We start from the raw sequence: 123297 nt of genomic DNA on the forward strand, positions 1-123297 counted from the left end.
GTGGGCCACGGGTGGTGGGGTGACCCGGTGGAAAGTGAAGGCATATGCAGGGGCTCCGGGCTTTCTCTGCACACCCTAGCAGCGGTAATCCCGGCCTGCTGAGCTTACACTGGGTAGGGGGCACCGCGGGGCTCAGATCAATGCTCCTGCACTTGCTGTCCTGGGCTGGGGGGGGGTGGGGGGGGGTACCCCGGGGGAGCCCCAGCGGCAGAGGCATCGCCAGCCTGTCACCCTGAGTAGATATGAGTGTCCCCTTCTCCAGCCAGCCTCGGCAGCCAAGGATAATCTGGGGGCTAATACACCTGCCCCAGGGGCCAGAAGACCCGACCTCAGAGGCGACCCCTGGCCAACGAACCCCGGGAACGGTCCTTAGGCCCCGCCGTCCGCACCTTGGTCTCCCTCTGCCCGGCCCCGTTCAGAGAGAGGTTTGAGAAACCTAATTTAGGGAGGGGGCTGAGCAGCGAGGTGAAGCGTGCAGCCCACCCCAGCACTCCGCCCGCAGCGAGGCGCGGCTCTCGGAGGGCCCGGCCCCCACTCCGCGGCCCCGCGCAAGGGTCCGAACGTGGGCACGAGGGCCGGGGCTGCGGCGGCGGCACAAAGGCCTCATTCACGCACGCGGCGGCGGGCGGCGGCTCCGGGGGCCCCCGCGGCAGGGCCTGAGCGCGTGCGCCGGAGGCAGAGCTGCGCCGGGGCCGGTGAGTGCGCGGGGGGGAGGGGAGGGGGGGCGCGGGGGGGGGGCACGAGCGCGTGAGCGCGGGGCCGCGGCCGCGCGTGCTCGGCGGCGGGGGCGCGCGCTCCCGGCGCACACGGACAGGAGGGGAGGGGAGCGGAGCGCACGGCCGGCCCGGGCGGCTCGGAGGGGGAGATGCAGCGCAGATCCCCCGGCGCACCTGCAGCCTCGGTCCGGGGACGGGGGTAGGGGGGTGTCAGGCTCCAGGCCAGCGCGGCAGAGGCCGCTCACTCTCCACCTTGCCACCTAGAACCTCGGGGCTCGCGGTAGGCGTGTCTTTAGGGAGAAGCTCTCGCGTCCGGTCTCCAGGGCCCCGGAGGTGGTCGGCCCCGCCTCTTCGCACTTAGGGTCAGGATGCAATGTTTCCTTTCCAAAGGAGTGTGTTTGATCTCTTGAAACGGTGATTTGCGGGCAAATATTAAGGGAACAACCATGTGGCACAGAGCTGGGCAGCGGTCCCCCGAGGGAGGTTCCTGCCGATCTGTACTAGACCCCACGGCGCCCGTCCCAGTGAGGTCTGCAGCTCCCTCCCGGCGCCCACCTTAGCGCCAGTGTGGGCGTCAGCAGCCCCTCTGGCAGGCAGGGGCCCAGAACCACAGGTCCCTCTGTGCCCCACCAGACCCCAGGTGAAGGTCGCCGGCCTCAATGCACAAAGAAACAGGCAGAGGGACGCGGTGGGGGCAGGGTTGGGGGTGGTGTCCTGAAATTCTCTCAAAGGTCACATGTGACCTCACTGTTATCTCCTCGCCTGATTTAGGCAGGCAGCCTGGGCAGGGGCTGCAGGGTTATGAGGTCCGATCCCTGCCACCAAGGCCAGCCCAAGGCCAGCCTCCATGCTGCATCTGACTGGACAGGGGCTCTGATGGGCCAAAAGAGCCCCTCCCTGAAATATCTCCACCTGCCACGAATCTCACCCCAGAACCTCCAGAGACCCCTGCCCCCCCTTCCTAAGACAGAGGAACGGCTCCTCCCTACATTAGGTCCCCACCCCAGGTACCCCCTTTCTTACACCAGCACCCAGGCCCCATCCCCCACCCCAGCATGCACACACGCGTATCTGCCCTGGCCTCCGCTGCTCTGTGCCCGAGTCCTCTGTGTCACACAGCCTGTGCTCTGTACCCCATCTAGGGAGACCCCCAAGGGCGATGAGGCTCCCGCCTGGCAGGCCACCCAAGGAATTCTCTCTCTGCCCCCTTGCCAGTAGCTGGGACAGGAGATAAAGTTTATATGACCCCCTCAATAGCTACCCTCCTCTCTGCACCCTGAGGTGAACGTCATCTGCCCCAGGGAGGGGTCCGAAGCCCGGAACTGCTCTAGCTTGTCCCCCCAGCCCAAAACACGGTTTCTGGTCTGGGCAAACAGCTCCCCACCAGGGGCCAAGCGGGTCCTGGGCTGGACTCTGGGGGGGTAGGTGGAGGGAAGACCCTCAGCTCTGTCCCGGGTAGACGGGAAAGCCCCCTGGGATGGGCTCTTCCCACGTAGCCCTTCAACATGGCGGGAGGGGGCTCCCCTTCACTGGGTGTAAAGGTGGGGGACCTGAGACTCAGAATCGTGTTAAAAACAGCCGTCCACCCTTCGTGGGGCATGAGAGTAATCATTTAAAGGGATCGCCTTCACTCCAGCTCTCCCAGGCAGACCCCACCTGCCTCAGAGAGACCGGAGCCGCGGCAAGGCCGGGCACTTGCCAGTCACCGGGGGTTGGACCCGCACCCCACGGCAAGAAGGGCAAACCTGGCTGGCAGTGTGTCCCGATGCCTGGCGGCCCCCCCGCCCCGCCCACAGCAGTCCACGTGCATGTGCACACACATGCTCAGCAACGGCCCCGCGCCTGCTTTCCACAAGAGGCCACAGAACAGAGGCTGGGACACGGCTGCCCGGTGCCCGGCTGGCTCAGGTACACTTGGCCCGTGCTCCAGAGCAGACCAGAACCGTCTCATGGCAGAAGAGGGAGGATGTCATGGGATGAGGCGACCAGCCCCGACCCGGGTACCCCTCTCATCCTTGCCCACCCTTGGTCAGTCGTGCGACCACGGCAACGGGCCCCAGAGCTGCAGGCTCACATCCCAGGGCTGGCTGGGCTCGCGCGCCTCCCGCCCCCCAGAGGACCCCAGGACCCACGCGCCCTGCGCCAGCTCTTTGCTGCCCTCACCCACGCTGTCCCGCACCTGGAGCCCCATGGGGGGATGGGAGCTTACCAGAGGTGCACACACTCGCACTTACTTGTGAGCTGGGATTACAGCACAACTCCCTGGGTTAGCCACTCAGGTAACGCTCATCTGGGGGAAACCCATGACTCAGCAATCTTTGGGGTAAATAATTGAACCGCAAACCCAGTTTGGCTAAGCAGTCACATGGTAACCACAGAGCGCTGCCCGCGGCGGGCGCCAGACCTGCCGCGGCCCGGCTCCTGGCTCCGGCTCTGCCTCAGAACCCGCCGTCCACACGTCCCCACCGGCTAACAAGCCAGAGAGCTCTGGACGTGCAGGCGGCCGGCAGAGTCGGGCCTTGGAGCGCTGACAAGCCAGGGGCCTCGCTACCCTCCCGCCCACCCGGCCTGTGAGGGGCTCCCCAGGTAAGAATCATCCCGGGGCCCCGCCGCAGGGCCGTGGGGCCCTCAAAGCCACAGCAGAGGCCGGCTCCCTGGGTGAAGGGGAGGGGCAGGACGATTCTCGGGTTTTCTCTCCGGCCCCTCAGGCACCAGGCAGATGCCATTTCGACAGTCCTCATGCCACACACCCAGACCCTGGGGGGCTTGGGGGGACCCTTGCGTGGTGAGGTCTCCACAGGAAGGAAACACAACTCATGATGTCCCCCTAGTGCTCACGGGGGGCTGTGCCTGCCAGGCCGTCCTCCACACCCCAGCGAAACCGCAGGCCGCGTGTCCTGGGCCAGCGAGTGAGAAGTCAAGGACGGGGCCGGGCCCCAGCAGGTGAGATGCCCTTGGGACACAAGGGATAGTCCCAGACTTGCGCTCCATGGTGCACCCGTGTGGTCTGAGACCCAACCCAGGAGTGTGTCCCGCGGTCCCAGGTGACGGGGCAGGTGACAGACACCAGCCACCCCCACTTCCCTCCCGGCTGGCCTCGTCTAAGATCAGCCTCCCAAAGCGCGTCCCGGGAATTCTGCCCCGAGGACCGGGGGGTATAGCGAGTGCTGCTGTGTGAGCAGCCCCTCCGCGAGCAAAGATCTGGGGTCTCCCTATCTTCAAGGTTCAACAGGGGGCACCAGGAGGCGCTCTTCCTCTAAGCCCCAGGGCCCATGGTGCAGCGGTGATGGGAGGGCCGCCGGAGGGACCCCGCCGGCTTGGGTGATGGCGAGGGGGGGCCTCTGGCGTGGACGTGGGCACGGGGAGGTGGGCCGGGAGCAGCGGAGCTGGGTCTGGCCGCATGCGAGTCTGGGTCTCTGTGCCGCCCGCTGACCCCAGCAGGGATGCCCACCTCTGTTTCAGGTCTTCCCAGGATGGACGTGTCCCCCGACTGCACGCAGCAGGGCGGGGGGCTGGTGCTGGTCCGCCGGCGGCCCCCAGGGCCCCCAGGCCTGCGCGAGATGCTTAAAGCCAGGCTGTGGCGGGGCTGCGCCTGCAGCACGCGCGGGGCCTGGGCGCTGGCGCAGGACCTGCTCCCCGCCACACGCTGGCTGCGCCACTACCGCCCGCGGGAGGCCCTGGCGGGCGACGTCATGTCCGGGCTGGTCATCGGCATCATCCTGGTGCCGCAGGCCATCGCCTACTCGCTCCTGGCAGGGCTGCAGCCCATCTACAGTCTGTACACGTCCTTCTTCGCGAACCTCATCTACTTTCTCATGGGCACCTCGCGCCACGTGTCCATGGGCATCTTCAGCCTGCTCTGCCTCATGGTGGGCCAGGTGGTGGAACGCGAGCTCCTGCTGGCTGGCTTTGACCCTGCCCGGGACGGCCCGGGGTCCGGGGACAACGGCACCACCCTCAACGCCTCGGCCACGCTGGTGCTCAGGCCACGGGACTGCGGGCAGGACTGCTACGCCATCCAGGTCGCCACCGCCCTCACGCTGGTGGCTGGGATTTACCAGGTGAGGGGCTGACCGCACTGGGCTTCTGCAGAGCCCGGGCGCAGGTCCGGACCGCCCGCTCAGCCACTCAGAGCAGGCCCCTCACTCGCTCGCCACCCCCAGAAGGGCCAAGGCCAGGGCGGTGCGGGGTCAAGGCCTCAGAGGGCAGCGGGTTTAGCCAGCAAGGGCGGGGCAGGCATAGGCGCAGGAGGGCACGGGGTGGCGGCCCGGACGGGGCACCCGAGGGTCTGAGGGTGCCCAGGAACAGGGACCCTGTCCAGGGACGGCTGGCCGGGTACGGCCTGGCCCGTCCGCCCTGATTTCACACCCTCCCAAGGGCCGCAGGTCTCTGGGGAGAGGGGACAGTGCCACCCGCAGGACAGGAGAAGGGAGCGGCTTTCCAGCGCCTGGAGCCCGCACGTGTGAGAGAAGCAGAAGCGAGCGTGTAAGGGCACACGTGCACCTCCGTGTCTGCCGTGCCTGTGTGTGCACGCGCGGGGGCAAGGGACTCCAGACAGAGTCCGTCCGGGAAAGCAGCAGCGGCGGCGGCAGCGGCGGCAGCCGCGAGGAGGGGTGTGGGGCTCTGGGCCGCGGCCGCCCCGTCGGCGGCACCGCTGCCCTGACCGCGCTCTGTCCGCAGGTCCTCATGGGGGTCCTCCGGCTGGGCTTCGTGTCCACCTACCTCTCACAGCCCCTGCTCGACGGCTTTGCCATGGGGGCCTCGGTGACCATCCTGACCTCCCAGCTGAAGCACCTGCTGGGCGTGAGGGTCCCACGGCACCAAGGGCCGGGCATGGTGGTCAGCACGTGGCTGAGCCTCCTGCGCGGCGCCGGCCAGGCCAACCTGTGCGACGTGCTCACCAGCGCCACGTGCCTGGCCGTGCTGCTGGCCGCTAAGGAGCTGTCGGACCGCTGCCGCCACCGCCTGAAGGTGCCGCTGCCCACGGAGCTGCTGGTCATCGTGGCGGCCACGCTGGCGTCCCACTTCGGGCGGCTCCACGAGCGCTTTGGCTCCAGCGTGGCCGGCGACATCCCCACCGGGTTCGTGGCCCCCCGGCTGCCCGACCCTGGGCTGATGCGGCGCGTGGTGCTGGACGCCGTGCCCCTGGCGCTGGTGAGCTCCGCCTTCTCCGTGTCCCTGGCGGAGATGTTCGCCCGGAGCCACGGCTACTCCGTGCGAGCCAACCAGGAGCTGCTGGCCGTGGGCTGCTGTAACGTGCTGCCTGCCTTCTTCCACTGCTTCGCCACCAGCGCCGCCCTGTCCAAGAGCCTGGTGAAGACGGCCACCGGCTGCCGCACGCAGCTGTCCAGCGTGGTCAGCGCCGCCGTGGTGCTGCTGGTGCTGCTGGTGCTGGCGCCGCTGTTCCGGGACCTGCAGCGGAGCGTGCTGGCCTGCGTCATCATCGTCAGCCTGCGCGGGGCCCTGCGCAAAGCGAGGGACGTCCCGCAGCTGTGGCGGCTCAGCCCGGCCGACGCGCTGGTCTGGGTGGCCACCGCGGCCACCTGCGTGCTGGTCAGCGTCGAGGCGGGGCTGCTGGCGGGCGTCCTCCTGTCCCTGCTCAGCCTGGCTGGCCGCACGCAACGCCCACGGGCCACCCTGCTCGCTCAGATTGGGGACTCGGGCTTCTACGAGGACGCCGCGGAGTTTGAGGGCCTGGTCCCTGAGCCGGGCGTGCACGTGTTCCGCTTCGCGGGGCCGCTCTACTACGCCAACAAGGACTTCTTCCTGCGGTCACTCTACAGACTCACGGGGCTGGATGCGGGGACAGCGGCCACCGCGAGGAAGGAGCGGGGCCCGGAGGCCAGGGTCGGCGAGGGAGACCCCGTCGAGGGCACGGACCCGGGCCCAGCCAGCAGCACGGCCGCACGGCTGGTGCCCCCGGCGGCCGGCTTCCACGCGGTGGTCATCGACTGCGCTCCGCTGCTGTTCCTGGACGCGGCCGGCGTGGCCGCGCTGCAGGACCTGCGCCGAGATTACAGGGCCCTGGGCATCGCGCTGCTCCTGGCCTGCTGCAGTCCCCCGGTGAGGGACACCCTGAGGAGAGGCGGGTTCCTCGGGGACGACACGGGGGACGCGGCCGAGGAGGGGCAGTTGTTCCACAGCGTGCACAGCGCCGTGCAGGTGGCCCGAGCCCGCCACGGGGAGCAGACGGCCACCGACTCCACCCTCTAGCGCGGCCGGTGCCCGACGCCAGCCTGACCGCCCTTCCGGGAGCCCTGGGCAGACAGCCTCACGCCGTCGGTCTCTGACATCAATGAGCACAGTCGCCACTGCCCCCCCCCCCCGCCCCCGCCCCCGCCCCGAGACCGACGCTGTGCCCTGGAAGAACCAGGGAACACACAAAGGACTCGGACACTTGAACATCCAGGAACTACGCCTTTGAAACAAGCCACCACAGCCACCCCGGGCCCTGGTGCCGTGTGTACTCGTGCCGCAGGGTCAGTCCGACGCTGACTGTCACCGTCTCGTTTGAACAAGGGCCCGAGGCAATCGCGAGGCCTCCCTTGGCCCGCCCGGCCCCAGTCCCACTGGCCACAGCCGGGAGGGTCTGTGTCTCTGGGAGCCCTTCAAACACACACCCAAGTGCTCCTTACATCTCACGCCTCGGCCAGGCTGAGCTTTGCAAGGCCAAAGGTGGGCGTGATCGACCCAAGTCCCGCTCAGCCCTTGGGCGGCGCTCCTGCAAAGCCTGACCCGAGGACACGGGGCACCAGGTGCGTGGGCGCACGCTCTCCGGGGCTGGCTCCAGCCACAAAGCTGGCGCAGTGGGACACCCACCTGACCCCGAGCCTCCAAGTCCTGTCCGGTGGGAAGCCAGCTGTGCCCAAACTCGGGGCTGCCCCGGGAGCCCCCACGGCCCCGCGCGGCCTCCTCCACCGAGGACGTTTTGCCAGGAGGCGTCAGGGCAACAGGACACCCCCTCCGCTCTGCCCCCATCACAGCCCACACGGCGCCACACTGTCCTCCCGGACGCTGCCTCCTCTCGGCCTTGGTCTTCGTCTCCAGTAAGGGGGCTCTGCCCAGCTGCCCCCATCACTCACCTGGCTGTGATGAGCTCCAGCAGCCAGTGGGTCCGGACCTGCTCGATGCCGCCGTGGGGGACAGCGCCCACGTAGGCCATGTTGAGCTGCTGGTCCCAGCTGAGGTCATACTGGTCAGCCCGGCTGTGAGGCAGCGGGGGACTGGGGACAGAACAAGGGGGAATGGGCCATCAGTCCCCAGGGGCGGGGCGCCAGAACAGCCCCTGCAGCTACAGATCCAGGGCCCCAGATTGCCCCGGGACAGCAGTCCCCAGCAGCTGGACCCTGGAGTGCCCGCCGATGAATTTTACTGTCCCTGATGTAATAAAATGGCCCCTAACGCCAGGAATGCCACGGAGGCTCATGTTTATGGAAATGGGGGGCTCCCTGAGGAGAGAGGACCACATCCCAATACCCTGTTCCTTGTCCCACCAGCCAGGTGATCTTGGTTGTAAGAATGACAGGGAGCGCGTGGGAGACACTGCGGGGAGAGGGAAGATAGGCAGACACGGAGAGGGGGATGGGGGTTGATAGGCCCCCTACAGGCGTGTCCGACTCCACTGGGGCTGCCCCCTTGGGAGGGGCCTGCGCCGCAGCCCCGCCTGCAGCCTGGCCTGCCCCCCAGCGGCCGCCGGGCAAAATCAGCGAGCGTCCGCAGGCCTCCACCACACGGGGTACCCGCTCCGAAAAGCCCGGGGCGCACGCAAACACCGCGTGGCTCAGGCCGACAGAGGAAACCCCAGTCTGACTGCAGGACGGCTCCACGAGGAAGGAGGAGCCGGCCGTGGGCGCGGGAGCCCGAGTCCCTCCGATGCAACAAGGGGTCCAGGGAGATCGCGGGCGGGGAGCGCGTCCCGGGCCTGGGAGAGGCGCGCGGCGGGATGCAGGCGACAGCGGCCTCTCGGGCCTCAGTTTCCCGGCGCGGAGCGCTCACCAAAAGCCGGTGCTCCTCCAGAAGGGCCGCAGGGGCCGCAGCGCTCGGGCCGCGTCCACGAGCACCAGGTGCGGGGCCTCGGCCAGGGCCGGGGGCGCGGCCAGCAGCGCGACCAGGAGCGCGAGCGGCGCGGCGCGGGAGCGCGGGGGCCGCATGGCCGAGCGCGGCGGGGCCGGGGGGGGGGGGGGAGAGGCGCGCACGGTCCCTTAGGCCCGGCAGGTCCCCCGCGCTCTGGGAGCCGAGGTCGGCGCAGCGCAGGCCGGTTCCGCCTCCGGGTCGCACGCCACGTGACCGCCACCTTGGGGGCGGGGGCCGGGGCGCCGGGCCGGGTCCGGGTGGGTCCTCGGAATCTGGGCGCCGGTGGGGGGGGGGGGGGGGGGAGGCGGGGCCGACGAGCGGGCGGGAATTAGGGGGCCGGGCCGCCGCGGTGGGGGTCCCCGCCCGGCTCCAGCCCCGGGCATCCCCGCACGCCGCCCCTTCCGGGCTGGGTCCGTCCCTGGTGCCGGTGCGGGTTCCCGCTCGTCGGCTGTGCGCGGGCGCCTCCTGCAAACGCGCCCCGCCGTCCGGGGGCTCCGGTGTAAGCCGTTGTCTTGGTCGTGCTTCGGGGGATCGCCCCGGAGGCCGGGAAGTAGCCTAATGCGCGGGTCAGGCGGCCGCTTGACGGCTCAGACTTACGATGGCCGGACAGTGGGCACGGGTGGTCAGACGTGGGGCACATTTGGAAGGTGAGCGCTAGGACCTCCGATGGATTGGATGCAGGGGCGGGAGGAAGGAGCAGAGTGGATGGTGACTCCCTGGGGCTTCGGCTTGGCACAGCGGGGCGCCCGGGTGGCTCAGGTCATGATCTCACAGCCGGGAGCCCGGAGCCTGCTTCGGATTCTGTGTCTCCCTCTCTCCCTGCCCCTCCCCCACTCTCTCTGGTTTTCTCTCTCTCAAAAATAAATAGACATGAAAAGAATTAAAAAAAAAAAAAGAAAAGAAAGAGGAGCAGGTGTGGTCAGGGGATAGGCTGCCTGCGAGGAGCCAAGTGAACATTTCGAACAGACAGCTGGGTGATCGGGCCTGGGTGTGGGGCAGGTGGCCTTGAGGCGTTCATGTTTACGCGTTAAGCTGTACACGTGCCCTGGGCAAGTCGGACAGCACTGCGTCTCCAAACACCAGAAGTCTCACCACACGGTGAAGACCCCTGTGCTGACACCACCCTCCCTCCATCCACAGAGCCCAAGGTACCAGTCCCTTCGGTTGGTGGCACAAAGTACATCTGAAGAGGAAAGAGCTGGCGATCTTTTTTTTTTTTTTTTAATATTTATTCATTTTTGAGAGGCAGAGAGAGAGAGCATGTGCGCAGGTGGGGGGCAGGCAGAGAGAGACGGGGGACAGAGGATCCGAAGGGAGGTCCGCGCTGTCAGCACAGAGCCCGACGCGGGGCTCGAACCCATGAACTATGAGATCATGACCTGAGCGGAAGTCGGACGCTCAACCGACTGAGCCACCCAGGCGCCCCAAGAGCTGGTGATCTTCTAAAAGCGAGGGAGGATAGCCAGCTAACAAATCTAGAGGTGCCGCGAAGCCCGAGAGGAAAGGCACGAAGGAAGCAGAACCCGAACACGTGGTGACGGAGTGCTGAAGCCAGGGACGGACGACGTGCCCTCAGAGCACACGGACTTTTCAACAGGAGCCACCGAAGCCAGCGGACGAGGAGTCCTGGAAAGAAACAACTGGCAAGCTGGAGTCTGGATCCGGCAAGAAGTGCACTTCGAAAGAGGTCAAATAAAGACGTTTTGGAGAAACGAGCTCCGCGGACGCTGGCCGCCACTGGCCCTCACTTAAGGAAACAGTACCTGGCGTCCGTCCTTCAAGCGGGAGAACGACCCAGCCCGGCCCAGAGGCAGAGGACGGGTGTGCGGGATACAGATCTCACGGGGAGCGGTTTGCAAAACGGTAACGTGACATCTGGGGCCTCGACACGGCAGAGAATCGAAGTGCCCGACGATAGCGCGGAAGTCGTGAGCGGAACAGACGCACTGTGAGGGCTGGCCCGCCGCGGTGTCCACGGGCCTAACCCCCAGGACCTCTGAGGGCGACCTTACGCGGTGAAGGCACTCGCAGGTGTGATTAAGCTAAGGCTCTTGAGGTGGGGAGATGACCCGGGATGATCCGAACGGGCCCTGCACGTCACCACGGCGTCCTCGCGAGGGGGGCCGAGGGGGATCTGACAGGGAGGAGGCCGCGCAAAGACCTCAGGAGAGAGAGGCGGTCAGATTGTTCTCAAGCGTGTGCTCGGGTGTGTTGTCGCTGCTGTGCTAAGACGGGGAAATGACGGCCGTGACGGAAGAAGTTCACACTCCCATCCCGAGAAGCAGGAGGCCAGACGCGTGGTTCGGCGCCACACAGAGAGCCACACAGAGACACGAGGGTGGGGAGAGACCCGTGAGGGGCCTCACGTGATGCGTCTCCATTGCACAGAAGCTGGACGCTTCCCTCGGGTGCAGGGAAGGGCGGCGGGGAAGCTTTGAAAGTCGGTGTGCGTTGGGCAAAGGGCCCTTAACGAAGGGAGCTTAAGGCCTGGGGCGAGACAGTGACTGACTGGGGTCCATCTATCGGACTGGGATACGAAAGAGCGAGGAGCCCACTACGTGTGTCGGTGAAAGCGGCTCTGTGGAAGGTCTCAGGGATGTGACAAGTGACCTGTGTCGCTGTTACCGTGTTAGTGACGCCTGTAACTCCAAAGGGAATGAGTATGTCTTGGCAGGACTCGTATCGTGGCCTCAGCATACCTGGAGACGTGTGGGATTTTTGGTTGTGTTTTCGGCATCTGTGAGGCGCGAGACGCCGGCCTTCTTCACTCCGAAGGTGACGGTTCTCAGGCAGTGGCCTGACGGTGCGGAGTCAGTGTGGACACGGGCCGTTGTTGGCCAGAGCGTCCGCTGCTGAGACAACCGCGTGGAGTCTGGCCAAAGGACCGGCCCTTGGGTCCTGTCCCTGCTCAGGGACGCCCTGGCAGCTGCGCTCCACCGGGCGCCACGGCACACGGTGGCCCGTGGCCCGCCGGCTCCCGGGGGGCTCCCGGGCCGCCGGGGGTCTGGGGAGGAACGTGTTGCCGGCGAACCATGAACAGGACCGAGAGCTGCTGGCCCCTGCGTCCTAGGGACTCTGTCCCAGGAGTCCCCCCGGAGGTGAGCGCAGGCTGGGTCAGGGCCTGCGGGCCCCGGGCAGCCTGGAGGGGGCACGGGGTCCTTCCGGGTGTGGAAGCGGCTGCGGCCGATGGGCCGCTGAGACAGGCACAGATCCGACGTCTCGGGAAACAGCACGGCGTTGACCCTGACGGTCGGGCTGCGGCACCGGCTTGTGCAAATCTACTGTCAGCCGCCCTCAGGTTTTCCAGGTGAAACAACAGGCAAATTTGGGCCTGTATTTTCTCCCCTTATGTGGTTTTTTTCTTTCTTTTCTCCCCCCCCCCCCCCCCCCCCCCCCCCCCCCCCCCCCCCCCCCCCCCCCCGGTTTTAGGCTTTTCATTCCTGCCTCAGGGGGAAGCGGCGGAAGGGCCTGTGGGGGCCTCCCCTGGGCGGGCCTCAACTGCAGCGGCTCCCCTCCCCCCTGCTTCTCCTCTTCAGAACCTTATTTTTCCTCTTTTTTACAAATATTTCTTATTCAAAACATGCTTTTTTATTTTCTTTTTTTTAAATTTTTTTTAACGTTTATTTATTTTTGAGACCGAGAGAGACAGAGCATGAACGGGGGAGGGGCAGAGAGAGAGGGAGACACAGAATCTGAAGCGGGCTCCAGGCTCGGAGCCATCAGCCCAGAGCCCGACGCGGGGCTCGAACTCACGGACCATGAGATCGTGACCCGAGCTGAAGTCGGACGCTTAACCGACTGAGCCACCCAGGCGCCCCGATTCAAAACATGTTTTTAACATTTATTTATCCTTGAGAAAGAGACAGAGACAGAGGGCAAGCAGGGGAGGGGACAGGGACAGAGAGAGAAGGAGACACAGAATCCGAAGCAGGCCCCGGGCTCCGAGCCGTCAGCACAGAGCCCGACGCGGGGCTCGAACCCACAAACCGTGAGATCGTGACCTGAGGCGAAGTCGGACGCTTAACCGACGGAGCCCCCCAGGTGCCCCTTTTCTCTTAAACAAAATCTGGCTTGTATCTCTGGGCAGGTAAAAACTTTTTGCCCCTGACTGTTTTTGCTTACTTTCTCCATTCTCGATGCTCTGGCATTTGGGCCTTGGGCCTGGAGAGGGTGCCCCTCCTGGGGCTAGTCAGTTCCTGGAGAGGGCCTTTGCTGCAGACGGACCAAGCCAAGCCCGCACCCCCACACAGCCTTCATCTCTCTCACGCGCCAGACCAACAACCCCTCCCCCAAAGTCACCCCATGGCCAGATACCGGACACCCAGGGACCACCGCTGTAGCCTAGGCCCGACGAAATGATTCAAACTACCCAATCCTAAACTTACTCCCTGAGCCTGCTGCCCACCCGTCTCTTCCCGCAAGAACCCCAGTGAAGGGCAGTTGTTTCCATTTCCGTCCCCTTATCATATCTGATTAAAACGAATCCTAGGAACAAATTTCAGAGCAAAGATGCCATACTTTGATGATGGAGGAAGGGGTCATGAGCACAGGAACGCAAGGAACGCAGCTCTAGAAGGTGGCGAAGGCCGGCCGTCGTCCTCTGTGGGGGGCATGGTCCCGCCCACCCCTTGAGCACACGCAGCGGGCTTCTGCTATCAGATCCGGACTGTGGAGCCGCCATGGGAGGCAGCGTGGCACGGGCCAAAGACGGACAGGCACCACAGGGGCACAGCAGGTCCACACAACGGCATGGATTCACACAGGGCCTTGGTCATATGGTCGTATGATTTTGTAAAGCTTGCTAAAGGGAGATACTATGAGCACAGCAGTTCCCACACTGCCTCAAGCTCCCCGGTCACTTCCCCTGTCACCGGGGTGGTTCGGGGTGGGGGGGTGGGAGGGGGGCCTTTCCAGGATCCGGTCAAGGGGAAGCTGAGCTGTGAAAACATGAGTCGGGGTTTAGCGGAGTATATATATGTCCTTCCTAGTCACTTCCTTGCACAGCAAAGTGAACGCCAGATACCCTGGCACAGAAAACACTTCCAGGAACACCCTGGCAATTAACCAAAAGGAGTGAATCACACGGGCTTTTGGAGCGGGATTACACGTTCTGCTGATTTAACAGGAAATGCTGACATCAAGATAACGTAGAACCCTAACAGCCAGTGGGACGAGGACATGATGTAAGGTGGTTCATCAGATCCGTAAGGGCTTTTGAGATTAGTCACGACACAAGAAAGTGCACTATCCCGAGACTTTCCGGCTTGTAAATGAAACTTGTCAAAGTTCTCTCCAAATTTGACTGTGGTCGTAACAATGGATATGAGCTGCGAGTAATGAGTTGTCAAGTGAGGACTTTTGTAAAATAGAAGTCACCATTTTGTTTTCAATCTGCTGCGTTGGAGACACTAAGTTCTCCTTCTCTTTTGTCCTTGGAAAGTAATATCTCAAAATCGTTATGAGACCATAGAAGCACCTGGGGGGCTCCGTCAGTCGAGCATCTGACTTCGGCTCAGGTCACGATCCCACAGTTGTGAGTTCGAGCCTCTCATCAGGCTTACCGCTGTCAGTACGGAGCCCGCTTCAGATCCTCTGCCCGACCCCTCTGCCCCTCCCCTGCTCGTGCTCTCTCTCTCAGAAATAAAAAATAAACATTAAAAAAAGGAAGAGACAATAAAAAATGTAGATGATAAATGTATCATAGTGGAGTGGCATGCAGTTATGAATAAAAATTGTATTTTCTGGATTTGGGGATGTTTGTGCTATTGTCAATTTGTTAAAAGAGTATTATTTTTTCTCTCATTCTGAATAAATACGTATCTACTTGTATCATAATTTGCATTCTTTCCTAAAGGGAGAGGCTGTCCCAGACCCGGACAGGCTCAGCACCATGCTCCCCAGGGGGCGGTCAGGGGACCCTGCCTCGCCCACACTGCCTGGGCAGGGGCTGGCCTGCCGCCTTGGGAGAGGCAAACGCTTTCAGAGCCAGGAGCAACTCCGTGGCCTGAGGGCAGGCGGGTGCTTGAACAGAACACAAAGGCCCTCACCAGAAAGAAAAGGCTCGTCAGTGGGACGAGGCGAAAACTTAAGAAGGCCTACTCACCCATAGCCACCAGTGAAGGAGTGACAAGCCCATCCTGGCGTGGGGGAGGCGGAGCTGGCGCAGTCAAGCTTCGATGTTCGCGGATGCTCTAGTCATGATTCACCTGCCCGCGGACGCTCATTGGTGACCCCACGACTAACCCTGCCGGCGCTTTCCCGGTCATCCGGGGACCGCCCACAGCAGCGAGGAATCAGTGTCGGGACAGGCACGTCCGGCCGGAGGCGGCAGGAGGCCACGCCCCGTCTCCTCGCTTGGGCTCACGCTGTAAACACGGGTCCTTTTTGCTGTCCGTCTAGCGCGACGTCTCCCGCAGTTTTGTGCTTTTTGTTGGTGACTCCACGGCTTGACACGCCCCCCCCCCTCTCACGGCCGAGCAGTGTCATTCCCATGGGCGTGTGTACCCGTGGCACTCAAACACGTGGATCCGAGCTCCTGCAGGGATTTCACACAAGAGCCGAGGTCTGGCACCAGTGCGCAAGCCCGTTAGCAGCAGAGACAAGGCACCGTGACAGCTGCAGTAGGACAGCCGTTTCTGTGCGAGTGTGCACCAGCAACAAGGAGGCCCACGAGCGGACCTCAAAATAAAACACGTATAGAAGGCAGTCACCAAATAACGTGCAGCTGGCCCATTTCTGTGCCTAGTTTGACAGGGTTCCTGTAACAGCCCCACAAGCTGGGTGGCTTCAACAACAGACGGTTGTTCTCCAGGGAGAGAATTCGTGTGTCAAAACTCTAACCCCCATGGGTTGGTATTTGGAGGCGGGGCCTCTGAGGGTGAATCATGTGGGATGGGGTTAAGTGCCCTTATAGACACCGTGCAGCGTGCTTGCACTCTCTCTCCTGCCACGTAGGGAGTCACAGTGGGAAGGCCACAGTCTGCATGTCAGGAAGAGAGCCTTCACCAGGACCTGACCGTGCGGCCCCCGGTCTTGGACCTCCAGCCTCCAGGACCGTGAAAAGTCAAGTGTGCTGTTGGAGCCCCCGAGCCCGGGGGTTGTGCTACGGCGCCTGAGCCAACCAAGCCAGCAGCGGGGGAAGGGGAGAGAGACAGCCTGTGGACCCGAAGCTATCCCCAGGAGCATGGATGTGGAGAGGGCCGCCCAGATCCTCGAGGGGCACCCTGTTCCAGGAAGAGACTGTTTCAGCGTCAGCCAGAAGCTGGCGACTATTTTGCAAGGTGTTCCAAGAGGTCGGGGGCAAGGTTGGTGGAAGCGTGTGTTTGCCACGTTCACAGACACGCTGTGTCAGAGAGCACAGTTGTGGCTCTGCAGACACGGACACACGCGATTTCCTTTGTCACGGTGTTGCCCCCGCCCTCCACTTTATCACCAACGGAAAGAGATATATCCTTCAGTCCTGTTTCCTGAGAAGTCAGCGGTAGTCTGGATCCCGTGGAGCGGTCTTCCATAGAAATCTCCGCCTTCTCACAGGCACGTGGGTCATAGTCCCCTCGGGGCCAAGAGGCAGGTCGGTTCTGGGGCCTGGCTCTCTGGCCTGGCCCTCACCTATGACCTGCCACCTGGCTGAGGGCCGGTTTGGGGAGCTGGGTGGGCTGAAGCCAGAACGGGGGGGTCGAGGAGACCAGGAGAGGACCAGGGCCTGTGAGCCCTTTGTTTCCTCTGCTTGGGCGCCTTCCTGCCGCCCCAGGCCTGCCCCTCCCGGGCACTCAGTCCCGGCTCCCTCCGACCACTTGGCACCAAACACAAACTGGCATTTCCAGGCTATTTTTCAGTTTGTTGTCGGTGCCCCCCAGAACTCAGCTCCAGGAGGGCAGACATGCCAGCCCAGTGCTTGGGATGTGCAGCGGGTGCTCTGTGAAGTTTCTGGACAAATGAAGCCCCCTCCTGGGATTGAGGGCCGGCATCCTCTGCCTTCTCAGGACCCCGACTCTGGCACTGCCCTCCCTCTCCCTCTGCTGTCTGCACCTGGACCCCCTCAGCCAACCAGGGCAGTGGAACCCTCTCTGTCCCTCCCTCCACAAGCCCTGCACACATCCAGCCGTTTCCCTCGTAGTATTTGTGGTCACTACGCCCTCTCCTGGGACATTATTCTCCCCGGCTGTGTCCCCCACCCTGTTTTTCTGCTCCTCTGGGACCCTGGGGCTCTACTCTTCCCTACACCCCTGGCCAGTCCCTCCCTGCAGCTCATTCTTACCCTGCCCGGGTGGGTGCCTGGCTGGAGAACCGCCCAGGAAGGCACGGTGCGGACCAGGTGGGCCCCCCAAGAAGCCCCTTGGCCCACAGCTGCCAGCTTGGCCGTGGGCATTGCAGTCTGCGGTCAGGCCCACAGAAGAAGGACCCCGGAGTGCTGGCAGGAAATGGGGCCAGGGCGACCTTCATGGACACGTCGCCTACACGTCCCCAGCGCCACCTGGACAAAACAAAGCTGTGTGTGCTGGGGTCGCCCCTTCGTAGCCAGCCTTCCGGGCAGGGCTGGCGGGTGGAACTCATTCCTTTCCCTGGGAGTGTGGTACCGGCGGGTCTTTCCTACCAGGAAGGAGTCCAGGAGGCCTCTGAGCCGTCACGAAAGCCCCCCCCCCCCCACGGGAGCAAGAGGCCAGGGCCCAGAGGGAGGGATGCTGGGCCCTCAGGCTTCCCACTGGGGAGCTGATGGGAGGGGGCGCCATCTGCGAACAGGCAGGGCAGCAACGTCAGCGTGGGGAGGGGGTCATGCAGGCAGTGGCTATTGCTGGCCCGGACCCTCATGAGGTCCCCATCTGAGCTGAGGGCAGGGGCCGGGGCCTGTGGGTACTCCGGGTGAGGAAGGGCCCACGCGTGCGAAGACACAGCAAACGGGGTCGTCCACGCACAGCTGGCGGAGACACCCAGGGGAGGAAGGCCTTGGTTCCCAACCCCACCCTCGGGCCCCTGAGCAGTGCCGCGCGCTCGCCCCGCCGCCCCGGGCAACTGCGAACCACTGGCGGGATCCGGGTGTCGCGTGGGAGGTGTCCGCCTGCGCAGGCGCGGGTCCGAGCGCCGCAGGTGCAAAAGCCTCGCGTCGGCGTCGTGGGGAGGCTGCGTGCGTGGAACCCGGTCCCGTCTCGGGCGCAGGCCGGAGCCCAGCCCCAGCCCCTTGCCCTCCGGGCCTCCCCACGCGGTCCCCGCTCCACCCGGGCTCGGACCCTGCCCCGGAGGCCGTCCAGCTCCCCTCTCCCGTCCCCGCCCCACCCGGCCCCGCGGGCCCCACCTCCCGGCTCCGCCTCTCCAAGCCCCGCCCCAGCAGGCCCACCGCCCCACCCAGCCCCAGCCCCGGTCCCCGCCCCCGCCGACTTGGCCCCGCCTCCCGGGCTCGCGCCTGCGCGGTGGCTGCGGGCGCAGTCGGAAGACCGGCTCGGACGGCGAGGTCGGCGGGGAGGTGGCGGCCCCTCTCGCCCGCAGCTCGGACCCGGCTCTCGCCCGCCGCCGGGGGTCGGGCCGCCCTGGGCAAGGATGGCGGCGGCGGCCGAGCCCCGGGCTCGCGCCTGGCTCGGCGGCAGCTCGCCGCGCCCGGGCAGCCCGTCCTCCAGCCCGGAGCTAGGCGGCAGAGGCCGCGCGCGGCCGGGGCCGGGACCCGGGTCGGGGTCGGGCCCGGAGCGGGCGGGCGCCAGGCCCCCAGGCCCCGCCGCGACTGGCCACAGCTTCCGGAAGGTGACGCTAACCAAGCCCACCTTCTGCCACCTCTGCTCCGACTTCATCTGGGGGTTGGCCGGCTTCCTGTGCGACGGTGAGCGCCCGCGACCCCATCACAGACCCCGGTCCCCCCCCCCCCCCCCGCTCCCCCACCTCCGGGCCCAGAATGGGCTCCTCACCTCTGACCTGTGTATTCCCAGCGATAGCCTTTTCTGGACAGAGCCGCCTACCCTACGGGGCAGGATCGTGCTGGCCCCAGAACCTCTCCATGGAGGTGATAAGGACTGGCAGTTCCAGGGGCTCGGGAGTGTCAGGTGGTCGCGGCCCCTTCCCCAGGGCTGTGGGTCTCAGGAAAATTGTGCTCCCTGGGCTTCCTCACTTGGGTTGGGATTCAATGGGAGAAGAGCACTGTGGGCTACGTGGGGCAGGTGCAGTGACTGGGGGATGAGGCCAGTTCACCCCGAGCAGGTGGGGCTGCTCTGGGCTCCTCACTGCCATCAGCTGGGGCAGCAGGGGCAGCAGTGTGGACGGGCAGGGCTGATCTGGGCCACTGGCTCCCGTGCCTCAGTGCTGGGCCTTTCTTGCCCTGCATACACACTGCTGCCCACAGGGGCCAAGTGCAGCATGCCCCAACAGGACTCCCACCTAGCTGCCAAGCTGGCTGGCTGGGCGAGGAGGCCCTCCCTCCTCTGACTCTCGGGCAGCAAGGGTGCACGCTTCCAGGGTCTGTTCCCTTGGGTCCTGCTCCCCGCAGCAGGGCAGGTGGGCGGGCCCTGAGGACCACAGCTGCCCAGGGGTGTGGAGAGTGGCAGGTGGAGAGCCTTTGCTCCGCTCAGGAAGACAGGCTTCTGGGGCTTCTGGCTCTGGGGACAGGGGGACCACTTAAGGTTTACAGAGAAGGCTCGACCAGGTGGAGGCGGCTGGGCCTTCTGCCAAAGAAAATGGCATGTTTGTCCTGATCCCCCAGTGCTGCACCAGGTGGCCTGGCCAGCTGGCATGGGGGGAGTCACCGCTGGTTTCTCTCATATCAGAGACATTTAGCGCCCTACCTTCTCCCACGCCAGAGACTCGCTGAGGTGGGAGACCTGCATGTGCAGCTGAGTCAGCTCCAGGTCTGAGGCTAGACCCAGGGTCCCCCTCATGGCTGTGGCCTCTCATAAGTGGGGCCCTGGGAACAAGGGGTGAAGCAGCTCGGGGAAGGAAGCGGGGCTTGGGGACGATGTGAAGCCTTCACTGGGCAGCCGCGTGGACGTTCTCCCCGCCTCTGTGGAGAACGGGCTGGTAATTTGGGTAAGCAGAGGGACCAGATGAGGGTGTGGGAGGAAGAGCCTCCTCCCCTGCCAGGGAGCACCCAGGATGTGGGATGTGGGGTGATCAGGTGCTATCTCTGCCGGCCAGAGGAGGGGGCTGGGTGCCACTTGCCCAGCCCAGGACAGAGCTGGTCTGCGCGCCCCGGAGGGGAAGCCAGCTGGAGTGCTCACCCCGCCTCTGCCTCCCCACTCCTCTCTGACCCCAGCCTGCTGTGGCTTTTCTGAAGCCAGGACTGAGGGCTGCCCTTGCTGGCCCGTGGGGGGCCTTGTCTGCGTCCTTCTGGGGATTGGGGGGGACGGGTTGTCTCATGGCCCCTGTGGTCACACTTTTCACTAAAGGTGGTGTTGGGGAGTCCCTCTGCCACCTGCTCACTTCCCAGCCCCCAACAACCTTGTCCATCCTGTCCTAGCCCAGGGGGCCCAGCCCCGCCCCACCCCCTCACCGCTGCATGCGTGCCAGAGGCCCCTTTCTCTTGCACTGCCCCCTCACCCTGTCCATCTCCGGGCCTTAGTCTGGCTGGGCTCTCTGGGCCTCCTGTCTCAGTGGCCTCCGCGGCCTCCCCAGGATGGGTGGCCCTCGGGGGCACAGCACAGGTCTGAGCACTCACTGCCTTTGGAGCCTCTGGGCAGGGGCAAGGGCAGCTGTGGCTCGGCAGGTCGCCCGCCTGCCTCGGGCTCCTGGCCCGTCACAGGGCTAGCTCTGGTCTCAGCAGACACATGACGGGTGGGAGGGGGAGTTAGGGATATTTAGAGTTGGGGGTGGGGGAAGGATGTCCTTGGTGAAGCTGGTCTGGGGGGATGTGCAGAGACGCCCGCTCGCCTGCCTGCCCCTCAGGACCCACACATTGGAAGGAGAGCTGGCCTGGTGCAAGGGGCAGGGGCCACTCTCAGGATTCTAAGACACGCCATCATCCCGGCTCTGGGCTCTCTGGGGATGAGAGATGGGGTGGGGCAGAGGGTCAGGGTGTCCATGGCGCTTCTGGGGGTGAGGCTGTTGTCATGCCCCCGAGACAGTGGAGATGGTGGGACCTGCTTGCGCCATCGTTCAGGGCTGGGCTAGAGCTGGGGCGTGGGCTGCGGTGACAGCCCGTACCGACCCCCCTTCGGCTCCGGCAGAGTGGGCCCGTTGCGGTCAGTGCACTGCCCTGGCCCTCGGTGGTTCTGCTTGCCAAGGCCTCCCTTTTGCATGCCAGGCCCTGGGGTCTCTCGATTCCCGGTGGGTCGGGGGCCGACTCACGCAGCTCTCATCCCACAGTCTGCAACTTTATGTCCCACGAGAAGTGCCTGAAGCATGTGAAGACGCCCTGTTCGAGCGTGGCGCCCAGCCTGGTCCGAGTGCGTACGAGTGTGGGCTAGCAGACTTGCGGGGAGCGGGGGTGGAGGCCTGGGGAGGCCGCGGGTGGCGGGTCCTGGGCCGGGAAGCAGTCTGGCTGGTTGGATGGGGTGGGACTGTTCCTTTGCGCTGGTTTGGGCCCCGAGGATGCTGACCGCATCCCTGTTGCGAGTCCCTCCCGGGGCACCGGCCGGGCCTCGCTTCCCGCCGGCTGTGACCCTCCGCCCTGCCCCCCACCTGAGGTCCCTGGCACCCGGCCCTGCTCCTCCTGCCTGTTGGTGGGCCTCTGTCCGCATGCACTTCATCCCAGTTGCCCCAAATATGTCATGGGGGCGGGGGAACAGGCCTGGAGGAAGCAGCCAGGGCCCAGGCTTCCTGCGCGGTACAGCTGAATCAGGCCTGGGCCGGACCAGCAGGGCTGCTCTCTGCAGACGGGGCTGCCTGACCTCGGGGCTGCTGGGAGCAGCCCACGCTTGGTCCTGCAAGGACCATGGGGGGAGCGGAGAGGTGGGCATGCTGGGCAATTCCAACAGGACCCCTGGGGGGCACCGAGGGGCTGGGGCGGATCTGGGGGGACTGCAGGGGTCAGGCAGGTGGTGTGGGTGGCCATGGGGGCTCTCTGGGACGCAGAGGTCTAGGCCTGGGGGCCTGGATTGGAGGTGAGGGTGCTGGCGGGCAGGCCCCAGGCTGAGGTGGAGCTCTGCTCCCCCTAGGTCCCTGTGGCCCACTGCTTCGGCCTGCGGGGCCTCTACAAGCGCAAGTTCTGCGCCGTGTGCCGTAAGGGCCTGGAGGCACCCGCCCTCCGCTGCGAAGGTACGGCGGAGCCTGCCTGGCTGCCCTCTGGTCTGAGCCCGTCACCAGGCTCCTGGTCTCCCCTGGGCCAGGTGGCTGGTGGAGGTGGTGGGCAGGAGGTGGGGCGGGGTCCTGGGCACTGATGGCGCTGGGGGGGAGGGGGCGGTGTTCGTGGATTCTAGAGCTGCCTGCACAGGAAGGCAGGTGCAGGGGGCCAGGCAGGGACATATGAGGAGACGCTGGTTCCAGCCGTCGGTGCGGGGGGCGGGGCGGGTACGGCCCCCGCCCAGCACATGAGGAAGCTTAAAGGAAGTGGATCCAGAGCATGTGGTCTGGATCCAGCCTTGTCAGAGATGCCCGCCAGAAGGGGGCAGGGCCCGTTGGGGAGCGGCGAGAGGCCCTTACCCCTGCCCACCCCCCAGTGTGTGAGCTGCACGTTCACCCCGACTGTGTGCCCTTCGCCTGCAGCGACTGCCGCCAGTGCCACCGGGACGGGCACCGGGACCACGTGAGTGTGCAGGGCCGGATCTCCCGAACCTGGGGGCAGGCGAGGGGCGCGAGCTGGGGGCCGGCCGAGCCACTGACGGTCCCCTCCGCAGGACACGCACCACCACCACTGGCGGGAGGGGAACCTGCCGTCGGGTGCGCGCTGCGAGGTGTGCAGGAAGACGTGCGGCTCCTCCGACGTGCTGGCGGGCGTGCGCTGCGAGTGGTGCGGTGTGCAGGTGGGGTGCGGCGGGGGTCCCGAGGGGTGCGGTGGGCGGGGCCTGCGGGGCCGGGGGCCGGGGGATGTGGGGGTGTCTCCTTTCCATCCTCGGCCGTCTGCCTCGCACTCGGTTGGGGCGGGGGGACCCGTCTGGTCCGAGGGTGGCGCTGCCCGCCCGAGTGTCCAGCGCGGCCCCCGCAGAATGGCTGAGGGCCGTCCGCGCCCCGCCCCCCAGGCCCACTCCGTCTGCTCCACCGCGCTCGCCCCCGAGTGCACGTTTGGGCGCTTGCACACCCTGGTGCTGCCCCCCGCGTGCGTGCGCCTGCTGTCCCGCAACTTCAGTAAGATGCACTGCTTCCGCATCTCTGAGAGCCCGGCCCCCGAGCCGGGTGAGGGGGACGATGGCGCGGACGGAAGCTCCCCCGCCAGCCTGGGCCGAGAGGTGCTGCCACCGGAGTCCAGTAAGTACCTCTTAGCTGCTGCCTGCCCCCCCGCCCCCCCCCCCCCCCCCTCATGCCATCACCTGTCCTGTGCCCAGCCCCGTCCTGCCCCATTGCCATCCCGTCCTGCACTCCGGGGACTCATAAGCACTTCTCTCTGGCGCAGGCAAGCAGACCCTGAAGGTCTTTGATGGGAACGATGCCCTGCAGCGAAACCACTTTCGAGTAATCACTGTCCCCCGCCTGGCCAGGAGCGAGGAGGTGCTGGTAAGAGCCCCCCCCCCCCCCCCCCCCCCAGCGGCCGCAGCAGGGCCCCTTCCCGGGAGTGCTTCAGGGCACACACCATGGCCCTGGCTCGTGTCCACATCTGGCCCCCCCCCACCCCGCAGGAGGCAGCGCTGCGGGCTTACTACGTCACCGAGGACCCTCGGGACTTTGAGCTGCAGGCGCTCCCCCAGCCTGTGCACGCCGCTGACACCGGGGCGCGGGAAGACCCTGGAGCGGTGGGGTTGCAGAGGAAGAGGGCGGCCGGGGCCCGGGGGCCCGAGAGGCCGTGCCCGAGGCCTGCATCATCCGTGCTCTGCCCCGCACCCAGGAGGTCCTGAAGATCTACCCTGCCTGGCTCAAGTGAGACCCAGGCCCGAGGCCCAGGGTCCGCCAGCGGGAGCTGGGAGGGGTGGGGGCCGTGGGACCCAGGCTCCTGAGCTTGTTCCCCGCAGGGTGGGTGTGGCCTACGTGTCCATCCGCGTGACCGCACAGAGCACCGCCCGGACTGTGGTGCTGGAGGTCCTTCCGCTGCTCGGGCGCCAGGTGCGTGCGCGCCGGTGCTCCCGGCCAGCCTGCCGGGCCGGCTGCCCCGTGTGAGTGTCCTGGGGGAATGGGCGGTCCAGGCCTGAGGCCCCCAAACTCTGCCCCCCCCCCTCCCCCCAACAGGCCGAGGGTCCTGAGAGCTTTCAGCTGGTGGAGGTGCTCATGGGTAGCAGGCAAGGTGAGTGAGCGGCCTGCCGTCGCTGTCTCCACCGACCGGCCGCTCGGGCTCCCCGAGGCCTGTTCGCAGAGGTGGGCCTGGTGCCTGGTGCTCACAGGCCCCGCCTCTCACCCTTGCAGTCCAGCGGACGGTGCTGGCGGATGAAGAGCCCCTGCTCCACCGGCTTCGTGACATCCGGCAGGTCATTGGGGGTGAATGCTGGTCCCCAAGGAGCTGCCAGGCTTTGGCGGTGGCCTCTACCTCATAGTGAGGGTCTGCCCCCAGGACACCATGTCCCTCCTGGCTGGCAGTGCCACCCCCCTGGGCCTGGTGGGTCTGTCCGCATCCTAATGTCACCTGTTCTGGAAGGTGGGGCTTAGAGCCACAGACCCTGCCCCCTTCCCCCCCCCCCCCCCCCCCGGAGTTGAGTGGCTTGTCCCAAGGGAGGAAGCCTGTGTGTTCTTCCTTTCCTTTTCTGTTTATCCTGCGGGATCTTTTCAAGGGCCCCTTTCCCGGATGAGGGGGGTGGAGGGGCTGGGTGCTGGTGCTGTCCTCTTGTGCTCCGGCTCAGCGTCCCGCCCCCTTCCTGCAGACGTCCCTACGGCAGATGAACCAGATGCGGTTCTACGTGGCTGAGAGCAGAGCTGTGGCCCCGCACGTCTGCCTGTTTGTTGGTGGCCTGCCTCCTGGCCTGTCTGCCCAGGAGTATGGCAGCCTACTGGACGAGGCTGTAGCCACCAAAGGTGTGACTGCCCGGCCTGACCTGGGGCTACTGGTTGCTGGCAACCAGGGGTTCAGAGAGCAGGCCGTGGGGGCTGCTATGCCCCCCCCCCCCCCCGCCACTTGCTGTCTGAGCGTTCGCAGAGCTGATTCCCATTCTGTGGGCCTCGGGTCTCACCTCGAGGGCCCAGACTGCTTACCTCTGCCAAGGGGTTTCTGAGACTCCTGAGCTCCAGCCTCTGCCTTTTCTGCCCTTGGCTCTGACTGGGGGAGGGACTCACTGGGAACCTGCCTGCAAGCGAAGTGGCAGCAGCATTGGCCTGAGGGGCAGGGTGGGACTGCCTGGGGTGGCCGTGCTGAGGTGGCAGTGCCCGGGGGGGGGGGGGGGGGGGGCGGCAGATGCTCCCCGGAGGGGGGGCCGGATGCACCCCGGGGGGCAGGGCGCTCCCCTGATGACAGCCTGTCTTTGCAGCTGGACTGGTGTCTGTGAGCCACGTCTACTCCTCCCAAGGTGAGCCGCCTCCGTGAGCCGTGGCCAGACTTGGCCAAAGGTCATTCCCTAGAGTTAGATGGAAAGGCCTGTCCTCGTTTTTGTGTTTCACTTTGTTTAGAACCTGACCTTTTTCTTGGGGAACCATGGGCAAGGGAAACGTGTTTTTTTTTTTTTTTTTTCTCTGCCTCAGGGCTGTAACACTTTAGCTAAAACGTGACTGAGGTGCAGTGGACGTATTCTCCAAAACCTGTTCTGCCCTTCGGTTTGCACCTTCTTTTATGGAAACTTCAAATCTACCCAAAAGTGGGAGGAATCATTACCACGAGCCCCATGTCCCTTCTGTGTGTCCTCAGTAGTATCATTGTTCTCCATTCTTGCGGGTGCCCCCCCCCCCCCCGCCCCAAACCACAGGTCTCAGCAAGCTCAGTGGGCCAGGAATCAGAGTGTCCCCAGCCACTCCATCCCACCTCCTGGTGGCCTTACCTGCACCCACCTACTCCGTCCTGTCTCTGAGCCTCGTCGTCTTTAAGGGCTCCACAGAAAGGTGGTCCTGGTCACGTGGATGCCATCAGATGGCACAGCCAGGGTCCCTTCCGGCTGTGGGATAAGGTGAGGCTCTGGCCTGAGCTTACAGTGCACCTGCTACAGGTGCAGTGGTGCTGGACGTGACCTGCTTTGCAGAGGCGGAGCGACTGTACATGTTGGTCAGGGACACGGCTGTGCATGGCCGGCCGCTCACTGCCCTGGTGCTTCCAGATGTGTTGGTGAGTGGGTGCTCTGGGGGGACACCTGGGGAGGCGTGGCTCCCACCACCGGTTTGTCCATCGTGCAGGGTGGTGGCCAAAGTCACACCAAGGGAGGAGCCTGAGGTCCAAGGGTGAGAGGCCTGCGTGAGGACCACAGGACGCAGCACCTGCCCCGTGGCGGCTGCCTCCCAAAGGCTGTGTGTGTGCAGACACCCTGCCAGGCCCTTGCCTTCTGTGGGGTCACTGGGCCCTGGCCCCATACCCCCAGCTTGGGAGGCCCGGGGACCCCTGCCATCACCCTGGGCCACCTCCGGCCAGTGGGTGGGGCTCCCTGACTTTGGAGGCTGTGTCCAGAAGAGCGAGCTAGGGGTGAGTGCAGGGCCGGGGTGGGCATCACGCAGGGCAGGGCAGGGTGAGGGGCCGGAGCCCCAGGTCCCGCCCTACGCTCTGTGCCTTTGCAATACCCTCTGGTCCACAGCCCTGCTGGTCCCCAGGATCCCACCAGAGGTTTGTGGCTGCTCTGTCCCTGAGCCCTAACTCCTGACCCCTGACCCGGTGAAGCAGAATTAGGGCAGAGTGACTTCAGTGTCTGTGACCGGGTGGGTGACTGGTCCTGGCTGCCCTCTCCTACCCTGAGCTGGGTCGGGACCCGGTGCTGTCCCACTGTCCTGACGAGGGTGCAGCGTGTGCAGGTCAGGGTCTCTGACAGCTGTCAGCCAGGCGGGAAGTGCCGACACACCTTCTGTCTCCCGGCAGCTGCCTGCTTTGGGGTGAGCGGGTGAGGGGTGACCGAGCAGCTCTGCCCTGTGGGTCACTCCAAGTGTGTCCTGGCCTTCAGCCATGGCCAATCCTGTGCCTGTTACCCAGGACCTCCCACGGTGGGGACCCCAGACCCACTGCAGGGACCCCAGTGCCCTCACCATCCTCGCCACTGTCGGGACCCTAGCCCTTCATCCTCCCCGTCGTGGGGACCCTAGCCCCCCATATTCCCCATTGTGGGGGCCTCAGCCCCCCTATCCTCCCCATCACGGGGACCTCAGCTCCCCACCACTGTCTCCGGACACTGTATTTTGAGGGTGGTGTGTTGGGAGGCGGACTCCCCACACTGGGAGGCACGGGGCCACTCTGTGAACCCGGCTGCTGTTCTTGGCTGCCGTGTGGGTCGGTGGGGGCCCTGGGAGCCGCATTCCTCCTGGGGTGTGCGCCTCATGGCTCCAGGAGGGGCAGATAGAGTCCCACGTGGGGGTCCAGCCTGGGCTTCTGGGCTACGTGGATCAGGCAGCGGGCGTGGTCTGGGGACAAGTGTCACGGTTGGTGTGGCACCGCCTTTGTGCTCAGAGCTGCAGGCTGGCGGGCCTCATCTCTGTTCTGCTGGCCAGCGACCATGGGTGCCTCTGCCGCACGGGGTGCCCTGAGCAGTCAGCGGCAAGGTGGGAGTGGCCGTGTGGCCCCCTGGACCCCTGTGCGCCTTCCTTGGGAGGGGGCTGGCCCCAGATTGGAGGACTGTCACTGCCCGGACGGTGCCATGGGGGCCACCAGGCACTGCCTTCGTGGGGTGGCCTTGGGAACCTGCCCTAACCCAGCGCCCCATCTGTCAGCACACGAACCTGCCCCCAGACTGCTGCCCCCTCCTCGTGTTTGTGAACCCCAAGAGTGGAGGCCTCAAGGGCCGCGACCTGCTCTGCAGTTTCCGGAAGCTGCTGAACCCTCACCAGGTCTTTGAGCTGACCAATGGGGGGCCTCTTCCTGGGTGAGTCTAGTGGTCCCCCGCTGCGCTGCTCAGTCTGGCAAGCTCCGGGAGGGGTGCCTGCACACACCCGTTGAGAGGCCAAAGGGAACAGGTTGGGGTTCCGTGTCAGAACCCTCAAGGCCATCGTGTGTGGGGGATGAACTGCAGCCCCCTTCTGCCCCAGGGTCACCACTTCCTGCTCCCACCAGCTGTGCACCTGCGTAGGAACGGCTGCAAGAGCACTTCTTGTTTCCCTGTTGCCAGGTTCCACGTGTTCTCCCAGGTGCCCTGCTTCCGGGTGCTGGTATGCGGTGGGGATGGCACTGTGGGTTGGGTGCTCGCTGCCCTGGAGGAGACGCGGCGCCACCTGGCCTGCCCAGAGCCTTCTGTGGCCATCCTGCCGCTGGGCACAGGTGGGCTCAGCCAGCACATCCCATGCTTCGGTCAAGGCCCGGGGGTGGTGGTGGGTAGGTGGGTGTGGAGAGTCAGTCTTCTCTTGCCTGTGTCCCAGGGAATGACCTTGGCCGGGTCCTCCGCTGGGGAGCGGGCTACAGTGGGGAGGACCCGTTCTCCGTGTTGGTGTCGGTGGACGAAGCTGACGCCGTGCTTATGGACCGCTGGACCATCCTGCTGGATGCTCAGGAGGCTGGAGGTGCAGAGGACAGCACGGCAGATGTGGAGCCTCCCAAGGTATCCGTGCGCTCTGGTGAGAGTGTGGCATCCGCCGGGCCCCCTGCAGGCTGGGGGGTTCACGCCCGTCCCTGCCACCACCTGGGGTAGGTGCGAGTGCCATCCCGGTTACCGGGAAAGCTGAGGCCCTGTCAGAGCGGTGACTTGTTGGGGACATCCCAGGCCAGCCGTGATCCTCGTGGGCACCACGTGCCACGCCTACCTCCCCCTAGGTGCTGGTGGTCACCGGGCAGGGCAGTCACTGGACAGAGGCAGCCCTAGCAACAGGGACAGAGTTGGGTTGGAGACGAGGAGGCTGGACCCAGCTGGGGGAAGGTGGAGAGCAGCCAGTGGGGGCTGACCAGGGCCACGCGAGACCGTCTTGTCCCCAGATTGTGCAGATGAGTAACTACTGCGGCATTGGCATCGACGCAGAGCTAAGCCTGGACTTCCACCACGCGCGGGAGGAGGAGCCTGGCAAGTTCACCAGCAGGTGCTGGAGGGGCCAGGAGGGGGGCTGGGACTGCTCTGGGCCGCCCCCCCCCCCCCCCGGCGACGGCACCCTTCCTGGGGTTGGCCGGCGGGAACTGGCGGGTAGGGGCCGGAACCTGGGGGCCGTTTTGGGCAGGGCGAGGGCGCGGCCTTGACAGGGGCGCACCCCTGCAGGCTCCACAACAAGGGCGTGTACGTGCGGGTCGGGCTGCAGAAGATCAGCCACTCACGCGGCTTGCACCGGGAGATTCGGCTCCAGGTGGAGCAGCGGGAGGTGGAACTGCCCAGCATCGAGGGTCTCATCTTCATCAACATCCCCAGGTGCCAGTGGCTGGGGCTCTGGCCGCAGGTGGGGCTCCAGGCCCTCGTGCGGCCTCGCCCCTCTTACCCGTGCGCCCTTCCCTCGGTGCAGCTGGGGCTCGGGGGCCGATCTGTGGGGCTCGGAGAGCGACTCGAGGTTCGAGAAGCCGCGCATGGATGACGGGCTGCTGGAGGTGGTGGGGGTGACGGGCGTCATGCACATGGTGAGTGCGGGCAGGCCGGGTGGGCCCCGGTGTGGCCCCTCGGGCCGCTGAGCCCAGCCGGCCCTCTACGCTCCCAGGGCCAGGTCCAGGGCGGGCTGCGCTCGGGCATCCGCATCGCCCAGGGCTCCTACTTCCGCGTGACTCTCCTGAAGGCCACGCCCGTGCAGGTAGACGGCGAGCCCTGGATCCAGGCTCCCGGGCACATGATCATCTCAGCTGCGGGGCCGAAGGTAGGGACCGGGGTGGGCCGGGCGGGGCCTGAGCAGGCGGGGCGGCGGGTGTGGTGCTGGAAGGCCGTGGCCAGCCGAGTGCCCGCTGCGGCGGCCAGTTGTCCCGGAACGCCACACCGGGAGGCCTGCACGCTGAGGCCCCCTGGGCTCAACAGACCGAAGCTGCCGGGAAGCGGGCCGAGATAGCGCCTGCAGGATCACCCAGCCCTTTGTCCTGACTGGTCCCGGGACAGGTCCACATGCTCAGGAAGACCAAGCAGAAACCCAGGAAGACTGGGACCCCCAAGGATGCCCGAGCAGATGGGGTGCCTGTCCCCGAAGGGGACCCCAAGTAGCAGAGAGCCCTGGAACGGTCTGTGTATCCAGCAGCAGCAGCAGCAGCCGCCAGCCAGCCAGCCACGGATGGACTTGCCCATAGCTCTGACCGTGGGGTGTCTCCCCCTCATCCCTGTGACTCGTGGAAGCTGCTGGGTGGGTGGCAGGTGTTTCCTCCCCTGGCCTCTGGTCCAGTGACAGGGCGGGTGTGGGGCTTTGGCTGGCCAACGCTCTCGCCTCTTGGGGTCCAGGCCACCATCACCATCCTGGGCAGCACAGGCACTTCTCCCTCTGCATTCACTGCCGCCCCCCCGCCCCGAGCCTGTTGAGGTGGGCAGCACTGAATCTCAAGCCATCTCCCTGGATGCTCCTATAGGACAGCCAGCTCTGTGGGCCCTGGGTGCACCTGGTACAGACCTGGGACGCCCTGGCCATTGAGGGCTGGGCAGGGGCACCTGCTAGGTCTTGGGGAAGGTGCCTTGTCTCCTGGCCCCATCACTGTATGACTGCTTGGGCTGCACCTCCGGAGAGGGCCCTGAGACCAGATGGGCTTGGCCAACAGCCTGAAGATGGTGTGGTGCCCAGGAAGCAGCAGAGCAGGGGAGCTGGCCCCTCACAGGGGTGGGGCAGAACGTGCCTGCAAGGGACCGGAAACACACCCAGGCAGGCCGGGGCCGGGAGACCCAGAGGAAGTTTACAAAGCATGAAGAGGGAAGAGCCAGCTTTAATCACCTGTTTGTCAACAATCAGTCCCAGTACCTGTTCAGCTGACTGGGCTCGTGGGTCCCCTTGCTGCTGCTCGTGGCGGCAGAGACGTGGCAGGAGGGGCGTGGGGCAGGCCTGCCGGGCAGACCACTGCGGCGTTCTTCCACCAAGCAGAGTTCAGACGGCCCGTGGAGTCCAGCCTCTGGCCCCAGGAGGAGTGTCTCCTGAGTCCTCCGGGAAGGCCCATGAACCCCCTGTCCCTCTTGTCCTGGCTCGGCCCTGCCAGCCACGTCCCCCAAGCTTCTGCCAAAACTGCACAAATGCACTGTAGTGGCCGTTTGTAGCAGAACATTCGTGTCATGTGCCTCTAGCACACAGCCGTGTGTTGTGTCCCTGTTGGTGTAATTATTTTGCTTTGCGGGCCTTGGTGTTGGTTTTGGTCTGTGGCTGTATGTGGTGGTCAGGGTGAGTCTGTCCTTCTGTATTTAAGTGCGTCTGTGTGCCCAAATGGGGCAGTGTGGGCCTGGCACCAAGGGCCTGTGTGTACCTGTCACTACCTGAATGTAATCATAATTTATACCCAGGATAAATACAGTCTGGGCGTTGCCGACCTGCTCCTGTGTTCTCTGTGCCTAGTGACCAGGGTGGGTTGCCCAGCAGCTGCCAGGGAGCTCTGCCTGCAGGAGGGTGGCCAAGGTGGGGACCCACGCCCCCTCCAGGGCTGAGGCTGTGGTCCCCCAGCTGCCCCTGGAGCCACCCGACTACCAGCGTCCGTGTGGGTCGGCTCGACGGAGAACGCGGGCCTAGGACCGAAATGGGCACAGGCGCGCACAATACAGAGCGAACTTGCTGCCAGACTCTGCAAAGTGGAAAACCTCCCGAGGGCGCCAGAAGAGAACAATGAAAATAAAGCCCCAGTGGGCCGGATGCAGGCTGGGGCAGGGAGGACGTGGAACTTACTAGGGAGACGGGAGGAGCGGGGACCGCACGTCGTCCTGGCCCCCTGGTGCCGGCAGGGGGAGGCCCCGCAGGGCCCGCAGCAGGGCCAGGGCCAGGCGCACGAGGAGACGCAGCAGCAGGAAGCCGAAAGGCACGGCGATCTGTGTGAGGTGGAAGATGGCTGTGCTGAACCTGCTGAGGAAGCAGGTGGAGGCGAAGGCCAGCAGGCTGGCACAGGGGTACAGCGCGAGCTTGGCGAACATGAACGCGTGCTCCCGGCCCCCGAACCGTGCCGAGGGCTGCAGCGTCTCCTCCTCGTGCAGCAAGGCCGTGGTCCAGATGGCAAACTGGAAGATGCTGGCGAAGAAGATGATGGCGCAGCTGACGCGCACGCTCTCGAGCTCGTCGTGGGGCTGCTGGGCGAAGGCCGAGGTCTGCTGGTAGGCCAGCGGGAGGCCGCCCACAAAGGCCAGCGACAGCGTGTTGAGCAGCCCCATGGACTGCGTGGCTTTGCGGATGTGCAGGAAGAGCGAGTGGTGGGCGAACCAGAGCAGGCCCACCGTGGCGAAGGAGCCAAAATACGCCAGGAAATGTGGCCCGTACACGCTCAGTGCCGCCACCAGGCTGCCGTGGAACTTCTCCTTCACGTCCTTGGAGTCCGGGATGTTGTCCTCGCTGAGGATGGTCAACACACAGCATTTATAACAGCCTCGACGCAGGGCGTCAGGTCCGGGCTACAGCCCCCACCCCATCCCGAGCCCCGTCGGGCGGGCTATACCTAGCTCCCAGGCACACTTGAATTTCACATAAAGGGCACAGACAGCTTTTGTTGTATCCTACATGCACACTTAGTATACTAAGCAATTACACGTTCATCTGAAGTTCAAATTTAACTCCAGCCTGCACTTTGCTGACAGCCCCGGGTTGGTGAGCAGCCCTGGTCCCAAGCCTACAGCCCCCCTGGCCTCCACAGGTGGGTGCTCGTGAGGTCTGTCCATTCTCCTGTGGCTGTCCAATCAACTCGGGCAGCAGTCCCGCAGATCTGAGGGGGGGGGCAGTTAGCCTCTATGGTTCTCAGATCTGGGCTGCACTTTATTGTAAGGAATAACTGCAAGGCATCTCTCAGGATTCTCCCTTCCACGGATGTCCCCAGTTGCACAGCCCAGAGAACCTGCCGCCCTCACAGTGGGAAGCTACAAGTGTGTTTGGGGGTTTGGAGGGAGCTGCAAGGATCTGCAGGTAGGGGCAAGAGACAGAGCCAGGGGTACTGCCCCAGGTCCTTGGGACGGTGGCTTTGAGTGGAGGAAGGAACACAGCCCCCTGGGCCCCCAGCCTCAGCTGGCCCGTGCCGCCACTCAGCAAGGGAACTGGGGCTAGCATGGCCCTGGCCACAGGGCAGGAGCAAAGCCACATCATTCTGGAACCTGAGGTCTAGGCCTCGGAGATTGATTACCAGTGAACACTTGCTCCCAATTTCTAAAAAATTCACAAGTTACAGTAGGAGAAAGCTGTCAAGAGAGGATGAGGAAAGTGAAGAGTTTACCAGATACAAAATGTAAAATCACAGTGTTGTAACACGTCCAACAAAAGAAGGATGTATTGAAATAAGGCCAAAGAAACAAAAGGGTCTAAAAAAGAATGAAAAATTTCCGGGGGCGGGGGGGGGGGGAGCAGACAAAACACAAAAATGCAGGAACAAAAATTCGAACTTTGACAGAATGAAGAGGCAGATCAGGTGGAGCACAGTGAAGGGAAAAATGAGAACAGAGGGTGCGGGAGGAGCAGCCCCGGGGGTGGGGACAAGGGACAGGGGTGGGGGGAGGACTGGCATGGGGGATGGGGGATGGCAGGGGAAGGGGCGGTTGGCCTGGGGGTGAAGCCTAAAGGGGGAGGAGAGAATGGAGGTGGGGGAAGCCCGCCTGCCCCCAATCTGCCCAGCTTGGGGAAGGGAGAAGTGACCCTGCGTGTGGCCCTGGTGCCCCCTGCCTCCACCTGTGCTCTCCCATGGAGACCCTGAATTCTGGAGGGGGCTCCGGCCAGGGTAGGACTCGTTCCACAGGGAGGGTGGCAGCGGGAGGCCGCAGCACCCGCCTGCGTAGGGCTGGATGAAGAGAGACCCTCTAGACAGGCATGCCACGGACCCCTTCCTCAGGCCTGGGTCCTTACCAGATGTCCAGGATGAGGAGTGTGGCCACGATGGCATAGACCCCGTCGCTGAAGGCCTCCACCCGCTCCTTGCTGAGAGGCTCGTGCAGGTCAAATGTGAAGAACTCCACACTGTGAGCTGGGGGCTCTTGGGGGCCTGTGGATGTGCCAGGAGGGAGGAGCTGGCCAGGGGAGGGGACTCTGCAGGGACGCCTGGCCGTCACGGGCGCCTGGGCCCTTCCCACGCTCCACAGGCCTTGGGGAGCAGTGCCGAGGCCCCACACACCAGCCTGCCCGCACACCTACCCACAAGCCTGCCCTTGCACCAGCTGCAGGCCTTGCTGACGTAGGGGAGGAAGATGACCGTCGCCATCAGCAGGTACGACTGTATGAGACACAGACATGTCAGGAGGTGACGCTGCACCAGAAATCCCACCCAGGAGCCACCCGCTCCAAAGGGATGGCAGCACCCGCAACCTAAGAAACAGGTGAATTATACCTCATCAGGCTGAAAGCCGTGCGTGCATCCAAGAGCACTTCTCACACAACGGGAGAGCACACGGCAGCCCGCGTGGCAGAGGAGGACCTGGCGCCCAGCGCAGGTGGAAACTCCCCACCTCCACGGCACAGAGACGAGCACCCAAGGAAAAGGGCTGGAGCAGACATTTCTCCAAAGAAGACGCCGTGGCCGACCCATGAACGGAAAGGTGCTCGGCGTCACCGGGCCTCAGGGAAAGGCAGAGCGGAACCAGGAGACCCCACGCCACACCCCGGGGGAAGACGGCCCTCAGAAAAGCGGGTCCACGGGCCTTGGCGAGGGTGTGGGGAAACTGGGAGCCCGCGCTCTGTCGGTGGGACGTAAACTGGTGCCGCCGCTTCAAAAACAATGTGGCGGGTCCCCCAAAAATCAAACAGGGAGCCCCTGTGATCCGGTAAGCCCACGCCCGCCTCTCCCTGCGACCCAGTAAGCCCACGCCCGCCTCCCCCTGCCATCCAGCAAGCCCATGTCTGGCCCGGGTGTGAGCCCAGAAGAACTGAGAGCAGGGTCTCCAAGAGGTGCGTGCACCCCACGTTCACACTAGCACTGTTCACATCAGCTAAGACGAGCAAGAACCCGGAGTCCGTCGACAGATGCGCGGGTGAGAAAACGTGGTCCACCCGACGAGAGGAAGTCCTGACACTTGGGGCGACGTGAACCAACCTTGAAAACGTTATGTTGAACGAAAGAAGCCAGACATAAAAGCCTCGTGTTTTATGATTCCATTTACATGAATTACCCAGCACAGGCAGATCCATAGAGAGAGACGGAAAGTCGACTGGTGGCTTCCAAGCAGCAGGGGGGGGGGGGGGGGGGGGGGGTGTGAGAGAACATTCCAGAAGGAGGTGGAGGTGGCGGCTGCACGCGATGTGCACTCCATCATTGCCGCTGGATGGTGTTTAAAGGACACAGTGGCGTGGGCTTCACTGCACACACACCCAGTAATTTGAACAAGAAAGGCTGTAGGGCCACGCGGCGTGTTCCGGGCTCTGGCAGCACGAGCCCTCAAGGCTGGGGCAGACTGGCAGGTCCCACGAGGGCTCTGCTCACCCTGCGGCTGTGGTACCCACACAGCCGACACCCCCGCAGTGAGGCGCCTCCTCCTGCCACCGCTGCCCCATTCCAGGCCTGCGCTCAAGGGGGGGCTCCCACCCCTTCTGTCCTGCAAGCCAAGTACTTCAGGGTCACCTGACGTGGGGAGTACAATCAGGGAGACAGTGGCACACTGCAGACAGATGACGAAGGCCAGCATCACAGATCTGTTTATAGCCCCGACCACATCGCTCAGCAGACACACTGAGGGACGGGCCTCCCCGGTGTGAAGCAGGTGGGAGGAGGCCGATCGGTGGGCAGGCCCTGCAGGATCGGCGGGAGGGAGCCACAGGGGAGGGGGAATCCCAATCTGGGCGGGGAGGGGACAGAGAAATGACACAAGTGGCTTCTACTAGATGCTGGCATGAGAGGCCCAATGCAGAGGCCCCAGAACGTCACCGCTGCAGGAAGGTAGCCACACCGGGATGGCCCGGGCCAGGGTGGTCAGAAGGGCTGGATCTAGAAGGTGAACCCAGCACAGCATCTGGCTGAGGGAGGGGGTGGCAAGGATGTCTAGGAGGATGGAGACCACGGGCTTCCTGGGGGGCAGGAAGCTTGCATGTGTTGTGTCACAGGTGGTGGTGGGCAATGGGGCTCCAGGTGAGGAGGTGAGAGGGCAAAGGATCAGAGCCACACGGCAGGGGGAGAGGGAAGAAGGCGACAAGAGGAAGGCTGATGGGCAGGTGGGTGGGGCGGACTGACAGCAGACTGTTCCGTCACAGAGCGCCACGGCCTGAGCCTACCCTCGGAGGCCACTGGACCCGCTGGTCACTTGGGCCCCCCCAGCCCTCCATTTCCTGTTTGGTGGCTGAGGTGCCCCTCCCCCACTGTCATCATGGCATCAGGGCAAGGTCACTGTCTAGGCTCCTCATGGACCCAACGGACACTGCCCACTCAGCCCAGGCTCCTGGTCCAGGCCCTGGCAGTGGGCATGGCCTGCCCTGGTCCTCAGCTCTGCTCGTCCCGACTGCCCATACCACACCCCAGCTGTCCCTCCACGCTCCATGCAACGACCTCCACCATCCTCAGCCCCTGACTTTGTCCAACCAACACCCGCTGTCGGCCACCATGAATGCGCAGCCGGGAGAGGCTGCCCCCCAGGATGTGTACGCGGCCTCGGGCCAGCTGCCCCTTACTCCTGTCCAGTGCGTCCCCCTTGCTGGCCCTGCCCTGCCCACCAGGAGCCACCCCACTGCAGGCCACAGCCAAGAACGCCCTGCCTGACTCCACGCACCCCTCCCACCAGCACCCCCTTCAATTTAAACACGCTCAAGACTAAAGAGACCAAGCAGAAGCCTGAGGCCTGCCCTCACCCCCCACACCTGCCTGCCTGCTTGCACACTGGCGTACCCCTCCCCCACCCTGCCTGCCTGGACCTGACCTCAGGGCGCCTGGGACGCTTAGCCCCCAGCCCCCAGCACGCAGACAATGCTCTGCAGTGGCCCTTGCCCGCCTATTTGTTTCAAACTTGGAATTCTCTTGAAATGTGCACTAGACATCTAGAACATCAACCATTTCTTCATATTTACGACGCTCTGGTTCTGAAACCTCGCCGTTCTTCACGAGCGCTCGGGTAAAGGCGGGAACCGTGCACAAGCTTCCACCATCAACTCTGAAACAGCTGCTTGTCAGTATTTCCCTCAATTTCTGGAAGACGAAGCATTGCTAGAACAATATTCCTATTAAGTTGGCTGATGGCTACGGGCATCGGGGGCTCAGCTGGTTGAGTGGTCGACTCTTGACCTTGCAGTTCGTGGGACGGAGCCCGCGTTGGGCTCTGCACTGACAGCACGGAGCCTGCTTGGGACTCTCTCTCTCTCAAAATAAACATTAAAGAAAAAATTAGCCGAGGGGCACCTGGGTGGCTCAGTCGGTTGAGCATCTGACTTCTGCTCAGGTCATGATCTCACGATGCGTGGGTTTGAGCCCCACGTCGGGCTCTGTGCTGACAGCTCAACGCCTGGAGCCTGCTTCGGATTCTGTGTCTCCCTCTCTCTGGCCCTCCCCTGCTCACACTCCGTCTCTCTCTCTCAAAATAAATAAACATTAAAAAAAATTAGCTGGGGCACCTGGGTGGCTCAGTCGGTTAGGCATCCGGCTCCGGCTCAGGTCATGATCTCACGGTCCATGAGTTCAAGCCCCGCGTCGGGCTCTGTGCTGACAGCTCAGAGCCTGGAGCCTGTTTCAGATTCTGTGTCTCCCTCTCTCTCTGCCCCTCCCCTGTTCATGCTCTGTCTCTCTCTGTCTCAAAAATAAATAAACGTTAAAAAAAAAAATTAAAAAAAAAAAATTAGCTGACAGGTAAAAGGCACTCGCCAACCTTGATTTCTGTGACTTGGCCGAGACAGCTCCAAGTTCTCGCATCCCCTGAAGTGCAGGGTGCGGAGTGGAGAGCACCGAAGACTGAACCAGAGATGTCCGTGTGAAGCATCCTGACCTCTGACCATACCTGGGTTTTCCTGAGACTCGGTAGCCAGTCCCCACCTGGGACCCTGGCTCTCCTCAGCCGGGCTGCACAATGGGGCTCCTTCTGCCAACAGCTTTGCTTCTGTTTTTTTTCCACTTTTCAGTTTCCTTTAGTTCAGGAATTTTCTTTCTTTGCTTTTTCTTTGGGTGGCTCATACCCTCCACGCATGTCTTTAGGACAGGCACAGCTCTGTCCACTCTCCCACGTGCTCACTCGAGTTCATCAATGTTTTTCCTAAGGTGCTTCTTGCCTGCTGTCATGGCAACACTGCTAGGAAACACCCCCCGCCCCCCCCCCCCCCCCCCGCCCCGGCCGGGGCAGTGTTGGCTGCCCTGGCAGCTTTGTGCAGACTCTGTACTCACCAAGAGAACGAGCACAGCCCAGACTCCGGGCACCTGTGTCTCTCTCCTCTGGTCTTAAAGCTCCGCCCACTTGGGGAAAACGTGGGTGAGGCATGGCCCACCAGCTGCCCCCATCTGACCAGGCCTGGCTCTGACTGTGGTGCGCGTTCACCTGCAGAGCAAGTCCCCGCAGCAGGGGGGAGCGGGGGGAGGGCCCTTCCCTCCAGCTACGTTCCCTGACACCCTGGGCACCAGGCCACGTGCTGCCCGGTGCCCCTGGAGACTTTTGCACAGCTCTGTACCCCTCCCCGGTGGTGCCTCCCCCGCCCCACCCTCTTGTGGCCATCTGCTCAGTGAGATGTCACCCCTGCCCACCCCCCTGCTTCCCCCACTCACCAAGGGGTAGAAAAACAGGGAGAAGCCAGCAGCAGCGAAGCACAAGGCCGGGCCCCTGAGGACGATGCCCAGGATGTGCTGCCGATACAGGGTCCTGTGGGTGGAGCTCTCTATCTGGGGGTTCAGGAGGTGGGGGAAGTGGAACGCGTACACCACGATCAGCGCCTGTGGGAGCGGCAGGATGCAGGGCCCGGGCAGAGGCTTCTGGCCAGTAACCCCTCCCACCCGTGGACATGAACAGGTGCCTCAGGGGTGGGGACCCCAGAGAAGAAGGTTCGGCTGGGAGGCTCCCCACGGGGTGTCCTGGAGGGTGGGGAGAGGGGACAGGAGCCTTTGCTCTGCTCCTGGGGCCGTGTGTGGGGGGTCTCCGGGACCCTGCCCCACCAGATGAGTGCCTCAGGACACTGGGCGGCCCCCTGCCTCTCTCCCTCCGTGTCGCTACGGGAGTCCGGGCTCGAAAAGCCTCTGGATCCGTCCTGCTGCAGCCTGCGGCTGGGGGCCTCTGGCAGCCGCTCTGCACGGCTCTCACTGCGGCCGACACGCCACATCCTACACGTGTGCACAGTGTGTGCTCCAGGAAAACAAGTGTATGGGGAGGGGGAGGCGGGCTGGGGTGTCCTACCTGCACGGCCCCGATGGCGATCACACACATACAGAACAAGAAGATGCCCAGAGGCACCTCCGGGAAGGTCACCATTAAGGAAAACTGCAGCCAAAGAGACAACACAAGACCAGGCTGTGCAGGGCCCTGCTGTGCCTGAGGCGCGCCGTGCACTCAGTGACAGAGCGGTCCGGGGTGGTAGCAGACCCGGAGCAACCCACAGAGTGCTTTGAGCCTTTAAAGCTGCAACGTTCTCACTTTCACGAAGGATGCTCTGACGCACGGCCCTGCATGCCCAGACCACTGTTCCGTCAGGACTGACAGGGAGTGCGGGCAGGCGCGAACAGGGGGAGGCCAGGCTGTGGAAGAGCCCCTGGGGGAGGCGATGTGGGGGCCGCAAGTTGGGGAGGAACCCGGGACGGCAGGAGGCGGTGAGGTGGGGGCCGTGCAGGGGCCGGGGGCAGGGGTGTGGAAGCGATGCCGCTCGCCGGACCCTCAGTGGCCAAGCTGGTGTCTCTGCCATCGTAGTCCCTGCTGGGGGCCCCTGGAAGCCTCTCCCCCTTCAAACGGCCTGGAGACCCCAGGTGTGTCCCGCCCCTAGAGCAGACCCGACTGCCACTGGCTCCCCTGGAACTTTCTGTCCTCTTTGCAACTCTGTGGTTGGGCCTCGGGCCACCCGGCTGGTCTGAGAGTTTCTGAGGAGGGAGCATCCCGGGTCGAGTCCCCTCGCCCAGGGGAGGGCAGGCTGGACCCAGGGGGAACTGCAGGGTACTTACAGTGAAAGGGAGGAAAGTGATGGTCATCATGCAGGCCTAGGAAGGAGGAGGAAGGAGAGAGCTGAGGGTTAAGGAGGGAAGGCAGGCAGGCCACCCCAGGTGTCCTGCAGGCCCTGCTGCCCAGGGGGGCCTCTGGCAGTGCCGCCGCCCCAGAGGCAGATCGCTGTACGACTCCTAGACCCCAAGGAAGCTCAGCTCATGCCGTCACGGTGGAACAAAGAAGGGAGGGGGCCCATGTGTCGGCAGTGCCCGTGGGAGGATGTGTGAGGAGTCCAGGAGTGGGGGGCGGGGGGTGCCCAGGCTCTCAACACCAGAGGCTCTAGAGGCTGAGCGCTTGCTTCCCTTCTCCGGGGAACACAGGATTACAAACATAATCGTTTCTCAAGAAATGAAAACGACTCACCAGGTTGAGCAAGGCAAGTGTGTCGTCTATCTTCCCAACAACCTGGAACAATCTAAACAACGTAAGGAAAACAGAAAGACATGCCATCAATCAGGTGGCTCTAATAGCATCACACGTTCCAGCATTTGAGGATTAGAAATATCATTAAAAAGGTCATTTTTAATCGAATTTAAGATACTACCCAGCGTACAAAGTTTGGAAGAGACTGAAAATACAAAGAAGAAAACCCAAGTTCCCTAGAAATCACACTGTTTGCATTTCCACGAACTCTTCTGAGTCGACGCGCGTGGCTTCAGAGCTGGGATCACTGTGTAGAAACCAACGAGGCACGTGGTGGCTCTGGGGACAGTGTCTTCAGAGCCTGTGGAGCAGAGGACGCACCCCCCCCCAGGAGGTGTCCCAAGTGCTCTGGGGTGTCCCTTGGCTGCCTGGGAGACTGGAAACCGGCAGGGGAGTCCTTCTTCTGGTCTTGTGCCCAAAGGCCACTTTTAAAAAAGGAAATCCTTCCAAGGATGTTATACACTTAACCTACTGAAACAGCCTAATTAACAGACAGATGGTTCTTATTTCAAGGCAGGAAATCATGAGCAGAAAACTAAACACAGAGAACGTGAGCAGAGCTCACCAAGGGTCAATGCAGGAGCTAGAAACAAAAATCTTTTTCCCTGCTCTCCTTGCCCTCCATGGAGTCCCCCTCCGAGGGGTCAGAGGACAAGGCCTTCTCCTGGGCAGGGCTCAGTGGGCCTCATTCCCCCCACCTGGGAGATCTGCATCTGGCCAGGGCTGGCTCTGGGGTCCCGCACTCCCCTACAGTCAGAGAAAGGGGTCATATCCCCCATGGACAGCAGCCCCACCGGCAACCCACTGAGCCTGGGGCAGATGGGCCCAGCCACCAGGGTCCTAGGTCGATCTGTGCCCACTCTGGGAACTCTGGCAGCAGGATGTGGCCTTTGACGAGCCAGTGCACAAACAAGGTGCTGTGTGGCCCTGTCTGTGCCGCTGGAGTGACAGGGAGCTCAGCCACATCAGCCACAAGCAGGACCAGGCAGAGAGTGGCCGTGGCCCCCCTCTTCACTCTGCGTGGACAGGGGAGCCCCTAAGCCTTTACAAAGGGCCAACCATCCCTACCAGAAACAGTCATTTTGCTAAAAGCAGGTGTGTAACGTGACATTAAAAAAAATGTTTTTTAAACGTTTATTTATTTTGAGAGAGCATGAGCAGGGGAAGGGCAGACAGAGAGGGAGAGGCACAGAGAATCCCAAGCAGACTCTGTGCTGTCAGCGTGAGCGTGACTCAGGGCTCAAACTCACGAACCGTGAGATCGTGACCTGAGCTGAAATCAAGAGCCGGACGCTCAACCGACTGAGCCGTCCAGGCGCCCCTAAAATGTCAGACGTTTTTACTGCCAGCGCCAGTGTGTGGACAGCTCCCAGGTCTCCCTGTGTACCCACCGTCCCCCAAGCAGGGGCATTTCCTCAGCAAGGGCTCGCACCATACCCCAACCCTCTCCCCGGGAGCCAGCCTGCCTGCCTGGGTTGGGGGTCAGGGGTCCCCTGCAGCTTGGGGCCCTGTTCCTGTCAGACCCTCAGGAACCTTCTCCTTCTTAAGAGAAAGCTCTGGCTTGGGAGCGTGCACCCTGTAGCCTCTTCCTCCTTGCCGGAGCCCCAGGACCGGGCAGAGGGACCTGAGCACAGTGCTGCGGCGTTGCAGGGGTGCACGGGGCAGTCAGCTTGCAGTCCTTTCCCTGCCCGGTCCTGTGTGCGTGCCCACGCAAGTGTGTTATCCTGTGTCATCATCCCAGGCCCTGTTGTCACGTGGAGAGGAGGGTGCAGAGGCCTGCAGCCAGAATCTGGGGTGAAGTGGGGCCTGCTGACCCAGGAAATGAGGGAGGGGCCACCAGACACCCTGAGAACGGGTGTCTTATCGGTGCCCTGAGCACACGCCTGCTGCCATGCTGACCCCGGACAGGTTGGGGCCTGCACCCTCTGGGCACACGCACTGAGTGAGCCACAGACATGTGGACCTCAGCCCAGAAAAAGCCCCCAGCCTGACTCTGTACCTTGTATGTGCTGCCCAGGCCACAGTCACAATGAGAAACGTCATCAGGTAGACAGCAATCCTGGTTGCTAGAAGTCTCTGTATACTTTTGTCAAACTGGAGGAACAGAAAAGCATCACCATCAGAGACCACTTCAGTCCATGGTACCCAGCGGCCCCGTCCAAGGTGCCGAGTCCCCAGGGCCTCTGAAGGGTCTGGTGGTTCCCACCTCCCCTTCTGGTTCAGCCTCTACCCCAGCCCACCCCGAGGCTCCTCTTCTGGGTAGCCTCCCCGCCTCCCCGCTGCACAGCACCAATGCCCCGTGTCCCGTCGTGCGTATCGGGGGATGCCCTGCATCCCACTGTGCGTATCTGGGGACCTGGTGTGGAGCTCCCGACGCGCCAGCTCTTGGGGCAGAGAGTCTTTGCCGGGCATTCCCGGGCCAGCACAGGGCGCCAAGCGCACTGCAGGTAACCGATTCTGAAACAGCTGTGAAGCCTGGTGAGGTCGCGGTGCGCCTCGCCCTGGTCAGAGGGACTCGCAGGTGCAGTGGGGAAACAGAACCGGGCTCAACACAAAGCTGGGACCCTTGGAATCGCAAGATGGGATGTGATGCTTTGTCAGCAAAAGCTCAAAGTGGAAAACTGACCGTGTTACCACTTTCGCTGGTTTTCTACTTGCATCAGGGGGTCTCACCCAGGCCCCCACTATCTCACCGAGGACTCACAGCTTTTGACTTGCCGGGTTTCCCGCCCTTGACTAGTGTTTCCCTCCACACGGGGAGGAGCGCCTGCTGGCTGACACCTCCTTACGGCCCTGGGCTCCCAGAAGGAGTCCCCGGACCACCGCACCACCTTCTGGCTCGGTTCGTGCACACGGAGACCTCACAACAAGGTGCCGCTCTCCAAGAAGACGGGCCCAGTGCAGACAACTGGGGACAGTTTGTCCAGACACCTCCCCGTGTCACCTCCCGGCATCTCCTGCTCGCACAGCCATACCCCTCGTGACAGTGGCAGCACTGAGGTCTCCGACCCGGCACGAGTGTCCTCCACAGGGGTTCTGGAGCTGGTGCCGTCAGGCGGGTGCCCCGGCCCTCCCTCCCCCCAGCTGTTGGCTGGGTGCTGGCTGCTGGTTCCAGGCTAGACCCGCATTCCCATTTCCTTCTCCTCAAGACCCTACCAGGGGTGCCGTTGCCTTCCCACACATGACGCGGCTCTTTTGACTCCCAACAGCACCCCGGCTAAGCGGGCCAGCCCCGGAGCCCAGCGCCCTGCTGTGCTGCGGGGCCTGACAGACCCGGCACCTCACATCCTCCGTCCCCTGAGACTGAACAACACCCCCGTCAACTGAGGGGCTGAGCGAGGCACACTGGCGCACGCACGATGCCCAGGGACTTTCAGGCATCTTCCCAAATCTGAGGGAATACGCCACCACCTAACTTACAGGACAGAGATGTTCCAAGTTGGCTATAAAGGGGAAACTGCTTCAGAGAACCTGTTTCCCACTTACTTCATGAGAAAAACCCCGTGTCCCTGTGCTTCAGGGAGGCCCGGCTGGGAGCATCTCCCCTTGCCTCCTGAACGTGTAGGAGGGATGCTCTGGGGGTGACAGGGTACAGGTCTCCATGCCAACCAGAAGCTTGTTGGGCTGCCGGACCTTCCGTCCTCGGCCGACCCCCAAGCTCACTTCAAGGGCACTGCCTCTGTCTGCAGGCCAAGGTTGGGGCCGACCAGGGCTGCTGAGGGAAGAAGACCTGGTCCCACCCCTCCCAGCCAGGCACATGTTGGGTGGAGCCTAGAAGCGGGCTCGTGGACCGAGTCTTCTGTAAGCTCACCCTCGATGCCTCAGAGCACCGTTCCCAAGTACCTGTTCTGGGGAGATCTCCGTGTGGGTCACAGGCAGGATCTACGAGAGCAAACACACAAAAAGAGCCATGGGACGTTGCTTGGGCTGTGCAGAGACCACCCCTCGAATGACGTGGTGTCGGGGACTCGGGCCAGTGCTGGACTGCTTCCCCCACCCGTCCAGCTGCCCAAATGGCCGACGGACCCCAGGACACTGCCGAGACAGGGCAGGGTCTATGCTGGGCTGAGCTCTACCAGAAGGCTGTCTGGAGAGGGTGTGGCCAGGGGCCCTGAAGGGAGAGGCGGCTTGGGGGGGGAGAGGGGGCGCGGCACACGGACCATCACAGTGGCGATGATGGACAGGAGCGCATCACTGAAGCTGAGCATGCGTTGTGAGTGCTGGATCCCGTCGGCGGTGTCCTCGCCCCCTGTGCCTGTGGGGTAGTCTCCCTGCGTGCGGCGGGCCGGCTCTGGGGTCTGCGGCCCGGACATGGTGGGGCCTGGGAAGAAGCACAGCTCTGAGCAGGCCAGAGTGCTCCTGGGGGGCCTACCCCTGCCAGCTTCAGTGGTGGCAGACACAGGGCGGACCCGTGGCCGGAAGGACCCACCCTGAGGGGCAGGAAGGGTCCCTGCCACGCTGTCCTCTCCCAGGAACCCCGGTATTTCCAGCTGGCAGGAAGAGCACCTCCTCACTGCTGAGCACTGTCATCTGGGAGCCATGCTCTGTGCCTGTCCCCCCCGCCCCCCGGAAGTGGGAGAAACGAGAAGGCACACACACATGATGGGTGTTCCATCCGCTGTGTCACCGCCTGAAACCCCTGACCCCAACACCAGACACTGTGCCGTTAGACACTTTCGTCCTAAACATGGGGTGTCCTCCCATCTAAGTACCAACCAGACCCAACCCTGCTTAGCTTCTGAGACCAGGCGAGACTGGGTACGTTCGGGGTGGTATAGCCGTAGGCCAAACGCAGGATGTTCTATGGGACCAAGTCCCTGAGGCTTGCACTGAGACAAAGTGCCAGCCCTCACCATGACAAGACAGAACAAAAACACACCCCACCCCCAGAACCAGATAAAGAAGGCTCACTGGCAATTTCTGGGCAGGAGAAACAAAGTGTGAATAAACAGAAAGGATATTCAGCTTCATTATCAACAGGGGAAAGGCAAGTGAGAACAATGAGGTACCACTAAGGTCCGCAGAAGTCCACCAAGAGTGGCGAGGCGATGGGGACACAGGCTTGGGCAGGGGTGGAGACCACACCGTGACATGTACACCCACAAGGTGGCAGCTCCATTTCTAGGTGTAGCCTCTAGGAAACGGATGCACACGAGTGTGCCGATGTGTAGTTTATTTTACGTGTCACCCAGCCTATTATTGAACGCTAAATGAATTGTTAAAAAGTGCTACGAACTGAACGTTTGTGTCCCCCAAACCCCTATTTGGAAGCCCTACCCACCCCATGGGGTGGCGCCAGCAGGGGGACCTTTGGGGGGGATGAGGTTAGATGAGGTCATGAGGATGGGGCCCCGAGATGGCACGGGTGTCCTCACAGATGTGGGGGAGAGGGGACAGGTGTCTCTGTCTTCTGTGAGGACACAGCGAGAAGGCGGCCGTCTGCAGGCAGCCACCTTGACCTCAGACTTCCAGCCTCCAGAACCGTGAGAACGAAACGTCCGTCGTGTAAGGCCCCAGCCCGTGGGCTTTTGTGAGGGTGGCCCGAGTGACCGACACAGGAAGTGAAGCGAAACAAAGCTACGTGTATAAAACTCAGAAACACGATGTTGAGAGGAATAAATGATGCCGCAAGAAGATACACATGCTATTATACCACTTATGTAAACGTTTAAAACACACTGACCATCTGCTCCCCTTGTGATCACACACTCGCACAGTAAGATGATGAAAACATACGCAATAACAGCACTCACCAGCTCAGGACAGCCCTGTGATCACCTGGGCAGGGATGGGGGGGTGGGTTTGCGGGGGCTGGGCTGGGAACGGGGCTGCAGCCGCATCAAGAAGGCATCTGTTACTTTACTCTCTGCTTACAGCTTAGACACAGTAGAGGGCACCCCTTCCGGGGTGCAGTTCTACCAACCGTTGACAACTGTACACAGGTGTGTAACCAGGACCTCAATCACAAAGCAGCTCTGTCCCCAAGCAGGCCCTCTGCGGTCCAGCCTTCCTTTCCTCCACCCCAAACCCGGGCCACCACTGTGCTTCCTGCTACCGTCAGCAGTAGTGACCCAGCAATGGGACAATAATCTGCCCTTTCCAGACTGTCCCATAAACAGACTCACAATCCACGGAATCTTGGGAGTCTGGCTTCTTTCACTTAGCATGATGCACTTGGGATTCACCCGTTTTGGGGGAGCACTGACATTTTTTTTATTGCCGTGTAGTTAATGCTACTGTATGGATAGACCCCTCTGTTCATCCAATCACTAGCTAGAAACGTGGGTTATTTCCAGTTTGGGGTGGCTATGAATAAAGGCACTGTAAATATTTGCACAGAGCCATTTGCGAAACATGTTTTTATTTCTCTTGAGTAAGCACCTCAGAATGGGTCTGCTGGGTAAACCGAGAGGCTGTACCGTTTGCACCCCCTACTGGCAGCACATGAAACTGCAACTTGTCCTCATTCTCCCCAGCGCTTAGTTTGGTAGTTTTTATTTCATTATTTTTTTAACTTTTTTTTTTTTTTTTTTTTTTTTTTAAAGAGAGAGAAAGAGAGAGCCAGCACACGCGAGCATGGGGGAGAGAGGCAGAGGAGACAAAATCCCAAGCAGGCTACACTCAGCACAGAGCCTGACACAGCTCGATCCCACGACCCTGGGATCATGACCTGAGCCGAAATCAAGAGTTGGACACTCAACCAAGCCACCCAAGCACCCCTAGTTTGGCAGGATTAAAAAAAAATTAAACTCTTGAGTGGCTCAGTTGGTTGGGCGTCCGACTTCGGCCTAGGTCATGATCTTGTCATTCCCGAGCTCCAGCCCCGTGTCGGGCTCTATGCCTGGAGACTGCTTTGGATTCTGTGTTTCCCTTTCCCTCTCTCTACCCCTCCCCCACTCACGTGTGCGCTCCCACGCTCTCTCTCCAAAATAAACATTATAATTTTTAAAAAAATTAACCTTTTATTTTAGTTGTACTAAAAATGTGTATTATACCTTGTGTGGCATTTTCCTACTAATTGGGCATTTTCATGTGCCTTTTATCCGTGTATATTTTGTAGCAAAGTGTCTGTTAGAATCTTTTGTTCATATTTGGGGGAAGTTATTTGTGTTAGTATTGAGTTTTGAGAGTTCTTTATACATTCTGGTTAAAAGTTCTTTGTTAGATATGTAATTTGCAAATATTTGTTCATGGCCTGTGGCTTGTCTTCCATTCCCTTACCAATTTTTAAAACAGAAGTTTTATATTTTGATAAAGTCCAATTCATCAATTGTTCTTTCATGGATCATTCTTTTGATGTCATATCTAACAATGCTTTGCTTAACTCAAGATGACAAAGATTTCCTTATTTCTTCTAGAAGTTTTAGTGTTTTAGGTTTTAATTTCAGTGTACGATAGATTTGGGGTTAATATTTTTCAAGTTTATTTATATATTTTGAGACAGAGAGAAAGCACGAGTGGGGCAGGGGCAGAGAGAGAGAGGGAGGGAGAAGATCCCAAGCAGACCTTGAACTCACAAACCATGAGATCATGACCTGGGCCGAAGTCAGATGCTTAACCGACTGAGCCCCCCAGGAGCCCCCCAGCTTCATATTAAATCTTGAAATCTGGTAGAGTGAGTCTTCCAGCTTCGGTCTTCTTTTTCAAAATTGTTCTGATATTTTAGTTCTCTTTCGTTCACATGCTTCTGCTCACTGGGCCCCTTTTCACGGTTCCTCCAGGCAAAAAGATGGCAGTTTCTCTGAGTGTTTGCTGTCCATGCAGCAGCAGCAGCAACTCTCACAGCACAGCCCAACAGCGGGTGGCTGGCCTAGGGCCAAAGCCATGGGGAAAAGAGACTGAAAAGTAGAAAACTCACACTTGTGTGGCTCACTGCGCCGAGTTTCAACTACCCTCACCAATCTATCTGCACTCCATAGTTTTTCTTTTAGCATTTTGTCCAGGTTTTTACCTGTAATCAGCAGGAGAGAAAGCCTGTAGGTGGCTTATTCTGTCATGGCCAGCACTGAACTCTTAACACCTTACTTTTCAAAAGGGAGGGGGAAGAAAGAGGAGAGGGCAGAGGAAGGGGGGTTGGCAAGGAGAAAAAAAATCTGTGCTGAAAAAATAAGAGAAAAAGTAACATGTGTTTCTTTAGACACTAATTTTGGGAAACATGTCCATTACATTGTTTTTTAGATATTTTTGTATGTTTAAATTTTTAGATATTTTTGTATGTTTAAATTTTCATAAATTTTGTATGTTTAAATTTAAAAAAAAATAGTTTTTTAAAAACCAGTAAATATTGAATATAGACACAAAAATTCTCAACAAAATGTGAACAAATGGAATCCAGCAATGTATTAAAAGGATTATATACCATGACCAAGTGGGATTTATTCCAAGAATGCAAGGTTGGTTTAAAATATAAAATTAATGACTGTAATATACCACATCAAAGGAACCAAAGACAAAAACTACACAATCATCTCAATAGATGCAGAAAAAGCATTTGACAAAATCCAACACCTCTTCATGATAAAAACATTCAACAAATTAGGAACGGAAGTAAACTCTGTCAACCTAATAGATGGCATCTCCAGAAAACCCGCAGTTAACGTCACACTCAACAGCGGAAGACTGACCACGGCCTGCCCGCAATCAGGGATGAGACAACATGGTTCAACAGAAGGCTGCCAAGGTTTTAGCCATTTCTTAGGCAAGAAAATAAAATAGAAGGCATATACACTGGGAAGGAAGAAGCAAAACTATCTCTATTTGCAGAGGGTATGATTTTGCACAAAGAAAATCCTAAGGAATCCTTATAAGAAAACTATTAGATCAAATAAATGGGTTCAGCAAGGTTACGGCAAACAATATACAAATACCAACTGCATTTCTACACACTAGAAATGTATACAACCAGTCTGAGAATAAACTTAAGAAAACAATTACATTTATAATAGCATCAAAAATAGTAAAGAAATGAACAAAGGAAGCACAGAATATTGTTGAAAGAGATTAAAGAAAACTTAAATAAATAGAAATATATCCTCTGTTCATGGACTGGAAGACTTAATATTGTTAAGATGGCAATACTTCCCAAATTGATGTACAGATTAATTGCAGTCCCTATCAAAATTCCAACTACCTTCTACACGGAATTGACAAGCTGACCTTAAAATTCACATGGAAATTTGAGGAACCTTTGGCTATTTATGGAATAGCCAAAACAAGAAGAATAAAGTTGGAGGGCTCCCATTCTCAATTTCAAAACTTAGTACAAAGCGCTGGTAATCAACACGGGGCAGAACCGGCATAGAACACAGATTAATGGGCAGAGCTGAGAGTTCAGAAATAAACCACTCCATTTATGGTCAACTGGTGTTTGATAAGGCTGTCAAGACCACTCAATGGGGAAAGAACAATCTTTTCAACAAACGGTGCTGGGATAACTGGATATCCACATGTGAAAGAATGAATTTGGATCCTACCTCATACCACACACACAAATTAATTAAAAATGAATCAAAGACCTTAATATAAGAGCTAAACCCAGAGAGAAAATCTTCATGGCCTTGCACTTGGCAAAGGACTCTTAAATATGATACCAAAAGTACAAACAACAAGAAAAATAGAAATTGGAGTTCATCAAAATTTTTACTTTTCTGCCTCAAAGGACACTATTAAGAAATCGAAAAGACGAGTGGTGCCTGGGTGGCTCAGTCGGTTAAGCGTCCAACTTCCGCTCACGTTGGGCTCCCCCAAAACAGGTGAATCCCAAGTGCATCATGCTAAGTGAAAGAAGCCAGACTCCCAAGATTCTGTGGATTGTGAACCCAACGTGAGGCTTGAACTCATGATCCTGAGATCAACTGACTGAGCCACCCAGGCGCCCCCATGAATTTTTTTTTAAGACAGAAAAGACTAAAGAATTTTAAAATCCTATGGGAATAGGAGGAGAAGCTGAAATTTCATGTCATAGGAGGTAACTGAAGGCTTACAGCCCTGTAGGGCATTATGCACTGTGCTAAGCACTGCAGGCAGAGATAAAAAGGACAATCAGCCAACAGTGCAGGAGACGAGCACATTAGGGTGCCATGGGAGCATGGAGTCTGGGAAAGCTCGCAGAATGGGACATGCTAGAGCTGAGTCTGCAAATATTGATGACAAATGACAACAATGAGAGTAAGTGACATTTATCAATTACTATGTGCCAAGACTTGTCCCACGTACTTTGTATGTAGAAGCTTTTAATCCTCAAACAATGCTGTAAGAATTATTGAAAGACAAAAAGGAACTGGGGACAGCTTGGTGTGCAGCCAAGTGCAGAGTTTGGTAAGGCTGGAGCACCAAACTCAAACTAGGAGAAGCACCTGAAGTACGTTAGGACTAAATCCCAGACTCGTGTGTGCCTGTTCAGGAGTGCAGAAATTACCGTGAAGATTATGCACAGATTATGTGCTTTCTTTATATGTCTGCTGTATATGTACGTTCTGGGTATATCCACACGTGTGCACGCACGTATGTAAGATGTAGGTAAAGTTCATGCATTCCGGATATAAGTCCATTCCGTGATTTGTAAATACTTTCTCCGTTCTGGGTGGTCTTTTCATTCTCATGACACTATCCACACATATGTGTATTTATATACGTTTACATATATGTATTAAATTTATAGGTTACTTAAAAACATATTTAAGTACACTCCGCATGCAATGTGGGGCTTGAACTCACGACCCTAAGATCAAGAGTCACAGGCTCCACAGACTGAGCCAGCTGGGTGCTCCTCATGGGCTGTGTTTTTGAGTAGTTTTAGATTTGTAGAGAAGTTGAGCGGAGAGTAGAGTTCCCACGTATGCCCTCGTCACCCTCCCTCCAGTTTCCCGTTATCAGCATCTCCCAGTCGCGCGGTGCAGCTGGTGCAGCTGATGAGCCAATACTGACACCCCATCAGCCTAAGTGCCTCCCTCACAACGGGGCTCACTTCGTGTCGCAGCTCTACGGGTTTTGACCACACGGGACTTGTATCCACCATTATAGCACCATTCAGAAGCTTCACTGCCCTGGAAATCCTGTCCTGCCCTAGTCATCCCTCCCTGCCCCAGAAGCCCCTGGCAACCACTCATCTTTTTTGTCCCCATAGTTTTCCCTTTTCCAGAGTGTCCTGTAGTTGGAACCATACACTGTGGAGCCTTCTCAGTCTGACTGCGTTCACCTACTTAAGAATGTCTTCAACAATATATTTTGAACTTCTCAATTTTGATGAAGTCCAGGTTAACTGTTTCTTTTGACTGTGCTTTAGTATCGTATAAAAATTCTCATACATCTTTTTAGAAATTTTATGGTTTCAGGTTTTACATTTAGATTTATGACGCTTTGAGTTAATTTTTTGCATAATGCAAGATAATGGATTAACAATTTTTAACATACAATATCCAATTTTTTCAGCATCATTTTTTGAAAAGACTCCCTTTCCTTCAATTACTTTTATTCCTTTATCAAAAATCAATTGACCTTGGGGCACCTGGGGGGCTTTGTCAGTTGAGCATCCAACTTGATATTGGCTCAGGTTGTCATCTCGTAGTCATGAGATCGAGCCCCGGGTGGAGCCCTGCGTGGAGCAGGAAGCCTGCTTGAGATTTGCTCTCTGCCCCTCTCCCTTCAAAATAAATAAACATCTTAAAAAATCAATCGACCTTATATACACTTGTGGGCCAATTTCTGATTATTCTGTTGCATTGACCTACTTACGTATCTTAACACCACACTACTTTGATTACTGTGGCTTTATAAAAAGTATTGAAGTTAGGCAATGAAAGTCACATGATTTGAGGGGCGCTTGGGTGGCTCAGTCGGTTAAAGCATCTGACTCCGGCTCAGGTCATGATCTCGTGGTTCATGGGTTCAAGCCCCGCATCGGGCTCTGTGCTGCCAGCTGAGAGCCTGGAACCTGCTTCGGATTCTGTGTCTCCCTCTCTCTCTCTGCCCCTCCCCTGCTCATGCTCTGTCTGTCTCTGTCTCTCAAAAATAAAAACATTAAAAAAAAAGTCACAAGATTTGAACAAAGGTTCAAACTTGACTATTCTCCCTCCTCTGCAGTTCCAAATGAATTTTAGAAGCAGTGTGCCAATCTTTTCAAGAAGTCTGATGGGATTCCGACAGGAATTACACTGAATCTATAATCAATCTGAGAAGAATCAGTCTGAACAATACTGAATCTCCCAGTTTATGAATATGGTATACTCTCTCCATTTATTAAGGTCTTTAATTTCTCAGTCAAGTTTTTTAGTTTTCAATGCACAAGTCTTATGTATCTTTTTTCAGATTTATCCCAAGTATTTAATACATTTTCTAAAGTTTAATATACTTTTAATATTATTTACTTAAGTAATCTCTATACCCAAAATTGGGCTCAAACCCATGACCCTGAGATGAAGAGTCGCACTCTCTTCTGACTGAACCAGCCAGGAACCCCAGCGTTTAATATTTTTTGATGCTGTTGTAAATGGCATTTCCCCCTAACTCCAACTTCCCATATTTGTTGCCAGTTATCTAGAAATAACGTGACTTATCTTTTGCATATTAATCTTGCACCCTGCAACCTTGCTAAACTCACTAGTTCTAGTAGCTTTCTGTAGATCCCACCCTCCTGAGGGTGACATTGCCCCTCAAGGAACATTTGGCAATGTCTGGAAGCATCTCTGGTTGTGACAAGTGACGTGTATTAATGGTATCTAGGGGATAGAGATAGGGTGCTGCTAAATGTCCAACAATGCACTAGACAATGGCACATCTTCACCCCAACAAGGAATCATCTGTCAATAGTACCAAGGTTGGCAAGTGAATGTGAATGATCGTGTCATCTTCCTAAATAAACTTACTCATTATTTTCAGTCTGGAAGCTTTTTCTTGCTCCAATACGCTGGCTAGAATATCTAGCACGATATGGAACAGAAGCGGTGAGACCTGACAACTTTGGCTTGTTAGGGTCCAGTCTTCCATCATTCTATACACCAGCTGTAGGTTTTTCATAACTGCTTTTATTATGTTGAGGACGTTTCATTTCATTCCTAGTATGCTAGCAGGTTTTTTTTTTTTTTAAACCGAAATGGATGTTGGGTTTTATCATGTCTTTTTCTGTGTCTATTAAGATGATCCATGTAGTCTTTTTAACTGTTAATAGTGTAAATTATATTGATCAATCTCCAAATGCTAAGCTAACTTCGCATTCCTGGGAAAAACCTCACTGAGTCACGATGCAATATTCTTTTCATAGTGTTGGGATTCAACTTGCTAAAAAATGTTTTATTAAGTTTGAGGAAGAACACCTGCTCAAGAGAGTATACACACAAGCAGGGAAGGGCAGAAAGGGAGAGAGAGAATCCCAAGCAGGTTCCACTCTGTCAGCTCAGGGTCCAATGTGGGGCTCAGTCTCACAAATGGTGAGATCATGACCCAGTGCTACAAAGTGTTTTAAGGGGCACCTGGGTGGCTCAGTCAGTTAAGCGTCTGACTCTTGGTTTTGGCTCGGGTCATGTTTGTGAGTTTGAGCCCCGCATCGGCGTCCGCACTGACAGTGCAGAGCCCGCTTGGGATTCCCTCTCCCTCTTTCTGTTACTCCCCGAAGCAGGGGCTCGAAGTCATAAACCGTGAGATCATGACCTGAGCTGAAGTCAGATGCTTAAGCAACTGAGCCACCCAGGAGCTCAGCCACCCAGGAGCTCCTCTGTCGTCGTTTCTCTTATTCATGTTATTAATCATTTGTCTGTTCTTTTTCTGGTTCCATATGACCAGGGATTTCTCTATTGTGTTGATCTTCTCAAATAATCAGCTTTTGCTTTCAGTGATTTTCTCTGTTTTTGTTTTCTATTTCATTGGTTTCCACTCTGACATTTATTATTTCCCTTTTAGTACTTGCTTTGGATTTCATTTGCTTATTATTCCTGTTTTTTAAGATGAATGCTGAAATTATTGGTTTGAGACCTATCTTCTAGTCGCGTCTTGGCCACATTCCACAAATTTTAAAATGCTGCACGTTTATTTTCATTCACTTCAAAATTCTAATTTTCCTTCTGATTTCTCCTTTGACCCATGGGTAATTTAGAAATGAGTTATTAGCTTCTAAATATTCAGGTTTTCCAGATATCTATTACTGATGTCTAAATTTCATTGTGGTCATAGAGCATAATTTTTTTTTTTAAGTATTTTGGAGGAGAGTACAAGTGGGGGGCAGGGACAGAGGATCTGAAGTGGGCTCTGAGCTGACAGGCTGACAGCAGCGAGCCCGATGTGAGGCTTGAACTCACAAACTGTGAGATCATGACCTGAGCTGAAGTCAGATGCTCAACCGACTGAGCCACCCAGGTGCCCCAGAACATACTTGTTTTGTAGCCCAGAATATTATCCATTTTGGTAAATGTTCTTCACATATACACTTGAAAATGTATATTTTGCTGGTATCGTGTAAAGTGTTCTACAAATGTCCATTAGGTCAAGTTGGCTGATGGGATCATTCAACTATACCCTTGGTGATTTTCTGGTACTTGTTCTATCATTTATTAAGATAGGGGTATTGAAATCGCCAGCTACAATCTACAACTTAATTTACAGCTGGGTTTTGTTAAAAAAAAAAAAAACAACCTGGTTTTGCTTCATGTATTTTAAAGTTTTATTATTAGATGCAAAACTGTTTAGGGTTATTATGTCTTTTTGACGAATGTACCATTTCATCATTATGACACGATCCTCTTTTTTTAGAGTTTTTTTTCTTAATATTTAGTTAGTCTGGGACAGCGCAAGCAGGGAAGGGGCAGAGAGAGGGGGACAGAGGATCCGGAGCGGGCTCTGTGCTGCCAAGCTGACAGCAGCGAGCTTGAGGAGGGGCCCGAACTCACAAACCGTGAGATCATGACCTGAGCTGAAGTCGGATGCTCAACCGAGTGAGCCACCCAGGAGCCCCAAAAGAGTTCTTTTTTTAATGTTTATTTTTGAGAGACAGAGAGTGAGTGGGGGAGGGGGCCGAGAGAGAGGGAGACACAGAATCGGAAGCAGGCTCCAGGCTCTGAGCTGTCAGCACAGAGCCCGACGCGGGACTCAAACCCACAAACCGTAAGACCCTGACCTGAGCCAAAGTCGGACGCTCAACTGACTGAGACACCCAGGAGCCCCATGAAATGATCCTCTTGATTTCGGACAGTATTCTTTGTTGTGAAATCTACAGAGAAATGGGCTTGCAGATGAAGACATAAATTCAGTTTTAGACACGGGTATGAGGGGACATGTGGAGCGACAGGTGCCTAAGAGCCCAGGAGGGAAGCGTGGCGCGGAGACAGGTTAACAGTGTTGTTACCCCAGTGCCTGTGCAGTGTCAGTGTATCGAGGTGCTCCGCAAGAATTCCCGAAATAAGCAGTCTGAGCAAACGGTGGTCTCCAGGGCAATTCCATCATCTAGAAATCTCCACCTGATCCTAGGTCACGTGAGGATCAACTCATGGCCTCCAAATTCAAAGGAACCCTCGAACTCTCAGCTTTCCAGTGACTTGTGTCCTAGGGTTACCCCAGCAGCTCTGTTGGATCTTTTCCACGCTGCTCAAACCTCGGCTCTCTCACCTCCCTTCTCCTTTTCCGTAGGCGTTTAGTCTTCCTTGTTCAGTGAGAACAGAAGCCATCAGAGAATCCCTTCACTTGCGACAAACACGTAGCGTTTATCACCTACGCCGTCACCTGTGTCCACGATGCAAAGTGTCTTCTTACGGCCCTACGTTCTGGACGTCCTTCCCCTCCTACCTTCTGGAGGGCTTTCTTCATTATTCCCCTTCCTCTGTACCAGCAAACTTCCTCCGCTGGCTCCCTCCCGCCAGCTTCCAGCAGCTCGAGGGGCTCCCATCTGAAGGCCCCCCACCCCCACTTCTGGAGTCGCCTCCACTCTCCACCCCTCTTCACCCCTCTCGTTTCTTTTTTCCTGCACCTGTCGTGACCTGCAGCTTCCACCCCAACAGTCCACCGAAGCCATTCCTGACACCGTCACCAAGGTCACCTCATCGTTGCCAAACCCGGAGGAAATCTTGTGTTTTTCGATTGGACTTTTAAATGGCTTTTTGCCCCTGGAGACGTCTTTCCGTGACTCCCATGACACAACGCTCCTGCCTGCGGTTTTCTCCCCGCGTCCCTGGCGGCTCCTTGCCCACAGGCTGCTCTGTGCTCTGAATGTTCTAACACCTTCCTGCCCGCCTACGGCTCTGCTCCCTTCGGCTCTTAAGACCGCCAACTGCCAGCGACGAGCCGAGGACGTCCCAGCACCCGTCCCTAGCGAGGCTGCTTTCCTGAGCCCGACCCTCGCGATCCGCCACCAGACAAACGTCCTGAGTGGAAAAGCCATGACGTGGGCGGAATCCTAGCAGCAACACCCCTCAGCCTTGGCCAAGTAACGATACCGTCGGGCATGTTTCCCGTGCCCAGAAACAGGCCGCAGGGCGGGGAGTGACCATGTGGTGCCTTCTTGTCTGAGGTCCCGCAGGAGCGTTAAAACAAGCCACCACAGGGGCGCCCGGGTGGCTCAGCCGGTTAAGCGGCCGACTCGGGCTCAGGTCGTGATCTCACAGTTCGTGAGTTCGAGCCCCGCGTCGGGCTCTGTGCTGACAGCTCGGAGCCCGGAGCCTGCTTCACATTCTGTGTGTGTCTCTCTCTCTACCCCTTCCCTGCTCAGTCTCTGTCTCAAAAATCAGCAAACATTAAAAAAAATAAATAAATAAAAAATAAGCCACTACATACAGGCCGGCACGGTGTGAACTAAGCCCCTGAGCCCCGTTCGTCGGGAAACACAATTTTAGTAACTTGAAATCGCAGAGAACTGAGACGCGGATTCCAGGCCGACGATGAACACAGCGGGGGCTGCAACCTTCAACGCCTCCACGAACCAGCCAGGTGACACAAAGAGCCAAGCGGGCCAGGCAAAGCTGGTGTCTTACCTCAGGGGGCAGCTCTGGGTGAGTGGTGACACTCGGGGTCTGGGTCCAAGGCTGCCACATCGGATTTTCCTACAGACGCTGGCAAACTGTTGCGTGCGTGCGTGTGTGTGTTTAACTTAAGTTTTTCAGTCTTCTGGTAGCAACCACCTCGTTCTTTTAAAAAAAGACACTTACTGTGGACTCCCCGCCACGGCAAGCCGGGAGCGTGCCCGGGGCTCGCCATCGTACTCACGACACGCCGCGGGAGATTTCCACCTCCAAGAGGCAGAACTGAACGTTGCTCGAGCGTTCCCCGACACCCGCCCGCGGCCCGCAAGCCCCTCGCACGCGCCGCGCACCCCCGCGGGACTGCCCACCCAGGGGGCGGCCGCGCTCACTCAAGCCAGAGCGCCCTGCGAAGCAGCCCCCGCAGAAACGACCGCGGGGGAGTGGGGAACCGTCAGGGCCCGGGCCCGCAGCCGGACTACCTGCGCTCGGTCGCCGCGGCCACTGTCACGCGCGTCCGCGCTCCGGTCGGCGAGGCGCCCGAGCCGGACGGTCGCAGGCTGCTCACGAGACCCGCGGCGCCGCGCAGGCGCGCTCTGCCACCAGCGCTCCGCGCGCGCGCCGACGCCCGGCGCGGCGGAAGTGAGGCGCTGGCGTCTTTCCGGGCCGCGACGCGCCCCCCGCGGGCCTACGTCACGGCGTCGGGGCGGAAGATGGTGCGGTTCGGGGCCGGCGGTTGCTGAGCGGACCCGGACGCAGCTGCACCCCGAGCTCCCCGCTCCGGCGCCCGCCGCGGGGCCGTAGCCATGTCGCTGCTGCAGTCTGCGCTGGACTTCCTGGCGGGCCCGGGCTCTCTGGGCGGTGCTGCCGGCCGCGACCAGACCGACTTCGTGGGGCAGACGGTGGAGCTGGGCGAACTGCGGCTGCGGGTGCGGCGGGTCCTGGCCGAGGGTGAGGCCCGGGCCGGGGGGCGCGGGGCCCGGCGCCGGGGGGGGGGGGGGTCCAGCGTGGGGGCGGACGGGCGCGGGGCCGGCCCGGAGGGGGCGGGGTCAGGCTGAGTCCGGTGCGGGTCGGCCTGGCGCGGCGGGGGATGGGGGGAGGATCGCCGCGGGGGGGAGAGGGTGAGGCCGACCCGGAGCGACTGCCGAAGGTGAGTGAGGCCGGGCGTAGGGCCGGGCACTTCCTTGCGGGAGGCGTGGCAGTCAGAGCAGGTGTGGGGCTGGCCTGCGGCCGGAGTTAAGGCCGTGGCAGCGGGGAGGGGGTGGTGAGCAGGTGAGGGGCCACAGTGGAGGCAGAAGGAAGGGAACCTACACGAGTCATGGCCCTTCCCTTCACATCTTGGGCCATTGGGCGGGGGGCGGTGGAACAGCACTGGATCTCCGGACGTCGGGCCAGCTCCCCTCGATTCTCAGGGTCCTGGGCGTGGGTGCTCGTGCAGCTTGGTGAGGATGGCTGCAGTCCTGACCTCCTTGGATGTTGGCGTAGACGGTGCTGTGACTGTCTGTGACAGCCTAGCTCCCTCCTCTTGCCACCTGAGCTTCACTTTGCCCTGATCTCTGTTTGTGAGTCCGTGTAAACTAGGGCATGCCAGCAGTTGTGAGCTGTATGGAACCTTGCAGGCTGGACTCGTCAGGCACGGAGAGATTTCCGGGCCATTCTTTAGTCATCTTTGTTTCTGCCTGCTGTTTCCAGCTTCCTGATGTCCTTTCTCTTCCTCACACAGAGACTATTGCCAACGTCGATGTGATCCCATTCTCTCTTCTGGATTTTCCTTACATTTTGTCGGGGGCGCCCACAGGGGTATGTCACATTTTGCTAGCTGGGATGCTTAATGGCTAAACACAGTTGTCTTTGGGGCTGGTACGGAAACAGAACGGCATTTCCCTGAATTAACATGGGGCGAGGGAGTGGTACAGGGCGAGAGAGCCGACCTGTCCGGTAGCTCTCCGGACCTCAAGTTCAGCTTGTCACGTGGCCACCCCTACTTCCGTTTATGCTCAGTTTGAGGTAGGAAACCACACCAGCTGACCGTTCACCTTATTCCTAAAGGCCTGAGGGGATGTTCTGGCTGCAGCATCAGCACACGCTGCTTTTCCACGTGGGTAAAAAAAGCAACAGATTTTGGGTGTGATTTGGTAAAAAAAAAAAAAAAGCAAACAAAAAAAACAGCAACCCAAGGTCTTCAGAGGTGAGGCCAGAACCTCTATTAACATTCTGAAGGGTGGTATCTGTTAGAATGAGAGTTCCCTCACATCAATTCATTTATTCTGAAAATACCAGACAATTGTCTTGTTTTTTAAGAAATCCATAGTGGACAGTAGGTGGTTTTTGCTTCCTGGAATTAGACACACCCTCTGATGACAGGACCGCACAGCCCTGGGGGATTGTTGGGACAGGACAGGCAGTGGTGAGGGGTCCAGAGGGCCAAACTGAGGTGAGAGGGGAGAGAATGTGCCCCGGGGTGGGGGTGAGGTTGGGGGAGGGGTAATCAGAGCCGGGAGGTGGGTCTTGTGGAGCAGGAAGCTGTCACCATTTAAGTTGTTTAACACCAGGACACAGAATAAGGAAATGGGACCAGCCTATGTGGTTGTGCAAAAGAACGCACTCCCTTTGCTATCTAGACAAGTCGGAAGATAAACATAACCAGTACAATTATGAGCTGTAGATTTCCTCTTTATACATTTAACAGCTGGCGTGTAGCCTTTAAAGTTGTGAAGCCTCTTTCGGAACTGAAATGTTGAGAAACTCGTGTCAAGTCTTTCATGTAAAACATCAGCCTTGGAACACGGGAATTCTTGCTGTCCTGTGTAAACGTGGGGAGTTCCAAACTCAGTCCCTTGGGTACAGATGTTGACAACTTCAGACTTATTTAGGGTTCAGAAGATAATAGACATCCTGTATATCCTGTATATTTCTACAGGAGTTGGGAATGTATTTAATAATAATCAAATCAGATGTTTGTACTTAGATAAGTATCCTCACTGTGGGTGATTAAGTCTTTAAATAGCCCTATATCAGTTCGTGTCAGGTGTTGCCCCAGGTGAATTTACGGTACACCACGTTTTGCTGTCAATGGTTTAGGAAGAAAGCATTGTTTTTTGCATCTGTAATATGAAATGGCTTGTGGACAGAACTTGGAGCCAGATAGCCTCCTAACCTTTCAAAAGTTGGTTTTAAGTTTTCATTTAAAAAAACAACAAAACAAGTTAGTGGGAATAACACCCACGTCAGAGATGCTGAGTCCAGCCAGATTCTAGAATACAATCCTTATGTTCTCCTGTTTTGGATTTTGCACATTCTTGCTTCCTGCGGTTAGAAGAGGTAACGGGGCACCTGGGTGTCTCAGTTGGTTGAGCGTCCAACTCTTGATTTTGAGTCTAGGGGCCATGGGATCAAGCCCTGTGTTGGGCTCTGTGCTGAGCCAGGAGCCTGCTTGAGATTGTCTCCCTCCCCTCTCCCCCTCCCCCTTCTCTCCCTCCCTCCCTCCCTCTCCCCCTCCTCCCTCCCTCCCTCCCTCCCTCCCTCCCTCTCTCCCTCCCTGCCTCTCTCTCCCCCTCCCTCTCTCCCCTCCCTGCCTCTCTCTCCCCCTCCCTCTCTCCCCTCTGCCCCCCTCTTCCCCCCTCTTCCCCCTCTCTCCCGCCCTCTGTCTCCCTCTCTCTCCCCTGCTCACGTACCCTCTTTTTGCTTTCTGTCTTTCTGTCTCTAAAAATAAAAATTAAAAATTGAATTTAAAAAAGAGAGGTGACAGAAGTGATGGCTACAGCCAAGACAAGGGTTTTGTCATGCAAGGTGAGTCCACCTCTCCCGTGACTGCTTCACTCTGGCTGCACTGCTAGTGAGGTACACGAGGTGGTGTGTGGGCTTCTCTTCTGAAGATGAAACCAGGCCACAGAGCCGCCCCGCCATTTATGCGTAACTAGTCACGTGTGTTTGGTTGGATGTTACGTGAATTTCAGTCAGCATCTGTTTGCTGGAACGCCGTGTGTCACGCGTGGTATCAGTGGTCTTTGATAAACCTAGCGTGGGTCCCTTGTGTTCTCTGGGGTCGGTGCTGGCTTGAGAAGCCGTGAGGGCACAGTGCACGCTCACCGTGGGCCCTCCACTCCTCTGCCTCCTTGTCTGCAGCCGGTGTGGGGACCGGCAGGGCACAGGGACGGTCATGGGGCTGTGCGACAGGACTCTTGCTTGGGGGTGTCGGGAACCACTGAGGTTGGCGTGACGGAGGGAGAGGAGCGCTTGTTGGGTCAGGACACGCTCTACAGGCGTCCACGGCAGAAGACGTTTCCCTCGATCTTAAAAGACGATCAGTGGTCACAGCACGTTCATTTATCGCTCGTCGCTCTTTTCACATAGGAAGCGTGCCTGGTCCCCGAGCCCTGCGGCTTGGTGGCCTTCTTCTAGGTCATCTTCTCCATCGCCCACCACGGCTACTCTCACCCGGGGAGGGGTGCTGAGTGGCCCTCTCTCCAGACACCTGAGAGCACAGAGGGGCCAGGTCTTTGCCGTGAGAGCTTGGGCACTGATGCTAGTATTCAGGGTGGTGTCGTCCGATTTTGTGTCTGATCAGTCACCCTCTCCCAGCTCCCCTTACCGCACCCTCTTCACCTGCGACTTGGCGACTTGATCATCAGCCCCTCAGCCGTGGTGACGAACACCTAGTGTGAAATAATAATAACCAGCGTAACACTGTTTACGGAGCTCTATTTGGTGGACACCGTGCCTGGTGCTTCACGTGGACTGCGAGCCTGACAGTGGCTGAGCTAAGGCCGGAGTAGCTTCCCAGAGCCTCTGGCCAGTGAGTGGTGGACTTGGGCCCGGGAGCCCCCGGGAGGCTGGCCTCCTTGGCATCTGCTCGAGTGTGTCTGGTCACCTGCATGTTGGCCCAGGTCAGCCTGTGGAGTGCATCCTGAAGGGAGAGAGGCGTGGAGGACGTCAAGGTCAAGGAAGCAAGGGCGGTGCACCTGTCTGAGGCAGATGGAAGTGGGCGGGGCTGTGGAGCCAGGGTGGGAGCTGAGCGCCAAGGCCCTTTGCTCTGTGCCTCGGGCGACTGCGGCAGCAGGCGTGTGTAATTTCTCCAGTTTCTTTCTGTTGAGGTGCAGGTGGCTGGAGTGGGACATCACGGGGGCGGTCACCGTGGGAGGGGTTACCTTGGGGGGAAGTCACGGTGGGGGGGTCATGAGGTGGGGGGCGCTATTGTGGGAGGAGGTCACCCTCCCTGAAGGTCACCGGGGGAGGGGAGGTTGCCTTGGGAAAGGCTGCCGTCTGTCTCTCCGTGGCTCGGCCTGTTCCTCTCTGTGGACTCCTGCCGTCTGCACGGTCACTTCTGCATGGTCACGTACCCCGAAGATGTGTGGTGCCGATGTGAGGATGTGACGTGGGTGACAGGATTCTGTTCCTTTTGTGAAAGTGTTTCTTAGAAACAGTGCTGACAAAACGTGGTGAATCTCCCGGATTGTTCCTCGTGCCGTTGTATCTCTTCCTGGTGCTCACGGTCTTCCCCGCCAGTTCGCCACCTTATGTGGAGGCCTGCCAGACCCCAGTGTCCCCACACCATCCCTCATGGTGATGGGCAAACACGTGTGGGCTTGTGTGGATTTGCCTTTCTCTGATTTACGAGCTGGTGCGTTTTTCGGTGCTTATTACTTACTCAGGTTCCCCTTCTGGAATGGTGCATCGATGTCCTATGCCTATGTTTCTTTTAACTAACGACTTAAATTATTGGCATACAGAAAGATCTCCAGAATGGAACTGCTTTGGTGAAGGCTTACACCCGTGTAGCCAACCACCTGAAGAGATAGAGAACAGCTGAGCGACCCCAGGAAGCCTCTCGTGGCCCCCAGCCCCTTTCCCCGCTTCCAGCCAGCCACCGGCTCCAAGTCCCCTCTCTGCCAGAGTGTCATGCACATGGCGTCACAGCTCGAGTGCCCCCTCTGGGCCAGCTGTGTGGCTCTGAGGTTTGTTTGCTCGCCTGCAGTGTGTTTTCTCAGGTAAAGTGCCCAGGAGGGGGATCTTTGGGTATGGGTTGGATGTAGGATGAACTTTACGTGAACACGGCTAACGCTTTCCAGCAGGGCTGCGCCGATTTGCACTCTGGCCGGCAGGCCCCGGGCTCCCGTCTCCACACCCTCGCCGGTGTTCTTCAACGTCATTTCAGTTCTTTCTGTCTGTTCTCGATGTGCACGCTGGTGCGTGTCCTCGGGTGTGCGTGCCCGTCCTCGGGTGCGCGCGCTGGTGCCCGTCCTCAGCGCGCTGGTGCGTGTCCTCGGGTGTGCGTGCCCGTCCTCGGCTGTGCGTACGCTGGTGCCCGTCCTCCGGTGTGTGCGCGCTGGTGCTTGTCCTCGGATGTGCGTGCCCGTCCTCGGCTCTGCGCGCACTGGTGTGTGTCCGCAGGTGTGTGCACTGGTGTCTACTTGGCACGGGATTTACATTTACCTGATGATAGTGTGAACACTTTTCTCCTGCTTGTTAACCAGTCACATATCTGTGTGTGTGTGTGTGTGTGTGTGTGTGTGTGTGTGTGTGTGTGTGTGTGAAATGCCTAAGTCTTGTCCATTTCCCCTTGGGCAGGAGTTGTGGGAGCTTTTTATTCCAGATGCAAGTCGTGCATTTTATATAACAGACATGCGTGTGCGTATGTGGGGAGGAGGAGGGAAGCCACGGATGGGGTCGCTGCCGTCCCTGGCCAGCCTGCCTTCGAGGGGCAAGGGTCTGGCCCCGACAGTTGAGGTACCTGTGCCTGTCTCCCAATTCCAGAACATACTCAGAATGAATGCATACAGCAGCGTCTTAGCAATGCCTGCCCTTTCGTTTCTCGAGATGTTTTATTCAGCAGTAATATTTTTATGTAAACTTGCAATTTTGAGAAAAGTGTGGGTTTATTTATTTGTAGTTTTAGGAAATGGCACCAGCATATTTTGCCCATTTCCCTCAGTGGTAACAACTTGAAAAACTAGTCAGTGTCTCGACCAGCATCTTGACATCAGTAGAGTCAAAAACACAGAAGTTTCCATCCCCTTAAAACCTATGTTCTTAACGCTGGGAACCACTAATCAGGTCTCTGTCTCTACAGTTTTAACATTGTGTGTGTATCCTTTTGGAATTGGCCCTTTTCGCTATTAGTGTCTGGAAATCCACCCAGGTGGTTGTGTCCGTGATCTCATTTTTATTGGTGAAGAGTATTCGTGGTGTGGGTGGCTCCATCTCTTTAGCCGTTCACCCGCTGAAGGACGTCTGGGTTGTTTCCAGGTGTTTTTTGGCTGTTAGAAATAAAGCTGCTATAAGCACTTGTGTTCAGGTTCTCATTTTTCTGGAGTGAGTGGCTGAGAGTGCAGATGACCGACTTGTGCAGTAGCTGCAGACCTTGTTGTCTAGACCTGCCGGCCTGTTTGCAGAGCGGCTGTGTCCTCTTACACTTCGGACCAGCGGCAGACGAGTGTGGTGGTCTGCTCAGGCCGCCATGGCGCAGTAGCACAGTTTCAAGGCATAAACGACAAGAATTTGTGTTTTCGGTTCTGGAGGCTCCTGTCCCAGATCATGGCACTGGCAGCGTTGGTTTCCCGGGCAGCCTGTCCCCTTGGCTGGCAGACGGCACCTTGTCTGTGCACGTGGGTGGAGAGGGACCCCGGTCCTGCTGGGTCAGGGCCCCACTACGATGACCTCACTTCTTTAATTGCCTCCCTGAACGCCCTGTCTGCTGATCCAGTGACACTGGGAGCTAGGGCTCAACGTGAGGAGTCTGTGGCCACAAAGAGTCACCCAGTGTCTCCGTGGCCTTGCCAATGTTTTGTGCTGTGTTCTGATTTGATCATTCGAGCAGGTGTGTACCGATAGCTTATTGTGCCTGCAGGTGCACCTTCCTGGAGGATGACCATGCACCTGCATGGGCGGAATGTCTATGTGTGTCTTTTGCTTATTTTATTTTATTATTTAAAAAATTAAAAAATTTTTTTTAAATTTACATCCAAGTTAGTTAGCATATAGTGCGACATTGATTTCAGGAGTAGATTCCAGTGATTCATCCCCTACATATAACACCCAGTGCTCATCCCAGCAAGTGCCCTCCTTAATGCCCATCCCCCATTTAGCCCATCCCCCCACCCACAGCCCCTCCAGCAACTCTCAGTTTGTTCTCCATATTTATGAGTCTCTTCTGTTTTGTTCCCCTCCGTGTTTTTATATGATTTTTGCTTCCCTTCCCTTATGTTCATCTGTTTTGGCTCTTAAAGTCCTCATATGAGTGAAGTCACTATTTGTGTCTTTCTCTAATTTCACTTAGCATAATACCCTCCCGTTCCATCCACGTAGTTGCAAATGGCAAGATTTCATTCTTTTTGATTGCCGAGCAATAGTCCATCGTATATATATATATACCACATCTTCTTTATCCATTCATCCATCGATGGACGTTTGGGCTCTTTCTATACTTTGGCTATTGTCGGTAGTGCTGCTATAAACCTTGGGGTGCATGTGTCCCTTTGGAACAGCATCCCTGTATCCCTTGGATAAACACCTTGTAGTGCAATGGCTGCATCGTAGGGTGTCTGCTCACAGCTCTTAGTGTCATGATGTAATTTTCCACCGTGGGGAGCTAGAAGAAGCTAAGCAAATGAAACCTAAAAACAAGAGAATTACAGGGATTTTCAAAGGGTTAATCAACTCTTACTTAGTCACAGTGTATTCATATATCGTTGGGTTTGATATGCTGAAATTTTACCTTACGCAGAATTAAAAATTTGTTGGGACGTCTGGGTGGCTCAGTTGGTTAAGCCTCTGACTTTAGCTCAGGTCACGATCTCCTGGTTTGTGAGTTTGAGCCCCACGTCGGGCTCTGCGCTGTCAGCACGGAGCCCACTTTGGATTCTCTGTCCCCTTGTCTGCCCCTTCCTGCTCGTTTACCCCCCCCCCAATAAATAAACATTTAAAAAAAGGACTTTTTGTGTTCGTGTGATATTGGATGTACTTTAAAGTCGTTTCGGGGCATTAAGGCAGTGCTGGCCTTCTGTTCTGGGGGTAGTTGCTCCTGTTAATTTTTCCTTTCTTGCTCTCACTCTCTCGGTGATCAGTTTATCTAGAATTTATCAGTTTCATTTTCTTGTTTTCAGAGGATGTTGGCTTTCAGAAGCTTTGGTGTTGTTGATTTTCTCCATTCTTTCCCTCACTCATCTCTGTTCCTGTGTTGATTTCCTTCCTGTCCCCAAAGCGGGATATTTAAAAGACAGCGTCATGTAAATGAGGGTCGTTTCTGCAGCAAATTGCTGGCCACAAGCCCGGTTTGTATTTCACTTAGGGAACGTATTTTTGAAGCTTAATGTCAAGAGAAATCAGAGCACTGAACTGACCTGTACGTCTTTCTAATTTTCAGGAGGGTTTGCGTTTGTGTATGAGGCTCAAGACCTGGGAAGTGGCAGAGAGTACGCCTTGAAGGTAACGAGGGCGGCACTTGTGTGGGGTTTGGGCCATTTTAAGTAGATCTCTAAGTTTCCGGAGAGTCATCCCTAGTATTTAGTTTGCTTTTTTTTTTTTTAAACAGTCTGTCCTGTTTTTTCCCTCTGAGGGCGAGGCCATCAGCAGTTGCAGAACACCTTAAGCTGTGGCTTCCGACTTTGTGGCGAGGAGTGACCCCAGTGCCGACTGCCAGAAGGAGGGTTCCACAGATAGCAGGGGGTTGAAAGTCACTGCTGTGAACTCTGTGTCCACAGCTTGGGGGGCGGGGGCCTCCCGGGGCCGTGCAGGTGCCGGTGCCAGGGCTGCTGCTGAGGGGCTGCCTGACTTTGGAGGTTCGGAACAGAGGCCCACTTCTCTGCCGGCGTCTTCTCCCATTTTCCTTGATTTTCTAACTTTGCTGTAGCCTCTTTGGAGAAAGCCTCCTATTTTTCATTTTTCTGGTGTCCTTGGGTCACAAAAGACCATTTTCAAGGGTCTTAACCTTCTGTCAAATTTTTACACGGGCCAGATGTTAAAATACAGGTAAGCAGGTTAAGCTTTTAGATGCGTTGTATTTATTCTTCTGGGTGTAGAATAGAAAGGTAAACACTCCTCAATCTTTGTGTTTATTTCCCGATACAGAGGTTATTGTCTAACGAAGAGGAAAAGAACAGAGCCATCATTCAGGAAGTTTGTTTCATGGTATCCTTTTCCCGGGACGAGAGCACGTGCGGTCACGTGGGGAGGCCTGCGTCGAGCTGCGGCCGCCCGCCGCCGCCGGGCCGCTCTCTGGCTCTTTCGGACACGCTAAAATTGGCCTTCTGCCTTCACTGGACCTGTCTGTAGAGTATTGGTAGGAGAAGGTTTCCTTCCTCCTCCTTCGCTCCCAGGGTAACAGTCAGAGGTTCAGTAGCTTTGCGGCCCGGGAGGTCTCCGTGCTCACGCAGGATTTGCTTCCTGCTCTCCGCCCTTCTGTCTTCCCCTTAGTGAGCGTGGCGTGCCCCGCTGCTCCGGCTCTTGCCAGGACCCTTGCTGGGCCCGGTTCTAGTGGGCCTCCGTGTCCCTCCTGGTCAGCAGCCCCTCTGTCCCTCACCCTGTCCCCGGCAGTCAGGCTGTCGGGTTTCTGTGCACGGCTCGTGGGTCTGTGGCGCTTCTCTGGCGGGCTCTCAGCTCTGGCACACGTTCTCCCTCAGCTGGGCTCTTGCCCTCTGCTGTCAGAATGTGTTCTCTTTTCTCTCTCGAAGCTCTGTGTACCGTGAGCCTGCGGGCTCTCGCCTTGCAGAGGTTTGGCGGGCTCATTCACACCCGTGGCGTCCCGCACCCGCACGTGCCCTCTGTCTGCTGTCCTGCCTGGCCCGTGGTCAGGTGCGTGTGGCCAGCGTGGTGGCGGTTTTCACCCCCACTTTCCCTCTCCGTTCCCTCCTCCCTGCCGCCTGCCTTACTCGCCACCCCCCCCCCCCCCACCACCACTGCCCTCCGTCTTTCTGCTCCGATGTGCTGGGACTGTAAGGTAATTTCATTCCACACTTTGACTTTAGTGTCTTAATGTCACATGTATATTTGTTTTTAAACGTGCAGACTTACGCATTCTCCTTTAACAAGACACCTGCAGAAAAAACTTTCTGGCCACCCCAATATTGTCCAGTTTTGTTCTGCAGCATCCATAGGGAAGGAGGAGTCGGACACGGGGCAGGCCGAGTTCCTGCTGCTCACCGAGCTCTGCAAAGGTAACGTTTCCTTGGAGTCTGGACCACAGTATTGTCACGTGGTTGAGTGGTCAGGTGTAACGGACAGGGTGGGGTTGCGGCCGTGGCCTTTGAGGGCACGTGACCTGCTAGGTCAAGCACTCCCCGTGTTCTTAGACTCCTGAGTTCCGTCACAGGAGTAGGAGGGACCCAGGCGCCTTCCAGAGAGCTGTAGGGGCAGAGTGGCCGTGTGACTGTGTGTGGATGGTGCCAAGGGAGCGCGGGCGAGGGGCGTGCCTGATCCCCCAGGCAGGGCGCAGTCTCTCTGCCCTGGGGAGGGTCAGGGCTCACGCCCTCGTGGGGCGTCTGCTCTGCGGGTGAGGCGGCAGTGAGCCCGGCGAGTGCCTGCCTGCTGGAGCTCACGGTCTTGATGTGCGACGCCAGACAGCACAAGTTGTCCGAGAAGAGTGGAGGCGGGACTCGTGGGGCCGGGTGGGTGTGGACGCCTGGCCAGGACTGTCTGGAGCCAGAGGCGGGAGCCATCGGCCGTCGTAAGCCGGGTGCGCTTTCCTGTTGGTCACCGCTAGTGCGTGCTGGGAGACGAGAGGCCTCAGCCCCGTGGCCACAGGCCAAGGGGAGCAAGCGGCCCAGCCGAGCGCCGTGCCCACGAGAGGAGTGCCGAGAGGAGCACTCACAGAAGGGAGCGGCGGGGGCTGTGAGCATAGGCGCGGGGAGGAGTGGTGATGCAAGAGGACAACGCGGGCGCTGTAGGTGGTGTGAGGGCAGAGGCGTTGAGCGCGGTGTGCACGGCCAGCGGTGGCCAGGAGCCAGGGTGAGGAACCATCCAGGGGCAGGACGTCCCTGTTCAAGCGTAGGGGAGTGAGGTTTTCCTAAAAGTGGGGGTTTGCGACACGTACTTCTCTTTTCTGAGAAAAGCTTCCTGCATCGGGCATCTTCTCGCGCCCAAACACCTACTTGTTCTCTCCTGAAGGCTCTGCGGGGCCTCCTGGGTCCATCCCGCAACGTCCCCGATCAGCACCCTCTTTGTGGCGCATACCGTTTCTTGACCACAGATGTTGGCGCACGGAGCTGCTGCGAGCTTGGCGATCCTGTGGTCGGGGTTGTGGAGTAGGGGGTGCCACGTGGAACCCCCAGTCAGTACGCGTGAGGCTGCACGCAGCTTCCCTCTGCCCCGGGGGCCCCGCTGCTGATGCTGGCTGTGCCTCGTCCTGCGTTCCTCAGCTGGCACGTCTGGTTCGCTCACCGAGTCCTCTGTTCATCTTCAGGGCACTCAGTGCTTCTGGGTCACTTTCATGCTGGGTTTTAGAAGGCTGTGGGTTCACCAGCGCCAGCGTCCCTCCCATGAGAGGCAGCAGGTGTGGGGCCTGGTGGTGGCGGCAGCGTGGTTCCACGACGGGGCAGACCCACAGAGTGCAGCCCTCGGTGTGGTGCTGCGTGGGCCGCCAGCCTGGGAGCAGTGTGAGAGGCTGGGGGTGCTTGTGGGGGGGGGGGCGGAGGGCGGAGGGGATCTCAGGGAGGGGTGTGGGTGCCAGCCCCACTGAAGGAGGGCCTGGATGCGTGCTCACCGAGCCCCCACCCATCGCCGGTCCTCGCGCCCCACGCTCGTCCTCCACTGCGTCCTCTCCAGCTGTCCTGCCACCTTGGGGATTGTTACTTTTAAAAAGTTTCCTTTAAATTCTCGCTGGACCCAGAGGCCAGTGAACTGTGAACTGACGTTGTGACAACCTCCCCCCCCCCCCCCACCCCGTCCCCACCGCCACAGGCTGGCTCATTCCCATAACTCCAGGCAGCTTGGTGGTCAACGTGTCACCCTTGCTTTGGACCCTCTGCGATGCCTCGTGGGGCCCGTGCCCTGCCTGCCCTGTCTGCATCACAGGGAGGGCACCCCATCCCTCCTGAGGGTGCGGGTGCAAGGCTGGGAGGCAGGTGTGGCTGGGGGAGAGGGGAATGCTGGGGTGGTCTGGTGGAGTGAGGGCCAGGTGGGCTGGTGTGCAGGTCTGGAGAGAGGGCAGATCCTTGCAGAGCCACAGCAGAGGTGGCCCTGGCGGGGCAGGGTCAGACGTGTGTGGGGAACCGTGGCTGGATCACCAGAGTGGAGGCTCCACGGCAGATGGGTCAGTGGGCAAGAACGTGCGGGTCCTGAGCCGTGTTTCCCTGTTCTGAAAGTTGCAAAGGTGATGCAGTTATGAAAGAAATCCAAACCCCTTGGGAGTGTACGAAGTCCACACTGTTCTCCCCAGGCGCTATGCCTGTTCAGAGCAGCTAGAATCTAGTTCGTGTTGAAAATCGTGTCTGTTGGCACTACTGTACGTAGGCACAGGGGTTCAGTGACTGAAGCAGATAAAGCAGATAGACCCTAACCAAAGTCCTCAGTGATGGTTGGGTAGTCCCGTGCGAAACTGAGGAAAGAGGCCAGGGAAAGGGTGTGATGGCGCAGACCGGGAGCTGAAGGAGGTGAGACAGGAAAAGCGTCCCAGCTGAGGGTGCAGCATGTGCGAAGGTCCTGGGGCAGGACGGAAAGGAGGCATGTGGCTGGAGGGGAGTCTGTGTGGGGATGTCACAAGAGATAAGGCCTCTGGGGTGGTAACCACCTTGCTTCTGCTTCAACAGTGTGCCGGCAAACTGAAGGGGCTGCAAGGCTGAGAGACAGCCTGGGGCCTGGAGCAGGGAGGGAGCGGTGCAGGGCCCAGGAGAGGGTGGGCTTCCGGAAGAGGCTCCAGGGAGGGGGCCGCAGGTGGGAATGGGGTTGTAGGGGTAGGGTACGAGGCGTGTGGTATGTGGGCAGCTTGTGGAGGCAGGCGCCGGAGGCATGAACGTGGGTGCTCCGTGCGGGGCGGGGAGGAGATGGCCTGTGCTCACAGAGAAAGCTCTCGCCCCGCGTGCGACGGAGCCGGCTGGCCCCGCCCGGGAGTTTCCCGGCTTCACTGCGCGGGGTCCAAGGACTGCAGGTGTCTGGGCTACAGAGACGGGGAGGTGCGGCCCAGGGAGGGCTGCGTCCGGGACTGGGGTGCGGCCCAGTACCTCATGCCTGCCTGTGGCCTCCCCCTCCCCCCGTCCACGCGCAGTCTGTGCGTTTACTGGGACGTGGTGCTTAACGACAGGTGACCTGTTGCCTGAGGAGGCGGGGTGGCCGCTTCGCTAGATGTGGTTGAGAGAGCTCCGCGTGCACGTTTGGGGGCGTTCCTCTTGTAGCTGCCGCCCTGCGCCCGGCTGCGTGGGGTACGCGGTCCGTGGTGAATTTGGGGGCTGCCTTGTACCGCGCACACCGCTGGCCGTTGTTCCACGTGGCCGCGGCCGGCGGTGTTCCCACGGAGGCTCTGTAAGTTCGTCGCATCCCGGTGGCGGTCCCTGCACCTCACGTCCCTCCGCGGGGTTTCCCGGGTGTCCGGGCCCTAGCGGCGGACGCTCACCCGCGAGTGCCGCGGTGGGCTCCGGGGGGGCCGCCCGGGGCGGGTGTAGCATTTCTGGCTCCGTGGTGATGTGAATTTAATTGTCTCTTTTAGGGCAGCTGGTGGAATTTTTAAAGAAAATTGAATCTAGAGGTCCGCTCTCGTGCGATACTGTTCTGAAGATATTCTATCAGACGTGCAGAGCCGTGCAGCACATGCACAGACAAAAGCCGCCCATCATCCATAGAGACCTCAAGGTACCGCCTCCGGTCCGCCTCGCGGGCCTGCCCCGCTGCCCCCGGTCAGGATGGCCAGCTTGCCAGCAGTGAAGTGTGCGATGGCTTTTCCAGAGAAGAAGGAGCTTCTTAACGCCAAACTGGGTTGCTGGAAGTTTCTCCCCTGAAGCGGCGCCGAGCCCTCTCTCTGTATCATTTGGCTTTGTGGCCTCCTGCGGCCTGGTCCTGTGGCTTCATGCCACCTGCTTGGCCATCACGCCCCCTGCCGGCCCTTCGGCCAGCCCGGGGATGCTCTCGACTGAGGCTCCCTCCCTTCCGTCCGCCCCCAGGAGTGGGGAGGAGGCTGCCGCCCCTCGGGGTCGTCCGTGCCCTCGCCCTGTGGTCATCCGTCCCGGTGTGACACCACAGGGCTCACTGTCCCGCAGCAACCAGTGCCGCCGAGGGACCACAAGGAGTGCGCACGTGCCTTGGCAGGGCACCGTGGGGCTGCGGTACTCGCAGCCGCCCGCCTGCTGGGGACGAGGGGCACCGCGGTCCTGATTCTCCCTTTTCCTGGTGATTCGTGAATGGATGGTTTTTGCTGTGTTTGTAGTCAGTGCCTTATTCTTCAGTTAACTTGCTTTTTGCTTTTTTTCCTGTTTTCTTGTCCATCAGGTTGTTCGTTAGCGGGAGCTCCTCCCTCTGTTCTTACGGCGGCCTTTTTCATGTTGTCTGTGCTGCGAATGCCTTCTCCTGGTTAATGGCCTAGTTTCTATTTCCCCTGTTGTGTCTTTGGGAAACTCAAGACTTTGTGAGATTTGCCTGACGTCCACGAAGCTCACACCCTGACTCCGACCGCTTCTTGGGGGAGCGGTGGCCCCCGCTGTGTCCTACTTGCTGGCACAGGTTGTTTTTGCCGGAGAACCTTACAGTCCCTTAGTGTTCTCTCTTGTCTGGTCTGTGGCCAGCTTTCAGGTATGAGGAAAGTGTGCCTCCGACCCGGCTGGTCTGGGACAGCGCCCTCTCCTCCTCAGGGCCGTGTGCCCAGGGAGGCCCTGGCGCCCTGTCTGTGCAGTGATGTCTCTGTTTAGATTTGACCTTGGGCGAGCCTGACCTTTTCCTTTCGTCCCTCAGCCCGAGTGGTCGGCACGTGCGCCCCCGTTACAGAAGGTCTGTGAGGTGGGGGCCACCGCCTTAGACCCCGCTCACAGGGCTGCAGGGGTGTGTCTGGAGGGGCCTGGGCCGCGGCTGCCCTGCACACCAGCCGGCCCTTCCCTGCTGTCTGCATGGGCCTTCCTCAGTTGACTGGGGGCTGGTGGATTGTTTCGTGGCGTCAAGACCCATGCTTTGTGTGTTAATGCGGGTGCTTGTGTGTCCGTAGTCTTTTTAAGGGAAGGGATATCTAGAAGGGTAGAATCAGTAAAGGATCAGCGCTTGTGAGCTTAGCCCGGGTTGGACGTCCCTTGTCTTCTCAGCGCCCTCTGTTCGCCCAGTGCTGGGACCCCCTGCAGGTGTCCCTGTGGCCGGTGCGTGGACCTCACCGTGTGGCGCCCTGCGGAGGGGCAGGCGGGACACGGGGGATGGCAGAGACCACGGGGACGCGTGTCCTTCTTGTTCTGCTCCTGTGCGTGGCTCCTTCCAAGCCTGCGGGCTGTGGAGTGTAGCCGGTGTCGGGCTGTTTGCTCGCGTTAGGGTTTGCGGGTCCGTCCGTCTCGTGTGGGGGCGCGTGTGCTCGTGCACTTGGTTGATGTCCGCTTCCTGGGCTGTTCTGAACCCCGATGCCCTTGTCTGTGCTTTGGCCCGTGGACGCTTGCACCTCTGTTGGAAGTCCTCACTAGCAGCGCGTGGCGGCCCCTGTGCCCGCACTTTGCTACGTGACCCGGGTCATGTGGATGTGGCTTAAGTGGTCCTAGTTGGATTTTCCTTCTGCTAACAAAGTTGAGCATCTTTTCAAGCGTGTCGTGCTTTGGACGTTCTCCGTGGGGGCGCCTGTGGAAGGGTCCCTTTCACTTTGGCTCATTAGAGCCCGCGCTGGTCACGCTGCGGCTCGCACCATCACCCTCTGCACAGCGTCTCCGATGGGATGCTCTGGTTTCAGTGGAGCTTCCGTGTCTTGCCGAGGCGTCTTGCCAGGCATGCTGTTCGGGGGACCTGGCGTCCACCTTTGCCCGTAGGGGCGGGTCTTCCTTGGTGCATCATGGGTGGCCCCCTGGCTCTCCCAGCACCTTGCCTGGATGGCCGTCCTGTTCCCTCAGCGCCGCCTTGCCACGGGTGTGGCACTCACTGGGTGTCCTGTGGGGCTGTTGGTTGGTCCTGGACCCTGTGCTCCTTTGCCTTATTTAACAGAGCTTAACAGTTAAGGCCTGACTTCTTAGGGATCATGTGGCTCTTTTTGGCTCTTTGTGTCTCCACATGACTTTTTGAATTAGGTTCCTCCCAGAAAACTTTCTGGAATTTGGTGAGTTGCCTTGACTGTTCCCCACCCCACCCCACCCCACCCCACCCCACCCCCAGAGCGTGAGTTGACAGACTTCCTGTAAAAGGCCCGACTTTAAACATTTCAGCTTTGCATACCAACCTTCCTGAACAGCGCAGGCAGCCCTATGGACAGCCAGGCGCGACCACGCCCCTAAAGCTGCTTCTGGACCCCTGTTAGGAGATGTCAGTCTTTTTTGATTCTTCCGCCAACCATTTAAATATGTAAGAGCCTTTCTTAGTTTGCGGGCTGTGTCGAGGTAGGCGGGGCTGGACCACGGCTGGGGAGCCTGCTCTAGAGTGGCTGTGCACACCCGTGCCTTTCATGTCAGGAGTGTGGTCTGGTCCCTTGTCTGTTTGGATTTTAAGAGTTTGTCTAAATTTTTATAGTTTTCCAGGGGTGTCTGGGTGGCTCAGTCAGTCAAGTGTCTGACTCTCGATTTCTGCCCAGGTCGTGATCCCAGGGTTGTGGGATCGAGCCCCGCGCTGGGCTGTGGGCTGATCTTGGAGCCTGCTAAGATTCTTCTCTCTCTCCCCGCCCTTCCCCTCCCTCGGCCCCCTCCCCTGCCACTCTCCTGTATACACAGGTTCTCTCTCTAAAATAAGAAAAGAGATCTTTAAAATTAGAGTTTTCTGAATAGGAAGTGTTTTGTGTATCTTTTGTTCAATTTTTTCCTAGGTTCTTGATGTATTTGGTAATTTTGAAGTGGTATGTTAAGTTTTTTCATTTTTTAACTGACTTATTATCTTTAAAATGTTTTTTAGTGTTTGTTTATTTTTGAGAGAAACAGCATGAACAGAAGGGGCAGACAGAGAGGGAGACACAGAATCCGAAACAGGCTCCAGGCTCTGAGCTGTCGGCACAGAGCCCGACAGAGGGCTCGAACTCATGAACCACGAGATCATGACCTGAGCTGAAGTCAGAGGCTCAACTGACTGAGCCACCCAGGCGCCCAATTAACTGACTTATTTTTTAAATTTGTTTAAATTTTTTTCTTGAGAATGTGTGCAAGTGGCAGAGAGGCAGAGAGAGGTAGGGGACATAGGATCTGAAGTGGGCTCTGTGCCGACAAGCAGAGAGCTGATGTGGGGCTCGAACTCACAGACCATGAGATCGTGCTGAGCCGAAGTCAGATGCTTAACCAACTAAACCACCCAGGCACCTCTTTTTTTTTTTTTTTGTAGTTTCTTTATTTTGAGAGAGCATGCATGTGCAAGCCAGGAGGGGCAGAGAGAGAGAGAGAGAGAGAGAGAATCCAAAGCAGGCCTCGTGCCATCAGCACAGAGCCTGACTTGTCGGGGCTCGATACCATGAACCGTGAGATCAAGACCTGAGCCAAGATGAAGAGTTGGACACTCAGCCGACTGAGCCCCCCCCAGGCGCCCCTAACTGACTTTCATAAAGGTTTTTTGTGTGTTTGTATACCTTACATGATCGATTAGAGTTGTCTTTGATTTATGGTTGGTCATAACTTTATTTTTCTGAGTTCCCCGTTTTCAAAGGTACACGTGCTGACTTCGATCAGAGAGAGGTTAAAATGCCGTTTCTTCCCCTTTGCGGGAGGAAGGCGCCCCCAGGCCTGGGTCTCGGCACCCGAGCCCCTGACCGCCCTCTGGGATTCTGCAGGTGGAGAACTTGTTGCTCAGTAACCAGGGGACCATCAAGCTGTGTGACTTTGGCAGTGCTACGACCATCTCGCATTACCCGGACTACAGCTGGAGTGCCCAGAGGCGGGCCCTGGTGGAAGAAGAGGTGAGTCGTGTGGCATGTGGTGCCCTTTGTGGTCTGCTCGGCCTGGGTCTCCGCAGTCGCCGATGCTCTGGCTGCGGCCGCGCGGCCTGCCCGTCCCACATCCCGGCGTTCGCCTCCCGGGCTCGTGTGTGGGCCGGGAGACGCCGAATTTGAGGCTTACCTCATGTCTCCGTCCCTCACTTCATCCCAGACCTTCTTACGGCCTTTGTTAATTGCGGTGTTTTTTTGTATTGTGATAAAAAACACACAACATAAAATTTACCATCTTATTTAATTTAACCATTTTTAAGTGCACGTTCCAGTGGCATTAACTACATTCGTCATCGGTCAGCCATCCCCACTGTCCATCCACAGAACTTTCTCACCGTCCCAAATGTGGTTATTAAAAAAAAAAAAAAATCACTGAAAACTCTCCCTCACGGGTCCCACAGGAGACCCCACAGGAGATTGGTAGGTTTGTCCTGAGGACGTGTGGGTAGCAGGCAGCACAGAGCAGGACAGAGCCCGTGCACATGTGACTGTGCAGCCTGGGGAGGGACCTGGGGGGCTCTTTGGTGTGCCCTCCGCTGGACATCCCCAGCCGTTCCCCTAGGGGCTCGTACTTAGATAAGCAGCTCACAGAAACCACACAAGCCAAACACAGGAGACAGGAAGCCACGCAGAATGACGGGGGAGGGGAGGTGCTGCATCCGTGCTCTGCCGGGGACCCCGAGGAAGCCTGCCGTGAAGGAGTCGGGGACGGGATGTGGGCCAGCGGGGCACCTCTTGTCTGGACGGAGTCCGTCCCTGGACCGGGTGTCATGGGTCAAAGCACAGGTGCTCCTGACCTGCTGGCTGTTCCTGGAACTGACTGTGCTCCATTACTGAATCGGACGCACGTCGGATCACCCCAACCCAGCGCATTCCTGCTTGTGCGTGAGAGCGTTCCTAAGGAAGTCATTCCCGGCAAAGAGAGTATGTTTAACGCTCTCCTTCAGTTGCTCGGCTGGCAGAACGGAACAGCATAGCAGCGTGGGAGGGGGCCCCTCGGTCCCGTGTGGTGGGTGGTTTTGTAACTGCCTCATGGGCTCTGAGTCCTGTCTCCATCACTGGTCTCAGTGGGTCCTTGGAGGTGTGCGAACACCCACTGTGTCTCACGCACACCTGTTTTTTCGGTGATGGTTGCTTGGTTGCCTCCGTCTCCCGGGCGGGGGCACGGGGGCCAGCTGCTTGCTCTGGCTTCCTGTCCTTTGCCTCCTCCCGCCTCTGCTGTTTGCCCTGGTGACGTGTGTGCCCCACTACCCTGGCAGGAGCCCCCCCACACCTCCTGTGATGGTTCTTTATCAGAACTCGTGGGTGCCGTCTTTTTCGGGGTTCGTGGTGTGTCCTTCAAATGCCCCAGATTCGCTTCCCACTTGACCCTATGTTCTTTGTCGGGCTCCCATCCCTTGGGAGCCCTGCCCACTTGCCGGGGCAGGAGGGCGTTCTGGGCCGAGCAGGTGCCTGCCCTGCCCACCCTGCTGTGTGCGTGCCCGCCTTGGAGGAGAGCCGCCGGCTCGGGGTCGGGGGGAGGGGGAGGCACCGGAGACCACTCGGGGCGTGCGTGCCTGTGTGGGCACGCCTCCACGCATGTCCTGTGGCAAGTCACGCGTCTGTGCCAGTGCCTCCACTCTGGTGTGTCCGGTGGGCTTCTTGCCCCCCCACCCCACATCTGCGTGTCCCCCTCTCCCAGCGAGTGGCCCGGTAGCGTCACCATGTGCACCTGCGCTCCACTCCAGCGCACGTCCGAGAGTTCTGGTGTCACCAGAGAGCGTGAATGTCCCAGAAGGAAGTCAGGGTGGATTTGTGGCCCTCCGGTGTCCCCCTCCCCCGATCTACAGCCCAGACCAGGCGCGTGCTCTCAGATGCTGTGTTGACAAGTCCTTGCATCTGTGCTCTCTCCTTCCAAGGGGTTTAGTTACTCATTTGATTGCATCTTACTTTTTAATTACTTGACTTGACTTTTCGAGCGGTTGCTGGTTTCCGGGAGAATTGAGCTGCAGGCGGTGCCGTGTTTCTTCTGAAGGGCTAGGCCCGCGGACGCGCGTCTCCCAGCTCCCCGACCCTCACACTGCACACCCTCTCCTGGCTTCTGTTTGCTTTTCGTGCTTTGTGGGCTGTGCTGGGTCAGCATGGGTCCCTCTGTGGTGCACCTGGGTCTCTTTGGCCAGTGCCGCGTGCGCACGGTCAGGCCGCGTCCGGTGTCCTGTCGTCTGCACGCTTACAGGCGGCAGCATGCCGAGCGGCCCGCACGTGGGTTCTCGTGTCTCCTCAGGGTGTGAGCCTGGATCGCAGCGGCCGGTCTGTGAACAAATCCGGCGTAGAATAGGGCTTTCCACGGGAGCTTGCCAGACGGGCACAGCAACGCAGAACCCTAAGTGTGCGGCTTGGCGACTTGTCCCGCGTGGGTGTTCCTGTCGCCCCACGTCTGGGCTGCGTGGTGCCCCCGGCTTCACCTCCCTCGCGGCGTGCCGGGTGCGTCCGCCCGAGGACTTACGCGCTCTGACCCCGGGCCTCACCTGCACCCCTCCCGTGGCCTCTTCAGAGGGTTGCCGTGGAGTAGCACCTTCAGGTGGAGAACAGCCCGTCACACTTGCCACGTGTTTGTGTTTCCTTGTCCGGCTGAGGTCGTGGCAGCGGAATCTGTAGCCCTGTGGCTGGTGTTCGTGTCTGCCGTGTGCGGCGACGCATGCCGTGGGCGTGTGGCTCTCCCCCTGGGCTGTGCTGCCAGCCTGTCCTCGGTCCCGTGTCCTGCCCTGTATACTTGGGTCTCAGGATCTTGCGTGTGAAAACCTGAACCGACCAGCTAAATTTGGTTTAGTTCTCTCTCCCGTTGGAGAAGGTTCTTTGTCCACAAGATCCCGTCAGGAGGCTTCTTTTAGAATAGCACTTCCTCTCAGAGACACGAGCGACCCAGCTCACGGCTCTGGACAGACTTCCTGTGGGTGACACCTGCTTCTCCTCACACCCACACGAGCTAGGGTGCCCGCAGTGAATGCTTGGCGTGCGTGGCTGCGTCAGGAGCACCAGAGGCGCTCGGGAGACGGGCGGCAGTGGGGGTGAGGAGGGAGTTGAGCAGCCTGCCGTCTGTGTGGGACGCAACGGGGTGTAAGTGAGCGTCGTTCACAGACGTCCTGCGGGGTATTTGGGGAAGTAGCACGACATCGACGCAGGACAAGTGGTGCTCACGAGTGGCCTTCCTTTGAGACGTCTGTGTCTGTCCTTCAGATCACCAGGAACACCACACCCATGTATAGGACGCCAGAGATCGTGGACTTGTACTCGAACTTCCCCATCGGCGAAAAGCAAGACATTTGGGTGAGGCGGCACGGCTGTGTGCCCGGGCAGCCGTGCCTCTGGACGGGGGTTCTGGCCTCCCCACTCCGCTCCCCGTCCCTCTGGCCACCCTTCTTTTTCTTCTCCTTTCCTTGTCACAAGAACCACCGTGATTGCCCTTAGTGGAGCGGAACCGAGCATAAGTTGGGTGGAGTGTCCGAGTGCTGCAGAGTCCCGGGGTGGCACCTTCTGCCCGGACCTATCTGCCGCCTGCAGGCCTGGGCCTGAGCTCCCCCTGCTCAGAGCCCCTTCAGAGAAGCCGGGGCTTCGTGCAGCCTGACCAGTCCCAGCCTTGGGTCTTTTTGCCGGTCTGGCCGTGGCCAGAGTGAGGGCCGGGCCCCGACGCCTAGGCGACCCCGCTCCCTTCACCTTTCTGAAACCCTGTGGCACTTCCTGCGTGGCGTAGCGCTCCTCCTGGGGTCCGCTGACCCCTTCGTCCAGCATCAGGGTGCGGAACTTGGGGAGCGCAGCTCTGAGCGGCCCGGGGCTGCGCCCGCCGGTGCAGAGGCACCCTGCCCCTTCCCTGGCCTCTCCGAGCAGGGACAGCCCCAGACCTCCCAGGCCGCCTCCAGTGCTGACCCCGCCGTGGGTGCCGACGGGCTTCACCGTGTCTAAAACGTGTGAATCGGTAGGATTTGCACGCTGGAGCCTTTTCTTGGGATAGCGGCAGCCTGTGGTGTCAAACTCACCGCGCGTCTCCTTTCCACCCCAGTAGGTGCTCCTCAGCACGGTCGGCTGGGGGACACTCGTACGCACACACGGCGGTTGATGGGGGGACTGACGTTGGGTGCCGAGGGTGTGGCCTCCACTGGGCCCCGAGTGCCCTGCTCAGTCTGGGCCACGAGTGTGCCCGCATCGGAGGCCACAGGGGTAGCAGGCAGCGGCAGACCCCCAGGACCCGCAGGCCTGCTCCCTGCCTTCTGCCCTAGTGGTCTCTGGAGCTGCCCTGCTGGGTCCCAAGTGCCTGAATGTGGGCACTTTTCCCGTTGAAAGGACCTCTTGCTGAGAAAATAAGATTGTTGTCTGTTCTTCCTCTGATCTCCATAGTTTGTGCCTGATGAGGGCAGAGAGTGGGCTGGGTGTGCCTGGAACTCAGACCAGGGTGTGGCTCCAGCTCCTTGACCTTTGGCTGGATGGGTCCCGCCCCCTCCCCCACCCTCTCAGCCCCCAGCCCCTCCCCCCCTCCCCCCTCAACCCTGTCCCCACCTTAGCCCCCGCCTCCTCAGCCCCCTCCCCCTCCCCCCCCTCCCACTCCCTCTCAACCCCTTCTCCCCCAACCCCTTCCTCTCCCCTCTCAGCCCCCTCCCCCTCTGGGCCCCCAGCCCACCTCCTCAGCCCCCTCCCCCACCCTCTCAACCCCTCCCTCCAACCCCCTCCCCTGCCTTCTCAGCCCCCTCCCCCACACCCCCTCCTAGCCCCCACCCCCACCACGCCCCCTGTCCCCTGCAGGCCCTGGGCTGCATCTTGTACCTGCTGTGCTTCAGGCAGCACCCATTTGAAGACGGAGCAAAGCTTAGAATAGTCAACGGGAAGTTCTCAATCCCTCCTGATGACACCCAGTACTCTGTGTTCCATGACCTCATCCGTAAGTCCCGCGTGCGGGGACCTGTGTCACATCCAGGGCCCCGGCCGTCCCCTGCCCCTCACGGCTGTGTGGCGGCCGCTCTGCTCAGGGCTTTTCCTAGCGCTCAGCCCCCTTGTGAATTCTCGGTGCTTTGAGTGGCCGGTTCTGGTAACTTTGTGCCGTTTTCGCTGTGGCTCTCTCGTCATGTTTCCCTCTCTCGCTTGTAAGCGAAATCAGTGCTGTAAGTGAAATGAGGGGCCTCGGGTCTGTGATCTCGGGGAGGGTGGGCACTGCTGACCCCAGACCGTGCCCTGAGCTCACCTGCCTCTGCCCTAGGCGCTACGCTGAAGGTCAACCCCGAGGAGCGGCTGTCCATCACAGAACTGGTCAACCAGCTCCAGGAGATTGCGGCCGCCAGGAATGTGAACCCCAAGTCGCCCATCACTGAGGTAGGGGCCTTTACGGGTGTTGTCAGGACGTTTCCGTGAGAGGCCGCACCTGCTCTAGGGCAAGAGACACGGCTCCCCGAGGGGGCTCACGAGTGCCGTGGAGCCTCCACAGGCCGGGGTGACAGGGGAAACGTCCCACCCGATCATAGGAGCCGGGGGAGTAAACCGGGCGTGGGGCCCTGGTGCTCAGTGCTTAACCTCCTGGGCTGGTTCCCTGCATCCCAGGGGCCAGGGCGGGAGGTGGAGAGGAGCACGGGTGAGGAGAAGGCCACGGAAGGTCACAGCGGGGTGAGGGGGGAGAAGGCCACGGAACGTGCCGGGGGGGGGGGGCAGTGGGTTCGGTCCAGAGAGAGCCTCGGAGCAGTCTGGCGCTAAAGCGGGTCGGCCCAGAGTGCCACGTAGCCCCGCAGAAAACGTGCTCGTCCCCAAAGGCGAGCAGGGGCCCCGGGCGGCGTGGGGAGGTGTCTGATCGGTGGGCAGGCCTGCCTGCGTGCGCGCCCCTGGGAGTCCCCGTGGACGGACGCAGCTCCTGGTGGGTCCACTGCTGCGCGTGTCCTGATGCTAGTGCTTCTGAGACCTGTGCCCCACGCGTGCAAACCTTAAACCTCTTATGTAGGGGCCGAGTGTGCGGCGAGGCCATCCTCCCCACGGGAAGGCAGCCCGCCACACAGGGCCACATGCAGCAGACAGGGCCCCTCGAGACGGGGAATAGGAATCGAGTCTGAAACCCAAGAGTGGAGGCATACGAAGTGTTCGGCTGTGTGGTTCAATAGGATGCTGTGAAAAGGAACTTTAAAAGGAAAACGGGTGTCATTTACCCGTCTTTAACAACACAGTCTCTGAGATACCGAGCAGCATTCGTTAGTTTACAGGGAGTCGTGGGAGGCATCGGGTCACGGTAGGGGATGTTCTGTTTCTTCCAGAAATTGATAAGTAGAGAATTTGCGAAGAGGAGACGTGGCCTAACAGTGGTAGTTGCCGACCACTTGGTGGCATGTGTATTATTTTCAGGAACTCGTAGGATGTTAATACCGATTCCCTACTAGGTCACTAAGAAAGGCAAGATGTCGTCACGTTCAGTAGAAACGATAGCACGCGTACCTCATTTCCTGAGTTTAATGTGGTAAAACTCCACCTCGATGGTCGTATTTTGTAAAGCTTCACCAAAAACCCTAAAGCACACTACCGGGTAACTTATAAAACAAGTCACCGGCAGAAACTGCATCTTCCCTGAGACTGAGGAAGGCTGAGGAAGGCTGAGGCCGCCCCAAGGGGGCTGAGCAGGAGGTCTGCGCCGTGCACCTTGCCTCCGGGCTGCACGAATCTCTTCGAGGCTCCAGCCCCACACTGCCCTCGGGCTCAGCTCGCGAAAGAGCCTCACTGTGCACAGCCCACTGCCCCGCTCCTGTGGCAGCCAGAGGGCACGAGCCGACTGAGTCTGGGTGCACCTCCCCACACAGATGCCTCAGCCCCGAGGGTCTGCCGTCCCCACGCCCCATCTGCCCTGCGTCGCCGTGGAGCCTTGGCGTGCGGTGGGCGTGCAGGGACCACTTGCAGAGTTGGGCAGGTTCACGGCTGCCTCCTCTGTGTTAGGTGTGTGCCCGGGCACGTCGGCTCCAGAACAGCACATGGGCAGGTCAGTTGTCAGTGTGGTCTGCCTTTTGGTTCAGCTGGGCTGTTCAGAGTCCGGGAAGTTCTCTTGGATGTTTTAGTAAGTCAGGTAGAGAGAGCTAGGTTAACTTGGTGGCCAGCGTACCTGGGGCCCACAGGCACCTTGTGCCAGCATCTGAAGGTTTTCTGTTTGGGGAGGAGCCACCTGAACCCTGGCCCCGGCCTCTGGAGATTGATTATTTGCATTTGGAATCATTGCAGCTCCTAGAGCAGAATGGGGGCTATGGGAATGCTGTCCCGTCTCGAGGGCCTCCCCACCTCGGGGGCTCCAGCAGCGGTGGCTACAGTGGAGGTGAGTGCCCCCTGCCTTGTGCCCCCCCCCCCCGTTTGCCCCTGGGGTTACCATGCTCCCGCTGTGTGCGGCGCACCTGACAGCAAGAGACAGGCTACGTGTTCAGGGCCCGCAGGACCACCCTCAGGTTCAGATTCCCTGGAACCGCCAGGACTCAATGGAACTGACACGCTCAGGACCACAGGGGACAGGGGAAGAGGCGTGAGCATCAGCTGTCCTCTCCCGACACCATCAGGGCGGTACCGGTCCTCTAGCATGGAGTGACAACTGGCGGTGGCCACACGGGCCACCCACCCGCGTGGCTCACTCCGCCTCGGAGGCCCACAGCCGCTCTGTAAGTCACTTCTTGGCGTGTAGAGGAGGGCGTGCCTTGAAGGGCAGAGAGTAACCAGGAGGACAAGTGCGTCAGAAGGAGGGTGTGGGGAATAGAGCGGCCATGGTAGGATCTGGGGGGCTGGAGGGCTCCGAGCGGGGACTCAGACGGGGGGTGGCAGAGGGTCGGCTCTGGCAGCAGTGGAGGTGAGGCCGGTGGCCTTCTATAGCTCAGGTCACGTGTGGTGAGCGACCTCTACTCCCCTCGGCCAGTGTGTATCAGGATGGGTTGGGTACCCAGCAGTGGCATAACTATGTCCCCACAGAAGCCCTCAGCCTGAGCTCTGTGTGGCCATGACTTGGAAAGTTCTGGAAGGCCATGCCAGGACGTGCTTCTCTGCCACAGGCCCCCGTGCTCATCCCCCACCTCTCATTCTTTGGGGCGTGGAGTCCTGGGTCCTTCAGCTGTCCCCGCCAGCCAGCAGGGCCCATGCCCTGGGCGCTCCATATCCATGCACGGTGGGCCCTGGGTGCCTCCCTGAGTGTCCCGTGTGTGGGGCTGCCTCATCTGCCATGGCGGGGGGCGGCGGGGGGGGGGGGCTTCTCAAGGCCCCAAGGGACGACCCTGCCGCACATGGGCTCACACCACACGAGTGGTGGTGCCTGGCCAGGGCTGGGCCAGCTACTGCCTAGTGACGAACCAACAGAAACATCTCACGTGTGGGCCATGTCATCCAGCCTCGTCCCAGCCGCGGGCCGGCCGTCTGGCCGCTGGTGCTGCCGCTTTACGCACAGAGGCTGCCAGAGAGGCCCCCGCGGCACAGGTGCAGTCGTAGATCATGCTCGTCTCTTCACACCGACGTCTCCCACCCGAGCCCCCTTTGATGACCCCACCGTTGCGGCCCTGGGATTTCAGGGACTGCCTTCTTTTGCTACCACCCTGTTCTCATCCAGGCAGCCGTGTCCTGCAGGTGCCCATTTGGAGCTATGGTCAGGAGCCTGGGCTCTATGCCAGCAGCCCTGTCCCTGCAAAAGATAGAATTGTGCCCCAGGCATGCCCAAGGTCTACCATGTGGCCTGTGGCCTGGCTTGGGGTGACCAGGCCTCCCCCCTGTACGGCCCACCCCGTGTTCTCCCCCCTCGTCCTTCCCCACCCTTTCCTCCTCTAAGCGTCTGTGGTGTCTGTGTCCGCCAGGCTGCCTCCCCTTCGCTGGTCCCCTCAGCGTGAGTTAGTGCATGCTGGGAGTGGGCTGGTGGGACATCACCGAGACGGGAATGGAGGGCCACGTGTGCCCAGAGGGACCAGCTCCTCTTCACGGGGCCCAGCTTCTGCCCTGGGGACAGAGCAGCTGGCTAGGCACTTCGTGGGTGCCGGGCAGGGCGGGGCTCCCCCCCAGGCTCAGGCAGCATTTGGCTGGTTTCGTTCCTGTGCCCGGATACTGTGCGCTGATGGTCGGGCTTGACAGGAAGCAGGGCTCCCTGCCCGTTCTGGTTCTCCCGTCTCCCCAGGAGCTGGCTCCCACCTACGCCTCGCGGCCCCGCCTCCAGCCCCAGGCTGTGCTGTGACTTGAGCCGACTTGTCTTTGCTTTCAGGCCTGGCGCTTGCCGAGTACGACCAGCCCTATGGCGGGCTCCTGGATATCCTGCGGGGGGGCACCGAGCGCCTCTTCACAAACATCAAGGACACCTCCTCCAAGGTCATCCAGTCCGTTGCCAAGTGAGTGAGGGCACGTGGGCACGGCGTCTAGATGACAGTGACAGCACGTGGTCTCTTTGTAGTAGGGGTTTCCCGACCTTTGGGCTCTGTCCCGCCTCCAGACCTGGCAGGACCTGCACTTGAGGCTGCTGGTGAGCGTGTGATGCCATCAGCCTCGTGGGCCCAGGCAGGGGGGTGGCGCTGCCTGATGGGGGTGCCTCGGCCACCCGTTCCCACCCCTGCCGCGGAGGGGCACATGGGAGTGCCCGAAGCCACGGGGCCCTGCCACCCTCGCCCCCGGGAGGTCTTTTCCATGGAGAACCTGAGCCGCCAGCCTCAGCGCCTCCCTTGCACCGGGACAGTGCCCCTCGCATTTGTGTGGTTTCTTCTCCGTGGCGTGGAGCAAGGGGGACAGTGGAGGGGCCCAGGACACCTCACGACCGCAGGCCCACTGAGCTAAAATGTTGAGTCACTCGGGCCGCTTGGATTTGAGCGTGTGGGTAAATCAAGTCGCTTTGTGAGCAGGTTGTTGAGGGGAGTGCGCATGTGCACAATTGGGGGCTACCCTGTCACCCTGGACACCGGCCGCAGGCCCTTGTGGCCAGCACACATGGCCTGCGTTTGCCAGGTCCTCCGGAGGCATCTCCACTATGCCTAGGGAGCTCCGTGGGAGCCTCACGGGCCCGGGTCTCCAGCACGCCCCCCCCCCCCCCGCCCCCGCCCCTGCAGGCCAGCTCAGGGATGTCAGCGTCCACGTGAGGCTCTGCTTCTCTGTGCCGATGGTTTCAGGGGATGATCCGTGGGAGCTGGTTCTCAGGCCGGGGGTCGGGACCCTTGTTCTCTGTAGTTACCACGTGTGTCTGATTGCGTGGAGGCTCCTCTGCTTTCCCTGTTCTTGTGTGTGCGCACACACCAGCCGCAGACAACACAGGTAAAGTCGCACACACGTTGCGTAAGCACGCGCGCACCCGTGTGAGTGTTGCACGCGTGAGCACTGTGTTAGATAGCAGCGCGCACGCAGTCTCTGATGTGACTTTATGTAACGACGAGAAACCCGATTTCTACTGGCTGTGGGTCAGTGTCCCGGGCCACGCCTTGTCGAAGGAGCTCTCCGGGTCTGTCCCTGGGGTCGGGAGTGGTCCGGCTGCTGTGGCTCACATTCTGGTTGGGGGGCCCAGGCAGGACAGGTGGGGACGCCCGTGGCCTGTAGGCTCGCCTGCCGTCTGCGGCGCTTCTCCACTCGCGCTTCCGATGAGGGGCGACCTTGCACGGTGCCGCCATGTCGTGGGCCCCTCCACGTGGCTCACCCCACGGGCCGTCATCCTCTGCATGTCGTGCGGCCGCAGCACCGGCAGGGCGGACGGCAGGTCTCATCCCGGCAGGTGATGTTGCAGGGGTCTTGGGGCTGGCTTCTGGGACCGGAGGGCTCTGGAGCCATAGCCCCTGACGACGATGAGCGGGAGGTTCCAGAACGCGGGAGAAACTTCTCAAGTCTCTCCGAAAAAGGCGCACCAGCTGTGCGGAAGCCCTGTTTCTTGCTGGGCCTCAGGCGTGAGGCGGGTCCAGCATTTCACAGCCTCTCTGCTGAGGTGCAGGGAGAGAGCAGACGGGCCTCAGCTGCCAGCCTCTCCAGGGTGGGTGCGGGGGCTGGGTGCCCGTGGCCTGCTGTGCGACCAGGATGCCGGCGCCCCGAGAAGCCAGGGCTGGGAGGCGTGCGGCGGGAGGGGGAGGGCTTGGTGCCACATGCTCGTGCACTCGTGCACTGCTCTTAAAAGCAGTTTTGAGAAACGAAGGAACGTAAAATCGTTGCTTGTGCGTGTGTTTTTCTTTTAACATTTTTTAATTTTGAGAGTAAGCGTGTGAGCAGGGCAGGGGCAGAGAGGGAGAGAAGCCCAGGCAGGCTCCCTGCTATCGGCCCACATGGGGCTTGAACTCACGAGCCGTGCGATCACGACTTGAGCTGAAATCGAGAGTCGCACGCTCCACCAGCTGCACCCCAGGGGCCCCCGTTGCGTGTCAGGCTAGAGGTGGTGGTGGTTCGCTTCTGGATTTAGCTGTTGTTGCGACTGACTCTGGGTTTGTGCAGCTATCTTATACCTTCAAGTGGAATATTAACAAAAAGTAATAACCCTAACGGCGCACCTCCGACCGGCGGCACAAGCAGAATGCGGTCGGGGTGGCGGCCTGGGGATGTTAGCGGATGTGCCTCGGGGCGCGGGCGCACAAGTCTGGGAGGCTGCTCGGGGTCATCCCGGTGCGATGGTGAGATCGGAGCGCAGACGAGGATGAAACGGCATCGCCCGGTGTCCTCGGGATCAAAGGGTTCTAGAACAAGAGAAAAAGGATACGTGTCAGGGTCCCGGGACCATCCCCGGGGGGAAGGTTTGCCAAAGGACACCCAAGACCGGGCGCGGAGTCGTCCTCACAGCTGGGATTTTCCTCAGAGATAGGACGCGGGTCAGCGTGTCAGCGCTGGGAAAAGGCTCGCGGCACAAAGTGTGGGGGAACAGGCGGGGCTTCCCGAGTCCTTGGCCGTGGCGTCACGTGGGAGGCGCTTGATTCCCCGCCCGAGCCGCCGCAGCACAGGTGAAGCGTTGTCACCCAGGGTGTGGGTTGCGGCTGTTCTCGGGCCCCCTCCGCTGAGCACACACCAGCCTCCGGACTCTAGAGGGAAAGCAGGTGTGAGCATAATCACGTCTTGGTGCAAGCAGTCTGGGCACAGGGGCCACTCCTGCCAGTTCTGGGAACAGCGAGGACCCTCCTGAACCGGCAGCCACAGCCGAGGACCAACTTGCAAGCAGGCCTCTCAGGGTGGGCGGCTCGGCCTGCGTAACTGTCTTCCGCCCGGGCTGCAGACGCCTCGGATACCGACGGACCCGGGAGCTTACGGTGAAGCAGACAAACCCGAGGCTGACCCTGACGGGCCGTCTGTCTAGCCAGCACGCAGACAGCCGGAGCCTCGGAGGGGGGAATGGCAGAAGACGCTGGTGCTGGCCCTTTCCTCAGATGTGACCAGTAACGGTGACGTCTGTGCGCGTGACCACCAGGGCCCGGCAGCCATGCTCTGTCCCTCACCGGGCCCGCCAGCCGTGTCCACCAAAGGAGTTCTCCGTTTGGGTCCCCTGTGGGGTCTGTGGCCAGCGCACAGCTCCGTGTGCCACAGGAGGGCCCAGTTAAGAAAGGCCTCGGTGCAGGTGGCGTCGGGCATTAACTGACTGTCCGGGGCCATTGAACAGCCCAGCCCCTCTCTGGTACAGCCAGAGCCCTTTCAGAGGGCGCGTGGGCCCAGGAGTCCTGGGAGGCCTCTCCCTGGAGGAGGGCCTTCCTGTGCACACAGACCCAGCACACGCAGCCAGCGTCTGCCCACGGCCGCTCCGTGTCCTGGGGGCCGGGGCCCAGGTCCGGAGCACGTGTGGCCCGTGGGCCTGTGGATGTGCACGTCTGCTCGCACGTGTTTCTCTTTCTGTGACCTGCCTGATTGAAGTTTTTGTTTTACTGGTATTGTACGTTCTATTTTTAAGTGTTTATTTTGAGGGAGAGAGTGCACACGCACGAGTGGGGGAGGGACAAAGAGGGAGGAGGAGAGTCCCAAGCAGGCTCTGCACTGTTGGCACAGAGCTCGACGCAGGGCTCTATGCCACGAACCTCAAGATCATGATCTGAGCCGAAATCAGAAATCGGTGCTCAACTGACCGAGCCACCCAGGCGCCCCTGAGAGAGGGTTTTTTTTTTAATGTTTTCTAATGTTTATTTTTGAGAGACAGGGCACGAGCGGGGGGAGGGGCAGAGACAGAGGGACATACAGAATCCGAAGCAGGCTGCAGGCTCTGAGCTGTCAGCATAGAGACTGATGCAGGGCTTGAACCCATGAACTGTGAGATCGTGACCTGAGCCGAAGTCGGACACTCAACTGAGCCACCCACGTGCTCCGGGAGAGCTAATTTTTAGATGGTATCGCTCAGTCTGTAAATTCATTGCACTATAAATAAAAATCCTGGTGTTTTTACAGATTTTGATCTTAAAATTTGTATGTAAGTTACCCAGAATTGCCAGCAGTATTTTTTTTTTAATGGGAATAGGGGACAAACCCATTCTGTGTCACTTTTCTTTAAACACGGGTACTGTGCTGGTGTAGGTGAAGTGAGCAGACCACTAACTAGTACCCAGCTATGTGGGACTCATGTAAAACTAATGAGACCTAGAAGTCTGGAAGAAAGTCACGGGATACTTATCGAGTGGTGCTGAGGCCATAGGTATCTATGAAAAAATTGGATCTTTATCCAGTAACAGCTAAATACATTAATCCTGATTAATTAAAAGGTCTAATTGTCAACAGCAGTTTTTTAGGGAAAATAAAAATATAGAGGGAGCGTTTTTATAACAGTGGAATAAGGTAGATTTCTTAACTCTAACAAAAATTGCATAATATGTAGCCGTGGAAAGAATGATGATAAACTTAAAATAAAAATCTAATATTCCTCAAAATCACATTTCTTTTAAATTTCCAAAAAGAGTTTCACCTGGGTGGGTCATCTGGTTAAATATCCGACTCTTGATTTCAGCTCAGGTCATATCACGGTTTGTGGGATCGGGCCCCGCGTTGGGCTCCGAGCACAGCGCCTGCTTCGGATTCTCTGCCTCCCTCTGTCCCTCCCTTGCTCACTTGCTTGCACGTGCTCTCTCCCTCCTTCTCAAAACATAAACATTTTTTTAAAAAGTAAAAATAGGGGCGCCTGGGTGGCTCAGTCGGCTAAGCGTCCGACTTTGGCTCAGGTCACGATCTCGCAGTTTGTGGGTTCGAGCCCCGCGTCGGGCTCTGTGCCGACAGCTCGGAGCCTGGAGCCTGTTTCAGATTCTGTGTCTCCCTCTCTCTCTGACCCACCCCGTTCATGCTCGCTCTCTCTCTCTCTCAAAAATAAATAAACGTTAAAAAAAAAAAAAACTAAAAAACAAATTTCCAAAAAGCTATGGCAGTGACTGGGAGTAAATGCGTTTAAACCACATAACTGACAAAAGAATGGTATCTGTTACGTGCAGTGAGTTATGCAAACTAGTAGCAAAAAAAAGCACAGAGGCGATGAACAGTGGCCAAACCATGAATAAACTATTAGGAGATGCTCAGCTGCATTATTATTTTGTAGGCATCACATACTTGAGTCTTGTCTGGTCCACTGTGACCATCTGTGTCTTCTAACTGATAGTCACATGGATTCTTGGTGTCCTGGGTGGGCGCCTACCATGTCTGCTCCATTTCCTGCTCATTGCCCGGCCTTCTGTGGCTTTAACTGGGCATCTCATAGGGTCCCTTTCTCTCTCCTTTCTTACCATATCAGTTATCCGTATTTTTAAAAAAAGTAACAGCTTTTTTACTAGTTGCTCTGGAGTTTGCAGTACACGTTTACAGCTGACCCACGTCTACACAGGCAGCCCGCACCAGCCCCCCAACCCTCTGTCACCCCACGGTGGCGCTGCGCCCCATCGCTGTGCTCGTGCTAGCATTCACTTTACCCGCACAAACGCACGCGAGTATGCGCGTCGTCGATGGGGAAAGTGCACAGGTGGGCATGGCGTTGCCGTGACGAGTTCGAACAAGCAGTTTTCTCCTGACTCCATCAAGAGCAAGAAACATAAAAGTGTTCGTTTCACTGTCACTTCTTTTGTTCTTTTGTGTAGACCCCGTTTCTGACCGAATCATTCTCCTTTTCTTTGAAGAGCATTTCCTTCCAGGCACGTCTCCTGGCAGCACTTTCTCCCAGTGTTTGAGTCACCTCTGGAGGGTGATTCCCAGGAGACGGAGTTCTGGGCTGGTGGGTGTTTCTCTCAATACTAAATATTTCACTGTGTCCTTGCTCACGTGGCTTCTGGAGAGCAGACAGGTGCACTTCCTGTCTTTGTTTCTGTGCAGGTAAGATGTTTTATCCCTCTGTCCCCTTTCCACGTTTTTTTCCTTTGGTTTTCTGCAGTTTGAAGATGATATGCCTGAGTGTAGGTGACTCGGTATTTATCCTGCCTGGTGTTCTCTGAGCTTCCTGGATCGTGGTTTCGCGTCTGACATGATTTGAGGGAAATTCTCGGTCCTTGTTGTTTCAGACCTTTCTTCTGTACCTGCTCTCTTTTCTCCTTCTGGTGTTCCCGTTAAATGTACGATACACCTTTTGTGGTTCCACGTTGCCGGTGATTTTGTTCTGGGTTTTTTCAGTCTTTGTTCTCTTTGCTTTTCATTTTTTAAGGATTCTATTGATAGATCCTCTAGCTCAGAGACTTTTTCCTCGGCCATGTTCAGCCTAATCAGCCCATCAAAGGCCTGTGTTATTTCTGCCACAGCGTTTTGTATCTCCGGCATTTCTCTTTGGTTCTTTCTTAGAATTTTTATCTCTGTTCTTACTTACTGTCTACTTTATCAGTTAGAGCCCTTAGCATATTAGTCATCGTTGGTTAAGTTCCTGGTCTGACAGTTCCAGCGTCCCTGCCATGTCTGGTTCTGATGCTTTCTCTGTCTCTTGAAACTGTGTTTTTGCCATTAGGTGGGCCTTGTAACTTTTTCTCGTGAGCCAGACATGATGTGCTGGGCCAAAAAAACTCTCTTCCGTTTTTGTTACTGTCTCCTTTTACAGCCAACCCCTGCAGTCACGCCTCTTCAGAATAGAGGCGCAGTAGGTTTCCACCGGGTCTCTGCCTCTCCGTCTCTTAGACGTTAGCTCCATACACACGGCTGGAGCACACTCACACGTATACATACACACAGGCGCACACAACGTTTCCCGTGAGCTGCGGCCTGAACGGCGAGATCCCCCACAGCCTCTCCAGGACCTGCTCCAGTTTAAGCTCTTGTGACTTAACTAGAAATTTCTGGGATTAACCAAGCGCTCTTCTTTCTAATTCCAGTTACGCGAAGGGAGACTTGGACATATCTTACATCACATCCAGAATTGCTGGTATGTTTGTCACTGTTGACCATAGGACATGCTTCTCATTCCCTCTCGAGGACAACTCGTGGGACGCTGGCCTCCAGCATATCCCTTGCTTCAGTGTCAGGCAGAGCGTGCAGGATGTGGCCTGGGGCACCTGCAGTGGACGGTGCCAGTGTCGACCCGGTTTCTCCCCCTGGTCTGGAACTTCCTGGAACTCTGAGGTCATAAGGGGAACGATGCAAGGCACATTTGAAACTTGGGTCTCCCGACCAAACCCACACCCAAATCTCGACCCTTGGAGACGCTGCTCTGTGGCAGGCCCTCTGACTGAACTTCTGTCCCAGAGGCACTGTCTGGAGGTCCCAGAGGGTCTTGCTTGTAAATGGCAGGCATTGGAGGGGGTGGGGGTCTGTGCTCCCTCCATTCTTGACACGCCCTGTACTCCTCAGTCAGCAGCTGGGGGGGGGGGGGGGCGGGTGAGGAGCAGGGGCCTGGGTGGCCAGCTGTCTTGCCAGTGGCCGGTGAGGCTGCCACACAGAGGCCACGTGTCCCGCCCCGTTGTGGCTGACGTGGGCTGCTCTCTTTCAGTGATGTCATTCCCAGCAGAAGGCGTGGAGTCGGCTATCAAGAACAACATAGAAGACGTCCGGTTGTTTTTGGACTCCAAGCACCCAGGACATTATGCGGTCTACAACCTCTCCCCAAGGACGTATCGGCCCTCCAAGTTTCATAACCGGGTGGGTGGCCTGGGCGCTTGCCTTCACTGCGTGCGGTTCTCTTACTGTTGGCCCTCACACCCAGCTGTGGCCGCGGGCTGGCCTCTGACAGTCCCCAGCGGCAGCCGTGGCAGCCAGCGGAGCCCAGGGCCCTGGCGCTGGGGGGCTGGGGGGCTGGGGTACGTTGACTCGGGGCCCATGTGCAGCAGGCCACGGGGGCAGGGCTATTCTCGAGGAAGACTCCAGAACGTGAAGTGTGACGGTCACCTAAGGATGGCCAAAAATCAGTGATGCCTCACTGTTCCTTGCCAGTGAGGCACATGTGAGGCCACACATGGGACACAGGTGTGGCTTCCTGACCCGAGCATGGGAAAGGACAGGTTCTCCATTCTTTTTTGCCAAGTCTGCAAAGCTTGGTACATATTCTGGAGCACAAAACTCAGGGGCAGGAGGCCTGCAGACGTCCGTGGGCAAGGGAGGGAGGGAGGTGTGCGTGAGGCAGCATTTGTCCAGAGTGGGCGCCCGTGGTGGGGCTCCCTGTGCTTGCACCCCCAACTGGTGCAGGGAACCCAGGCCAAGCCGAGCCCTCTGCCCATAGGTTTCCGAGTGTGGCTGGGTGGCCCGGCGGGCCCCGAACCTTCGCAGCCTGTACAGCGTTTGCAGGAACATGCACTCGTGGCTCAGGCAGGACCACAAGAACGTCTGTGTTGTGCACTGTGTGGTGAGTGGGAGGCTGCCTCATCCCTGCCCTTGATGTTGGGGGCGCACCTGGGAAGAAAACATAAACCAGGGGGAGTAATCCCTGCTTTGGGGAAGCTCATGACCCGCCAGTGGGGCGGCTGGGTGTCCTGAATGCTGGTGAAGATGAGCTGAGCTGAGGTCCAGTCAGGGTGCTGTTTTCGCCTGCACAATTACAGGCCTTAACCAGTAACGGCCCAGGCCCTGGCAGGACGTGGGTCACCTGCAGTGACCACTCGCAGGGGGAAGCCTCCTTGTCCAGTGTCGAGTGTGCTACCAAACGTCAGCTGCCTGTTGGCTTCCTGAAAGCCAGGGTCTATTTGGGACGTCCTGGGCTAGCACTGGGACTTGGGGCAGGTTGTGTGAGGAGCGGGTTCTGTCCTGGTGTTTGCAGCCGGTGGCCCCAGGCCCGGGTGCCCTGGCACGGTCCCTGTCGTTTCGGCGTAGACCCTGGAGGGAGCGGTGGCCGACTGTCGCGCATGGGCAGTGAGCCCACACAGGTGGTCCCCATACCCTTCTTTACAGAACATGAGGGGCCTCTCCGCGTGTCACTCTGTCATCTCCCTGTGCCCTGAGGCCACTCTGCCTCATAGGACCCCCGTCTCTGCCCCTCCTTACCGTGGCTGAGGACAGTAATTTCCAGTTTCCCACCTGCACAGTGAGGGTTAGGTTTCTGGGTGTCACAGAAAGCGGGATGCTTGCCGCAGTGGGCCCCAGAGGTTAGTGCTGCGATTCTGGTGTTGATAAAAGTCCTCCCAGGAGGCATGATGAAGAGAGCGAGTACAGAGGGGTGGTGGTGAGCGTGAGGCCCGCTTGGGGACCATGGTGGTGAGCAGTGTCCAGCTGGAGGGGCAGGCCATCATGTGCTTTTTGTTAAAGAGCCCTTATCTTTCTGGATTCTGAGTTCTTGCCCCAGCAGGGGTGTCTTCCTACGTCCCCAGCCAGGGGGAGGCCCTGTGGTGGTTCTGCGGGGAAGCATGGGATTAGGGAGCCTGCCTTCCTGCAGCCGTGGCCGCGCGAGCCTGGCCTGTGCCGCTTGTCCTAGGACGGGAGAGCTGCCTCTGCTGTGGCCGTCTGCTCCTTCCTGTGCTTCTGCCGGCTCTTCAGCACCGCAGAGGCCGCCGTGTACATGTTCAGCATGAAGCGCTGCCCGCCGGGCATCTGGCCATCTCACAAAAGGTACCGGTGTCCCACCTTGGCGGTGTCGTACAGGTGTCACCCTCGGGCAGGTCGTAGCCGAGGGTGTTGAGAGGTGGGGAGACTTGAGGGCCCTTGTGCAGAAGTGGGCAAGGCCACGCAACCTGGGGGACCCTGTGCCCTCCTGAATCTTGGCTGGCTTCCGCAGGGACACAGGGTGTCCCCCTGTGGGACAGGCGGGAGTCTGAGTGGCTTCGGGACAAGGCCCGAAAGTATCTGACGGGAATTTAAAGCAAGTGTTTAATGTGTTGAGGGTACCGAGGAAGCAGATGGGTAAGACACAGGAGTACGTGGTCACTTCAGAGATGGGAACTGTAAGAAGTCGAACGCAAGTTCTGGACCTGAGAAAGGCTGTGTCCTGGCAGCTGAGGGAGGAGCCTTGACCTCTGGAAGGCAGGACAGGTGGCGTCACGGAGGCCAGAGCCCAAAGACAGACCACGGATGAGGGGCTGAGCAGCCGGGCCTGCCAGGCCGTGTCGAGTGGCTGCGGGAGGCAGAGCAGGAAGGCAACGTGCAGAAGCAGTAGCCGAGAAGTTCCCCGAATTAATGAGTCGCCAAACGTCCAGAGGTCAGAGGGTGCAAAACCGGCAGGCGGGAAGCCGACTCAGGCTCAGCGCGCTCCGTCCGCTGGAGACCACACGCAGAGGTCTTGAGGTCACCAGAGGGAGAAGGCACAGACCACGCTGCTGTCCTCGTCGGACTCCCGGGGCAGCCAGGACAGACGGTTTCACAAACTGGAGTCAGCAGGTCAGCAGAGGGAATAAACGGATTAGAAAAAATGCTCACTCGCCTCAAGAAAAGACCAACGAAGAAGTCAACAACAGAGAACAGCCAGCAAGATGGTGACTGGAACACGGCCGCAGCAGGAGCCGAGCGTGAAGGGTCTGTGTGTGCCAGCCTCGGGGACTGTCTGACCGGATACAAGCAGGACCAGCAGTGCACTGGCTGCGGGGGCCCCGCCTCTGCCGTCAGGACAGGGAAGGGTGGCCGTACAGCTGCCGCCTGATTCCTCGCCACCGGCCCGGCGGCTTCAGCCGTCCGCACGCGCCCTCTGCCTCTGCAGGTCAGGGGGTCCCGGCCTGGCTTGCACCTCCCAAGTCTGCCATCGGGGTGCGGCCAGGCTGTGCTGTGGCACGAACCTCGCAGAGAACGTCTGCTGCTTCCTCCTCCAGCCCATGTCCAAGCTCGCTCAGGGTGTTGACGGGACTCACTCGTGTGGACGGAGATGTGGTGTGGGCGTCCGGGTCTCCTGTGGCGTGGGGACGAGTCCCCTGCACAGATATGCTAGCGCAATGCAGTGTGAGCCTTGCGCTCAGAAGCGGCCTCCCTTCTCTCCCTCTGCTGGGAAGCCAGTCACCACTCCTTCCCCATCTTGAGGGGACGGGGTCACACAAGGGCAGGGACACACGCCTGGTGTGTGCACCTCGGGGGCACCGAGAAAACCACCCGGGAGAGTTGAAGGCGCGAGTGTCCTGAGAGCAGAAATCAAGCTTGCAGAGCCGAAAACCGCGTTGACGGAGATGGGTGTTCACCGTGGCATCGGCGTTCCCACCTCGGCGGATGGAACTAGTACACGGATGGTCGGTTTGGAACGGAACGTCGCCGGCAACCAGCTGGATGATCTCTCGAGAACCTTCTACCCAGCAACTGGAAAAGACAAGGTCTTTTGAGTGGTCATGGGCCATTCAGTGGGAAAGATGTTCTGGCCATTAAACTGCGGCAAACTCACACAAACTGTGTTTATAATAGCATTACGCTAGGTATTGGTAACAGATTGGGGCACTTGGCTTGCTCAGTCGTGAGCACACAACTCTTGCTTGGGGTCGTGAGTTTGAGCCCCGTTGGGGGTTTAGGCGTTACCGTAAGAAATTAAAGAAATCTTAAAGAGAAAAAGAGAAAAGAAAAAAGAAAGAAATTGATGACAAAGAAAACTGGAAGAATCCCTAAATGTTTTGAAATTAACCCACTGGTAAATTACCCGTGAGTCAAAAATCTCAGGGAGAGCTTAAAAATATTTTAAAACAAATGAAAATATATAAAATTTATGAGATGAAAGTTGAACATAGCATTAAATCCTCGCATCTGTTGGAAAAAAGTGTGGCGAGCAGACCAGAGCCCCGGGGGTGCAGCATGTGTGGCGAGCACGTGTGGGACAAGGTGTGCCTCCGGCCCCCGCAGGTACATTGAGTACGTGTGTGACATGGTGGCCGAGGAGCCCATCACGCCCCACAGCAAGCCCATCCTGGTGAAAGCTGTGGTCATGACGCCCGTGCCTCTGTTCAGCAAGCAGAGAAACGGCTGTAGGCCCTTCTGCGAGGTGTATGTGGGGGACGAGCGAGTCACCACCACGTCTCAGGAGTACGACAAGATGCGGTGAGCGCGGGGCTCTCCCGGCCCCTCTTTCCTCTGGGAACCCCCGGGAGCGGGCGCAGGCGGCGGCCGGGGCGGGCGCGTCCGGGCCAGCGCGCTGAGGGCCAGCTCCCCGGAAGTCCGTTTCAGCGCGGCCCCCTCCCAGAAGCGCCCAGTAGCAGAAGAAGGTGTGGCTCGGAGTGTTGGTGCTTTAGGGGAGCTCGGGGCTCGCGCCCCACGCTCCCTTGGCTGGCAAGCTGTCTTTTTGGCGGAAGTGAACCTTTTCTCATCCTGTTCTTCAGGGATTTTAAAATCGAGGATGGCAAGGCAGTCATTCCCCTGGGCATAACCGTGCAGGGAGACGTGCTCATCATAATCTACCACGCGAGGTCCACGCTGGGTGGAAGACTTCAGGCCAAGGTGCGCGGGGGCTCGGGCCCCCTGGGCCGTCAGCCTGTGGGGCACGAGGCAGAGGGGCCGTGAGCTCGGAACACCCGAGTTCCCCGAGGGCCCCATTGCGGGGCGCCGTCTGCGCGGGGAGTCTGGGCTGCGGCTCTGGGGCTGCCCCGTCACAGACCCGAGGAGCCCCTTGAGAGGCTGCTGTCCCACCGTCCGTGTGGCCACAGCACCTGGAGGCGTGCACCGGATTCTCAGAGCCCAGGAACTGTGAAGTGTCCGTCTGCAACCTGAGGGTCTGGTGTCCCCTCCCCAGCTCCAGGGTCCCCTGTCTGGGTCCCCTTCCCGGCTTCAGGGTCCCCTGTCTGTGTCCCCTCTGCAGGTGGCGTCCATGAAGATGTTCCAGGTCCAGTTCCACACCGGGTTTGTGCCTCGGAACGCAGCTACCGTGAAATTTGCAAAGTACGTGGTGTCTCACGTGGGGAGGGGTCAGGACAGTCAGGTGCACGGTGCCTCCCCGCCCCGCTGTGCACCCCGCAGCAATGAACTCCACGCACTGGACACGGGCAGAGTGACGTGGTTCGTGCGTGGCTGGGTCGCTGCACTGAGCTCCAGTCTCGGGTCTTGCCCCCACTCTGAGCGTGGCCCGACGTCCGATGTGTGGCCCCTCATTTGGGGGCCACGGTGGCTGCCGCTGTGCGCCTCTGGCTGGGGACTAGCCCGGTGCAGTTCCTGTTAGAACGCAGCCGTTCGCGCACCGGATGTGGGACGGCCAGGTGAACAGGTGTGTGTTGCTCTTCCACACGTGGGGTCCCTGACGCTGTGCTCCGCACGGAAGGCAGAGGGCGTTGAGAGAAGGTCGTCGTCTGGGGTGAGAGACGAGAACCGAAGCGCGTGCAGTCGGGGGTGATTCTCTTGCCTCATCCAGGGCTCTATATAGTTTGTTGTGCTCTCTGACCTGCCCCCAGCGCGCGGCGGGCGTCAGGGCTTCTAATGGGGGCAGGGGCGTTCAGGCAGTTGGACGGTCTGCACCGTGGGCATCCTGGTTGCAGCTCGTGTTTTCCCCTTTGTCTCGCACGCAGACACGCAGACACGCCCACACGCACACACAGGTGCCACTCCAGGGTGAGGGGAGCGGAGGGGGTCTCTGGAAACCTCAGCCTGCCGCAGCCCACGTCCTGTGCCTGTTTCCTACCCAGCGAACAGGGGAGTACTAGGACCCGCCCCCCTTCTGGGGAGGAGTCGGCTCTGACACTCTGGGTGCCGCTCTGGGTGCCGGGGGACCAGGGAGTGGCTCCCTCTGAGGGTGGAGAGGCGTAGGGACCTCCTTGGAGAGTGGACAGTCCTGGTATTCGGACACAGAGCTTCACTGAGCTGCACTCGGATCTGTGCCTCGCTGTGTGTGTTGTGCTTCCAAAAATAAATAAGGAGAGCATTCTCAAGTCGTCTGGTTGGTGCAGGAAGGTGTGTGTCTTCTGTGGGCAGCATTCATTTTGCAGAGAGGCTGTCTGAAGCAGGACCGTTTGAGGAAAGAATTTGGAATGGTGTTAGTGGACCCACTGTCAGATAACGCCTGACTGGGTCTGGGTCTGTCCTCGAGGATGCCCCTGTGACTGACGGAGGGTCCCCGGTGTGCTTGAGGGGGCAGGACACGAGTCAGCGAGCATGTCGGGCCCTGGGGCTGACCCGTGCCTCCTGAAGAGCAGGGCCCCTGGGGGTCATGGTCCTGCTCACAGACCCTCATTGTTCCCTCACTGGCCTGCTGTGTGGGCAGGGCAGGCCCCAGCCCTGAGGTCGTCTCCGGGGGCCAGCCAGGGTGGGGAGGTGGAGAGATGGGGTGGCCACCAGTGTGGCACCCAGAGCTGCCCGCAAGGCCCTGTTACCCCAGGAGCTGAGCCTGCAGAAGTCGTGTTCTTTTTTGTGGGGCCCCCACCTCGCTCCTTCTTCCCTTCCTCGTGGCTGGGGGTCTAGGTCTCCCCTGGTCCTTGCTGGCATCACTGCCTCGGGCTCACCACTGCGGTCTCCACACTAGCTGCTCCTGCCTGGCCGCACGGTGGCCCACGTCTCCTTGTCGTGGCCCGACTTAGAGAGGAAGGAAGTGTGCGTGTGGGGGGGCCGGACCAGGACAAGCGGACGAGTGGACAGAGGGCGCTGCGGCCGGTCTCCTGCGCCCACGTGGCTCCCGCAGGAGGAGTGGTGTCTTCGGGGCAGGGCTGTCCCCGCCAGCACTGCCACGCCGCTGTGCTGCCTCCCCTCACGCCAAGGTGGGAAGGGTCAGAGTCCCACCTGCTTGCTTAGTTTGTTCCATGGGAGTAAGACTTAAAGTCTGCCACGGGTTTTTCACCCAAACCGACCACATTGCCCTCGTGTCCACGGTCCTTCTGCCCGGTGGCTGTGTTTCGTTTGGGGCCGTAGGTGTCACACGGGTGCCGCAGAGGACCACGGGGCCCCTCCCTCCGCCCTCTCCCGTGTTCCGTGGGGTGTTGTCATCGTGTTGTTTTGATCAAGTTGGACCGTCGGCCGTGCACGTGGGTGCCTGGTGATGTCAGACGGAGCTGGGGGCCTGCTGCCCAGCTGGAGACCAGGGCTTCCCCACGCGCTCGATGGAAATGCGGTCAGTCACAGTCTCTCGGAGTACGGAGAGAGAGGCCGGAGTTCCCTAGAGAGACACAGAGCCCACAGGAGTTCAGTGACCTGGCAGCCACAGAGCCCACGGGAGCACCCCTCCCACTGGCCGTGAGCCCCGCGTGCCTTTCCCTCGCCACCCTCCCCGCTCTGCAGGCGCTCCCGAGGGCTTGTTTACTGGCACCTGTTAACTGTTGGGGGATTTTGCCAGGGTGGACAGCCTTGTGTCACGGAAACACGCGTTTAAGATCCCTACAGTGCGCGAGCTGGACCCCGGGACCTGAGGGGTGAGCACACGGGCCTTTCTGTGCTCACTTTCTGGTGAATGTGGAGCGACTGACCCATGAAGGTCTTCTTAAACTGGCATCTGGCCTTCAACTGCAGGTATGACCTGGACGCGTGTGACATTCAGGAGAAGTACCCAGATTTATTCCAAGTGAACCTAGAGGTGGAGGTGGAGCCCAGAGACAGGCCCAGCCGGGAGGCCCCCCCCTGGGAGAGCACCAGCATGAGGGGGCTAAACCCCAAAATCCTGTTTTCCAGCCGAGAGGAGCAGCAAGATATTCTGTCTAAATTTGGTGAGATCCTTGTTTTCCAAACACACGGTCAGTGATGCCGTTTGGACACCTGCAGCCTCGGGAAATCCTGAGGGGCCGGGCCTGCCCCATCCCCGTGTCAGGCTGCGGGCACGGCGTGGGGAGGCCCAGAGCCCCCACCTGGGACCCTCCCCGACGGCAGCCTGAACGTCCGACACGGGGGGACTCACGCAGCCACGGCTGCTCCCAGACCCCCCGGGGCCCTAGGCAGCCCTGCCCGAGGAGTCATCACGGCCCCGCTGGGAGGGGCAGGTTTGAGTCGCTTGCTCGTTGAGGGAGGGTTAGTTTTCTGGACGTGCATCGTTTTAAATGTACCTGGGAGAAGTCCAGGCTGTGCTCAGCACCCGCGGGCGGAACGGGTACCGGCGGTCCTTCAGCGGCCGGGCCCGTGGTCTCGGCTGCTGACTCCGGCACGGTGGTCTTTGAGTCCTCGGTCCGCGTGCTTTCCGTCCTCCTGACGAGGACAGCTGTGTCCCTGAGAGGCGGGGGTGTCTGCACGTGTGGTGTGCGCGTCTGAGCCGACCGGGCCCTCTGTGGTTCGCCGGTGCAGGGCTCCCGGGGGTTTGGAATGGGGCGGCCGGCCCTGTGGGCGGGGTTCCTGACGCACCTCCGCCCCGGCAGGGAAGCCAGAGCTCCCCAGGCAGCCCGGCTCCACCGCTCAGTATGACGCCGAGGCGGGGTCTCCCGATGCCGAGCCCACGGAGTCTGATTCACCACAGAGCAGCGGCACAGACACCAGCCACTTCCTCCACACGCTGGACTGGCACGGTGGGTGCGGGGCACCCAGAGGCATCTGGCAGGGTGCACGCGGCTATTTCCAGACCCCCCCCCCCCCCCCCGCGGTCCCCGCCCCGCTCCTGGGCTTCTGACGTGGCCTCACCCTGCCGTCCCGTGTGCCCTGCCTTCCAGCCACGGCAGCCTGTGGTTTTCTTTTCAGAGGAGAAAGACACAGAGACGGGCCCAGAAAGCAATGTCGCCAAGGACAGTGTGCCAGCCCCGGCCGCGGACGCGGGCGGGAGTGAGCTGTCCGACGAGGAGGTGGCCACGCTGTCAGCCGAGAGCAGGGACGCAGCTGAGGAGGACACACCGGGCCCAGCGGGGAGGGCGCAAGAGCAAGAGTCGATTTTTGACGCGGCCACACCGGCCACGCCACGCGAGCCTGCGTCGCAGGAGGACAGCGTCGACCTCCTGGGACTGCACTCTGGGACGGGGCCGGCACCCCCAGTGCAGGCCTGCGGGGCGGTCCCCAGTAACGCCGACCTGCTCAGCCGCCTCCTGGGGGCGCCTGACACTGCCCCGGAAGTCCCCCCGGGCGACCTGCTGGGCGGCGATGCCCCCCTGCTCTTCACAAGCCCGGCTCCGCCCCTGAGTGCGCAGAGCCCACCCCGAGAAGGGCCGGCCGTGGCCGGTACGTGGATCCGTCCCGTGGGGAGTAGAGGATACTAAGGCTTTAGTTGTCTGGCCTCGCCATCAAAATTACCTGGGAGGAGCTCAGTGCCCTGCCCCTCGGCCACCCACTCGGGGGCTGTGGGGGGGGGGGGGGGGGCGGGGCAGCCCAGGGCGTGATGGCCCGAGGCGGCTGCTCTGAGGGTCAGATTCCCGAGGCCCCTCCGACGCTCCCGTCCATCCCAGGAACTGCCAGCCCTTCCCCCACGGGCTGCCTCTCCAAGAAAAGTCTAAGGCGAGGGCATCAGGCTGTTCGGTGCCTTCTTACAGAGGATGCTGTGGCCTCAGCCTGGGTCTGAGGGGCCATTGCGCTGGCTGGGACTTAGCCTCGTGCCTGATGTTTTGGGCCAAAGGCACTCACGCACAGCCTCACCTCCGCCTGCTTTTTGGGTGTCCTTCTGCAGCCGACCCATTTGATCCTCTCCTCCTGCCATCTGGTCCAGACACCCAGCCCTGCTCCAAGCCCGACCTCTTTGGCGAATTTCTTAATCCAGAACCTCCTGCTGCTCCCACCTCTTTCCCCTCCACCCACAGCGCCCCGCCCCCAGCCTGCAGCACCGACTTCCTGCACCTGGGTAAGTGCCAAGGTCGAGGCCTGGAGGGTGGGCAGCGACATCCCTTGCTGTGGACCCTGGGTTGCCACAGCTCCCCTCTCCCCTGGGAAGGTGACAGCCTGCGGGTGTCCAGCCCGTGCACGGGGCGGGGCCTCAGGGGACTGGTGAAGGCAGATTCTGGGGGCATCAGCACACATCTGGGAGGACATGTGGCCACAGGGTGGGGAGGCCTTTGAAGACCTATTGTCGTTGCTCTGTGAGCTGCTGACCCCATTGTCCAGTTGGCAAGTTCAGTGACCACATGATGTGTCCTCGAGACCCCGAAGAAGCAAGAAGCCGGTCGGTGTGGACCGAGCCCAGTGCAGCTCCCTGGGGACCCTGGGGGTCGGCTAGGAGTGCCTCGGGGGCTGCTCTGTTCCCAGCCTGCTGCTCACACGTGAGGGGGGACAGAGGGTGCCCTCCCAGCCTCCCAGAGAGGGGGCTTGTGACTGCCTGCCCCGACCAGGGGGCGCCCCAGACAGTGTTGCTATCTTTCCAGGGGATATACCGGCAGAGCCCAGCAAGATGACCGCCTCGGCCAGCCACCCGGATCTGCTGGGAGGGTGGGAGGCCTGGGCCGAGGCTCCGGCCCCTGCTCCTGCTAGTGAAGGTACGAGCCCAGCCCTGTGGAGACCAGTTCTCAGGCGGGCCCCCGCCAGGCTCTGGTATCTCTGTGTCTGGTACGAGATGGGACTGGGACCCCGCTCCCCCAGGCCTGTGGGCCGGGGCGGGGGGTGGGGCTTGCGGGAGGCTCTGCCTGCTCACAGCTAGTGCTGCGAGGGGTCCCTGTAGCGCTTCCTGGTGGCGTCCTGTCTGCGTGGCTCCTTTGCCTCCTGAAGGCGCGTGGCCAGCGCAGGGGCGGTGCCCCACCCTTTGCGGGCATCTTTCTTTTTGTATGTCTGGGATCCTGTCTTGTTGGGAATGTTCCAGTAGTGAGTTGCTGTCGAGAGCCTGTGACCCGTGTCCCCTTTCGGGGGCCATCTGTTCACCTGGGAGCAGTCCCAAGCCTGAGGTTCTCACCAGGGTTGCTAATTTGATACATAGTTCTCTTGATCTGCATTTTTTCATTTTGAAGGAAATTGTTATTTTGCATGTTTTTAGTTGTGGTTTTTTTTTTTTTTAAATTGTACGAACTGTTTGTATACGAACCGCCATCGTTTGTAATGACCATGTGACATTCCCTCGTGGGGTTTATGGTGGTAACTGGTTCAGATACCGCAGCGTCTCAGGTAGAACATCTTCCGCTCTGACTGTTGTGAGGGTTGTTGTCCAGCACGGTCACACTTTACGTGCGTTCTGGGAAGTGGGGTTACAGGGTCAGAGTGGTAGGAATCTCCTTAGCTGCTTAAGGAGCAGCTGTGGCTGCGCGCAGGGCTGTGTCTTGAGCTGGCGTGGGTGCTGCCACTAGCTGGACGTGGCCTCAGGAGCACCCCGTGGGTGCACCTTCTCATGCTCTCTCTGCCCTTCTCCAGGTCCTTTCTTCTCTGCTGGAGGACAGCCCGCCCCTCCCGGCCCCTCGGCCAGCTGGACCAAGTCTCAGAGCCTGGACCCATTTGCAGACCTCGGTGACCTCAGTTCTGGCCTCCAAGGTGACGTGCCCGCCCCACTGGGTGTGAGGGGGCTGGAGCGCTAGAGGAGCACCTCTCCCAGGAGGGTGCAGGCTGTCTGTCCCTGGCCGTGCTCTCGTTGCAGGTGCTTGTGAACCAAGCTAACGCCGAGAAGTGTCAGGCATGCATGGGCCATCTAGGGAGCAGGGACTTGGCTGGGAGCAGTGGATGTGTGGACAAGACACCCCCCCCCCCCCAGCATCTGTGCTGGGGACGCGTGTCCTTGGGGTCCCTCTGGCTCCTCCAGATGTGTGGGGGGCATTGGGACCATGAGTGAGCAGTCCCTTATCCCTTGTCGGTTGGCTGGCGCTGGAGATAATGTCTGCTTGGCGGTGGGGCCTCAGGACCGTGCCCTCCTCCTCCTGGAGCATAGTGGGTGTTCCCTGCAGCCCGCATGGCGCCTGGCACAGCATCGGTGTGGTTTGGGGCCTGATGTTCCTCGGTGCTGGGCAAACTGCTGTGCCTCTGACGCGCTTGTACTTCCTTGCTCCCTTCTTGTGACGCCCATTGGGTCTACAGGACACCCCCCACCCCCGCCGCCCACGTCTCTGCCATATTGGGGCTCATTCTGCGTCTGTCTTGTTGGGTCCCTGTGGCTCTTCTTCTTTGAGTAGTTTTGTTCTCGTACGTTCCTGGTGTTCCAGGTTGCGTTGTCTCTCTGAGGGCATTCCTGGGAGTTTGAGTTTGCCCTTGGCCGTCTCCCCCTGTGTGGCCTGTGTCCCAGGCCACTCACGCGAGGGGTGGGCTGCCCGGAGCCTCCTGTGTGGCGCCAGGCTGTTGGCCCCAAGTCCTGTTGGGGTGCTGGGGGGAAGGACCCCTTGGTCTTGGGTCCCGAGTGACCCATTCTTGGGACGGAGGCTGGCGTTCAGGTCTGCACTGTGACCCCAGATCCTTCATCACACACGCTCAGGAAGCAGGGAGTCCCGGGGAGAGCTGACAGATGGAAAGGAGAAACCGGCGAAGTCAGACTCTAGTTGCAGGCATCAAATCCCTCTCGACAAACGACAGAGCCGCAGGACATGAGGTCAGCACAGCTGGAGGCGTCCCTGGCCGGGAGGGCCCCGTGACGCTCCCAGGGCTCGGCTCCAGCAGCACAGAGCACACGCTCTCCCCGGGCGCGTCTGGGCCTTGGTAGGCAAAGCTCGGCACGTTTGAAGGGGCGACATCACCAAGGCCGTGGTGGTTCCCTGACCACACGGACTGGAAACCGGCAACGGCAAGGGGAGTGTTCGGTCTTCAGACGCTTACACGCCGGGCACACACAGGCCGTTAGGAGACGGGGCAGCCTGCGGGGCAGAAGGAGGCGGCGTGGGATCCCGAAGTGAGGGGCCGTGGCCCTGGCGGGGCTGAGCGGGCACAGGGCAGCACGTGGGCTCTGGGCACCAGGGACCCTCTGAGCCGTGTCGTGGCCCGCCCCACGGGTGTTTGAAAAGACGGCAAGATAAACCCCGAGCAAAAAGAAGGGAGATGGTAAAAGCGCCCAGATCTGTGGAACAGAAACAAAACCTCATTCTTTGAAAGGATGAAGAGAAGTCAGAAACCCGTGAAATAGACAAAAAGACAAAGCTCTATTAAGACCAGTTGGGAAGGACGACATCGGGAGTGAGGTGGGGGGGGGGGGGGTCCCTGCAGACCTAGAGGCTCTGGAGGGTGACGAGGGACACCCGGACTCCCGGGCGCTGGCCACCAGCAGAACCCAGCCGGCACAGAGTCCATCCCTGGGGCAGCCCCGTGACCGTGACGGGAACGAGTTCAGAGTCGACAGGACCCCACAAGGGGGATTTTACCAAATGTTTAAAGAATTCGTTCCAGTCCACGTGGCGTCTTCCAGGAAATGGGAAGAGGACAGATGCCTTCCAGGTGGTCTTGGGGAGCCGGTGTTACCCTGACCCCCAGATCGAGGGTCCCTACGAGAAAAGACGCCCGTGGGGCCAGTGTCCCTCATGAATGCAGATGCAGATGTCTGCACCACAGCTGAGGCAAAGAGAATTTGTCGTCTCTCAGAACGAGCTGTGCCCCACGACCGTGGAGGGTATGTTCCAGGAACGCGAGGCTGTTCACCATTCCACGGCTAGTTAACAGAGTCCACCCTGTCCCGGGCCAGGCGGGAGCTGTCCTCGACCCCGTCAACGGTGTAGGAGAGGCTGTTGGTGGTAAACAGCGTGGGCGTGTGTTCCGGGGCTGGTGGACGCAGGCCCGGTGAGGATGGCGGGGGCACGTGGAGAGGCAGACTGCGCTCACGGGTCTGTGGCTTGAGCACAAGCTTTCCTACCAGGAAGCCCAGTGAGGGTTTCTGGAGCCACGGGCGAGCTCGTAGTAACACTTGTGTGGAGAGTCGGAGGCCCTGAGTGACGGGAGTATTTCTGTGATGGAAGAACAGTGTGGGAGGTGTCCCTCCCCCCGGCTTCAGGCTTAGTCTGTAGCTGCTGAAGTCGGCACCGCCTGGTGTCAGCCGAAGACAGCGGGACCCACACGGGGACCCACACGTGCGGGCCCAGCCAGTTTTCGACAGAGGTGCCCGGCCACCCGCAGACGGTGCTGGGGCGATGCGGCCTCCGCAGGCAGAAACACACCCTAAACCTCACGTCCCCGTGCCGGGGGGCTCAGAACCGGTCATAGATTTAAGCGTGAATGTGAGAGATGACAGAGCCCGTAGGAGAAAACGTAGGGGAATATCTCTGGGGCCTACGGCTCAGTTTACCTGTCCCCTAGACCACAAACCGCGGCACAAAAAATAACCTTGGACTTCATCAGAACGAAGCCTTCTTTGCTGAAAGACAGAAAGGTGAACTGCAGACGTAGGAGGAGCGTTCTTGGGCCGCGTGTCTGACGTAGAACTCGCAGCGAGGGAACACGAGAACGGTGAAAACAAAAACCCACTTAGAAAAATGGGTGGGTCGTGACGCGGTAGCCACTGGAAGGGCTGCGGGGGTGTCCCGAGCACGTGGCCACGGTGAAATCACCAGCAGCACGAGGCGCTGATGGGGATCGGGGGGAACAGTCTCACCCGTGTGGCTGGCGGGAACGTGAAACAACACGGCCGCTCCAGAAAAGAGTCCGTCGGTTTCTCAAGAAAGTGGATGTGCGGCTGCCATTCATCCCAGAGAAAGGACAGGATTTTGTGCACAGTGTTTGAAGCAGCCTCGTTCGGAACTGCCGAAAACCAGAGCCAGCCGTGAGGCCCTCCCAAGGGCCAGTGATCGAACAGACCTCCCGCCGTGTGTCACTACTATGGGACGCTCCTCAGCAATGAGCAGGAACAGGTCCTGAGCACAGGGCACCAACTGTAGAGCTCACCTGCTCTCTGATTCCATTTCTAGAACATTCTTGAACGGACAGTCCCGGAGATGGAGAGCAGAGGAGCGTCCTGATGCGTGCACGTGCTAACCACGCGCGCACGCCGGTGTGCACTCCAGCCGGCAGGTGCTGGGCGGCTGGTCTGGCACAGCCCGCGTTGCGTGAGCCGGGCCCTGGGGGCCCTGGAGCCCGTCGCGCGGCCTCCCGGCAGTCTGGTTCCATCTGGTTCCAAGTCAAAAGTTAAAGAAGCAGCGCTTGTCCCCACTGTCCCCTAACCCTTGGGGACCGTCCAGCTGCGGGGCCACCTTGACGGCTGCCCCGTCCTGGCCTCTGAGCTGAGTGTCCGTTTCCAGCATGTGTGCGGGCTTGAGTGCTGGGAACTTCGGGGACTGAGCAGCCGTCGCGTCTGACACTCGCCCACTGTGAACTGTCTCCCCAGGCTCGCCTGCTGGATTTGCTCCCGGAAGTTTCGGCCCTAAAACCGCCCCCCCTCCCTCAGGCGGCAGCTCCTGGCAGCAGACAAGTCGGCCCCCGGCCCAGAGCGCCCCATGGCCCCCGCAGGCCAAGCCACCCCCCAAAGGCTGTGCACAGCCAAGGCCTAACTACACCGCCAACCTAAGTGTGATCGGCGGCCGAGAGGAGAGGGGTTTCCGCACCCCTAGCTTCGGTGAGTTTGCGCTCCCCCTCCCATGTGAGGCCTTGCCTGGTTTGCTGGGAAGTAGTTACGGCAAAATCCTGCTTTGTTTTCTCCAACTAACAGCTCGTCCCGGGAAAGAGTGTTCGGGGGAGGGGGGTGGGGGGGCGGCTGCTGTAGGGGGACCGTGTCCACGGTGTGTTCCTCTCGTTCCCGGGCCGGCATGGGCCAGGCAGCCTTCAGGGAGGCCATGGTCACAGGGCCAGGACGCGGCGGCCAGGCCCACGCTGTCCGGGAGCCTTCTAGCCTGGGCCTGGCTGCCACGTCTGTCGTGGAGACGGCACGTCCACGTTGACTCCAGGAGGTGACGGAGGTGGCTGTCCTCGGAGCCCTCAGGGTCATTGAGCCAGAAATGGTGGTCCAAGCTGCGGGCTCTGTACGTGGGGCCCGTTCCTGAGGGACAGAACCGTCCTCGCTGTGCTTCTCCCGAAGCGTGGGGGCAGCACCGCGCCCTCCACGGAGGGTCTCCCCCGGTGTGCACGCACGGCCAGGGCCCGCGGCGCTGCATCCGTCTGCCAAGCCTCTGTTCTCCCCTAGGTCAGAAGCCGAGAGTGTCCGAGAGCGACTTTGAGGACCTGCTGTCCGATCAGGGGTTCTCCTCCAAGTCTGACAGGAAGGGGCCCAGGACCATGGCAGAGATGCGGAGGCAGGAGCAGGCCAGAGACACAGACCCACTCAAGCTGAAGGTGAGGGCGGCCTGGGCACCCCGGGGCTGCGGACGTGATTGGCCTTCACCCTGAGCCTCTCGGACGCGAAAGGTCTTTGGTCCAAGGTGCTCGCAGAGCTGGCAGCTGCTGTTTCGGCCTGGTTGACTTGCCAGAAGCGTTTTGGGGTGATGATTTTGTGCCTCACTCCTCTGGAGACCTGACCAGTGGGACCCACTCAAGGCAGAGCGTCCCCGGTGCCATCAGACCAGTGAGCCGGCCCAGCGCCAAGCCTGGCCCAGGGGAGAGCCGCTCAGGGCACCTGGGGTGACAAGGGCCATCTGCCGGGCATGGCTGGCTGTGAGATGTGGTGCTGCTGAGCGGACAGGGGGCGGGGAGGTGGGGGGGGGGGGGGGGCGGGTCAGGGCGTGTTCTCTGTGCAGGACAGTTCACCGTGCAGCTCTGAAAGCCCCCCAGGGCTGATGTGGCCTTGGGGGTCATCTGAAACCCCTCCCCCCAGGAGCCAGGCCTCTTGTCCTCACTGGACGCTGGGATCCTGGGGCAGGCAGGGCCATGGTGGGAGGGTGTCTCTGAATGTCCCGCTGACAGCCAGGCCCCTGGCCTCTGTGTGATGTGTAGTCAGGCCCCTGGAGTACTGTTGATCGTCCTGGGGCATCGGGTCAGCGTCTGGTCCTAGCAACTCACGGTAGAGCCTTGCCCCATGCGGTGGACCGTGCATGGAGCCCTGGGGATGATGGCCAGTGGCTTGGCGAGCAGAGAGGGCAGAGGCCCCGACTCGTGCTCGGCAGCACCTGAGCGTCCCGCCCCGCAGCTCCTGGAATGGACGGAAGGCAAGGAGAGGAACATCCGTGCACTGCTGTCCACCCTCCACACCGTGCTGTGGGACGGGGAGAGCCGCTGGACCCCTGTGGGCATGGCCGACCTGGTGACCCCCGGGCAGGTGAAAAAACAGTACCGCCGTGCTGTGCTGGCGGTCCACCCGGACAAGGTGAGCGCCGGGCGGGGGGCACGTGAGCAGGTCGGCGGTGGGGGGGCAGCTGGGAGCAGGTTCAAGGCCCCTCACCCCCTGGTCCGGTCCCTCAGGCCGCAGGCCAGCCATACGAGCAGCTCGCCAGGATGATCTTCATGGAGCTGAGTGACGCTTGGGCCGAGTTCGAGAGCCAGGGCTCCCGGCCCCTCTTCTAAGCCCACGGCGGTTGAGGCTCCGCGTGTGGCTCATGGAGCCAGAAGCTGCTGAGCTCCACCTGAAGGGTCCTGTCTGTGGCCGTCGTGGCGTGGGCTCACGTGGCCACACCCGCACCGTTGTGGGCACCACCCCCGGAGGGTGCGTAGCAGACGCCGCTCCCCACTCCGCGGCACGAGGAGAGAAAGCATTCCAGAGCCTCTGATTCTCCTTTTCGTTTTCTGATCCTGAAGGAAACGTGTTGATGACATTCCCCCCACGGTTGTCACGGTTTGTGATTTGTTTCATTTTGTCCAGTGGCCATTGCCTCGAGAGCGCGCGGCTCAGCTGGCCCGCCCCGAATCCCACTCGTGGACGCTGACTCCTCCTGTGCGTGACCAGCCCGGCAGCCGCTTGTACATAATTAAACTATTTTCTGATGACGCTTGTCTTGGCGCCTCGTGACCCCTCTGCAGCTGTGCCGCATCTGGCCGGTCTCAGCTCTGACCCCAGAGATGGAGTGCGGGAACCCCGCCCGGTGGGCCTCGCCCTGGGCACGGCACGGGGCCAAGACAGAAGGCTGTGGCGCGGATGCGTCAGCCCTGGCGTGTGACCCCACCCCCATCCGCCGTGTCCTGCTGGCTCCCTTCTCGCAGTGGGACGGGCATGGGGCCTTTGGATGCCGTCGCTTAGGGAATTCAGAACCATCGCTCTGTTTTCACGAAAAGCTTGTTGGAGAAGAGCCAGGTGCCCAGTGTCACGTGGCAGAGACGTGGCTGCCACGACTGCACAGGCCGGGTCGCCGTGGCGCGCGGTCTTAGGGGGTGGCGCACATCAGCACGAAGCTTTGGTCAGAAGAGACTTTCTGGGCCCCCGGGGTCATCCTGCTCCTGCCGCGGCGCCCCTCCATCCAGGTCAGCACCGCGGGCCTCAGAGTTTGTGTGCACCCCCTTCTTTACCTGACGTGAGTTCCGGAGTCCAGTGTGACGCTGGGTAGAATTGAGGACCGTTGCAGGACCTGTCATGGGAGGGGTGTGGACCGGAGAGGGGGCAGCCCCTGTCCCACACCCGTCTCTTGGATGGGACGTGCGAGTTGGTGTGGACTTGGCTCCCTGGTCACAAAGGCCTCCGTGTGAGCCTGTAAACACCACTGGAGGGGCCCACGTTGGGGCTGCTGGGAGCCCAGCCCCAATGTCCTCAGATAGTTGGACACTCTGACCTGAAGCTCAGAGCCCACCTTCGACTGCCCGTGACCATGTTGTCCTAAACTGGCCACCACTGTTGTCACTGCGGCTGGGAGCCCCTGTGGGCATGGGCGGAGCGTGGGGCCCAGGGGGCTGGGAGGGCCGGGGCTCTGAGAGTGCAGGGGGGGGAGGCTCTGGCCTTTGACCCTGCAGCCAGCAGGACCTCACCAGGAGCTGTGACCCACCCTGCCCTCTGACCCCCGGGCTCGGCCGCCGTCCGTCTGTGGAGGTGACCGTCTCCCACGGAGCATGGAGCCCTCAGTGCTGATTGACTGCTGCAGGCCTGTGCAGACAGCGTCCCAGTGTTTGGAGAATAAGGAGTCCGCGTTTGTTATGCGTTTGCTATTTTCAGCTTCCGACTCCCTTAAAAAATAACGAGCGCCCTAAATAGCTTTAGAGATTTCACATCAGAGTTGCTTTGGATCCAGAGCCCCCCACCCCCCTAGCCTCTGGGCTGACGCCCCCTCTGCCTTTGGCACCGGCCCTAATTTACTGCCTTGGGGTGACATTCCAGAGGTTCCCACATGGCCTGGCCACAAAGCTCTGACCCTACAGGCCGTGGGCCCAGTGTGGGGGCTGCTTCAGTGACCTGGCGTGTCTGCTGACTGTGGGGCCACAGTGATGAGTATAGTCGGGAGCCAGACCTCCGTGGGCCCCAGGGGTGGGGCGGGGGAGCCATTCTGGCCGGTGCCACAGGGTTCCCAGGCCGCCCGCATCTGCAAACCCAGGACCCCATCGCACTCTCCAGGGTCTACAGAGGATGCCTCCACACCCAGCATGCCTATGATGGCCTCAGTGACCAGCGTCCTCGGGGGTCATGGAGGGACATGACTGCTGGGTATGTGACCCACACAGTACATCCCCACGCTGGCCCCCGCCGCCTCGCCCCTCCCTGCCTGCTCCCTGACACCAGGCATTGCCTGTCTCTGGGGTCCTGGCCAGTGTGGCAGGTGCAGCGTCTTGAGAAAGTAGTTTCATTTCTGTGCCTAGTGACACGTCCTTGTTCCTGCCAGCACCTGCTGTATCTTTTTTGCGGTTGGTGTCTCTGCGGTTCCCAGCAGTACAGGTGGCCACGGGGCCCTTTCCAAGGCTGGGCACACCCTCCGGCAGCGTGGCCTATGTTCTTGGCTCCCAACAGCCTTAAATCCTGCCCCGGCCTGATTCCTGGCAAATGCCTATTTGTGGGAAATAAATACTCATTTGTTCAGTGAATACTTACTGAGCCCACCGCTGTGTGGCCGAGTTGGGGGCTTTAACAAGGGGGGCGTCTAGCTCAGCCGTGTGCCGCCTCCAGCTTTCCCACCTGCCCTGGCCTCTCTGCCTGGGGCCCCTGAAACGGAGGCCCACTCCAAGCCTTGTGGGGGTCGTAGGGTAGATCCCACGGGGCTTATAGGGCCCTCGAGTGACAAGGGGTCCCTGCTTTGCTGTGGATCCCCAAGGCTCAGCCTCACCTTCCTGGCCCGGCTGCCACGAGGCCAAGTCCACTCATTCTAGGGTCTCCCTCAAAGACCTTCTGAGATGCCACCCTGTCCCTGCAGCCCACAGGGTGACCGTCGGAGCCTCAGGTCTGTGTCCCTGGGTCTGTGGATGCACCCCCACCCAGGACCGTGGGCTTGAGAACCCCTTCTGTCCTGTCACTACTGCCAGCTTGGACCCCAGCAGGGTTGCTCTGCAGCCCCCTAGCCCCAGGCACCGCCCAGACCGTGCTGCTGGTCTTGGTGACAGTGGCTGGCTAAGCTGTGACCAGTGGTCAAGTTGTCTTCCCCGCACAAGGCAGCTTCCGGGGCAGGCAGGCTGGAAGGGGAGTACCTTGGCCACCAGGCGGGCAGAGCAAAGACGTGCACACACAAGGACTCTTGTACACGCGTGTCTGGGGTTGGCTCTGTTACCACGTGGTGTCCAGCCAAGCTCTGTGGCCCGCGCACTCAGGCCAGGAGCATCTCCTGGGTGGTGAGTAAGGCCTGGACAGGATCCCATCCTGCTGCCTGGCACCCGCCCTGTCCACCCCTGCTGGATGGGGCCCCTTGGGGAGGAAGACTCCCCCACCCCCCAAGCGGTGGGAGGCCTCTTTCAGCGTGGCTGGCTCCGGTGGCATGGGGACCCCAGGAGGTGGCCTGAGGTGTGGCCACAGCCCAGCTCGACCCAGCTGTGCGGAAACGCTGAGAGCCTCTGACAGCTTGTAGTTGGCGCATCGGGCCTTCTCAGCTCTCACAAGTAACTCCTTTGTTTATTGCGCGAGTCAGGGTGCAACACGGGTCTCTCCAGGTCGGACGTGGTCTTGGAGGTGGACAGACTGGGCTGTCTCCGGGAGGAACCAGGTCCAGTTGTCCGGACCGAGCTCACTGGTGACCCCCAGGGCAGGGGTGCACAGCACCACCCCTCAGTGCAGGAGAAGGGGTCTTCTGGTCAGGAGGACGTCAGGCTGATCCACGTTGTAGGAGTATCAGGACTTGGCTCCTTTTTAGGGCTGATGATACCGTTGTTTGGACAAACACCTTTATTCATCATCAAGGGGAGTCGGGCTGCTTGGCTCTGTGGCTATTGTGATGCCGTTGCCCCGGATGTGGGCACACGTTCACGTTTGGACACGTTTTTCAGTCTTTGGATGTGTCCCTGGGAGCAGGGCTCTGGGCCCCCTGGAGTCACCCCCTGAGGAGTCGCCAGCCTCTCTGTGGCCCGTGTACCCTGTTGGTTTGAACACGGGCTCCTTGCCAGGGTGCAGGTGGGCTCACACATGGGTTCACGTGCCATCCGCCCACCCAACACGTTCTGCTGGGCACCCGCACGAGAGCAGGACAGAGGCCTTTCCTTGGGGATTGGGGCTCCTGAGGGCACGCTCAGAGCATCTGGGTCCAGAAGTTGTCAGGGCCCTGGGTCATGTCCTTGCAGGGTGGTGTGAACCCAGTCCCCTGGCGTAGCCCGGCTGGTGAGCGTCCACTGCTGGAAAAGGCCTGGGAAGGACAGGAAGGCCCGTGCTGTGTCATGCCCGTGCTGGTGCCACTGCTCCTTGGACGGCAGGAGGGCTCTGGTGCTGAGTCCCCAGGCTCTGCTGTGCCCTTCACACATGCAGACCTTCGGAGGCACCATCAGAGCAGAGAGCTGGTCCACACGCGGACCCTCCTCCTGCTCAGGCTTGGCCCAGACACCAGCCTCAGAAACAGAGGGACTGCCCCTGCCTGCCATGGTCCCAAGGACTTTCTTCAGAAGCCCCCCCTTCCCCCCCACCCTGCCACCCAGCTCTGGGCAAGCTGTCCTGGGCCCCAGGCTGGTGGGGAGGGGGTGTCCAGCCATGGCCAGCACAGCACTTCTGGCGGCCCCACCAGCCTCTCTTGGCCTCTTTCCCTCTGGGTGACCCGTCCACACCTTCGGCTTCAGCTGGGCTGCCTCCCTGGGGCCTCTGTCTGCTTCCCAGGCTCCACAAGCAGGGTCGCTTGGCTCTGTTGTCCCCCAGCCCTGAGCTGCACCGTAGCCCTGGTTCTGCCTGGCCCATAGCCAGGGCACGGCGTCCACACCCACGTCCAGGTGGGGCTGACCCTAGTGGACACTGGTCCAGCCACGGCCCCTGTGCCACCTGCCCTGGGGAATTGGTGAGGGCTGGCAAGGGGCCTCTAGGGTGTCGAGGGCACAGGGTCAGGGCAGGGGGCCAAGTGGATGGCTGCCCATCAGCTGCCCACAAGGGCAGAGATCAGCGTCAGAGTCTGGCCCTCCATTCAGCCCTCTGCCCCGACTGCACTACGGGCTCCCTGCCCACCATACCCTGTGTGAGCCACACGCCTCCACTCCGGGCTCCCCTGCAGGGGGTTCGGGGCCAGTGCCGGCCAGGGGCCGACAGTCAGTGCAAAGTAGACGCCTGTCCTGAAGGGCAGTGGCTCTGCTGTACGAGGTTGTCACCGGCTGGAGGCTGAGCCAGGTGCAGCCCAGCGGCCCCTGCCACCGCTCACACATTTGGCCACTTTGGTCTCAGGCCGGAAATCCAAACGGATGTGTGTGAAGTCTCCGTCGGCTGTTCCCTGAAGAGCAAACTCCCAACTGACAGTCCCCAAGCCAGCAGGCACCTGGCCGCACCAAGGAGATGGGGTGGGGGTTAGTCCCTTCCACAACAAGCTCACCAACACTGGCAGCTAGGTGAGGCCACACATGTCCCCACCCACACCCGCCTCCTGGCCAGTGCTGGCCAGGCCTCTCTGTGCAAGCAGGCAGATCACACGTGCCTCTTGGGCACCGCTCACCCCTTCCCAGCAGCTGGAGAAGGCCTAGGGTCTGCCAGGGTGGGGAGAAGGGAGATGGGGGCAAAGACACGAGGAAGGAGCTGTTTGGGGACACAGACATGTCCGCTGTTTGACCTGCTCTGGCCGACAGAGACCCAAGGGTTCCGTTAGCGGATGTCTAAGCCAGACCTCAGGGGGTATGTGGGCTTCAGGCTGAACTGATCCAGTGTCATCCTGACAAGTGCTGGGTGGGGGGCTGCATTCTCAGCAGAATGGAAATACTCCCGGGTCCAGTGTGGGGGAGGGCTGGGCACACCAGCACACGTCCCCGTGGCCCCACACCACCCATCAGGTGCCCGGTGAGCATCTGGAAGCTGTGACTCCCTCCCTGTGCTCCAGGTGAGCGTGGTGGGGCCCAGAGAGGGAGACCCCCACACACAACCTCACAGCCCTGGCCCTAAACCTAGGGCTTCTAAGCAGATGGGCCCCGGGCAGGTCAGGATTGTGCACACTTAGGTCTGCCCATAGACGGGAGACCTAGGGACCTGGACACCCCCTCTCCAGAAGGAGGAGGAGACTGGCAAAGCCATGATTTCAGACCTGGGGAGGGAAGCAGTTCCAGAAATCACATCATAATTGCAGCATTGTATGCAGGAAAGAAAATGGCAATAAAATCTGAAGGCGTCCTGAACCAAGGGGAGCAGGCTCTGCCTCCAGAGAGGAACCTGAATCAAGTAAACCATCACCCTCAGCTGCCCAGGGGCTGGTGCCTTCCCAGACCAGTGGGCAGGCCACACGCGGTGGGGGGGGGGGGGGGGCTGTATCCATTGGGACCCCGTGGAAGAGCCAACCAAGGGGTCTGCCCTGGTCCAGGTGGCACCTGGTCCAGGTGGACAGTGCCTTGCCCTAGGTGATGGGATGGCCTGGAAACCTTGGTGCCGTCCCTGCTGCTGGCGGGGGGGGGAGGGGGGGGGCCTCAGAACCACCGCCCTGGGCCTGGCTGAGGATCTGGAACCATCTACTCCTCCTACCATCCAGGAAGATGAGCCTACACAGGCCCTGCCCCAACCCCAAGTGACCAGCAGACGCGAGCGTAGGTCAGGGCCTGGGGCCAGGGCAGGTGACCCCCATTAACAGGACTCTCGTCCAGTGGCCCCTTAGCTGCCCAGTGTGCTCCACCCTGTCCAAACTCTGGCTCCCCACCAGGTCATAGCCTCCCCCAGGTGAGGCTCCTACAGGCCCCCAGCCTGAGTCCTCCCCAAATCTCCTGACCTCAGCACACGGGCCCGCCCCACACTCACCCACTAGTAACGTGGCCACTGTGTGCGTCATGCTGCCCGACAGGTGCACTGGTGCGCCCGGCCCTCCCCCACGCTGGACTCGGGAGTATTTCCATTCTGCTGGGAATGCAGCCCCCCACCCAGCTTTCCCAGCACTTGTCAGGATGACACTGGGTCAATTCAGCCCGAAGCCCACATACCCCCGGAGGCCTGGCTTAGACATCCGCTAACGAAACCCTTGGGTCTCTGTCACTTGTCTGTGTGCTGGCCTCCGCACAGCACTTGCTGCCATCTGCTGTCTCCTGGGCATCGGCTCCCTCCTGGAGCAGAAGCTGGGTGAGCACGCAGCCTTGCCTCCTTCCTCTCAGCACCTGTCGTGACGCCCAGAACCGAGGCCGGAAACAACTTCAGCTAGCGCGTGGGTGCGCAGGCAGGGCTGGCCTGCCTGGGGCTGGTCCCGTGGCTGGATGGAGGGGCAGAGGGTGGCTTGGCCTCTGCCGTCAAGGGGCGGTCCTCGTCCTCATCCCCTCGCTGGCGGGTCCAAGGTTCCTGCAGGCCGTGGATATGACCCAGGCTGTCCTCTGCAAGAGCCTCTGTGTTCACTCCCAGCCCAAGCGGGAGCCCTTGGAAGCAGCGGTGAGCTGACAGGGGAGAAAAACAGCAAAGGAAAGAAAGCCTGGTTTTGGCGCTCGCTGTGGTGGATGTGCTCCCAACTCAAGCTGGTTGCCAGCCACCGACGTGAAGTTACGGAATGCCGAACCCCCGTCTTCAGCGGGGTGCACTCGCTGTGCACAGGCCTGGCTGCAGAGACCTCTGGGTGCCCTGGGGCAGGCCTCCAACCCTGGCTAAGAAGGAGCTGCCCCTGCACCCCACCCCCCAGGGCCTTGGGCCACACCCTAGAGCGGGGCCCACAGGGGCCCTGCGGGGACTGAATTAGCCACCTGACCTTCCCACCTCCTGGACCAAAGCACAGCCAGAAGGTCAAGGCCCAGGAGGCAAGGAGGATCCAGGTAAGACCTGTACCTCTCCCCAAGTGAGCCAGTAAGTGTGTCCTCGGCACGAAGCATCCCAGCAGTACCGACACAGGCCTCACCTTACTCTGGGTGTCACTGGGAAGAGGGAGACCCACTCCTGGGTGGTGACCACAGCATCTGGGTCCCTCAGTCCCTGGGCAGCCCCGCCAGTGACACAGAGCTTCCCTCTGGCACCTGAATCTCCACCCTGAAGCCTGCCTCCAAGGGTCAGCAGTGCTGTTGGCTGAGTCCTGGCTGGATCAGGGTCACTGTCTGAAGGAATCCAGGCCTCTCGAGCTGCCCCACCAAGACTCCAGGGGGCCCTGGGAACACCCCCGGGCCCTCTCAGCACCCCCGCGTTGTGGCTCACTCCTGTGCCTGCACAGCCTGGTGTCCTGTGTCCAGGTGCTGAATCTGGCCTCAGGGCAGGGCTGGGAATGCAGTGCAGCAGAAGGTTCTGTTAAAGGGACCCGCTGGGGGGGCGCCTCGGTGGCTCAGTCAGCTAAGTACCCAACTCTTGACTTCGGCTCAGGTCATGATGTCACAATTCGTGACACAGTCCGGCTCTGCACTGACCGCGTGGAGTCTGCTTGGGGTTCTCTCCTTCCCTCTCTCTCTCTGCTCCTCCCCAACTCTCTCTGTCAAAAATAACTATTAAAACAAGGGGGGACCCAGTGAGCTTGGTCCCCAAGGCAAGTGCAGTGGCTTCTTGGAAGGTGGAGGAGGCCACGGGGTGGAACAGAGTGACTGAGGTGGGGAGGGGGTGGGCAGGAGCACCTGGCGGCGGGGCGGGGGGGGACATTCCCAGAGCAAGGATGTCTGGTCTGCAGCTCAGGGTCACATGACAGGCTCTGGGGAGTGACCATGCGTCAGAGAGAAAGTCGGGCTCCGAACGCCGGGTGGGCACTCGCGTGGACGTTACACGACACTGCAGTGGATGTGGCCAGATGTCCCCCAAGACTTGGAGATGCCCCAGGGCATTCGCCCAGCCTGGACATTCCTTTTGTTTCAGGGTCCGTCTTGCTCATGACTGTGGAAGAGACCCCGGTGTGACAGGCACAGACATGCTTAACCCAGGGCCACCCAAGAGTGCCTGGGCCCAGCCCACAGGGGCCCTGCTGGAGGCCTGGGTGTCCAGAGGATAGAGCTCTCAGGGAGGCTGTGCTTCAGAAGCACAGCCTCCCTGAGAGCAAACTCACCCCTGCCTCATCTTCCCCCATGCCTCCCGTCCCTCACGCCTGCCTGCACCCCCTCGGGGCTGTCCCAGCACCTCCGTGCAGCCGCTGCACCACAGCAGCCAGTGAGAGGCTGAAACCCCATCTCCAAGCCCGCGTAATTTTACATTGGAGCACAGAGGGGCCGTTCAAGGCAAGGAGCGGGGTGGGGGGTGCCTCACAGCCGCCGCCGACCTCTCCTTGCTTTCCCTCCGCCCCTGCACTGCCCACTTCTCTGAGCATCTCTGAAAGGCATGCCTTCCCCTCTCTGACACGATACCCTGCAGGTGACTCAAAGCCCCCCCCCCCCGCCCCCGATCTGCCGGACCCCTGTGCCAGGGCTGTTGGAGTAATGACAGGAGCCTGGAAGGGAAGGTGCTGGTCAAGGCCACATGGGCACGGAGCTGGGGAGGGAGGCAACCCCAGGCGGGAGTTGGGGCCCTGTCGGGGAAGGCGGACAGCATCAGGGGGCTGGGGTGTGAAGCGGGGCAGAGTGTAGGCAGATGGGGCAGGAACCATCACGGTGCTCCGAGCCCAGACCCTGGGCCAACTCCTCAGAAAAGTGGGTCCCCAGTGTTCCTGGCAGGGGTCCCCCTTGTCTCTGGAACTCGAGGAGCAGCCTCTGTGGGGGTGGGGGTGGGGGCAGGGCCTCTGTGGAGACAGATGGCCGGGGAGAAAATGCATTTCATCACACGACGCTGACCAGGCAAGAGTGACCAGCACGCAGGACGGACACTGGTCTGAGGAAGAAGCGGGCACCCCAGGCTGGGCCGTACCTCAGGTTCGCTCCCTGGAGCCTCCACAGGTGAGCCCACGGCAGGCTGGGCCCTGGGCGCTGGACTCTTCTTGCCCACGGTCGCAAGGGAAGGGGTCGTGGCGTCGGGGAGGCACATAAGGGTCCCCTGCGCTCACAGCCATGGTCCTGCCCCAGCTCTGATGGAAGACAGCCGAGAGTTTCCTTCTCACTTTGTTTCTGCTCTCCCGTGCTGTTACCTTTCAAGTGGTCATGAAATCCAGCAGGAAAACGGCAATGCGGAAGGCACCAGCACTGGGGGCTGAATCATTCAGTGTGTGGAAGTCGGTGTGCCCAAAGACCCTCCCTACCGCCCCCCCAGGGGCCTGCAGCTCCTGCCAGACCCCACCCCGAAACTGGAGAACAACTCCAAGAAATCCTGAAGGCATTTGGCCCTGTCGGGGCTGGAGCAGGGCGCTGCCCTGGGGTGCCAGAGGCCCTCCATGGGACAGATGGGATCGACAGGTGCCAGGCCTCCCTGGAGGGAGTGAAGGGGCGCCCAGTAGGGGTTTCCTGGGAGGGTCAGAGCAGGGTGGCTGTCTCCTCTGTCTGCCACCTGGAGTGACTCTGTGGGGCCACAAAGGGGACTCTGCATGGCAGGGAGTCTCAAACCCAGCATCATATGGTCTTTGGCACAACCCTGCTTTGGATCAGGGCTTCCCGGCCTCAAGGGGCCAGTTTCTGGAGGGCACGCAGAGAGCTGAGCTAGGGGCCATACACCTGTTCTGCCAGCTGGCCAGGGTGCCACAGCCAAACACACATGTCCCGAATGCCAACCTCTCGCTGAGACGCCTCTCCCCTCATTCTGACTCCCTGGAATGCACCCCCACTACCAGTACCACCGCCATTCATTCACCTCCTCTGTGCCCTGGCCCCATCCTGGACAGCGGCCACATCCAGGTGCCTTCTGAACTCCCTCCTGGATCTTTCTCAGCTGTGTGGAAGTTTCCTGCCAAGCTCTTGCCTCTCTGTGACCGGCTGCAGTTCTGGGAACTGGGGGCTATTCACCGGTACCCAGGTCCTCTTCTGGGAACTCACAGGGCCACACATCCCACCAAGGGGAGCATTGCCCCCTCACCACGGGAGCAGAACTGGCAGGTGGGCGGTTTCCAGCTGGTTCACCTCATGGCCTCACTACCTGCCCAGAGCACTGCTCACCCTGCCGTCCTCGTCAGGCTCCAGAGTGGGCCAGCCTCCCCCTGCCAGGATGGGACACCAGTCACTCTGATCCGGAACTGTCACCAACCTTGCCTGTTTCCCCTGGGAGAGTCTGAGTCCTGGCTGGGCCACCGATCCCCAGCTTAGGGCCTGGGCAACTGTCAGGACTGAGGGGGTCACAGCATGGTGGTGAGTGTAGGAGGGTAACAAGCAGAGAGACAGAGATGGAGACCCACAGAGAGGGACAGGGAGGGCAAGAGAAAGACGGAGAGAGGCTTGGAGGGTCAGGCAGCATCCTTGGACCCCTGGCTCAGGGCTGTGTGTGGAGCTCAGCCGGGCCCAGATCATGGAGTCGGTGGGGCTGTGGAGTCCCCATCCAGTTGAAGACCCTCCGCCGTCCTGATGAGCTTGCAAGGCTCTGGTGCCACAAAGGCAGCCCTCTGCCCAACCTGGCTGCCCTGAGTCAATGCAGTGTCTCCCTGTAGGGGGCTCTTGAGGTTACCCAGGGTCATTGGTTGTGGGGCCTGCTCTGGACTTGGCTGAGGTCACCTATGGGATCCTGCATGGGGTTGACACAGATCGGCTGTGATTCACCCTTCAGGCCCATCTGGTGGCAGCAGAGGTGGAGGCAAGAGCCTCTCTTTCCTGGACCAGACCTCTGCCTCCAGCATCTACACCCGGGTACTGAGGACACGGGAAGGGCCAGGCTGAGCAGGACCTGAGCCGGGGCTCAAGTCAGACCCTCAAGACCTTCACGTACTGGGCTACAGGTGACCATAGAGTACACATCCCTAGAGCCGCTGAAGGCCTGGGTCTAGAATCCATTCCTGGGGGTCAGTCAGGGCACACTAGCTTAAGGGGCTCCTTGCAGCCTGGGCTCGAGTCCCATGTCCTGCCCCCAGGCTCACCCTTTGGGCAGCACACCCCACCCCCCCTTCACCTCCTGGCCCAAACCCAGCTGACAGGACCTGTTAGCAGGAGAAAGTGAGAATGTTGAGGCCAGCTCCCCAGGGCTCTGGCATCCAGAGAGGCTGCAGCCGGGTGTTTCCTGAGAAGTATGTTTTGGGACCTGTGCCTCCTCCGGGGTCACTGGCCGCTGAGTAGACAGTGACCCCAGCTCCCAGGGAGTAGCGCTGGATTTCTCCATAGCCCCCCCTTGGGGCCCTACCCGGCCACTGCCCTGCACAGTATGGGCCGAGACGGTCAGAGAGGGGTGGAAGCTGGGAGCGGAGGCGGCAAACATCGGGAGGCTATAAGCGTTGTGGGTCTGCACATCTTCCCGAGTTCATCTCAGCCTCACGGCTGCGGGTGGGGGTGGGGGTGGGGCGGAGGAGCAGAGAGGGGCAGGTCTCCCCGGAGTGGGGGTGGGGGCAGAGACAGCTCCAGGATCCGTCCCTTCCACCCCAGGGCCCGGCACGTCCCGATGACTCTGTCGGGAAGGGACACCGACAAGTTAATGCAGTGGCCACCAGGGTTGTCCGCCCACCGAGCAGGAGGTCAGCCCTGCGCCGGTGGCCCGAGAACCATTTTCAGCCCGGACGCTCTTCGGGACCCTGGCGGGGGCTGAGCCGCGGCCGCTCCCCGCAGCACCGCCCACAAGGTCGGCCGGCGGGGCGGGGTCTCCCGACCCCCGGGAGGGGCGGCAGGACTGGAGGCCCAGCCTCCGACCTTGCCGCGACCCCGCTCTCCCCGCAGTGCGGCTTCTGCCGCGGGGGCAGTCCCGGAGGCCCGGG

The 123297-nt window shown here is 59.9% G+C and overlaps 5 protein-coding genes across 17 annotated transcripts in view; 3 read left to right on the top strand and 2 right to left on the bottom strand.

Annotated features, from left to right (window-relative positions):
* The window catches only part of IDUA (alpha-L-iduronidase), a 15063-nt gene extending 6197 nt beyond the window's left edge, over positions 1-8866 (bottom strand). For 2 of the 4 annotated variants that reach the window (XM_042985191.1, XM_042985192.1), the window contains exons 1-2: positions 8712-8793; positions 7799-7939 (exon numbers count right to left, since the gene is read on the bottom strand). In XM_042985191.1, the coding sequence (XP_042841125.1) occupies positions 7799-7878 (80 nt within the window). In that variant the 5' untranslated portion in view covers positions 7879-7939; positions 8712-8793. Of the gene's footprint in view, positions 1-389; positions 479-7798; positions 7940-8711 lie in introns of those variants that run through there. The other 2 variants (XM_042985190.1, XM_042985193.1) reach the window with 2 other exon arrangements.
* SLC26A1 (solute carrier family 26 member 1) lies at positions 4030-6972 on the top strand. Its single transcript, XM_042985189.1, has 2 exons — positions 4030-4777; positions 5397-6972. The coding sequence occupies exons 1-2, from the start codon at positions 4160-4162 to the stop codon at positions 6927-6929; spliced, it is 2151 nt and encodes a 716-aa protein (XP_042841123.1). The 5' UTR covers positions 4030-4159; the 3' UTR covers positions 6930-6972.
* Positions 8867-18320: 9454 nt separating the features above from the next.
* On the top strand, positions 18321-31053 carry DGKQ (diacylglycerol kinase theta). The gene is given in 23 exon segments (XM_042985201.1): positions 18321-18594; positions 21066-21145; positions 21857-21956; positions 22358-22443; positions 22535-22660; positions 22877-23102; positions 23248-23348; positions 23471-23564; positions 23567-23708; positions 23801-23891; positions 24015-24069; positions 24189-24250; positions 24641-24791; positions 25241-25279; positions 25910-26025; positions 27606-27757; positions 28001-28149; positions 28248-28426; positions 28798-28898; positions 29072-29218; positions 29310-29421; positions 29499-29651; positions 29885-31053. Coding segments are annotated over 23 exon segments (2838 nt in total). The 3' UTR covers positions 29987-31053.
* On the bottom strand, positions 30673-57957 carry TMEM175 (transmembrane protein 175). Of its 4 annotated transcripts, none has more exons than XM_042985203.1 (11): positions 57846-57957; positions 44590-44750; positions 44273-44311; positions 42429-42523; positions 40370-40421; positions 39967-40002; positions 39212-39295; positions 38590-38754; positions 34062-34140; positions 33777-33912; positions 30673-32285 (listed from the first exon to the last, which is right to left on the bottom strand). In XM_042985203.1, exons 2-11 carry the CDS (start codon positions 44740-44742, stop codon positions 31631-31633), a joined length of 1494 nt encoding a protein of 497 aa, XP_042841137.1. In that variant the 5' UTR covers positions 44743-44750; positions 57846-57957; the 3' UTR covers positions 30673-31630. The 4 variants fall into 4 exon arrangements, with proteins under 4 accessions (XP_042841137.1, XP_042841140.1, XP_042841136.1 ...); XM_042985206.1 differs by lacking the exon at positions 57846-57957 and adding an exon at positions 57756-57808; XM_042985202.1 differs by lacking the exon at positions 57846-57957 and adding an exon at positions 57553-57700.
* Positions 57958-58053: 96 nt separating this feature from the next.
* GAK (cyclin G associated kinase) lies at positions 58054-111097 on the top strand. Of its 7 annotated transcripts, none has more exons than XM_042985198.1 (29): positions 58232-58314; positions 59087-59163; positions 66725-66786; positions 67429-67488; positions 68399-68513; positions 71996-72138; positions 76199-76324; positions 79571-79660; positions 81128-81263; positions 81579-81691; positions 83564-83654; positions 85560-85683; positions 92548-92597; positions 93162-93310; positions 93888-94010; positions 95073-95206; positions 97403-97597; positions 97876-97993; positions 98352-98431; positions 100979-101172; positions 101812-101958; positions 102128-102598; positions 103041-103211; positions 103729-103839; positions 104702-104818; positions 108573-108800; positions 109365-109513; positions 110304-110480; positions 110576-111097. In XM_042985198.1, the coding sequence occupies exons 4-29, from the start codon at positions 67486-67488 to the stop codon at positions 110675-110677; spliced, it is 3657 nt and encodes a 1218-aa protein (XP_042841132.1). In that variant the 5' UTR covers positions 58232-58314; positions 59087-59163; positions 66725-66786; positions 67429-67485; the 3' UTR covers positions 110678-111097. The 7 variants fall into 7 exon arrangements, with proteins under 7 accessions (XP_042841128.1, XP_042841129.1, XP_042841132.1 ...); XM_042985197.1 differs by lacking the exon at positions 58232-58314 and adding an exon at positions 58443-58513; XM_042985194.1 differs by lacking the exon at positions 59087-59163 and having other exon boundaries at positions 58054-58314.
* Positions 111098-123297: the final 12200 nt, after the last annotated feature.

The sequence above is a fragment of the Panthera tigris genome, chromosome B1 (assembly GCF_018350195.1).
Source record: "Panthera tigris isolate Pti1 chromosome B1, P.tigris_Pti1_mat1.1, whole genome shotgun sequence".
In the NCBI taxonomy this organism is placed as follows: domain Eukaryota; kingdom Metazoa; phylum Chordata; class Mammalia; order Carnivora; family Felidae; genus Panthera; species Panthera tigris.

Bases quoted from the DNA above. Each gene is read 5' to 3' on its own strand.
- SLC26A1 (XM_042985189.1), top strand. From the start codon at position 4,160: ATGCCCACCTCTGTTTCAGGTCTTCCCAGGATGGACGTGTCCCCCGAC. The intron at 4,778-5,396 runs GTGAGGGGCTGA...CTCTGTCCGCAG, and splicing joins TGGTGGCTGGGATTTACCAG to GTCCTCATGGGGGTCCTCCG.
- TMEM175 (XM_042985202.1), bottom strand. From the start codon at position 57,601: ATGGCGAGCCCCGGGCACGCTCCCGGCTTGCCGTGGCGGGGAGTCCAC. The intron at 40,422-42,428 runs GTACAGAGTCAG...TACGTTGTTTAG, and splicing joins GCCTGGGCAGCACATACAAG to ATTGTTCCAGGTTGTTGGGA. The intron at 40,003-40,369 runs GTGAGTCGTTTT...CCTCCTTCCTAG, and splicing joins CACTTGCCTTGCTCAACCTG to GCCTGCATGATGACCATCAC.
- GAK (XM_042985194.1), top strand. From the start codon at position 58,170: ATGTCGCTGCTGCAGTCTGCGCTGGACTTCCTGGCGGGCCCGGGCTCT. The intron at 81,692-83,563 runs GTAGGGGCCTTT...GAATCATTGCAG, and splicing joins CCAAGTCGCCCATCACTGAG to CTCCTAGAGCAGAATGGGGG. The intron at 101,173-101,811 runs GTGAGATCCTTG...CCGCCCCGGCAG, and splicing joins AGATATTCTGTCTAAATTTG to GGAAGCCAGAGCTCCCCAGG.